General features: G+C 35.7%; 5 protein-coding genes and 1 long non-coding RNA gene across 6 annotated transcripts; 2 read left to right on the top strand and 4 right to left on the bottom strand.

The window, feature by feature from the left end:
• Positions 1–10093: 10093 nt before the first annotated feature.
• LOC147079263 (actin-related protein 3-like) lies at positions 10094–16257 on the bottom strand. Its single transcript, XM_085954957.1, has 3 exons — positions 15883–16257; positions 14581–14664; positions 10094–12458 (listed from the first exon to the last, which is right to left on the bottom strand). Exons 1-3 carry the CDS (start codon positions 16153–16155, stop codon positions 12363–12365), a joined length of 453 nt encoding a protein of 150 aa, XP_085811083.1. The 5' UTR covers positions 16156–16257; the 3' UTR covers positions 10094–12362.
• Positions 16258–16969: 712 nt separating this feature from the next.
• LOC147079261 (GATOR complex protein Iml1-like) lies at positions 16970–41562 on the bottom strand. Its single transcript, XM_085954997.1, is given in 14 exon segments — positions 16970–17517; positions 18126–18227; positions 18384–18546; positions 22750–22962; positions 23722–23873; positions 24597–24723; positions 34575–34925; positions 35420–35607; positions 35894–36036; positions 36884–37151; positions 37975–38088; positions 38090–38132; positions 38901–39050; positions 41232–41562. Coding segments are annotated over 12 exon segments (1809 nt in total). The 5' UTR covers positions 41275–41562; the 3' UTR covers positions 16970–17517; positions 18126–18227; positions 18384–18529.
• LOC147079262 (uncharacterized) lies at positions 27487–32182 on the bottom strand. The gene is made up of 4 exons (XM_085954950.1): positions 32021–32182; positions 28391–28471; positions 28123–28281; positions 27487–27932 (listed from the first exon to the last, which is right to left on the bottom strand). Exons 1-4 carry the CDS (start codon positions 32124–32126, stop codon positions 27619–27621), a joined length of 660 nt encoding a protein of 219 aa, XP_085811076.1. The 5' UTR covers positions 32127–32182; the 3' UTR covers positions 27487–27618.
• A 20896-nt stretch (positions 41563–62458) lies between the features above and the next one.
• On the bottom strand, positions 62459–72147 carry LOC147079260 (pre-mRNA-splicing factor SPF27-like). The gene is made up of 5 exons (XM_085954903.1): positions 72118–72147; positions 71837–71975; positions 63889–63990; positions 63502–63612; positions 62459–62721 (listed from the first exon to the last, which is right to left on the bottom strand). Exons 2-5 carry the CDS (start codon positions 71953–71955, stop codon positions 62679–62681), a joined length of 375 nt encoding a protein of 124 aa, XP_085811029.1. The 5' UTR covers positions 71956–71975; positions 72118–72147; the 3' UTR covers positions 62459–62678.
• A 7476-nt stretch (positions 72148–79623) lies between these two features.
• On the top strand, positions 79624–82425 carry LOC147079259 (uncharacterized). Its single transcript, XR_015070925.1, has 3 exons — positions 79624–79754; positions 80344–80498; positions 80780–82425. It is a non-coding gene; the product is annotated as an uncharacterized LOC147079259 (long non-coding RNA).
• Positions 82426–91143: 8718 nt separating this feature from the next.
• Positions 91144–142829, top strand: LOC147079258 (ATP-dependent DNA/RNA helicase DHX36-like). The gene is made up of 13 exons (XM_085954854.1): positions 91144–91249; positions 98073–98261; positions 101004–101417; positions 101939–102108; positions 110473–110635; positions 111132–111684; positions 116072–116240; positions 118698–118928; positions 131072–131250; positions 132999–133323; positions 135703–135899; positions 138980–139175; positions 141342–142829. Exons 2-13 carry the CDS (start codon positions 98085–98087, stop codon positions 141394–141396), a joined length of 2829 nt encoding a protein of 942 aa, XP_085810980.1. The 5' UTR covers positions 91144–91249; positions 98073–98084; the 3' UTR covers positions 141397–142829.
• Positions 142830–144179: the final 1350 nt, after the last annotated feature.

Raw genomic sequence — 144179 nt, 5'->3', positions numbered from 1 at the left:
TCCCACGTTTAATTGACCGAAACGGATCATTTGACCGAATAATTCGTTCGGCTGCGCTCCTGCACCACAGCACACAGACGCGCCGGGCAGTCAGGGTCAGTTGCCGCGTGTTGGTGAGGTTTCTTATGCCTGGCGCAGGCCGGACATTTCTCATTTCCGGCTCTGAAGTTCGGGCAGTCGGCCTTGTCGTGGCTCGTCTCGGTGCAGTGGCCGCATGTCACATGATCTGATGAGCAGTTTTTGGCTATGTGGCCGTATAGGTGGCATCTCGTGCATTTTACGACGCCACAAAAGTCTTTGACTGGGAACGACTCCCAGTCCATGTATAGCCGACCGTCATTGACAAGTGCCTCTCTGACCTTCGCCGGCACGGACAGTAGCATGTGGCACTTTCCAACTCTGGGGCCGGCTCTGTGGCTCATCTTCACCTGGCGGTATTCCTCCACAGAGAGGCCCGTGTGGTCGCGTATGTTGGTTTCTATTGCTTCTTTAAGCATGGCCTCGTCGGTGGACACCGGGACGTTGAATACGATTATTCGAGGGAGTCGCTTCCCAGCAACATCGGCCCGCAGGCCAGCCTCTTTAATGCCAGGGGCGGAGACGAGTCGCTTGGCCTCGGCGTCGGTTTTAGGGTGTATTATGACCCCGCCGCCCCGCACCATCCTGAGGCCGGTGATTTGGACATTGAGGTCTTTAGGTACAATCAGGGTTTTTACTGTCCTCCTGGTGTCTTCGGACTTCTTCGTCTCCCCTGTCGGGAAGAAGAAGACGCCCGGTCTGGCCGCTGTCGTCGGCGGGATTGCCGGGTAGTCCTCAGGGGCCTGCCTGGCGTCGCTTCTGGCTCCTCGGCGGGTGGCATCACTCCAGGAGTGGTTGTTGCTCGTATCTTCACGTTGCTCGACCGCGGCCGCGATGGTTCTTAGAAAGGAGGCGCGATCCTCGAGGACAGCCTTGCCAGCCTCCAGCTGGATGGCTAGCGCCCAGGCCTCTTTGGTTACCTTATCCAGTTCCCTCTGGACGGCCTCGGTTAATGTATTGGACATTCTGTTGTCCGTTTTAATCATTTTGATGACGTTCTCGATTGTTGCCGAGATTCTAGTTGCGCCGTGTTGAGATTCAGTGATAGGGACATCGGCCGGCTCGGGATTGTCCCGGTGCCTGGTCTCTCGCCTGGGTGTCTTGTTTTCGATGGCGTCAGCAGGCTCGTTGCGCGAGGAGTCCCTTATTTTATCCCTCTTTTTGTTTTTATTTTTAGGGGATGGTGCGGCATCATCGGCCTGGTGTGGCATTTTTCGTGCAGCGTTTTTGGCTGCTTGGGCCTCATGCTTGAGCAGTTGGCGCTGCTCCTTTCTTTTTTTATTGGCATCCTCGTTGATAGAAAGGTATTTGGCCTCGTGTTTTGCTTTGGCTGCTGTTGCAGCAGCAGCTCGTGCAGTGCTTTTTGCGTTGATGGCAGCATTTGCGGTCGCGCGCTCTGCGTCGAGTGGCCTGCAGCGGGTGAGGGATATGACGGCCTGACGCTCACTCTTCGTAGATGTCATTCTGACATCCCTGGCCCCGGCCGCTGCCCTCGATCTGGTGCGCCTTTTGTGCCCTCTGGTGTCTGACTCAGAATCGTCCGTTGCAACCTTCGACATGGTGCGCCCCTTTTTTTATAGTGTCTCTTAGGTTTTCAGTCCCGGACTCATCCGAGGAAGAAAACGCATCCCATTCGCGGTTGCTCGGAGGCTCGGGCGGGACGCCCCTCGGGTCCCCCATGCTTGAAGACTTCTCTTTTGTTTCCTTGTTATTTTTTCCATATGGATCCATTTCCACTAACTGCCTTACAGGCCGCAAGTTTGATGGCCATTGCCCATGTTTCGGTCATGACCTTTTCCAGTTCAGCGTTGACCGCGTTATAAGTGGCATTAGTTGACCTTTTGTCATTTTTAATGGTTTCGAGCGCCTTCTTAATGAACTCGGCAACGTTTTTTGCACCAGTTTGAGATGGTGTCAGTATTGGTTTCCTGTTTGTCAGGCTCCGTGTTGCCTTCTGGAAAGTCTGTTTTGTGGAGCCGCTTCTCCTTAGTTTTCTCCACTATTTTTTCTTTCTCCTTCACCTTCTCCTTCTCGGCTCCGATTCTTGGACCAGGTTTAGGTGTGGATGTATAACCCGTACCTCTGTCCGTCAGTTCGGTCAATTTCAGTTGTTTTTTCGTTTTGGCTGTAGATAGGGACACGTTAACTACGCCCGCCACCACCGACATATCGCATAGATGCATTTAAAGATGAGAGAGATGCAACACAGCCAGCGCAGGGTTCAGTGCGTACAAGCGCGCATGGGTCCCAGAGGTAGCCTGTACAATTCGCCCTCCACTTAGGCCTCGGTTGGGACCGTAATTGTACGACTCCTGTATGAGCAGGATAACCAGCCTCATATCATTTGCGGTCCGCAGGAGGTCCGCCGTGGCGGCCCTGCCCCTACCCACATTCAGTTGACCGAACAGGATCATTGGGGCGAGTAGTCGATTCGGCTTCTCTCCTGCGTGACCGCGTGTAGTCGTGCCGGACATTCAGGGTCGTTAGCCGCGTGCGAGTTGGGCTTCTTGAAGCGCGTGCACGCCGGGCATTTGCTCGGAACCTCGAGGTTCGGACAGTCTGCCCTGTCGTGTCCCTCAGCGGCACAATGTCCGCATGTGGCGGTCTTCGCGGAGCAACGGAGTTCCGCACCGCTAGATCGTAGGGCATCAAGGCGTCCAGCAGTATTGCCGTGGACTCCGCGAAGTTCGCAGCGAATCCACCCCCCGGGCGCCGCATAGCCGCGGTGACTCCGACGGGGCGTGAGCCCCGCTTCATCACCCGGAAAGGCGGCCCCCACGGGTCATGTCCTCCCATGTCCGAGACAAAGCTTCTCCAGTGGTCCCTTTTGGTTGTGTTAACCTGTTTTTTAAACAGGGTTCTAGCGGTCCTGTGGGCACTTTGCAAGAGCAAAAGCCGATCAGCGTCAACAGGATGAGGACGGGGTTTCCTCGCTTTCTGCAATATCCTAAGGGCGCGCTTCATGAGCCGCTTCAGCTCGGAGAGCCTTGGCGTCCATCACGGGGCCAAATTGGGCGGTCTCATGATGGTCCGTCCCAACGCGGCTTCCGCAGAGTCAGTGACACATTTGGTGATGGCAACGGCCTTGTGGTTAGCATCAAGTCCAGAGTAGTCCGGCTCGAGATGGTCAAGCCTTCTGCATATCTCGGCGTCAAACCCATCCCATTTCCCTCCGCTCGGTCGAAAGCGCCTGGGAAGCAGAGCGCTCTCGGGTTGGCTCACAAGGGTGGCACCTCTCTCAGTCTGTAACGAAAATGTGATCAGACGGTGATTGCTAACAGACGCGTCGGTGTGGACCTTCCAGCCTACGGCGAGCCTGCTAATGCCACTTGATGTCAAGGTGACATCTATATGAGCCTGACCGTAGCAACCCTGCCCCTACCCACGTTCAGTTGACCGAACAGGAAATTGGGGCGAGTAGTCGGTCCGACTTCTCTCCAGCGTGACAGCGTGCAGTCGTGCCGGACACCCGGGGTCATTAGCCGCGTGTTTGCTTGGCTTTTTGAATCGCGTGCAGGCAGGACACTTAGGCGGCGCCTCAAGACCAGGACAGTCCGCCCTGTCGTGACCCTCCGCAGCGCAATGCCCGCATGTGGCAGCCTTGGCCGAACAGTGTTTCGCCATATGGCCGTAGAGGTGGCATTTCGTGCACTTGAGTACGCCGCAAAAGTCCCGTACAGGGAAGGACTCTCATCCGTGAAAGAGCCTGCTCTCTTTCAGAAGCGCCTCGTGCACCTTTCCAGGTACATACAGCACCATATGGCACTTCTCCCCCCTTGGGCCGGCTTTGTGGCTGATCTTGATCTCGTTTTTCTCAGCCTCTGTCAAGGTGAAAGAGTCACTAGTATTGTCCGCAATGGCTCGGCGGAGTTCGCCTTCCGTGGTGTTACTGGGGGTATTGAAAATTATAACCCTCGGTATTTTCCTTGCCGCAACCTGCGCCTTGAGACCGGCCTAGGTGAGTCCAGGAGCCTCCACAAGGCGTTTGGCCTCCTCGGCGGACTTTGGGTGCACAATGACTCCGCCGCCAAGGATCATGCGGACCCCCGTGATGTGTATGCCCAGGGCCTCGGGGAAAATTGCTTTTTTAACAACCTCCTTGGTAGTACTGGATTCCTGCCCTTCTATAGTGGGGAAAACTTCACTCCGGGTCTGGCCGCTGTCTTCGGGGGGACAGATGGCCATGCGGTAGGGGCTCTCGAGGACTGAGTGTCCCCTCGAGCGATGTCGCTCCATAGGGATCTGGGAGGCGCGACGGGGTCTTGTGTAATGGCCCTAGTCAGAGAAGCACGGTCTTTGACAATCGTCTTATGGGCTTCCAGGTCTATGGCCATGGCCCATGACTCCGTAATTGCCTTTTGCAGTTCAGTGGAGGCCTCATTAATGGTTGCTCTGGGGACGCGGGAATCCCGGGTCAGAATACCCACCGCCCTCTTAATCGCTAGTGTAATTCGCGACGCCACATCTTGCGACTCGCTGAGTATGCTGGTTGCATCAGGACTCAGCTCCTCTTGATAGGTGGACGCCGATCTAAGGAAAGGTTCCTTGAATTTGTCGGCCTTTTTACCCTTGGCCTTGGGGACTGAGTTAGAATCCCCAGCCCCTTCAACAAGGTCGGATTTCCGCTTCCTTAGCGAAACCCTGGATGTGCCCACATCCATGGGGTCACCCTTAGGGTTACCCATATCACTTGTCACTTTTAGTCTAGTGGTCTGTAGGAACTCAGACGCACCAGAACGTTCAAAGAGTCACAAATGCGCGACTTAGGAAAAGTTCGCTGTAAACGCCGTACAGCGTAAGTATGGAACGGTGGCGAACCACCGGCCGCGTAACGAAATTATCACTAAGAACTACGTTAGTTGTGTCTTATCACTATGTTTTCTTAGTGTAAACCCACTAACTGCCCGGAGGCGAGTAATATCGTCCTCAGGTTTTAATGGCTCGTGGCCTTAAGCCTTCAGTTCACTTTCACTCTTGTCTTTATTATGGCACTTATTGTTTTATTGTTTTTATTGTTTTTCACTATATCAGCGAGGAACCGCGGGCAATCCCACTCGACTGTTTATTGCTTTTGTTTATGTATACTCGCTCATGCGAAATTTCAATTACGCAATCTTCACCAAGATGGCATATCAGCCATGGTTAACTCTAATCAATGGCTTCTTTCCTTCACCCTCGAAATCACCTTATGCAAGATCCGAAAAAGTTAGATGAAGAATGCAAAAAAGCGAAATTACTCAATAACAAACGCACGCGTGCATTAATCAAACATGACAGGTCAACTATCACCTGATAGGGACACCTTGACTACGCCCGCCACCTCCGACAAGTCCACGCGGCCGCGTTTTAGCGCAGTCGCCTAAGCATGTCTCTTCTTCGTGCCAAGCAAATTACTGAGTTTACACCCTCATTTGGTGTCCCGAGCGGAACCGCACGGGACTGATTCAACCAAGCACCGCACCGCAGTGGAGAAGGAAAGTTTAACTATTCTAAGTTAACTTAGACAGTTAACATGGCACCAAATATTTTTTATCATCTAAAATTTTGTGAGTCGCAAGAGGAGTCGGGCAAGGCCCGCTCCACGTACGCTCTTGTGAAGTTATTAAAGGCCTCAAAATTAGCCTCAGTTGATACCATGTCCGCGTGTCCAATTGGGCCCGAATGGGGATGAACCCTGGCAAACAGTTCCGCTCGTTCGGAGCTCATACTGGGGCACTCACACAGAATGTGTTCAGCATCCTGTATGGCATTCCCACATGAACACTCCGCCCTATCCGCCAAACCAAGCTCCACCAGCTTGGCCGCGAAATCGCCATGTCCGGTTATAAACTGACTGGTACAGTGTCCTGGCATCAGTCTCCTGGTATTACAACGTACTGCCACATCTGGAAAATAAGCAAAAGTAAGCCGGCCTTTGCGGGAGGCCACCCATCTCGCCTGCCATATTGCATATGCATGTTCATGAACCATTTCTGATACAGTGGATCTGTATTTTACGCCATCGATTCTCTGTGGAGGTGTCAGTATGACACCTCCGAGTTCGGTTTGCAATCCCCTTAGAAGAAGAGTAATTGCGCCTCTAACTTGGACGTGCAAGTCGAGGGGTAGAACCCCCGCAAGTACCGCCAGTGCGTCTATCGACGTTGAACGGTATGCCTTTGTCATTGATATCAGAGCTGCACGCTGACTGCTTAGTAGCGCCCTCTGAACGTGAGCCGAAGACGCCCTCGTGTGCCAAACGCCGGAGGCATACCCGGCGATTCCCACAAAGATAGCCCCGTAAGCAATTTTTAAAGCTCTTGGCTTTAGGCCCCAATTGCTGCCGGCCATGCGCCAGCATTAGCAACGCTCTCCTTAACCTCTCGGAGGTACAAGGCCGGCCCAACCTCGCCATATCAAAACTTGAGAAAAAAGCCATTGCTCTGGAGGCCAAAAACAAGCATTTGGAGGGGCTTCTAAAGGATAGAACGATCGTGCTCAAGATCCAGAAGAAGGCCATCTCCAATCTACATACACAAACCAAGACGCTCAAGACTATACATCATACCGCACCGAACAACATTGCGGCGACATCCACTCCAGCGACCACATCATGGGCCACAGCCCTTGGCCGAAAAAGTCGCCCCCTCATCGCCACCTCTGTCCCTGAAGCCGCCGCTCCAGGCAACACCGACAACCATTTCCCGTCCCTCTTACCTCTCGCCCCCAGACCGGGCGTTTTTTTCTTCCCAACCGGCTCTGGGGAGAAGAAATCTGACACCACCAAGGAGATCCTTAAGAAGGCCTTCGACCCCAGGTCTCTTGGGGTCCAAATAACCAGGATCAGAAATGTAAGGAACAGGGGCGTTATTGTTCACCCCCGTTCTGAAATCGAGGCCAAGGCTCTTGTAAAAACCATGTAGACCTCGGAGGTTGCCCTACGAGCCGAGCTCGCCGGGAAGAAGCAACCTCGAGTAATAATTTTTAACCTCCCATCAATTCTCACCGATATTCAACTCCGGGAAGCTATATACGAACAGACTGGCCTCCCAGAGTCCGCTTATAAGGACATCAGGCTAAGCCACAAAACCGAGCCTAGAACAGGCAGATGCCACTTTGTGGTTTTCGCCCCGGCGGCCATCTGGTCCGCTCTCATATCAGACAGGCCGTACATGGGATGGGAATCCTTCCCTCTGAGGGACTACGCTGGGGTGGTTAAATGCAATATATGCCACCTCTACGGACATATGGCCAAAGGGTGTGCAAACAAGACCCCGACGTGCAGCCACTGCGCCATTTCCAGCCACGACCGAGAGGACTGCTCCAACAAAGGAAACCCACCCAAATGCGTGGCCTGCCACAAACATAAGCAGCCGTCTGACCATTCCACCGGCAGTCTCGAGTGCCCAGCAGGCTACACGCTGAGAATTGTCTTTCACCTCTACTAGCAGAATTCTATATGGACCCTTTAAAATCAATTATATTTGAAAACAAAACTGAAACCAGGGATATCACATATTGGTTTCGATATGTGGATGATATACTATGTTTCTTTAATGGTACAGATAGACAACTGACCAAATTCCATAATTTCTTAAATTCTCTAGATGACAATATTAAATTTACGTTATCAAATCTCAATATTAATATAGAAACGAACAAGCATGAGTTTAACATTTATAGAAAGGCGGCATATTCGGATTGCATTATTCATACTTCTTCGAATCATCCACCTGCACATAAACTGGCCGCATTTCATTCGGATATACATAGACTTGTAACTGTTCCCTTGAATGAAACAAATTTCAAAACGAATTCTTAACGTTTAAACAATTTGCTACTAACAACGGATGTAGGAGTCTTTTAATAAAAAAGTAAATGAAATAGGTATCTAAATTATTATATACAGGTGACATCCAGTAAGCGGTCATGTTGCAAGTTGTTATACTTCACCATCGCTTCCTACCAACAGCGTGACTCAAAAGGAGTTAGATCGACACAGCGGACTCGTGTAGGTTTCTAATAGCCTTCCGTCGCTTAGTGATTGACTCAATAATAGAGACTGATTCAGAAGTAGTTAGTCGGCTTGATATAGTGGGACCGTCGGATACTTCTGAATACCTTGCGAGTCGTGATACCGGCTATCATCCTTTATACAACCTGCCATCATCATTCATATATCATATCATCCAAAAAACTGTGTACTGTTAAGTGCCGCGCACCGGGTGATACAAAACAAACAATACCGCGCGAGTGACAGTGAAACCAGACCACGGAGCCATCATAAATCATAATAAAGGCCAGTGTCTGGCATTCTGTTAAATCGCCCCCACCCCTAGATCCGGATTCCACATCATCCTTCAAATTACAATTCACTTGCTTAAGCGCCACCACCAGTGAAAAAGTTAAAAAAAACATCTTTCGAAAAATAATGTCGAACCGGCATTTTATTGTAACAACACATTTGGCAGATTATTGATAAACAATCAAGACCCCATAGAAATTAAAAATAAATTCGGTATTTATAAATTACAGTGTAACAATTTCCCACAATTTTAGGTACGTTGGTAAAACTAAATATTAGAATTACAGAACACTTAGAGAATCGATCGAAATAAGAATCAAGAATAAAAATAAATATAGATTTGCGAACTGTTTGTTAAATGAAAAACATACGTTTGACATTGAAAAAGGTGCTAACTTACTTCACATGGATCAACCTCATAATATATCATCCATCCAAAAGTGTAGCGTCCGTTTACTAGTGCGCGAGTGCGTGAACACCAAACCAGTTTTGGCGCGCCAGCCCTTTCAACATCAAAAGTAAGTGCCTGGTATTCTCTTGTAATTCTCCCCTCCCCCAAATCCGGAATCCACAAGCATCCTTCAAAATTACAGCCCACAAAAGCTCAACCATTAACTTTTGAGAAAGGCTTCTGCAATGAGCTCGAAACATCGAGGAAAGAAGGAGAAGAGCACGCGGTAAAAGCCAAAAATCTATCACGATAACAAATAGCATGATAATAATAAAATCCATTAACTGTGTACCAAGTGGTGCGAACAAGGTGACCCAAAACAAACAATACCGCGCGAGTGTAAGTGAAACCAGACCACAGAGCCATCATCTCAATCATCAAAAAGGTCAGTGTCTGGCATTCAGTGAAATCGCCCCGACCCCTAGATCCGGACTCCTCATCATCCCTCGAAATTATACAGTTCACTGAAAAAAGCGCCACCAATATTATGTAATGAATGCTCTGCAATGAATGTAATGTTAAAGATATTGTATACATAACGGTATAATTACCGAACGACAAAGTAGAGCTGCGACTTGTAGATATCTTTGAGAAGGTATTATCAAAGGACATAAAACATAATATAATTGGGCACTAAGATAAGAGAGAAGAGCTCGTTATAATTGTAAAGTATTTTTATACGATTGGAGAGTCTAAATAATCGATTGGTTGGGCCATTTATATTCCTATTTCCATCCTTAGTTCCCCACCCACCTCATTAATCCAGTAGTGTTGTCACAAGAGCAATTACGGGTAAAAGACTACCGTAATTGCAAAGAGACAAGCAGTTACGATCAACCAGCCGACGCGAGCTGGCTTCTGACAGCTCACCGTGGCTAGTAATTGATTGAAAACTCAGGAGTAACTCAAAACATATCTGAAAGATATTCGTTCAATCATACATACAAATCATTATCATTCATCAAGATCATAGTCATCCATAAACTGTGAAATAAGTGCGCGAACAGGGTGACCCAAAACAACCAGTGCGTGTGTATGACCTGGGACAAGTGCCAGTGCACGCCAGCCCTCATCACGTCAAAAGGTCAGTGCCACGTCTTCTTGTTTATCACCCCTTTCCCCTATATCCGGAATTCTCAGCATCATCCAACCCCACCCACCAATTAATACAGTCCACTGCGTAAAGCTCAACCATCGATCCTTACTCAGAGGATAAGAGGCTGTATTATGAAAGTGAATTGCGATCAAAACCTCGTAGCCAAGTGTAGATTGTATTTTTTGTAAATTTAAATTGTAATAGGTACCTACAACATGATTGATTGTAATAACAGTGTGTGCTATGTAATTATGTAAACGTAAAGCCAAATAAGTCTCAGATGGGACTTCGTAGCAAAAAAAAAATATTATAGAATAATATCATGGTAGTTTAAATAGTCTTAAAGTGCAATGCAAATAAAAGTTCGTTGAATTTGCTTGATTCATTTTTAATTCGCAAAATCTCGCGAAACATGCGACGGCCGGGAATGCCCGCCGAAATAATTGCGCGGAAAAAAGAAATCCCGCGCAAAAGGCGCACGGTCTCAGACGTCAAATTAAAACAAGCGCGCCTGATTTATACGCACATGATAAAAAATAAATTTGAACATCGTTATGTTTCCTGCTTGTATACAAGCATGGCGAGAAACGAATAACTTATTTTATTCTAACGCTTTTATTAATAGAATCATGTACAGAAGCCGACCTGAATCCTCTAATATGTAGATTTTGAGAATGAGTTCCCTGGAAACGAATTTCCAAAATCAGTACACACTATTCCTATGTTCTTTGTGACGGCGTACCAAACATAAACTATCCGCCTATTTTTGATGTAGGAAAAATATCAATAATTGGTGGAAGTCCCCCTGAAGGATATAATGAAGACTGCCGTGCCAATGATTATAGCGAGTGCAACAATGAAAAGAGTAAATTATATATCCCATAATTGACAACCCATAAACACGACGCAGCCAAATGAAAATATAACCATTCGGAATGACTTAATAGAGACAACCGACTAGGCATTTAATTTGCCTGTTCTAGATCAATAGTGAAGACGAGAACGCACATAAAAAATTCAACTGCGAGCAAGTCACCTATCGCATCCAGCGTTGTGGAAAAAGTTGACGTAGTAGCAGACCAGCCTCTTGTCTAAATGTTTTAGCACAAGATCGTGATGGACAATGGTCAACTATTGAGCATAATAAATGTATAACTTATGGGTTTCCTATAAGCTTGTTTTAGAGCGTGTTCTGAAGAAATTTCGTCGACATCTTGATTCTAATGTATATAAATATTTTCCTTTTGACATTCTCAAACGAGATAAGGATATCAAGTTTCTTGGATCAACAAACTGGCGGCATTAAATTCACAATGGCTAGCATCTCTATGAATAAAGACGATTCTGATAATGAGTATACTATAATTTCATTGATATTGTGACTATGATAATTACAGAGTTGGCAACACTACAGGGATTGAAATGAACCGGAGCGCACTGGAGCGCCGTACCGGTTTATAAAATCCCTAAAATTACCGTTCCGTCTCGTGGAAAAATTAATTTGACCGTTTGAGCTAGATAGACCATATTATAATAAAAAATCAAACACACTTTTTTTGGAAATTACACATAAAATTAGATAACTACGTTAATATTTTCGTAAAATCATCGAGCGCTCCGGTTCGTGAAATTCTTCATTTCCACTGCTGCAACACTATTCTAAAAGGATGTAACGCCCTTTTGTCTCATTTTTAAAATTGTACATTCTGTTTGCACCAAATCCCTAAATCCGAACTTTATTTTAACATTCACGATTGTATGATAATAACATTCACAAGTAAACATGAATTAATTTAGTGCAGTAATAAAAGCAATGACTTCAAAGCCAATATGGTGATTAAAATTCAGTTTCACGATGCACAATATAACAATTCTTATTCAAATGGACAATTTACAAAACTTCAACGTCGATGACATTGGAATTAACCCCATAATTACTGCCGTCCAACCATACCATACCATAATATACATTTATATTCACATAACTAATGTAATCTTTAAATCCTAATCAAACAATATTGAGCTGTAATAATAAACCTTAATATTAAAACATGTTGATTTACATAATACACTTTATAAGAAACAAGTTTTCATATAAAAATATTCTTCAAGTTGTAAAATATTGAGGACACTCCATGATGATAATTCAGTATGGTGATAGAAAGAAAGTCGAAGCACTAATGCAATGATAAGCAATTTGAGGTCCGTGGGGCACACGTGCCGACAGTATGATTTTCAACATTCCAGCAAAGATTTCTTCAAAAAGTTTTTCGTTTTATTTGGTCCTCGTGAAAAGAAAGATTGCTAATCACTGCACTAATGGGAACAGACACAAAATAGGAGCAAAAACTAGTTGAGCACCCTTTGATCGAATCACTGACTGTAGTCACTAACCTTGCATGACGTGTCTATGCGCAGCTTTACCAGGGCACTTAAATTAAATAGCACAATAGCTAAGAATTGACTAGCAACACTGGATTGTGGCGAAATATGTTTGGTCCATTTTCCATGTAATCTTCTTTGGTGTGGCAAACAGTTTGAAATTCCGCCTAAAACAAAAGAAAAAAAGAAAATTATAACATGGTGAAGCTAGATTAACTCAATTTAACCCGGAGCATAAAATTATTATTTTGTGTTGTATGAAATATGTGTAATAATCGCTGATAATCAGTTATTATAAGGGCCAATAGTTAAAATTTGTCGTAATTAGTATGTCACCTAGTGGCATAGTGGACAATGCGCACGGGGCGTAAACCCAAGAGATGCTGGTTCGATTCCTGCCGGGTGTCTTAAGTTTTAAAAAAAGATTTTTTCTATTGTTTATAATATATTTTCTCAGAAGTGTTTTTCAAAATTATGTATGTTCAATAATCCTATGCATTTAGGTATATACAGAAATATTGGAAATTTCATAGAGAATCGATTGATGTAAAAAAAAACGTATTTCGAAAAATTGGCGTTTAGGATAGTTTAGAATTGAATAGACGAGATGCCGTCCAATTTCATTTACTTGTCATAAACTATAAATGCAATGTCATAAATTGCAATGTACATTGCAAACAGAGTGCGCCGCATTACAAACAAAAGAGATATATCTAAAAGTATATATGCGACAATGATAGACATGGCCCCCACATCCTGAAGCGGGGCTCAAGGCTAAGATCGTTGATGGGGCCCTCTACCTATCGCTAAGGTTAAAGGCAGTGTGATGCTCTACAGCAGGGGTAGTCAACCTGGTCTCTACCGCCCACTAGTGGGCGTTTCAGCTTTCATGGTGGGCGGTGGAGCCTCAAGGATCTAATTAATAATTTAATTAATTAAAATGTAATTTCATCAGACTTTATGCTTCTATGTATGCAAAGTATAAATAAAAAAGATACACATACATAAACAGTAAGTTGTTTTATAAAGATTTATTCTGCAAAACTTGCTTTGCAAAACTGCAAAAAAGCGAAAGTCTGACATAAAGTACCTATTTGGTAAGTAATTATTATTATATGATTTAACTTGTCGTGCTGTAACTCAAAGTTAAGTTACTTCCCTACTTTAAAAATCAACATTACTATGGAACCCTGCTGGGCGGTTACAAAATTTTACTACTAACAGATATACAAAATTGGGCGGTAGGTATAAAAAGGTTGACTACCCCTGCTCTACAGTAGCGTTTTCCAAATGGTGTTCACGATCAAAATTAAGGGTGTTTAGTATATTTTTAATACCTATAACCACTTGAATTATGGAATTATCGAGTAACGATACATAATTAAAAATTGCATCACACAACCATATATTTTAAAATTTAACCATGATTGAAAGAAAATAGCGCCGCAAAAAAAGTCGCCTTTTTTAATATAAGGGAAATTTTGTGATGACGTGTGCTTATCTCACTTATCCGGTCGAGTCGCCACGCCGGGCCTCCCATGAGCCCGGGACCCCAGGTTAGAGCCCTGTCAGCTCAATTATTGTGAGAATGAGGTATAAAACTAAGGGGTGATATCATTATAGTATGCTCCGTATGCTCTTTGTAGTAGGCTCTAAGAATGTATAAAAATATGCATGTGATTAGAATTATTAGGTTTTGATGCCTTTTTGGTCATTGTATAGGTAAACCTCTGATAGTTGCGTGTACCCACCACTGGTTGCCACATTACAAGTCAAAAATGCAACCTTGATATTCGCAGTGACGTCCCGTGGGGGTAGGCAGATTGAGCGTCGCTTGAGGGCGTTACTCGAAGGGTGGAAAATCGAGGATAATTATTTGGTATACCTACATAGAAATGGCTACCTAAACTGAGTACATAATAACGAATATATCTTGCCTTTAAAAAATTCAGCTCACTGGTCGGAAACAAAATGTATTAATAAAAGGTTTTCAGGACTGTATTTTTTTTGGTTCGCGATGTCTAGTGTACTTCCGTTGCCTTTCGACGTTCTTGGTGACCAGAAATGACACGAGCACGGATAATAAAAAATATTGTATACAAAAATGGGGCGGCATTATGGCGGTGCCCAGGGGCGGCATTTTATCTAGGGACGTCACTGGATATTCGCTTCAGAGCATCTAGTGTTTGCGGGTGAGTCTGTCAGTAGTCGAAACAAGAAGGTATGGTAAGGTAAGGTAAGATAATATAATCTTTTTGTCATAATTGAATAGTAATAATTTAGGCTTACCGATGATGCCAGCATACTGCCTCCAAACCAAACTGCGATTCTCTGCATGCGATGGGAGATAACTTGCACGTCGATGGGCTTCGGCTAAACATGAGAAGAAAAAATCAAAAATCAATATAATGCGATATGCCTATTATGTCAAATTCATTCAAATACAATGTCAACTTGAGTTACATGGTTAACTAGTTATTTACATAACTATATTTATCTTTCTATTTTAAGCATTATTATTAAGGATGGTGACCAATGATATTAGTAACACTACTCAGTAAGATTAAATTTATATTATAGAATACCCGCCTATTATAGGTCAGAAATAAGATTATAATTAATTTGTAAACAATATTTTACTTTACAGGTCAATGTAGTTATCTGAATTCTGAAGTATAATATACAATAGATAATTTTTAATTCATTAGAAATGAAATAATTAATATTTTGTTTATTTTTTTAAATTTTTAAGTGACCATGCGAATAAATATTTTACATTTTGTTTTCAATAATTTGACATAGTTATCAGTCCAGTTTGATATTGTAACTGTATACATTTTACATACTTAATTTAAAATATATATTTTTTCGGAATTTCAACTATCAAGATATCGAATTTCAGGATTTTGGTCATTCGGGATTTCGGCGTTCGGGATTTTGGCTTTCGAGATTTTGACTCAAACTCATATTTCAGGTCGGCCTAAAAGAGTATTTATAAAATAAGGGTGCATTGAACCGAAAAAGTTTAGAAACCACTGCATAGGACGCGGAAGAGATATTCTAAAAAAATGTTGGCGAATCGAACTAACAAAGACTCCCGTACGCTTGTTGGTACTAAATAGGAAAGTAGCCGCATTAGATAGTGATAATTAATGTAGATCGTAGGACATAGAGCAATGTTTTTAAACCTTATTGAGTGTGATAAACTTAAAAACTAATTACAATTTCGTGATACACTGGTTGGGAAACACTGCTGTATCCCGGTTGCCACGTTTCTAGTGATGGTTATTTGGAGACAAATAAACTATAACTTTTATAATATAGATATATACATTATTATATTAGTGTTGCTAACCGTACTACAATTATAGTAGGTACAATACGAATTTCTAATCCGCGAAAAATGTAAAATACTATAATTTTACGCAAATATGTCAAATTTGAAGGATTCTAGATGAAAAATGTTCATGTACTATGTTTTTTAGGTTTACTAGGTTTTTTCAAAAATACTACTTATAATGTTTACCCTTTTGTATTATAAACAACATAGAAAAAGATAGCAACACTGTGTGAATACAACTTCAAACTTACAACAATTCTCATTTTGGAAACAATTTCTGATGTCCTCTGTCTGGTGTCCACCATCCTCCGAACGTCCCTGTGCAGTCTCCGACCAAAGTCTTTGAACATCGTGGATCCTCCGGATAGGACAATGTTTCGGTACAGCCCCCTCCTTACGTCGATTGGACAGTTTTGGATGACGTCATCTACCATCTGACTGAGTGGTATTGTGAAATCGGGGCTGCAGAATTCAGGGTCGAAGAATATTTCGGGGCCTACGAAAGAAAAATAATAATAGAACATTACGTTATTTTTTACAGTTACTTTTTAAAAAACTATTAGTGCATGGATGTAGTAAATAAATTGATGGGGTTTTTGGTTGTAACTTGCTATTTTTAATTAAAATGTTTTTTTTATTCAACGAATAATTCACAAGATTTAAGAATGTAACATAATAATACCTATATCATTTTGAAAACACTTCTGAGAAAATATATTATAACCAATAGAAAAAAACTCTTTAAAAAAAAGTAAGAACCCGCATCTCTCGGGTATCGCGCCCACTCACATTGACCACAATGCTAAAGAAGTCATACTTAATTACGACAAATTTTAACTGATGGCTTTTAAGAGATCAAATTTACAACAAAATATATTATTTTCTAGCATTATTCAGCAAATATGTCGTGTGGTGGATCAGATTTAATCTTCTAGTTTGGATTTTGTAGCTGATGATTTTTTCACAGGCTTGCTTTCCAGTGTTTTCCTAAAAAATAATGACGTAAAAAAATTATTAAGCATTAATTGATAATAATCATCTCATTGCCGGTATTTGTAAAATCAGTTACCAGATTGCTTATACAAGGGGACATCCATCCATAATGAAAGAATATGATTATAATTAATGATATTTTCCAAAAGACAAAATAAGTGTAGGCCAACCATGGCCCCCACATCCTGAAACGGGCCCCCTGGCTAGAATCTTCGGCGGGCCCCCGTACTTATCGCTAAGGTTAAAGGCAATGTGACGCTATAGGTACACGCATTTTCCAAATGGTATTCAAGGTAAAATTAAGGGTACCTATTAAGTGTAATTTTAGCATTTTTTTGTATTTTTGAAAGCATCTACCTACTTACTAGGATTATAGAGTTGTCGAATATTGACACAACCATCAAAAATTGCATCGCATAACCAAATATTTTAAAATGTTAATATTCTTGATAACAATTCCGCAGGCGACTTTTTTCACAATTAAAGCAAATATTTAATTCAAATTTATATCACTAATCTGGTCGACCCGCCACTCCGGGCCCCTCCTAAGCCCGGGCCCCCAGGCCAGAGCCCTGTCAACCCCCCCTTATGGAAGCCATGAGGCCAACCACTTGCAAGATAGAAAAAAAATGTTGGGGTAGACCTGTTAAAAGCTGGAACTAGTGCTTTGGAAACAGCCATAGTACTACAGAACCAAAAATCAGTCTAGTCAATATTTCAGTCTTGATGACAGCAATCTCAAGAGAGATATCATAATAAAAAACATTATTGAAGAATACCTTAATCCAGCTACTCTTGCACGATATTCTGAATACGTTTTCAACGTGTCATCAATATGTTTCATCCGAGTCTGTTGGGTTTTCACCAACTGTAGTAGTTCAAATTCGTCAGCTCTAAAAAAAGATCATGGTGATATAAGAAAACTACACTAGAAAATTCATATGGACAGACTTCCATAACAATAAAATTACTAGTAGCCCTGAGAATCAGAAGACCGAGCGGGATGGAGAGTAGATGACTGAATATCAGGGTGGTCACATCCTCAGCCATGAGGAAACGACCAAAATGACAATAGAGGAACATATTAAGCATCAAATTTATTTTAGAAATAAAAGACTGCCATTCATAATAATTACGCAGTTAAATAATAGGATATTATTTCTTTACAATGTTTTTTATCTCTGGATCGATGCTTGGAAGATCTACTCATGATTCTTGGATAAGAAATTTTAATCCTGATCATTTGAGTTGAATAAAATGGTGCTAAATAGCGCTAAAAAATAATTTTAATGATGCATCGTGCCAAATGCAAGGGATTGCAGGATTTTGAGTAGACATTTGAGCTTTATCGTTTACGATAATCTCTGCCATAGATAGAATGCATGGGCGCATCGGTCAAAATATAGAAGTCGCATTTTATTATTATTTTTATATCTTGGAACCACTGAATACCTGCAGATTCGAGTCATAATATTAATAATAAGGATAATCAGATTTCAACCTAGCGGCACGGCGTTCGAATTGGTTGAGTGACTTGTCTACAGCCTCTGTCCATGCAGTTAAATCACTTAGACTTCCTGCAAAAGGTGGTGGAAGTTCATACCTAAAGAATAAAAGTAAGTAAGTAGTCAAGAGTAAACAGAAAAATCTCGTCAGATGGATATTTATTCGAAGTTATCGAATTAAGTATTCAATCTAGGTAACTATGATATGGTATATTTACCGTATATTACACTATTAATATTGAAAAGAGACATACCGTTTTATCAAACGTGGTTTAGGTGGCAAACGAGCACGAGGATTCAATAACTCTTCTGAGCAATAATTCTTCTGAGCATAGGAATTACAAAAGTTGGCACTTTTGGACAACGCCATTGTTTCTTTGTCGGTCGTCGGCGTTCTTCTTCAACCGTGGACAGTGCCTAGGAATAATATAAAATATGTAAGAACAAAAACAAGCGAAAAATATAACATGAAGTTATCTGTCAAACAATCGACAAAATAACTGAACATATAGTATAAATGGATAAAATAATACGAGACGAGTAAATTCAGAAATGAAATGTAGTGTTATTTACCGCTTCTCTAACGCCTGAACCATCAACAACAAATTCGCCGGGCATCGTGGTATGCATGTGGTATGAGTTTTTTGTTTTTTTTGACCGTTAAAAAGTGTAGCTATAAGCTAAATGTTACGTATATTATCTATGGCTATAATGCCTCCTCTCTCCTCACCCCAATGAAATTTATATGGACGAATCATGTGGAAAATAAAATGACACTCACTTTGTGTCGGGTCTGCCGGATGGCGAAATTCATATTTTAATATCGGTATCCTTCGCTCAAATGAACATTCCGCTTGCAAGCGGTCTGGCGACACCGCTGGGTCTGCCCATACAAAATATCGATGCAATTCAATGACAGAACAATTTGACAGAAATGGCCGAACATTTTTACGCAGGCAGCGATGATTTCTCCGTTCCTATAAGGGCTCAACGCACAAATGGTGATTTATAAATTTGGTCCGTATTGTAATGACAGTAAGGTATATATTCGTTCAATTTTTCAAATATGGTAGTACTGTTTGCACCGTACTTCAGCTAATTGATTTGCATGAACGGACTGGTAATATTATTTTCAATTTATTATATGTAATTAAACATATTTTTTCACATCGTTTGTTTAATTTAAAATACTTTTTGTCGCGAAATCGATAAATGTATTGTGAAGTATATATTTTTATAATTGAATCGCTACAAATTAAAAAGTGAAATAATGAAGAAGGGAGAATAGTAGTATTATGTCAATGGATTTAGCGGTTTTATTGTCATTATTATCTCTCATTAAATTTTAGAGTTCCTCGCAAAGCAGAAAGGCGATTACATTGGACATATATACTTAGAGTATTAAGATGCGATCCATGTTGGACACCATCGGATGAATGTGTAATATGTTCTGATCATTTTGATAGAAAACATTTCATCACGACATGGGATGGACTTCGTCGATTAACAAAAGATAATAATCTCATATCATGTGCTCCATTTACTTTTTATGAATATTTCTATTTACTTTCTGTTGTTTTCTCTGTTTGCTTGCTCTCTGAATTATTAAAACATGCACCTATAATATAACGTTAATCGTGTATTTTTTATAACTTGATTCTTGATTTTATTGTCATTTCTTGTTGTGATTCTATAATATTTAAATAAATAGTAATAGAATTGTTATCATTTTCATGCTGAAATAATATTTTCTCCAATAAACTGATACTGGTTTTGTCATTAAAACATTTTCAACGGATCAATTTTCAGTTTCAAAATATTCTTATTAAACGCCGCTTCAAATTATACCAAATTATTATATTGCAATTCAATAACCATCATTCATAATATCATCATAATATGTTATTGTTTAATCTCAAACATCTTAAGCAAAGCAATATGATCAAAGCGTGAAAATCTAATTACATATTCGTTGATATTTATTTGTACACTGTATGGTTTGTTAGCGCCGTAGCAAAGAATATTTTGTTTAGACAAACAACTTTTCTCAAAACTACGTAATATTCGTATTTCTTCCATAATTTGCCGCCCCTCATAATGTGGCGCCCTTAAGCAACGTTTGGTCTGCTTATCGTGTATTTTTTATAACTTGTTTCTTGATATTTTTTGTTTTCATTGTTTATGTCATAATAATTAAATTAACAATACCATTGTTATCATTACCATGATTTGATAATATACGGGTATCGTTGTTATAACATTTTCCACGGATCAACTTTCAGTTGAAAATGTCGTAATGATGAAACTGGTATCGCCTGTTTGAAAATAAATGAAAGAAGGTACATACGTCAAACATACAATAATAATATATTTTTATAACTTGTTTTTATCTCGAATAAATGGCGTTCAATAAAAATTTAATTGTGTTTGACTATTTTTTTTTTGTTATATTTATCTACCTCCGTTCTCTTGTATTATTATCATAGGTACCTACTTTCTTCTGTATTCATACTTCGAAACTGTGTTATTAATTGATAAAGGCATGTATTTATTATACACACAACAAAAAGAATAATAATATAAATAACGAGTTACAAAAATATTTAAAGTTATTAATTAAGGGCAGAATTCCCAGTTTGCGCCTGAAAGCGTTTCGCTGAATGCCTCGAAGCGTTTCGCTGAATCTCCAAGGACGTAAGTAACCCGAGAATCTATTTCTAACGCAATGACATTAATACGCCATTACAATAAAGGCTATATTACTCTAAAATTCTCGAAGCTCGATATTGTATAATGGAAATGCAACGTCATCTGATCACGTGACGTCTACCTATACATCTGTGAATAAGTTTCGTGCACTATTTCTCGTGCTCGCCGATATGAAATGAGTTGTCCATTTAATACGTCATTGCCTCACCCCGACTAATAATTATTTAACGGGTGGGAATTAATAGCACATTGCTATAATCAAAATTCAGTAAAAAAAAATATCTTTAACATTTGTAAAGTAGTTTTCACATATATTAAATGATTTCACAAATAAAAAGATGAAATCACATAAAATAGTTTGTTTCACAAAACAAAAATCATAAATCACTCATTGTAAATATAAATTCACTCAATTTTGACAACTGCACACATTTGTAAAATTGTTTTCACCGATAAATAATATATCGCACAAAGAAAAGGTAGAAATTCACAAATGTCAAACTAATAATTGTTGCGGCAATACAATTTATTATAAGGCAATCGCAAAAATGATGCTTAGGTGTCAGTATAAATAATGTTTAAAGCAGTAATATAAATGGGTATATATTCATGCTGCCATCGTTCATAATATACCTATTATTTGATGTAGATAAATCTACAACCAAATAACACCACCTAGGTATATCTTTTTCGGTTCATCGATGAAAATTTTGGTAAATGTGGCGCAGATGCCGTCATGAGATTGTATAACTATCTTTTTTGAACCAAACTGAACATAATCTAACCTAACCTAATCAAACCTAACCTAATCTAACCTAATCTAACCTAACCCAACCTAACCCAACCTGACCTGACCTAACCTAACCTAACCTAACCTAACTCTGTATTTTTATCTCATTACTTTAACACAAATTTTTATAAAATATCCTTTCTTTTCTTTTATATTTTATATAATATCTCTGTATTTTTTTAACTCTTTACTTTAACACATATTTTAATATTCTTTATATTTTATATATTATTTTCTTTATGTTTACAATATTGTGCTTAACTGTAAATTATGTAAATGAAATATGAATAATGTAATACTTAAGTAATAACCCTTGTACGAAAAAGCAAGGAATTCAATAAACGAATTAAAAAAAAAAAACCTTAGGTACCTAACCTAACCTATCCTAACCCAACCTAACCTAACCTAACCTACCCCAACCTAATATCTCTATAGATGTGTCGCTACATTTCAAACTCAGCCATGTCCATAATGTATGAGAAGGAGAAAAACAGCTTTTTTGTTTCCTTGTGTACACGGTCACAAAGATGAAAGTTTATATTATTGCGATTATAGAATGTTTAAAACTAATAAGTTTCACATTATTAGTTTTCATGTAATTTTTATAGATACTTCAAAAAATGGATTTTTTATATGGACATGGCTTAGTTTGTCACAAAATCAACCAAGTCCGTGCGGACTTGGCTTATTTTGATATTTACCGATAGTGTGTAAATTAAACTTTGCGATAATAACTGTTTACACGTAATAGTGCTGACTATCACACCAATCTCATTCTTCAAGTGTAAGCGCGACGCGTTGTCATCGTATGGTGCTATTTGATAGGTTGTGAAAATTGATATACGTCAAAAATGCTCTGCGCAGTGTAGTTGGTTTTTTTTTCTGGCAGGCTCGCCATGTCATTCTACAATACGTGTTTACACATACATTTTCATGTTATGGCCGCGATAATATGTATTATCAGCAGTAAATCCATGCATATGTAACGGGGTATTAAGCCGAGACGTTAAAAAATAATTTTTATATAGTTTTTTTTTGTAATGATATTACTGGTAATGGTTACCAAAGAAAATATTAAAAGAATACACGGAGGTAAATAAAGCACTGTATGTGTTGATCACCTTTGGGGAAAATATGGGTCCATCTCTGTCGGTTACTGGTGAGTTTGACGGTGACGTGCAAAGGATCGAAGGGTTTGATGAGGGCTCGGCCTGCGCGTACCACAGCCGCGCTGCCACCACTGTCAGGACGCTCTCCGCCGGGGGACTGGGCTTCTGATGCACCTGTGGGGCTGCCGCCTTCACCACCTTCACCACGCGAACCCCGATATTTCACTATAGTAAACAACAACAATTCAAGTGGACCATTAAATATACAAATAGAAATGATAAAACTATTTCAATTACCTGTCGAAATATAATATTATGTAATATGTTTTTCAACCACAGGTTTATTGAACATACATAATTTGAAAACACCTCAGATATTTATATCTAAAATCTTTGAAAAATAATATGATGCTCAGCGGAACTTGAATCCGCATTCACTGGATTTGCATCAATGTGCTTTGAACCATGTGCGTCCTTTCTATTTCTAATTATGATGAAATTAACTTAATATAGTATAGCGCTCAACAAACTGTATTAATTTTTGGCAATCGACTTTTGTGACCCAGTATTAAAATTCAGAATAAAGCCATATTTGGTGCTTTGGTTCAATTTTTATGTCATTTTAAATTTTATAGTAAAATATGTTTGGTAAACTTTTCATTAAAACTCTTTTATGGTTAATAATATATTTTATGTGATTATAAGATATTAATTTCTATGATGTGTAAAAAAGGGGATCATATCGGCATGTACATTAATTATTGTATAGTCTAAAAAACTTGTACATAGCTCGCAAAGATATCCCAAATTTTTAATTTCTGTCTTTCACCCTTTAATAAAGATTGATTATTGTACCAACCTCTTTCACATGATTATAAAAAAGAGAAGAACGAGAATACATCACAAATACAGCCTCGATGCAGATTGGATTTCTTTCTTTCAAGATCTTTCAATCATTCATGTAAGAAATGATTATATTCAAACCTGATCCCGATAGTTTATCTGGAATATTGTGGTGAATGTCCGGATCGGACATCATTCTTCTTCTGTTGATAGTGCACGGTGGACTCTTCTCACAGTGAATGCCTTCCAGTCCGGCCACCGATGTTTTTTTAGTGCGGCACACGCGCTGAACACTACAAAATATATATATATATATAATACCGATATTTCAGATTAACTATTCAAATTTAGGCAATGGTAGTTTGAGATTAAGACTGAAAACAACAGCAGTTTCCAAAATACAACATGGCTACGCAGTTTGTACAATGTGTACAGAATTTTAAGACAAGGCATGCATACGGAGATTGACAACCAGTTGTACAACCAAATTGTACAATTGTCTGTTTAAGGCAGATTTTTATAGCCACCCACAAGGATAAGTATTCTTTTTAAATATATTATTATTTTTAACACTATAACAAGCTATGAGTTCCAATGCTCTGGGAAAACACCCAGGTTTTGAGGAAACCACATAATTATATTTGGACATTTATAAAATGTAATATTACTATCCGTATACATCGCAGCCAACTCATGTTATAAGACCGTCAGAAACCAGTTTCAGCCTAATTACAAGGTCAATTTAGAGGGTATTACTATCCATATGCGGCGCGGATTCTATAATAATTTCTTTCACTATTTACACTTCGCTGGAAGGTATTGTTTTTTTGCTCGTATGAGCCATATGCCAATACTGATAAATATGAGATATTTTGAAAAGAGTGAACATGATTGATTCACAGCCGAGTGTTATTCCAATGTCAAGAGTTATTTTTAATTAACGTACATAGAGATGGACATTAGATAAAGAATAAACCAATTTTTATAAGTTTTTTTTTAATGAAAAGGGTACAAACCATGTCTCATGAGCTGGCGGTAATTGAAAGACTTGGGCATCATAAGCATCATAGTGGAATAGGGAATTGTGGATGTATTCATCTTCTTTGACTAGTTTCCATTTCTTATCTGATTCATATACCTGAAATGTCATCATTATAATAATGTATAAACATATTTTTACAATTAATGATGACCACTTGCACGGATTCGATCGAATAAAAAAAATATGAACTGCCAAAAATATGGATCTATGTTCATCAGAAGAAGTTTAAAATCAAGTTGATTGATCAGGTTAAAAGAAGATCTTGACACAATTTTGGTAATGAAATTGCAAAGATAGTTGACTAAATTTGAAAACATCCTCAGTTACGTCGGTATTAGAAATTACTATCCGCATGAAGGACACTTGCATCGGTAACTTAATGGTTAGATAATTCGCCTGACAATCGATGGATGTGATTTGGAATCCCCTTCGGTCCAAGATTTTTTCTAGGATTTGCCTAAAATGCGTGTATCTGATGCTTTTCCAGGGTTTGTTTAATGTACAAATGCACGAAACCATCAATTGCGCAATATATGCTTACAAGCAAACTAGTATATTTATATCGACTGTAAAAAGGAAAAGGGGCGTAAACCACACAAAACAAATTTTACAGGAGGAACAAAAAACATTTTTTCAATGATTTTCTGTCAAAATCAAAATAAAAAATATACATAGACTTCAAGTTCATAATGATTAATAATTTAGTGTATTATTTTCCCAATCTGACATTAATTATGTAAGTTATTAGAGAAAAACCGATAAAAATGATGGTAACATCCTTTTTCCTTACCAAAAATTATCAAATTCTTGAGAATTAGACAGCCTACACCCTTTTTCCTTACCAATTTCAAATGTCGCATTCATAAAATACATTGGACTTATGCAGCAAATAGTCTTTTTCCTCACTTATTTTAAATGGAATTCTTATGGATGTATTTTCTTTATAGTGTTTATTTATTATTTTTTCATGGTTTAATTATATTAAGATTAAAATGAGAACAATCATAATTTATTATTTTCAAAAAAAAATGACACATAATACATTAAATTTACAACATAAAAGGACACAATAATGAAGTATAAAATATATTTTTTTTAATTACCTATTATTAAGTATAGTGAAAGAGGCAAACATAATAATTTTACAAGACAACACATAGTAATTAATACTACAAACATGAAATTTACAATATAGATACAACAAAAATATATTTTAATAATAATTTATAAGAACAATCAATTAGTTTTATTTTCAATAAAACAATGAATTAAATAAATGATGAAAGATGTTAAAATAAGAATATAGTGAGACTTCTTTATTACAAGATGTAGAGTATATTAAATATACGTTAATTAAAAACAAACTACAGTAAAGTTTCATCAAGCAAATGGGAAATATTAATAATCATTAAAATAGAGTAATAAAAAATAAAATACAATTGTTTAGAAACACATGTACGATTATTCTGTATCAGCTGTAGAAAGGCTGTATAAATTATCCTCCTCGTCTGTCTCCAACAAAACGTCCGGTACATCTTCCGACATACTCATGGCTTTGTATTCGGCATGGTACCTACTAGGAATCACAGAATTCCTGCACAATTCCATTAAATCCTTCGATTTTGCAGGATTTATTGAAAGTGATTTCAAATATAGGGCTTGGGACAGGGCATTGGCCTTGTCGGCAGTCTCGCCGAGTTTTGACTTCAAAATTATATTGCTCCTCTGTTTCAAGAAATGAATTACTAAATCTGATTACCCCCGACCCCTTTGAGAAAAAGACTCGACGGATGTCTCGAATCATATTTTTTTTCCCATTGCTTGATTTTGCGTTTGCAGGAAACACATATTCCTGGGTGGGTCTCCAGTTTTTAAATGATTTATAATCTAAGACATTTACATGGAATGGCCCCGGATTATTTCTGGCATTTGTCAGAATGGTAGGCCATTCTGATGGTGCCCAAATAATCTTTTTGCGATAATTAGATTCAATGCATGCGTGCATAGAATCTACGGGCATATATGTATGACCTGGCAACAAAAAATTTAAGCTTAACTCTTTTACATTTTTACTTATATTTACAAAAAAGTATAGCATAGATATTACTAGTCTATTTTTGTTTTGACCTGGGCAGCTGTCACAATAAAGTGCCACAGTTGATTTACCGCCATTATTGTCTATTTCCTGTAAATAATCATAAACTATAGAACATACTTCATTTGATCCTCGGTTCCCATCAATTTACCCCCATAAATTGCAATGTCCCTTACGTGTAACACTTTTGTAGAGGGTTAGGTTGTACATGGCATATTTTCTCGAATAATAGAGAAGCATGCTCTCACCATGTGGGGTGTTGAGGACTTTCTGAAGGTCAAAAGATGTACACACAAATGTTGTATCATCTTTTCCTCGAGCTTGATCTCTATCAAAAATATTTTTTGTCAGCTCTTTTTCTTTTAAGTGTTTTAAAAATTGTTGGTCATATTTTTCTGGTGCCAACTCCTTATATTTCTCACAAGTCATACATTTGTCTTTTTTTGGCGCATGAATTCCGATATTAAATTTGCTCAAAAAAATATTTTTAAACACCCTTTCCTTTACAATACTACGATTCTCAGTCTGTTCGTGGGCTTGGTATATTCGGTATATGTTCGATAAGTTCTTGCAATCAGACGTCAAATATTTTTTTTGTGTATTCGCACGGTTGTAATGCGACGGAACTGCCGGCAACATTTCGATAAATTGCATCACTCGCGATGTCTGACTAGTGGAAGTTTTGTTGGCAGGGACTCTGTTGCCTCGTTTGTCTTTCCGAGGAGTATTAATGTCAGTTTTATTTAAAAACGTATAGTGCAACAATTTTTGCGATATGTCAAACGTCTTTATAATAAATTGTTGACAGACTTGATGTATTGTACCATCATTTTTTGGCAAAGTATAAGCAAATGTTGAGTTTCTGTGCTTAACGTTAGGGCCAGTTTTTCAATACCTGCGTTTAACTTCTATTTCTGTAATGCAAGTAATTAAAAAAAAAACGCTTCTGCGACTCGTCAAGCTTCCAGTATAGGTCGAACACTTCATGACGCTCTGCTTCGCTGAAATTGCTGCAACATTTGTTGACGCATCTCATGTTTTGACATGCCACCGGTTTCACTCCTTTATTTGGCACGATACTATTTTCATTGTTGTAATGTGTGTAACCCAGGCCTTTAGACTTCTTTTCTCTCCTGAGATTTTTAATATTTTTCTTCGGAGGTTTTCTCAAAGCATCCTTTCCAACGATATCCTCCGATATTGCTGCATTTGAATCTATAACAAATGAGACAATTCATAATTATAAATACTAAAATATCATGAGTTTACTAAATTATGTCAGCTATCTTTAGATCATTCTGACCATGAGTTCATGGCCCAAACAGCTGTCAATAACTCAAAAAAGAAGTTCATTTCAAAGTTAATTTCAAAGTTAATCTAGATCACAAACAATTGTAAAGTATACCTTCGTTTGGTGGTGTTCCTGGTGCTGGTAATATGATAATGGACCGGCTCGTTGAAGGACCATCTGGATAAAAAGGCATAACGTAAATTGGACAGCCATCCGCATCAGTAAATTCCATGGTATTTATGTCACACTGCATGTACGAGTAGTCATTTCGATCTGTGAAAAAGTACACACATTAAGACTAGTGCCAATGATTATAATAATAACTAGCATATATTATAGATTCAAGCTCATCTTAGTTCTTTACAATAATATAACAAATTACCAATATTTGCTGATGTATTTGGTTCTTGACAAGCATTTGTCATTTCCATCAGTGGCTCCCTGACACACGTGGCTTCGCCATCTATAAAAATGAAAACAAAATGCATTTTACTCGAGATTTATGTTATTACTATAAATAATACGGTGCATAGTTATAATATTTGTCCATTACAATGATTTTAATCGTAAATATAAGCGTACTTAGGACCAAGAAATGTGTTTGACACGTCAGATAATCTATAAACTGCATTGCGGTGTTTGCAGTACATATGAATACGTGTATTAATTAAGGCGCTAAGTACCAACATTTTCAAAACTCACATTTTTATAGAAAACTGTTCTACGTACCAACGCCAATACTATTAACTATGGTCTAAGTGTCTTAAGCATGTCAAAAAAATACAATAAAATATTTAAATCTGGCGACGATGTAAGTCCATTGGCGTGTTTTATTTGTAAGGGTGTAAGTACCACTGCAGTGTTTAACGGCATTCCATATAAAATGGCTGAAAACGGTGTGTTGACACTCACGAGTTCTGTTAAAAAACTTCGCCAAAAAGATGAAGGAAGTGTCCAAAATGTAAAAAAAAAACTAAAAACTAGTGGCCAAGAGTACTCCACAATTAATAGTAAAGTGATTCCAGCCAAAAAACCTCGAAATTCTGAGGTTATTACATTTTTTATAATTGTTTCACACAATCCGCTAATTTGTCAAGAAAGCGCTAGTGATGTTCAATGCGTATCGTTATAAATGTTATAATATCGATATTAAGCAACTTTTTTTTAAAAATACATTTTTCTTCTTGGTTTGAAATTCAGAATATTAAGTATATCTAATATATAAAAATCAATTTTTGTTTGTTTGTTTGTTTGTTTATTCGCATTTTATGCGCTGCCATACCGTTCATCTGATTGCGATGACATTTTGTTAAGTGGTTGTATGCACACCCGCAAAGGTTTCTGAATTAGAAAAAACCTTCATCTTCTTCTTCTTCTTAATTCTATTTTCTTTTATTCGTATGGTTCCTATACCATTCATCCGATTGCGATGAAACTTTCGTCAGTTATTGTACGCACACCCGCAAAGGTTTCTAAATTAGAAAAACTATATTTTTCTTCTTCATTATATCTTCTTTTATTCGTATGGTTCCTATACCATTCATCCGATTGCGATGAAACCTTCGTCAGTTGTTGTGGTAACACCCGCAAAGGTTTCTGAATAAGTACAACTATCTTCTTCTTCTTCTTCATCATTATATCTTCTTTTATTTGTATGGTCCCTATACCATTCATCCGATTGCGATGAAACCTTCGTCAGTTGTTGTGGTAACACCCGCAAAGGTTTCTGAATTAGTACAACCATCTTCTTCTTCTTCTATTCTATATTCTTTTATTCGTATGCGTTCCTATTCCATTCATCCAATTGCAATAAAATTTTTGTCAGTAATTGTGCCAACACCCGCGAAGGTTTCTGAATTAATACAACCATTTTCATCTTCTTCTTTTATTCTATCTTCTTCTATTCGTATGCGTTCCTATACCATTCATCCGATTGCAATGAAATTTTGACCAGTTGTTTAGCGCACGCCCGCGAAGGTTTCTAAATTAGTACAACCATCTTCTTCTATTCGTATGCGTTCTTATACCATTCATCCGATTGCGATGAAATTTTGACCAGTTGTTGTGCGCACGCCCGCGAAGGTTTCTGAATTAGTACAACTATCTTCTTATTCTTCTATTCGTACGCGTTCCTATACCATTCATCCGATTGCAATGAAATTTTGATCAACTGTTGTTCTCACGCCCGCAAAGGTTTCTGAATTAGAAAATCATCTTCTTCTTCAATTCGTATGCGTTCCTATACCATTCATCCGATTGCAATGAAACTTTTGTCACTATGTTGTTGTGCGCACACCTGCGAAGGTTTCTAAATTAGTATTATATAAAATACAAAGTTTGTTGTTTGTTTGTTCCATCCAATTTTGATTTTTTTTACTACATATTAATAACATTATTAACGTTTTCATATTTGGGATTTGATTTTAATTTAGTGTTCTTTTGTTTGACCTTTACTCCTATTAGAATTATTTTCATATTGCCATATTGTATTAGACAGATATTTTAATATTAAAAAAATAATTACCTCTTAATATTTTTTAAATATCTAAGATAAATATAACCACGAAGCGACCCTGTGCGAAGCCGGGTACTTCAGCTAGTTATATATATATATATAAAACACATTGTACCTACTTCTTCAATAATTTACAGAATATAATAATATTAATTAATTATGCCTTATTGAATTAAATGGGAAATATACATCCTTTAATTAATTAAGAATATATTTTATATTAATTAGTTCATGATTGCTAAGTTGTACGGTATCAAATAAAAAAAAAATGTGTACTAGGTACTATATAAATTAAAACATTTCAAAGTGTGATATTGACTGACTCACAAATGTACCTACTTAATACAAAACAAAATTCAAAATAATTATTGATAATTTATCAGTTTTATCACCAGTATCTATCTGTTTATAATATGGACACAGGCTGGGTATTGTTTACAGGTAAAGGATAATGGGAATCACTGCACACATAACAACATAACATAACAAGTATTTTATTATGGCCGGCCTATTTACTGCAGAGTTCTATGTAATAGTTGATAATGCACTTTTAATATTATTTTATTAATTGTAAAAAAGTCGCCTGCGGCGCTGTTTTCTTTCGGGGCTTTTAAATATTTAGTTGAAAGATCCTGATCTTGGGGCCCGCTTTAGGATAAGGGGCCCATGATAGAATCCATTTGTCAATGAACATGATAAATTTGGATTGACTTCTATTGAAATTGTATGTGCTAATAAACAAGCACATTCATCGCATGAAAAACAAATTAATTTAAAAATGAATATATAAGTACTTAGTAAAACCTTGTTTATTTTTTTTCATTTTGTGTTGGTACATTGTTGACTATTTAAAAAGGTGTCTGTATTATTTAATGAAATAAAGGGGGGGGGAGGCGCCAAGATTAGTTTATTTTTAAAAGGGAGGCGTAGTAACATACAGTTTGGAAACCACTGCTCTATAGTCTCTATGGTCATATGCACATCGCCGAAATAAAACGCAGAATGGTTGTATTAGGAGTAGGTAAATAAATAATTGAATTATTAAAACAAAAGTATCGAAAAACCTTCTTTTTTTAATTTATAATATTTTACCCATCTCTATTGAAAATGTCATCAGTGTGTACTTAGATCCCACAAGCGTCCCTGAGCTAGTACTTAGACCTTAAAATAAGATTATTTGCGTGGTACTTACACCCTGACCGGAAATGTCAATTTCAAAGCTATGTACTGTGGAAATTCAAAATAAATTTAAGTTTTAAAATTATAGAAGCTGCCGAGATTGCTTCATACTGTGTAACTACATTTTTCAAAATTTCTGCTTCATACAATTTTATTTGACAAATCAGTATTTTGTAGCCACAAGCAAAACTACTTTTTGGTACTTAGCGCCTTAATTAATACACGTATTCATATAGCAAATATTTTATTATATAATTATATAGATAGACATATAGATTCAAGCTCATCTTAGTTCTTTACAATAATATAACAAATTACCAATATTTGCTGATGTATTTGCTTCTTGACTATCACTTGTCATCTCCATCAGTGGCTCCCAGACACACGTAGCTTCGGCATTTATAACAATGAAAAAAAAATGCATTTTACTCGGGATTTATGTTATCACTATAAATAATACGGTATATAATTATAATATTTCTCCATTACAATGATTTTAATCGTAAATATAAGCATATTTAGGACCAAGTTCAGTTTAGAAATGTGTTTGACACGTCACATAACCTACGAGGGTGGGTCAATAAGTCCTTAGAAAAGCCGACAAGTGGCGCGACTAGTACTGTAAGCGGTTTGTTTTCATGCAGCGGCACTACCGATTCAGTATGCTGCGAAGTTTCAATCAGATTGGTCGGGTTGTTGTGTGTTTTTCGTACATTTAAAAAAAAAATTGCTTGTGGAAAATGGAAAAATGGAGAAAATTGAGTTTAGAGCTGTTATTAAACATTTTAATATAAAAGGGTTAACAGCAAAGGAAATAAAAAATGAGTTGGATTTAGTTCACGGCACATCTGCTCCTTCACTTGCAACTATTTATAACTGGTTAAATGAATTTAAACGTGGTCGTACATCAACAAAGGATGAACCACGCTCAGGACGTCCTGTAGAGGTGACTACACCAGAAATGATCAATAAAATCCACGATATGGTGTTAAGTGACCGAAGATTAAAGTTGAGTGAGATAATTGAGGTTACAGGGATCTCAAAAGGTAGCGTCATTTCTATTTTACATGACAAATTGGGCATGAAAAATATTTCTGCAAGATGGGTGCCGCGTTTGCTCACAGTCGACAATAAACGCAATAGGGTGGTGGCCTCTAAAGCCCTGTTGTCGCTCATGCAACGCAATCCGGATGAATTTTTTCGTCGCTTTGTGACTGTAAATGAAACATGGATACACCACTATACTCCCGAGACGAAAGAACAGTCAAAGCAGTGGATTGCGAAGACAAACCATGTCCAAAGAAGGCGAAAACCGTAAAATCAGCTGGTAAGGTTATGGCTACTGTATTTTGGGATGCACGTGAAATTATTTTCGTTGACTATTTGGAAAAAGGAAAAACAATAACAGGGGATTATTATGCATCTTTATTGGACCAGCTAAAAAACGAAATTGAAGAAAAATGGCCTCATTTAAACAGGAAAAAAATCCTCTTTCATCAGGACAATGCCCGTGTTCACACATGTTTACGATCAATGGCTAAAATTGAAGAATTGAAGTTCGAATTGGTCGACCACCCACCGTATTCGCCAGATTTAGCCCCCAGTGACTTTTTCCTTTTCCCAAACTTAAAAAAATGGCCAAGTGGACAAGGTTTTTTTGCAAATGAAGAAGTCATCGATCGGACAAATGCTTATTTTGAGGACCTTCCGAAAACTTATTTTTCTGACGGTTTAAAAAAAATTGAGAAACGTCTAACCAAGTGTATTGAGCTCCAAGGAGATTATGTTGAGAAATAAAATAAAAATACAAAAATAAAAACTGTTTTAATGCTTTTTTCTAAGGAATTATTGACCCACCCTCGTATAAACCGCAGTGCGGTGTTTGTAGTACATATAGCAAATATTTAAATAATTTTCTGGTCTAATACGAACAAGAGATCATTAACCAATGATTAAGACACAATATAAGTTGTAACAGAATGTTTTATAACAATATACAGAGAATTAATGATGACGCTTCACTTGTGCGGCGTAAATATTTCAAGGCGTAATTATAAGGACTTACTTACCGTTATTCTTTGTGTTGTTTATTTCATCCACGTTGACACCACACATTTTAAGAATATATTTACTTCTTTCTGTTGCCATTTTCACTTAATTGATATATTTTAAATGAATTTTAACGGAGAGAGTGTCGAAATACGTGCTGGCTGTCAAACGAGCGGGCGAGAACTGTAGGTGGCTTAATCTTTATCTATGGTTCATACCTGAGTCGGCCGGCCGTCAGCGTTCAGTAAAACTTCCATTATTCTCATACATTTACGGATTAAGTTGCTTAACGCCCTTTTCCTTACCATAAAAGATTGCTTGAAAGACTTATAATGTCATTGATGTGGTTTGAGCCCCTTTTCCTGGACGTAAAATTCACATGCCCTTCATTTCCAAAAATTAAAAACTAAATTTTGATAATAATTCGTCATTTGCAGCTTAAATCCTTTGGGCACACAATGTATTGAGTCGTATACTTTGCTATTAACAAATAAAACCTACTTTGCAAAAACTGAGGGTTGCGCCCCTTTTCCTTTCCACAGTCGATATTAAGTAAAATATACACATATTATATTTTCATGTGCAAAGGAAAAAGGACATATTAATTTTAAATCACTACTTTTAAGAGCCAAAAAAGATTGTGTTTTATTTTAGATCACATTGTATCTGAACTGTATGAAATTTACTAATTCAGAAGGGTTGATTTGACCCCTTCCTTTTGTCATCATGCATTATTTTTTTTAAAGCTCATTTTTCAGATTGTAAGTATTATCTCCCTTTTCCTTTACACATATTAAATTTATATAAATAGTATCTTACCTTTGCAATGGTTCCTGTGTTATTCTCGGAGGTAATTTAATCCTGGGTATAAAATTAGAATAGGCCACCTTCTTATTGGTCGAATAGAATGACAGATTAATCCAATGCGGCATGGAGTCATCGTCTACAGAGCTGATAGTGGTGTATTTATTGTGAAACTTCAGCAACGGCACGGCGTGCGAGGGCTGTTCTCCGACGCATACCAGATCGCTACCCACACCGTTGTCGATGATCCGCTGTTTAGTGACGTTGGTGAGCTCTCTGTCCACTTCAAATACGCCTACTCCTGGTGTGATTACGACACTCAACTGTCCGGTTCTTTCAAAACTTCCGTCCAGATAATGCTTTTCGAATACTAAAAATACAGAAAATTTTATTACAAGACAATCCATGATGAACACTTGCATTAGATGGTAGCGAGTCATGACACCTTACAAAGACGATCTATGTACTAAGCTTTGAGAAAAGATGTTTGTAGTGGATGTTGGGTGTGCCTATGTTAAGGTATGGCTATGTTAGAAACAAAAGAATGGATCATGTAGCCTATGCTACATCTAAGTTGAAGACATTGAACTGGCACGGTCAAATCCTATGAATGTCTCAAGATAGTGTCAACCTGGCCTGCCTTTTCTTTAAAGCAAACAGAGATTGCCATGTCCTCGAAGACTGCTATATACCATCCACAGGGTGCATACAGCTGAGCTGTAGGATGCTCAATAACTTGGTGAGTGACAAGAATTCATAGAGGCTCTGTATAGTGACTTATTATATGCTCTACCATATAATAAGTCACTATACATCTACTATATTATGCTCTACCTAAGAAGAAATAAAATCAATATAACATACCATTCAAACTCATATTCAAAACTTCCAAGAAATTTCCTTGTGCAGCAGTAGAATTGGTGGCCGATGGAATATCGATGTTAGATCTCTCATGATATTGTAAAACTATTTTTTGATAGTCGGTGAAGAGTCTCCTTAGCTGCAGAAGAATATTCGACCAGTCTTTGTAACGCTCATTTTGGACGGCAACCCTAGACAAAAAAATAAACAAATATTATTCTGTTGACTTAATCGGTTCTCTAGGCATTGTTTCCGCAGTAACCTAGTGTACATAACTTTACAACAATTATTATGTAATTTATAATGAATTGATCTTGATTGGATTTGCGTTGTTACTTGTTAAAACCATTGTTGATTGTGAATCTCGCACGAAATGTAATCATATTTCACATTTTAATCAATGAGTGGGTTTGCATAGCTTCTATTCCAGTTTCTCAATTTTTAACGTGTGTCAAAAGGTTTTCTTAAGTTGTTTACCTGTAAAAGTCTTCATAGAAACGTCCCCTGTAGTCCATTTGCAAACACTCCCTCATGTGCAGCGGGAATTCATCTAAGCTTTTTGCTTTGTAGAAGGTTCTAGAAAACAGCACAATCGTGACTTCATGATTACTGCCGTGTTTCTGGAAAATAATTAAATCTACAGTATCAGACAAAATTCAAATTACATAAAAATTTCACTGCTAATTTATTACTAATACAAAAAGTATCTGCATGTATGTTCCGTTATAACTCAAAAACCACTGAGCAATATTGATGAAACTAGAACAGTTTATGAATTACATTGTTAGTACTAATATTTTAATACAGTTTATTTCAATATCTCAAGTTCCGAAGTTAAAAGATAAAAACTTCTCGGAAAACAGCAGTGGAGAGGTGAGATAAGGTGTGGGTATAGAGTCGCACACCTACGTTCAACTGTTATCGAATAACACACTTGTGTCAGATAACAGTGGTGGAATAGATAGATGCAGGTAGAAGGGATCGCGCCTAGATCGAACCATTGTCCATCTCATTGATTTGAAACGAATGGAATTGAATCAGTTTTTTTCTTCATTCCGTATATCTACCAGTATTTCATGCAGACAAATTTGCAAGCTTTCGCTAGTTTAACGTAAAGAAATAGTTTTGATATTTTATAAACTCTATAAATTTAACCATTTACAAAACATAACTTTGAATTTAAGAGATTCATCGTTATGGTTAAATGGCTTGAGATAGATCTAGAGAGCTAGAGCTAGAGCGGCAGGGTCTGGCTACGGCTTTTGTACACATCCAAAAAATGTGATGAAGGTATTATTAAATTTGTAAAGGTCACAACTTGTACGGTCTTGCTATGACCGACATCAGCTCAATTTAGGATCATGGTATCCGCTGGACACACAAAACTACATACTCCAAACTTCACAGATACGGATTAGTCTGGTGTTTCAGTTAATTATCGGTTGAAATAAATAAATAACACCTCACCTTCCACTTGGCGAAAAGGTCTGCCAAAAAGCCGTTCACCACCTTCTCGAAGTAAAGACCTCCGTGGATATCGAAGTCCCACATCTCCGACGACATCTGAATGAAGAGGTACACCATGGAGGTGGATGATCGGAAGACCACTTTGGTATCGTCGTTGATGACTCCACACGCCACCCGGTCTCCCTGGGACCACATCTCATAAACCTGGCATGGGATTGATCCTCCACAGTACTCTATCTTCTTGTTCAGGTACACACAGGTATTGGTCTAAAAGAGATGTTATTTCAGCATCATTATTGGCTGATGCTTATGACAATAATTAACAACAGGCTATTACGATTGAACATTGCTATTTTTGTAATAATATCTTGGATGTGAATAATTGTCTGACTTGTCATCGATTTCTCATGCTTTAATGGTCCATTAAATTCAAGCAATCCTCATAAAAACTATGTGATAAAACAGCTCCTAGTAGCAAAAGTCCCTCGGTGAATGAATTACTCCATGGTATAATAATATTATACTCTATGGCAAATGTGTAAATTTATATAGTGTATGGTTCATATTTCAGTTGTCTATGCAAGTTTTAAAGCATTGTTAATAACTATGAAAATGTCTATCGCGTGTATCTGTGTAAATATAATATAACTGCACCAAAATTATGATAATTGCCAACACAGCATCGCCTTATGACAGGGGCCAGTTCACGCTACTACCGTTGCTGCTATGTAGATCGCACTCCAATGTGCAGACGATTGACGTCAAGGTGGTATGGAGTAATAAATATAGATGGGCGATAAATTCAATCCTAATTGAAAGATTTGTACTTTTCTATTTGAGTAATTTTTTTCATAACATGGGTTTCGTAGAAAACGTTAACCAATTATAATTTCAATTGAAATCTCGTCAAGTACCATTTATTTGATAGTAATAATTTAGTTAATTGTATTAAATTTCTAAATTCAATTCTGTTTATACCAGAGCTTCGCAACAAAATATATTTTATGCCATTAAACTTAATACCGGTCTGAAGCATACTTTCGTGTAAAGTGACCGCAGTCTACGGTAGCTTCAACAAAATTCAGAAATCAAAGTGGTTTTTCAACCGCCACATTTCTGAACGACCCAAGTACTGATCTTTGAAAGTGAACTCGATAGAGTCGAGAGCGACATCGCTGGGATTGACGATATTCACGTAGACTGAGCAGCTGAAAGAATGTCGCGATAGTTTGGTCTACGCTGGTCGTGTCTGCAAAAAGTTTTTCTGAATGTTTAATTATAATATATAATCAAAATCAAGTAAGAAATAAATTTTAACTATCCCGAAAACAAAAATAATAAACATTATACATAGTGAACAGATGTCGCAATAATAGCATACAGTAGATTTGTAAAGATAGCCAAAAAATTAGTTTCTATACATATTATCTCTCTTGTATAGGTAAATCGTTCTACAGTGTCACCATGGACAATTCGCAGGTGTATTGGTATCATTTACTATAATGCCTGTTTCAATGATAGCAATCAATACCGATATAATTGCGAATCACGTTTCTTGTTCCCACGGTGACACTGTATTTCAACAAATGGATATTCTTGTATCAAAATTCTGTTTAGCCAAATTTCAATATACATATTTCCAGTATAAAAACAGTATATTATATTACAATGTACTACACATCGACATTATTAAACAAATCTATAATTAGTGTCATGATATACGAAATAATTTATAAATGAAATCTATCTTAAAAGAGCTATGCATTATAATTATATTTTAATTAACATCCACTATGCAATGCATCCTAAAGTAGAGTCAACAAAATTGAAGAATGAAACCATGACATTATGTTTAATCGTTAGCAATACAAATCTGTGTGCCCGGGGTTACATTAAAGACTTGAATCAAAACTTCGGTATCAAGCCGATAAGAGTATCATGTTAGCATGCCATCCATGCACCCTTTGTTAATCGGTCGTATCGTTTTAAATCTAAGTTATGATTGTGAGATGTGCACCTCTGCTTGTGCCGTGCAAGTCTTCTTTGAACTTCTCTACTCTTCTTTGAAGTAGAAGGCGGGAGAATCCATTTTCCGGATGATATATCTCTACAACATCGCCAACTTTTATCCCTGGGTAGTCTTGAGGGTTTACAATCAGATCCTCGGCTGAAAGAAACAGAATAAGAAAGATCATAGTTATTTTATTGACGAATAAATCAGGGAGAAAATTAAATATTTCTTAGCTGAATCTAAAAACTGAATCTTGGCCTGCTGTTGCAGCGGTGGAGATACGACAAAAATTCAACTCTAATTTGTTTAGTACAAATTGCAGATGGTGGTTAGTTTTTAAAATTTTGCCTAGACCAAACTATAAGATAAAAAACAATTATTTTATCTATAAAATGCCTAAAATTATGTATGATTTATGTACTTAGTAAGATAACAAAACATGATATTTTTGGTAAACTGAGTTATGTATACCTTCAGACTCGTCTCAGTGGGATCTACAAGATATCAATATATGGAATGTCTGGGTATTATAGGTTTGGAGAAATAAGCTGTCAATATGTGATAAAGCCCACCCATTGTTTGAATTTCTTTCCAAGCTTAAAATTTCTCTCCTGAACAATTTAGAAAAACAGACATACAGTACTCTCTCAGTAATCCGCCGCTCGATTATCCGACAACTACTATAATCCGCTGTTATTTTTACTAGTTAAATCATAAAATCAAGCTCTATAATTCGCCGGTATTCGTATGTTAAATTCACTAGTCCGCCGCGTGCCTATATCAGCTGTCCGCCGTCGACGAGGCATAGAACAACCTACCGGGACGAGCAATAGTTTAATCGTGAAAAAAGCTGTGGTCCTCTATGAAACAAGATGATAAAAACTGGGAACCGGAAGACTCAGTTCCATTAGAAGAATTGATTCAGAGCTAACACGAATTGTTTTAGAAGAATGGATAGCAGAAAGTTCTGAGGAGTATGCGCCACTTCCAATTGAAGACGAGCTCATCAATACATCAAGAGGCTTGGATTCTGAGGATGAAGACAATAATTGTCAACCGACCGCAGCTCATAGTCAAATCAGAAGATGCACCATCTGGGACTAACGCGTTACCATTAAATGGGCAGAGGAAAATAATGCTACCGTCAACGCATTCATGACACAATCTTCCAACAATATTCAGAAAAAAAACAAACGACACTGAACAAGTGATTTGATTAATGATAATTAATATGTACCTATAATTTAATACATTATTGATTTTGATCATAAAAAAAGTTGCTAGTACAAATTTCTCAATAAAAACTATTTTTACGAAATACCTGTCTTAATTTTTACAATATTTTGTATTTATGCACTATAATCCGCCGTTTTCACTAATTGGACACTCGTCTGGTTTTGGTCTGGAGATATTACTGTATTGTGTTTTGCCATCTTACTACAGAATTATATATATAATTTTAGTTAGGCAGAATTTTAAAAACTAAACAACACTATCCGCAATTTGTATTTTTAGTTCAAAGAAAGTTTAGCTTGCACTATTTTTGTCAGATCTCCAAAGCCTACTTCCACTCTTCGCCATTGGCCGAAGATATTATAAAACACGCTTTATGTCATAAGTAATACCAGTAGATCGTCTCGCCACTCTATTATTTTATAATATATCAGTGCGTGGAGTGGCAGTAAAGACAATAGGCAAAAAAGTGTTTTCATTTACGTAAACTTTACGCTAGTATGCATACCTCTCACTTCTTTTGATAGCAACCAAATTTTGAAATAATCTGTTGGGTAGGTATATTTCAACCTGGCACGTAGTGCATTCGGTTGCCTGAATAGTATCTTCAAAGGTGACCATACATTGTGTCTTAACCGTAAAATGTTATGCTACTAATGTGTGCTACCAGTGCTCACATATACATGTGAACCATGGACGCTTAATGTAAGAACAATCCAAAAATGACGAGTAGCACAATCTGGCAAGGAAAGGTGCATGCTGTGCATAACCCAAACAGACCATAAAGAGAACAATGGATACGGAGGCAGACAATAGTGTGCAACGTGATAGAGGTCGCTGAGCAGGTGAAATGGCAACGCGCTGGACATGTTGCTCGGTGAGTGGACAACCACCGGAAAAATGCTGTCATATAGTGGTTGGTATTCAACAGGGCTAAAAAACCACAAAAAAGCCCTAAAACCCGCTAGATAGACAAACTCATAAATTTCGGTGGTAACCATCAATCTAGGCTGGTGAAACCTCAATAAGTATCTGCTAACATTGATCGGTTACAATTTGAATAACTATATGTATTGTATTATTAATAAACATGTGTATACTTACTGCTGAAGCTTTTATTGTGCACAATCAACTTGAAAGGCTTCATGCTGAATTATTGTGCACGATAACGTCGATTGCCGTAAAGCCCGTAAATAACAACACAATTTGTATTTGTGGTTTTATCGTCTTTCGCGAATAAATTGCACGCACGATTTAATACTACAAGTTTTATAGAATCTATCAATGTCATCAATCATTTCTGACTATCTCCATGAGTGATGACTGATGAGTGATATAAAGCAAGCAAAACACAATATTTTTATGTGACAGAAAACACACAGTGGAATAGGTAATTAAATTCAGCTGTCATGTTTTTGAAGGTCAAGATTGATGTGAAGCTGGATTCATATAAACAGTTTAACCAATCGCAATAATCAAAAACATTCAGGAATACTTAATTCATATCGACCTTGGCAAGGAAAAAGGGTGTAGGGTGTAATCCACACAAATCATATTTCACAGGGGCACAAAAATATTTTTGTTATTGTTTTCGGTCAAAGTTAAAATAGGTACAAAATAGGCATAAACTTGAAGTGCATAATTATTAATTTGGTTTTTATATACCTAATATATTATTAATTATTCTTCTTCTTATTGTGCCATCCCCTAGCGGAGGTCGGCCAACATCGAGGCGATCTTATCTTTGTCGTCTGCTACCCGGAACAGTTCGGTGGAGTTGAACTCGTACCAATCACGGAGGTTCTTAAGCCACGAAATGCGGCGCCGTCCTCTGCTACGCTTCCCATTGATCTTTCCTTGAATGATGAGTTGGGGAATGCTGTATTTTTGTCCTCTCATAATGTGGCCGAGGTATTGTAGTTTCCTGGTTTTGATACTACGTACAACTTCTCGGTCCTTCCCCATTCGATTGAGAACTTCAACATTTGTCACCCGGTCAGTACAAGGAATTTTGAAGATGCGTCTATACAGCCACATCTCGAAAGCTTCAAGTCTCCGTGACATCTCTTGGTTTAGCGTCCATACTTCTATACCATAGAAAAGAATTGAGAGAACATAACAACGTACCATACGCAGTCTCAGACCTAGGTTAAGATCTCGATTGCTAAGGAGGCGTCTCATTTTGAGAAAGGCGCTCCTTGCGATCTCAATTCTAGTTTTTATTTCCTGAGACTGGTCCCATTTCTCATTAACCCATGCAGTGGCGCACCCAGGATATAATATTGGGGGGGGCCCAAGGAGGAGAATGTAAATTAGTCCCATAGGCTCTTTTTCTTCTTCACAGCCTAATTTCTCGTTTATCGGTCTTTTGTCTATTGCACTCGGTGTAGCTACACCATGGTCCTAACATCCTGAAACGGGCCCTCAGGCTAGGATATTTGGTGGTCCCCCTACCTACCGCTAAGATTAAAGGCAGTGTGAAACACTAAATTAACGTTTTCCAAATTGTGTTTTAGTTCAAATTAAGGGTACTTATACGGTGAATTATTGGCGATTTTTAATACATCTACTTTAATAATGGAGCTGTCGAGTATCGACATATAATAATAAAAAAATATATTGCACAATTATATAAGTAATTGAAAATGGTCATGGCCATGAAGAATAATAGCGCCGCAGGCGACTTTTTTACTATTAAAGTTAATTTATGATGTGTGTTTATCTCACTTATCTGGTCAACCCGACACGCCGGGCCCCCCATAACCCGGGCCCCCAGGCTAGAGCCCTGTCAGCCCTCCCAAGCTATGACCTACACCACTCCGGAATTCGGGTGGACACGGAGAATTTTTTGACAGTTCCATAAGGGATTGGGTTTCTAAAAAAACCCGACATTAGTATTTCGAAATTTTGTGTTAGAAATTAAAATCTAAGAATTTTTTATTTGTCTAAGCCCAAAGGTATAGTTTATTGGCTTTAAATTTCAATGTTTAAAACGGGGGTTTGTTAAAGTTTGGTAAAAGTTTAAAATGTTTTAAAATGGGGTGCCAGGGCCCCTTGCCCCCCCCTGGGTGCGCCACTGACTGTTGGTCACTAAAGACTAAAATTTTTGGGGAGGTGAGCCTTGAATTTTTATTTTCTGATTTCGGGGGCCCATGGTATGAAAAAGTTTGACAAGCACTGGTCTAGACTCAAGAGCTACAATATGTATGCCAAATTCAAAAAAAAAAATGTTCTTTTGATTTACACCACCGCCGACTGTGGTGGTTTTAGTCGTTCTTTTCGCCGAATTTTTATTGTCGATTTTTTAATATTGAGGTTCCAAAATATTAATTGACAATGGACAAAAAAAAGTATTATTGCATTTAACTTATACACAAACCTCTTCAACACAATACAGCCTAATTTCTCGTTTATCGGTCTTTTATCTATTGTACACGGTGTACACCAGTCCGGAATTCGAGTGGACACCGAGAATTTTTTGACAGTTCCATTAGGGATTGGGTTTCTAAAAAAACCCGACATTTTCGAAATTTTTGTGTTAGAAATTAAAATCTAAGAAATTTTTCTATAAGTGTGCTGGTGAATTACATTCTGATAATTTTTATTTTGGGGGGTGCCAGGGCCCCCTGGCCCACCCCCTGGGTGCGCCACTGAACCCATGTACCTAAATATTTATAATGGGTCACACGTTCGATTGGTTCGCTGTTAATGACAAAATTTGTGTTGGTGTCTGGTGTCGCTGTTTTTGATACTAGTAATGGTTTTGTTTTCTTGAGGTTCATTTTTATACCATAAGAATTACTGACCTCATTAACCTTTTCTACCAGTTGATGTAAACTCTTTAAACAATCAGCAATCAGCACAGTATCATCGGCATATCGTATATTGTTAATATATTTGCCATTAACCATAATACCCACCGATTCACCTTGTAAGGCTTCCTTGAAAATAGCTTCCGAGTACATGTTAAATAGCAAAGGTGACAATATACACCCCTGTCTTACACCGCGACGAATTTTTACCTCTCCACTGATTTCGTTTTCAATCTTAATATTTGCCGTTTGATTCCAATATAAGTTAGCTATCAGTTGAATGTCTCTTGCATCAATGCTTTTCTCCTGTAAAAGTTCGAGAAGTTTAGGATGCCTAACAGTATCGAATGCTTTCTCGTAATCGATGAAATACATATAAACATCAACATTAACATCTAGGCATATTTGCACTAGAACATTCAAGCTGAAAAGTGCTTCGCGAGTGCTCAAACCACTTCTGAAGCCAAATTGTGTATCATCCATGTCTTCTTCGCATTTTCGAAAAATCCTATTATGGATGATTTTTAATAAAACTTTTAACATGTGGCTCATCAAACTTATTGTTCTAAACTCGCTGCACTCCTTTGCATTCGCCTTTTTTGGTAGAGTGATGAATGTCGATTTAAACCAATCATCGGGAATTATGCCCGTTTCGTAAATTTTATTAAACAAATCAACGAGAATTTCTAATTGATCTTCTTCTAATAATTTTATCATTTCATTGTAAATATGATCAAGGCCGACAGCTTTACCATTTTTAGAATTTCGTATTGCGTTTATTATTTCTGCCCTATTTATGCATGGGGCTTGTTCACATTCATTAAAAGTATAGCCAATAGGTCCCCTATCATCATCAAACAGATTTTCAATATATGTCTTCCAACGAGTCAGCTTCTTTTCTATATCTAATATAATACGCCCATCTTCGTCTTTCAAGATAGTTGATGAGGTTCCTTTCGTAATTCCCAATGTTTCCTTTATCTTTTTGTGCATATTAAAGGAATCGTATTTTCGTTGGAGATTTTCATTTTCTTTGCATTGGTCGGACATCCATTCTTCTTTAGCTGTACGAATTTTACTTTTTATGGTATTATAAATTCTTCTATATTGAGTTTCATTTTTATTTTTCCATTTTCCATTAAAGACAGAATCTCATCTGTCATCCATTTTTGCTTCTTAGCTGTTCTTTTATATTCTAATTGATTATTAGATATGGAGGAGAACACATCTTTTATCCTGTCCCACTTGTCCGATATGTCATAGGACTGAGTGAATGAAGTTTTTATTTGTTCTATTTCTGTGTTCAGTGCACTTTTTACTTGTTGTTTGACTTCGGGATCCTTCAGTTTCAGTTAATGTCAACACGTTGGGTAGCTACAACAGGATTGTGGTCAGATGAGATTCAATTTCAATTTTCAATTTATTTATTTTTACATATTGTGGACATTACAAATTATAAGTTTAAGACGTTCACAACATGACATAAAAAAGAGATAGATAATATGTTATTAAACAAATATGTACATACAAAAATATTAATTATATAGGTACATGGAAATACACCGGATGAGTTGAGCAGACCCTATTTTAAAAATTTATAAAATAACGTCCACCTATACTCATCCTCACGTAGGTGGAATATATCAACACCCGAAGCAATTTCGTTGAACATAGTTATCGCCCTCCCAATTGGCATTACCAGTGGCAGGTTGGTTCTGCACCTTGGGAGAATAAACAACTGATGTTCTCTATTTCTAAGATAGTTATCAGGGACACACAGGTCAACACTGCCCAGAATGGCAGAGTTCTCATTTATACCTCGTATAAGTCGAAAAAAATACATAGCTAAATAAAGATTTCTTCTAAATTGCAAACTGCAGTATGTAAGCATGCGTAAGAGAAAGTCAGTTGGATAAAGCCACGGATAGTATCCGTACAACCTCAAATAAAGGAGTCTCAAGAATTTCTTCTGAACCCTCTCCACCATAAGGCCATACTTCAACTGATGCGGTGCCCAAACAATAGACCCACTCTCAAGTCTGCTTCGAACTAAAGAATTAAATAAAAGTTTTAATACCGTAACATCCGAAAAGACCCGGGAAGTACGCATGACGAAGCCCAACATTTTAAGCGCCTTGTTACAAATGGTAACTATATGGCTAATAAATGTCAGTTTACTCTCAAACGTAATGCCAAGATCCCTTACAGATGATATTCGTGACAGAACTCTGCCATGCATCGAGTATTGGAAAAACAACACTTTTGAGGCTCTGGTAAACGACAAAAGATTGCATTTATCAATATTGAATTCTAGTTTGTTACGCCTGCCCCAATCTAATATATTATTATCTATATCAAGTTGGAGCTGACGACAATCGTCCAAGGTGACAACTTCCAAAAAGAGTTTCAAGTCATCAGCGAACAACAAAAACATAGCATTTTTTATTACCAATGCTATGTCATTTATAAAAATCGTGAACAGCAACGTCCCTAAGTTTGAGCCCTGAGGGACACCAGAAAAGAGATGTCAGTACCTGGATAAGTTTTAGTAGATGTTACGCTATTTCTGTAACGATTGCGAATTAATATATATAGTCTATTTGATTTCTTACAATGTTATTGCCATCATCTTGTGGGGATTTCCATGTATACAATCGCCTTGCTGGAAGTTTGAATAATGTGTTACAAACAACCATACTCTCTTCCTGGCGAAATTGTAGTAATCTTTCTCCTCGATCATTTCTTTGTCCTAGATCAAATTCTCCTACTAACTCTCCACTTTTACCTTTACCAATCTTTGCGTTGAAATCTTCTATAATTAGGGTAACTTCATTATCTTTCGTCGATTTTAGAATTTCATTTATCTGTTGATAGAATTCTTCTATAACATCGTCATCTTTGTCGGCAGTTGGAGCGTACACCTGTATTATATTAACATTACCCATCCATGATTTGAATTATAATAGCATTACTCTGTCAGAGTAGGGAACAAAACTATTGACCGATCTGTTAATTTTATCGGTCACTATGATACCCACTCCATTTCGATGGTGGTTATCATCATTTCCCGAGTAATACAAGGTGCCGTTGGCAGTTTTAAATCTGCCGTTTCCCTTCCACTTCACTTTGCTGATACCAAGGTGATACCGCCTAAACCATGGCATCCTCAGAGGATCCAAGGCCATGAGGCCTGAATCATCATTGGGCTGATTCATGCAAACATGAACAGATCGACTGCGAGGCAAATTTCTAGCCCGTAAGCAAATAGTAATTATTAATATAATTTTTTTAATATTATTACCTACATTTCATCCAATTTTGACAAATATTGAAAGCAAAGTTCCCAGCCATACAATGTACCTAGCACCTAGAATATCTGATTTGAGATTACTTTGAAAAAATATGTATTTGTACCTAGTTCAAATATTTCAAAATATGTACCTACCTAGCAAAGAAATGCACTCCCTTTCAAAGCAGGTACCTAAAAAAAGGTCTGACTGACTATTTCTGTTGTGAGCGAAATTCTCAGAAATAAGCCAGGTACATAATATGCATGTACGTCAAGTTGGACTGCCCACTTTTGAAATTCAAAATTTTGAAATAGCCAGTCGTTAGTGCTGCGTTAGTGCTGGTTAGTGCTGCAATATCATCGTTAGTGCTGTTGTATTAAAAAAGTTATAGGCAATTCAATGTGGGCAGTCCAACTTGACGTCAAGTTGGACTGCCCACTTTGTAAAAACTAATAAAATTCAAAATTCAAAATAGCCAATCGTTAGTGCTACATTAGTAATGGTTAGTGCTGCAAAAATTATCTTTATTGCCATTAAATTGCAAAAGTTATGGGCAAATCAAATTATAATAAACGTCAAGTTCGACTGCCCACTTTTTAAAAACGAATAAAATTCCAAATCCAAAATAGCCAATCGTTAGTGCTACGTTAGTGTTGGTTAGTCCTGTAAAAATTATCGTAATTGCCATTAAATTAAAAAAGTTATGGGCAAATCAAATTATGACAAGCGTCTAGTTGGTGTACCCACTTTTGAAAAACAAATAAAATTCAAAATCCAAAATAACCAATCGTTAGTGCTACATTAGTATTGGTTAGTGCTGCAAAAATTATCGTTATTGCCATTAAATTGCAAAAGTTATGGGCAAATCAAATTTTAAAAAACGTCAAGTTGGACTGCCCACTTTTTAAAAACGCATAAAATTCCAAATCCAAAATAGCCAATCGTTAGTGCTACATTAGTATTGGTTAGTGCTGTAAAAATTACCGTTATTTCCATTAAATTAAAAAAGTTATGGGCAAATCAAATTATGACAAGCATCTAGTGGGAGTGCCCACTTTTGAAAAACAAAAAAAAATCAAAATCCAAAATAGCCAATCGTTAGTGCTACATTAGTATTGTTAGTGCTGCAAAAATTACCGTTATTTCCATTAAATTACAAAATTTATGAGCAAATCATTTAGGTACTTACTAATTGTGCAGTTGAAGTTTTTATGTACTTACAGGTAAGTACCTAGCGCAATTGTTATAGTGAAAGAAAAAAGAGATAAGAATGGATAGGTACACATTTTTTGCCTGATTTCCCAAGGTAAACTCAATGATTTTAGTTCATAATTGTAGCCTGAAAATAATACAAGATAATGTTTGATAAGTTTTATGAGCAATTACAAGTAGGTGTGCACGGGCAACAGTGGATTGTATGAGGCGAAGGGATGGTGTTTTGTTTGAAGCCAGCGAAGGCAGGTAGCAAAGTATTGTGTCCATGGCAGTGTTGCCAACCGTACTATAATTATAGTATTTGTACTATAATTTTGGCCCGCGTACTATGTACGATATAAAACATGTATAGTACGCCCAAAATACTATACTTTTGAATATCGGAAAAAATATATAAAAAGTTATCATGGAATGATTTATGTGGGGGTAAGGAATAGGTATGGATGGGGATATAGGATAGGGATAGGTTGGGGATAAGCATGAGACTCGGGGAAATAGGATGAAGCAGGGTCGTGGATGGTTTGACAATTACCTCTAAGACCTCAGTTACCTGTCCGGTTACTACACTCATTCGTTGGATGTTCCTGTATAATAATAAATTACATAAAGATGGAATAAATATAAATATCTCGGATTGAGCGCCACTCTATGATGATGCATAGAGACAATAGTGAAGGATAATTAAATGAAAAGCAAGTAGAGAAATTGCAACAATTGTATATTAATAAATAAGATAACTTGCGGGCTACAGTGTATAAAAAATGTATAATTACTTAAGTGAATCACGAGCACCTAAAGCGATACAATATTTAGATAAATGAGAACAAAAACCCAAAAGCTAATTCGAAACAAAGACTAGTTCGGTGGACCGTAACATAAATGAACAATAAATACCAATTACACAAAAGGCTCTCCAGCCTATTCGCTGCCCTCGATTCCTTCCAGGACGGAATCGAGGAGTGCGTCTTCAAACGTGTGGGGACCGTGGAGTTCCTCCGATCTCCTGGCGTGGGGGGGACGTCCTTCAGATGGCCATCGTCCTCGTCTCCAAAACGTCAGGAAATCGAAAGCCCTGTGCCCAGGGTCCGAGGCTCGGAACTGGCCAAGACGTCTGCTTCCTTCGAACGATCAAGACTGAGAGAGCGACTCCCGCTTCACCTTTGTGTAAAAAGCCCGCTATCTCCTATAGCGCCGGAAATAGTGTCACGAACTCCGTACAAACTATCCCGTGCGCAGGCGCGATCCGGTCGTACTTTTGCGTAGTGTTGCCCTCGTAAAAACTTCTTTGGCTTAGTGTGTTATGTTATAAAATAACATGACAAAGTACTAAAATTTCTATATTTTCGTTGGATAAATTGGTGCAAAGTACTATAATTTCGCAATATAAGATGATTTGCAGCACATGGAAAAAAAATGCTCGAAAAACGTAAAAAAATCCCTTAACTTTGGTTTAAAATGAAATTTCTTGAATAGTTCGGCAAGCATTTTTGGTCGGAAGAGGTACCAAAATAAAAAGGGGTCTCCGAGTTTCTCAATATCTCCGTTATTTTTTTTTCTGAGATACAAAAAACCTATACATTTTCAACAGATGACAACGCGTACTATATTTTTTCCCCAAATACTATTATTTTGGAGGCTCTGTACTATAATTCCACTTTGAAAAGATGGCAACACTGGTCCATGGCCTTTTCCGTTATTGCAGACTGCAGACACTGTTGCCAAAGATAGACATGTTCAGATACAGAATATATTGCCGATTATACAATTAATAATCGGCAGCACTAAATGGTAATAGTGTAAGTATTTATATTTTGTGTACTTACCTACTTTCGTGTGTTTAAATGGTACAATCAAGTTTCTCCGTAATGACATGCTAAAATAGGTAATTTGAAATAATGTTTTCACAGGAGTTTAAGATTTTTTAGCGCCCGTTGCATTAACCAAACATATTACATGGTACTCAGGGCTCGAAATGGACCGGAACGCACCGGAGCGCCGTTCCGGTTCGTGAAATCTGTAAAGTTATCGCTCCGTCTCGTGGACAAAATAATTTGACCGTCTGAGCTAGATATGCCATATAATAAAAAATCTAGCAACCTTATGTTTATAAAATACACATAAAATTTGATAACCGTGTTAATTTTCGAGCGCTCCGGTTCGTAATATTTTCCATTTCGAGCGCTGATGGTACTTCAGATACCTACCTACAACTGTTGTAGGTAGGTATGCAAATTTGTGCCTAAATAAAACGAATCATAATATTATAACATAGATACTTTTACTTAACTTAACTTAACTACCTACAAGCGGTTAAATACTGTCACTTAGGATAGTATGACAGCACTTGATATATAACTGCATATTTTAATGTTTTCACGGAATCTTTATAAGTTTGGCCTCCAATAAATACAGAGTTTATATTTTAACTACCTAGCCTATTCATTCATATACGGCAAAAAAATATGCCGAAAAATAACACCGCATAGTTTCAATTTTGTATGACGAAGTTCAGCTTTCGCCGGGTTAAATTTTATACCTAGTCCAGTGTTACCAACCGTCAGTGTTGCCATCTTTTCAAAGTGGAATTATAGTTCAGAGAACTAATATAGTACGCGTTGTCATAATGTTGAAAATGTATAGGTTTTTAGTTTCTCAGAAAAATATAACGGAGAATTTGAGAAACTCCGAGACCCCTTTTTATTTAGGTACCTCTTACGACCAAAAATGCTTACCGAAGAATTCAAGAAATTTCATTTTAAACCAGTCAAGGGTTTTTTTACGTTTTTCGAGCAATTTTTTTCTAAGTACTCAAAATCTTCTTATATTGCGAAATTATAGTACTTTGCACCAATTTATCGAATGAAAATATCGAATTTTAGTACTTTTTACATATTTTTTCCGATATTAAAAATTATAGTACGAAGGTGGGTCAATAAGTCCTTAGAAAAGTCGACAGGTGGCGCGACTAGTACTGTAAGCGGTTTGTTTTCATGCAGCGGCACTACCGATTCAGTATGCTGCGAAGTTTCAATCAGATTGGTCGGGTCGTTGTTTTTTATTTTCGTACATTTAAAAAAAAATTTGCTTGTTTACAAAAATGGAGAAAATTGAGTTTAGAGCTGTTATTAAACATTTTAATATAAAAGGGTCAACAGCAAAGGAAATAAAAAATGAGTTGGATTTAGTTCACGGCATATCTGCTCCTTCACTTGCAACTATTTATAACTGGTTAAATGAATTTAAACGTGGTCGTACATCAACAAGAGATGAACCACGCTCAGGACGTCCTGTAGAGGTGACTACACCAGAAATGATCAATAAAATCCACGATATGGTGTTAAGTGACCGAAGATTAAAGTTGAGTGAGATAATTGAGGTTACAGGGATCTCAAAAGGTAGCGTCATTTCTATTTTACATGACAAATTGGGCATGAAAAAAGTTTCTGCAAGATGGGTGCCGCGTTTGCTCACAGTCGACAATAAACGCAATAGGGTGGTGGCCTCTAAAGCCCTGTTGTCGCTCATGCAACGCAATCCGGGTGAATTTTTTCGTCGCTTTGTGACTGTAGATGAAACATGGATACACCACTATACTCCCGAGACGAAAGAACAGTCAAAGCAGTGGTTTGCGAAAGGCGAACCATGTCCAAAGAAGGCGAAAACCGTAAAATCAGCTGGTAAGGTTATGGCTACTGTATTTTGGGATGCACGTGGAATTATTTTCGTTGACTATTTGGAAAAAGGAAAAACAATAACAGGGGATTATTATGCATCTTTATTGGACCAGCTAAAAAACGAAATTGAAGAAAAACGGCCTCATTTAAACAGGAAAAAAATCCTCTTTCATCAGGACAATGCCCGTGTTCACACATGTTTACGATCAATGGCTAAAATTGAAGAATTGAAGTTCGAATTGGTCGACCACCCACCGTATTCGCCAGATTTAGCCCCCAGTGACTTTTTCATTTTCCCAAACTTAAAAAAATGGCTAAGTGGACAACGTTTTTTTTCAAATGAAGAAGTCATCGATCGGACAAATGCTTATTTTGAGGACCTTCCGAAAACTTATTTTTCTGACGGTTTAAAAAAAATTGAGAAACGTCTAACCAAGTGTATTGAGCTCCAAGGAGATTATGTTGAGAAATAAAAAACAAATACAAAAATAAAAACTGTTTTAATGCTTTTTTCTAAGGAATTATTGACCCACCCTCGTATTTTGGACGTACTATACCTGTTTTATATCGTACATAGTACGCGGGCCAAAATTATAGTACAAATACTATAATTATAGTACGGTTGGCAACACTGCCATGGACACAATACTTTGCTACCTGCCTTCGCTGGCTTCAAACAAAACACCATCCCTTCGCCTCATACAATCCACTGTTGCCCGTGCACACCTACTTGTATTCGCTCATAAAACTTATCAAACATTATCTTGTATTATTTTCAGGCTACAATTATGAACTAAAATCATTGAGTTTACCTTGAGAAATCAGGCAAAAAATGTGTACCTATCCATTCTTATCTCTTTTTTCTTTCACTATAACAATTGCGCTAGGTACTTACCTGTAAGTACATAAAAACTTCAACTGCACAATTAGTAAGTACCTAAATGATTTGCTCATAACTTTTGTAATTTAATGGAAATAACGGTAATTTTTGCAGCACTAACAATACTAATGTAGCACTAACGATTGGCTATTTTGGATTTTGATTTTTTTTTGTTTTTCAAAAGTGGGCACTCCAACTAGATTCTTGTCATAATTTGATTTGCCCATAACTTTTTTAATTTAATGGAAATAACGGTAATTTTTACAACACTAACCAATACTAATGTAGCACTAACGATTGGCTATTTTGGATTTGGAATTTTATGCGTTTTTAAAAAGTGGGCATTCCAACTTGACGTTTTTTTATAATTTGATTTGCCCATAACTTTTGCAATTTAATGGCAATAACAATAATTTTTGCAGCACTAACAATACTAATGTAGCACTAACGATTGGCTATTTTGGATTTTGATTTTTTTTTGTTTTTCAAAAGTGGGCACTCCAACTAGATGCTTGTCATAATTTGATTTGCCCATAACTTTTTTAATTTAATGGAAATAACGGTAATTTTTACAGCACTAACCAATACTAATGTAGCACTAACGATTGGCTATTTTGGATTTGGAATTTTATGCGTTTTTAAAAAGTGGGCAGTCCAACTTGACGTTTTTTAAAATTTGATTTGCCCATAACTTTTGCAATTTAATGGCAATAACGATAATTTTTGCAGCACTAACCAAATACTAATGTAGCACTAACGATTGGTTATTTTGGATTTTGAATTTTATTTGTTTTTCAAAAGTGGGTACTCCAACTAGACGCTTGTCATAATTTGATTTGCCCATAACTTTTTTAATTTAATGGCAATTACGATAATTTTTACAGCACTAACCAACACTAACGTAGCACTAACGATAGGCTATTTTGGATTTGGAATTTTATTCGTTTTTAAAAAGTGGGCAGTCCAACTTGACGTTTTTTATAATTTGATTTGCCCATAACTTTTGCAATTTAATGGCAATAAAGATAATTTTTGCAGCACTAACCATTACTAATGTAGCACTAACGATTGGCTATTTTGATTTTTGAATTTTATTTGTTTTTACAAAGTGGGCAGTCCAACTTGACGTCAAGTTGGACTGCCCACATTGAATTGCCTATAACTTTTTTAATACAACAGCACTAACGATGATATTGCAGCACTAACCAGCACTAACGCAGCACTAACGACTGGCTATTTCAAAATTTTGAATTTCAAAAGTGGGCAGTCCAACTTGACGTACATATAATATGCAGAGTGTTTTTGTCATTTTTGAGTGACAGAATTTGTTTTATTTTATTCTTGCCTAGAGTTGACCTGCTCTCCAAAAAGGGATTATTCATCCCCATTCGGGTTTTGGTCTCTGCGGACGTCGGCTGTGGCGCCGCGCTCCCGGCGTCACTGCCATTTTAAATTTAATTATTTTTTTTTAAATATTTTTTTGTTAAATATTTTGTACGCTGTACTTTATTGTATTTATATTCCGAACAATAAACGCCCTGTTTTCGCCTGTACTTCCGCGTTGTCAATCAACACAAACATGTCCCCGAAAGAAGCAGACGATACCACCGTGACTTGACATGACATTCATCATCAGGGGGGTCCAGCGCAAATACCTACCCCCCCCCCTTTCGGAGGTGACAAAGGATATCTAATTTTAACCGATTCATTTCCATTATAAAGTTTTGCAATTTTCCACTTTTAAACATAGATCGCACATTCCAGATCGCAATCTTCATAGCCGGCCCGGGGATTCTTAGCACCCTCTGACCATTTAAGGCCTGCCGGGGACTGAGGGCCATGCAATTTGATTTTCCAGCCATGATGATTACTAGGGATATCGCTACCTTAGTATTGGTTTGTGATACAGACCACTTTTATCAAAAAAAACTTTTTTACGTAAAACGATCATTGAGTATTGTTATTGAGATACCCGGGGTTCCAGCGGCTAGCTCAGGTGTCCATCGAACCCCGGATTCACAAAAAAAAGAAATTAAACGGTTGGAGTGTAAATAAAACTCGGTCTTTCGTGTTCGTGACGTGGTCTTATATTTTCTTATGATTTTTAGTTTCACAAATTTATATCTGGGTTTTTACGATTATAGTCGCAGGTCCTATCCTATTGGAAAAGGGACGCTTACTAACTTTTTTTTTTCTTTTTCAAACTTCGCGTACCCACGCCATTCTACAAAAAGGACTCTCGTGATTGGCCAAATTTTATCGCATGATTTTGATTTGACGAATCACGAGGACCACCTCGGCGCGCAGATATTTTGACGTAGCCGGCAAGTGCGGCAAAATTTATTATTTTTGAATCCTTATATTTAGTCTTAAAATTATCTCTTTCATCCATCATCATTTATACTTTTTAAATTAAATTAAATTTATCTTAATTACACCTCCGCCCAATATGCGATTTTCACACACCGGACGAAGGCCTTTACTTATGAATAAAAAAATACTTACGTGGTTGAGCAAGGAATCAGATTAGATGTTTTACGAAGCCGTTTCTAGAGGTCAGGGTTACGTTTCGACTTGATAGCTACTAAATGATTATTTTACACCGGGAGAAGCCCGCCTGTAACAGGGGTGTATCATTATGTTACATATCCAGTGACAAAAGACCGAAAAATATTGAAATAAACTAGTTTTAAGTATATTTTTGTTCCAAATCCATAAAAATAATACAAAAGATTGCATTGGTTTGTTCCATATCCGGATATAGAACAAACCAATAGTATTAATTCGCTACGCTATATTATAAGTTGTATTGGTTTGTTCCATATCCTTTTCGACCAATGGCATTGCGCATTTTATCTGGAAGAATGTGGACAAAGAACAAAACAATACGTAATTTAGTGAGTTTTTTTAGTCATAGTTACATTTAGTTACGTCATGCATAACATTTGACTGGCTTTAATTTGTTTGTGATTCGTCTTATATTATTATAAATAGATATTTTAAAGTAAATAATAGATTTTTCTCCATCTCCCTGTAGAATTTCTAATAACATTTGATTTGGAAAATGTTTTTTTCTCTTCCGAAGGCAAATGTATAATTTTTTTTACAAGTCTTAACTACAGCTGATTGCAATATAAATAAAATTGTATACGATTGTATTTGGCACGAATTCCTGAATGGCAGATCTGGAAATATTTTGGAAATACTGCCGCAGATCATTTGTGACATTCCAACCATAAATCATATAGGTACTTAATAATTTTGTGGCCGGATAAAAATGTGTAGGTACCTCAAAATAAAAATTCCGTTATGTCAACTGCTCTCCTTGATATAGGTATTTTCAAATATTAACGTAATTGAACAAAAGTTTTCTGAACCTGGGCATGGAACATTACAAGAGGTAGATACTGCTCATAGCATAATTGAACGTTTCCTAAGAAATTGGGAGGTTTATTCTCCATTTTCATTGATTCGGTAGGTACGGTATATTGAAAATTTCATCGAAAAAAAATGTTTTTTTTTAAGTTTTACAGATCGCTACCTTAGTATTGGTTTGTGACACAGACCACTTTTATCAAAAAAAACTTTTTTACGTAAAACGATCATTGAGTATTGTTATGTTACATATCCAGTGACAAAAGACGGAAAAATATTGAAATAAACTAGTTTTAAGTATATTTTTGTTCCAAATCCATAAAAATAATACAAAAGATTGCATTGGTTTGTTCCATATCCGGATATAGAACAAACCAATAGTATTAATTCGCTACGCTATATTATAAGTTGTATTGGTTTGTTCCATATCCTTTTCAACCAATGGCATTGCGCATTTTATCTGGAAGAATGTGGACAAAGAACAAAACAATACATAATTTAGTGAGTTTTTTTAGTCATAGTTACATTTAGTTACGTCATGCATAACGTTTGACTGGCTTTAATTTGTTTGTGATTCGTCTTGTATTGTTATAAATAGATATTTTAAAGTAAATAATGGATTTTTCTCCATCTCCCCGTAGAATTTCTGATAATATTTGATTTGGAAAATGTTTTTTTCTCTTCCGAAGGCAAACGTATAATTTTTTAAGTCTTAACTACAGCTTATTGCAATATAAATAAAAATGTATACGATTGTTTTTGGCACGAATTCCTGAATGGCAGATCTGGAAATATTTTGAAAATACTGCCGCAGATCATTCGTGACATTCCAACCGTAAATCATATAGGTACTTAATAATTTTATGGCCGGATAAAAATGTGTAGGTACCTCAAAATAAAAATGTCGTTATGTCAACTGCTCTCCTTGATATAGGTATTTTCTAATATTAACGTAATTGAACAAAAGTTTTCTGAACCTGGGCATGGAACATTACAAGAGGTATATACTGCTCATAGCATAATTGAACGTTTCCTAAGAAATTGGGAGATTTATTCTCCATTTTCATTGATTCGGTAGGTACTCAGGTATATTGAAAATAATATCATCGAAAAAAAAATGTTTTTTTTAAGTTTTACAGATGTTAGAGGCTGATTTTTTCGACTACCTCCCAAGCCATTGCAGCCTCTTATGCTTTTACTAATATGCAATTCACAAAATTAAAGCATTTAAAATACGAAAAACAATCTATTCTGTCAAATGTGAAATGGAAGATGGATTTCAATGATGACTTCATTGAAATAAATTTGATTTGTCATAATATAATTATCCCTCCCAGTAGCTCTAGAAAAAAAATGGGTTCCTCTTCCTATACAAAATAGTAATTGCAATATTTTACCTCAAATTCCTATTTAAAAAAAATATGTTCCAACAGAAAACAAGAAAATCGTTGACATTGATTAGTCACAAAATGATAAGGATTTCTTCAAAGCATTATATGCAATAAAAATTAAATTAATTTTTTTTTCTGGAAACGTTCAATTGCCTTATTTCCCTTTATATTTCTTATTTTTTCAATGATATTGTATTATAATTTACATTATCTCCTTTTTCAATCACTTACCAAGATTAAGTATTTTAATATTCTTATTGTAACAATTTTTCTTATCGCAATTAATGATAAATATAATGACCTATAATGTGTCTATTATTATTGACGAAAACACAGTAACAATGAAATATTACGCGCATTGTAACACAAAAATAGGAAAAAATATTATCTTGGTTTGTTCCATATCCATAATTTGTGCCATATCCACAAAAACGAAAAAAATTTTGCATTTTGTGGATATGGAACATAACAAAAACGTAAAATAAAGCATTACGGTGTATAAGTGCCATGTAAAATCACTATTTATAAGATATATAGTAGAATATAATAATATCCCAACAGAAAGTTTGTTTCTAAACCAAACGCAATCGTAGTAGTAAGCATGTGTACATGAAGTGCTCGTTTCCCGCTGATTATTGAAGTTATTTGAATTGGTCTGTGTCACAAACCAATAGTAGGCTAGCGAGATGTTAGAGGCTGATTTTTTCGACTACCTCCCAAGCCATTGCAGCCTCTTATGCTTTTACCAATATTCAATTCCCAAAATTAAAGCATTTAAAATACGAAAAACAATCTCTTCTGTCAAATGTGAAATGGAAGATGGATTTCAATGATGACTTCATTGAAATAAATTTGATTTGTCATAATATAATTATCCCTCCCAGTAGCTCTAGAAAAAAATGGGTTCCTCTTCCTATACAAAATAGTAATTGCAATATTTTACCTCAAATTCATATTTAAAAAAAATATGTTCCAACAGGAAACAAGAAAATCGTGACATTAATTAGTCACAAAATGATAAGGATTTCTTCAAAGCATTATATGCATTGTATGCAAAAAAATTTAAATTTTATTTTTTTCTGGAAACGTTCAATTGCCTTATTTCCCTTTATATTTCTTATTTTTTCGATGATATTGTATTATAATTTACATTATGTCCTTTTTCAATTACTTACCAAGATTAAGGGGAGACATGCTCGTCGAAGGTCAAAATTGAGTTTTTATTGTATTTTCAAACCATGATCCTGGACACTCCTTAAGAGGGCTCGCACATCAGAACTCGCCGCATGCGTCTTACGACGAATTCGTCGATGTGACGTCATCGTAAACCAAGAAACAAACGTTATCAAATGGACCTTCGCAGATTGGCCGATGCAACTGCAACTCTGCGACCCTGCGACATTCGTCTAGTTGCAATGGCCAAAGCGTGCATGTCGATCTCGGGAATGTCGCCTCCGCGCAAGCGCACAGCTTGCGGCCATCGGCCATTTCTGTTTCTGTCTCTGTCTACACTGTCATTGCTCGCTCATCGCGGTGAGCGTTTGACGTTTGTTCATACAATCAACACAATAAAAATGGCAGACGAGAGACTTCTCCTTTTTCACGTTTGACGTTTGCCGCTAGGCAGATGTGCGAGGCTGTAGCATACAACATTCGCCGGCAGTCTCAGAAGTCTTTGATTTATGGCCGTCAGGCACACAAGGCGAGTTGCGATGTGCGAGCCGGCTTAATGTTGTAGATAATCTATTTATATAATTTTGAAGCCTTATTATCCTTTATAGTTATTTTAAACATTTGATGACTGCATAAAGTATTTTTGTTACATAAAATAGTATTCTTTTAAACCTCTCGCTCTAATGTTTTAGAATATAGTCATATTTCGGTACATAACTGTGCAGTGGTGTTAAGATTTTTTACATTTATTAATTTTTAAACGCATTTATAAAACCATTAGTATAATTTATTACGAGATAATTTTTGTAAAATATTCACGATAAAAAATTATATTGATAATCTGTGATCCCAAATTTGACAATAATTAGGCATTTTATTATTCAAAAAATCGGCAAGATTAACACATTTGAGGATGATTCTAAAGATATTTATTATAAGCTATGTCTTTGACCATTCAAGTGTGATAAACATCTTATGAATAATGATTGCTTTATAATAATTATTGACCTAAGAATAAAGTAGTGTTTTTTTGAAATACGCCATTTCTTTTGGCATTCCCCAGTGGTTAAGCTACAACATACGGCCGTAGCCATAAATTGACAAACTATAATTAAAGTAGAGAGTAAAATTATGTTAACGCGCGTGTTTGAACATGGAACTAACCGAATTTTTTTTTAAACGGTACATGTTCAAACACGCGCGTCAATATCATTTTACTCCCTACTTCAATTATAGTTATATATAGCTGAATATAATAATATCCCAACAGAAAGTTTGTTTCTAATCCAAACGCAATCATAGTAGTAAGCGTGTGTACATGTAGTGGTCGTTTCCCGCTGATTATTGAAGTTATTTGAATTGGTCTGTGTCACAAACCAATAGTAGGCTAGCGATATGGTTAATGTGGTAGTTTCCCGTTGCTTGTGTCAAAGCCATTAAAGCCGTTGCGACCATGCCTTCAGTTATCTAAATGTAAGCTGTACCGAAGTCCATCCTCTCCACCTTACATCAGTACTGGTAATTGCTGCTGTCCAATACCAGGGATATTTATTGACTTCCCAGTCTAGATCCGCTGTGTTCTGCGATACCAGGGCCACCTCTAGGAGGATGTGGTGCTGGCACCACGCACAGACGGTCTCGGTAAGTTAGAGGCTAATGATCTGTTTTAGATCTATATTACGCATCCACTTGCCTTGTAGAACAGCGAGGACCAGTGTCTGGTTTACTTAGAACAAAGGTACTACCTCTGCAGTCCAACTTAACCCCTAAGAGCTAAGCTAAGTTAACATCTTGAGTTAATTTAAAAAAAAAAACCAACAAAAATGATGGTTATATCTTTTTCCCACGTCAGCTCCTTCCTTTTTTTTTTTAAATTATTAGCTAAATTTATTCAGATAATAATCGGCATTTGCAGCTTACATCCTTTGTACATGTGTATTTAGTAGTGTACAACATTACTATCCAAGGGGGCTCTTGTGGTGCAGTTCGTAAGGCGCTGGTTCGATTCCCAGTGAGGGCAATATAATGTTTTTCTCAAAGCCTGGGTGTTTGTGATTGTTCAAAATTACTAACAACCACCTTGTACAAAAAAAGCAAGGACATGGTTATTAATAACTACAAAAAAAAAACATTATCCAATAAAACCTATTTTGAATAAAATGAGGGTACTTACGGCCTTTTTCTTTTCTAAGGTCGATATTATAATATTTTATTTTAAACAAAGAGATTGAACTACTATGAATGCATTGTCTTCGATATCGGCTTTCTAGCTTTGACAGGTCATCGTTTCACGGAATTATTGATATGAGGCGTCTAATTCCAAAAAGCGATAAGTCCACATTTGGTCAAAATCGAGAAAAAAATACGCACGTATTCTTGGTATAATTGATCTATAAATTCCAAAACGTGACAGCCCTACGAAAAAAAATATTTTAAATCTCGATTTATTACAAAAAACGCCAAGTCCGTGTTTCATATTATTTAAAGCTTGGTTGATTTCGCGCGTGTTTAAGTCCACCAATAAGGGAACGTTAAATATTGAAAAGGGCGTCTCCCATGCTGTAGCATCTGGTAAACTTATAACAGTGCCACGGAAATATATGCCTTATGCGGGATAAATTAAAAAGTGAAGTACGAGTAGCGCTAAGTCCAATTTTATTTTTCCTATATTTATTACATTTAAGAGTTTATCGACTGAAACAAATTGCCATTTGGTTCTAATTTCGACATAGAATACATCGGGAAAAAAAATTCTCACGTTAAAACAAATAATTGAAGCCAGAAACATAAAATTGTTGTTTCCCGATGATATCGAATTGTGGACTTGTCACCTTTTGTAATTAGACGTCTCATATCCTAAACTCTTATTTTTATACCAACCCAGCCATATATCATTGTACAATGGAAATTATTATGATTAGCTCGGTTTGACCTAATTAGGTACTATGTTATGCTAAGCTTTATAAATGTGGTGGTTCCCTTAAATTATAATTCATGAAATTGTTTGTCGAGTTTTAATTTGTTCTTAGATATCATTTCCTATATAAATATAACTCTCAGGATTTATTTGAGGTAGGAATGACTAATTGATAAAATAATATGCCAAAATCTATCGAGAGACAAAAACTACACAATTATTTATAGCGACAATTTAACATGACGTATTTGTTTCCTTATAACAAATTAAAAATAACGTGACAAAATGCCATTAATCTTTTAAAGAAACTTACCTATGGCACACAGCTACATATTAGTGTATTTATAATATGTGAGACTTTCAAAGAGATTTTTGTGCTTCCACTGTGTTCTTCCTTCTTCTTTTCTCTCGAGTATGGCCTCTGCAACGAGCCTAAAACACCGAGGAAAGGACACATGGCGGAAGTCCAAAAATCTATTACGATAATTATTAGTGTATTGCTATACTTTATTTTCCTATATCTGTAAATAATTACACATTTCTAATAATTCCATTATAAGGGGAAAGGGTAATCAAAATCAATCTGGATAAGAACAAAATAATCTTTGTTTCATTTCATTTTATTCACAAACTATATTCTTTCTGTCCACACAAACACATGTTGTTCAAAAGATGATATATTGTTAAATTACATTATTATTTCATGTTAGATACACATTTTATTTTAAAACATCCGCTTAATTGTCATAGAATGTCCTTATGTCCAAAAAAATATTTAACTTTCAGATAATAAAGGAAAATTGTCAATGTTATCTATATTTGAACTAGTTTGGATTTTGTAGCTGATGATTTTTCCTATATGTTTTCCTAAAAAATAATGACGTAAAAAAATTATTAAGTATTAATTGATAATAATCATCTCATTGCCGGTATTTGTAAAATCAGTCACCAGATTGCTTATACAAGGGGACATCCATCCATAATGAAAGAATATGATTATACTTAATGATATTTTCCAAAAGACAAAATAAGTGTAGGCCAACCATGGCCCCCACATCCTGAAACGGGCCCCCTGGCTAGAATCTTCGGCGGGCCCCCGTACTTATCGCTAAGGTTAAAGGCAATGTGACGCTATAGGTACACGCATTTTCCAAATGGTATTCAAGGTAAAATTAAGGGTACCTATTAAGTGTAATTTTAGCATTTTTTTGTATTTTTGAAAGCATCTACCTACTTACTAGGATTATAGAGTTGTCGAATATTGACACAACCATCAAAAATTGCATCGCATAACCAAATATTTTAAAATGTTAATATTCTTGATAACAATTCCGCAGGCGACTTTTTTCACAATTAAAGCAAATATTTAATTCAAATTTATATCACTAATCTGGTCGACCCGCCAATCCGGGCCCCGCCCGGGCCCCCAGGCCAGAGCCCTGTCAACTCCCCCTTATGGAAGCCATGAGGCCAACCACTTGCAAGATAGAAAAAAAATGTTGGGGTAGACCTGTTAAAAGCTGGAACTAGTGCTTTGGAAACAGCCATAGTACTACAGAACCAAAAATCAGTCTAGTCAATATTTCAGTCTGATGACAGAGCAATCTCAAGAGAGATATCATAATAAAAAACATTATTGAAGAATACCTTAATCGAGCTGCTCTGCGGCGAAATCTGGAATAGATTTTTACCATGGCGTCAATGTGTGCAATCCAAGTCTCAAATTTTTCCTCCAATTCTAGTGGTTCAAATTCGTCTCTAAAAAAAGATCATGGTGATATAAGAAAACTACACTAGAAAATTCATATGGACAGACTTCCATAACAATAAAATTACTAGTAGCCCTGAGAATCAGGATTTTGAGTAGACGTGTGAGTTTTATCGTTTACGATAATCTCTGCCATAGATAGAATGCATGGACCCATCGGTCAAAATATAGAAGTCGCATTTTATTATTATTTTTATATCTTGGAACCACTGAATACCTGCAGATTCGAGTCATAATATTAATAATAAGAATAATCAGATTTCAACCTAGCGGCACGGCGTTCGAATTGGTTGAATGACTTGTCTACAGCCTCTGTCCATGCAGTTAAATCACTTAGACTTCCTGCAAAAGGTGGTGGAAGTTCATACCTAAAGAATAAAAGTAAGTAAGTAGTCAAGAGTAAACAGAAAAATCTCGTCAGATGGATATTTATTCGAAGTTATCGAATTAAGTATTCAATCTAGGTAACTATGATATGAGGCGCTGAGTCGCTAAACTAGCTCCTGGCAATTTTTTGATAAAATTAGTTTTGAATGTACATATTTGCTATATTGATAGATCTACCAACTTTTCCAGTTGAGAGTTTCAAATTCCTTCCAATTTCGTCAAAAAATCAAAATAAATATTGACGTGAGTCGCCAAGCGCGCTCTTTGAAAAAATAACGAGTCGCTAAATTGTCTCTTCATAACCGACCAATCAGACGCCGCCATTCAAATGCTGATTTTAAACGTACTTTAAATTCTCTATACAATCGTGTCAAACTGGTCACGTGTGTACAGTGAAAAAGTCATGATTTTGCTTCGTCTATTTGATTGTTTTTATTAATTATTAATGGATGTTTCATTAGTTACTGTAAGGGAATCTCAACCAGAAGAATCAAGGAAGCGTTTGAGAAATCCAGCTGGCTGGAGATGTCGACTGCCTCATGTAATAACACACCAATTCGAAATAGTGTGTTTTATGTTTTTTGAGCTATTGTTGCATAGAAAAAAATACCACACCAGCCAATTTTTTTTTGGATTTTTTTCTCGAAAAACACCCAAAATACTGTTTAAAATAATACTCGTAAGTAGAGTTATGATTATATAACATTTTTTGTAAAATCTTAAATTACATGGAATAATAATCCACTTGTAGTTGGTGTGTTATTACTCGGAAAAAATATACATGCTCCCTACACAAATCATTTTAGTGTATCATTTAACTATGATTTCACCGTGGAATATGACACTAATTCAACTTTCACCTTCAAATCTCGCCTTTATCAACATATAACAACACTGTATTGAAAAATCATTATCCTTTGTAATGAATCGCACCTACTTTCATTATCACAAATTGCTTTTGTGACAGTAGAATTGTATTATTTTTGTTATTGTGTACAAATGACTAATTTTAATATTATTATTAATACTATCGGCCTATGGTAGGTACTATTGGAATTTGAATTTAAATTCTAATGGATTTAAGTTATGAACTATTCCATTTAATTAATATGTCGCCAACTAGATCTCGGCGAATATTACAATAAGCTCAAGAGACTAATAAAATAAAGGATGGAAACAATAAAAAAATAAATCTCCTATTTCAGACAACACATTTTTAGGTTATAATTATAAATGATTCAACCTTAAATATTCTGTCTGTACTATTGGCTCCTACAGGATTTTCAATGTTTATAATATTCTGTGTTTCGTAATATAAACTATAACGTCTTCCTATCATTAGTAAGCATCGTATAAATGCATATTTGCACCATTTCAATTTACAACCTACAATAATTATTCTTCTTGTATTGATTCCATGACGACTTGTGATAAGTAAATAAGGTAATACTTGCCTATTTTTGCACATGTGTTGACCTTTTTACTATACTTTTATGATAAATATGGTAGTAAAAAAAGTCTAAAAGGTTTATTGCATGTTTGGGTGAAAATTGGATAGTCCAGGTTGATTTTATCCCCATCTGAAGACTCCGAATAGTCCTAGTGATCCTGGATTGTCGGGTTTAGTTGTTCTTCCAGTGTGCCATTATGACGCAAAAATTTGGAGGAGATTTGGGAATGATTGATGATTTGATCGAAGAAATTACGATATCTCCAGCAGATCTTACACAGAATGAAATATATCGCTCTATTTTAGAGCATAATAAATAACAGTATACTTCTGTCAGTACTTTGCCACCTTGAAACATAAATGCACTTGTAGACATCACGTCATCAGACATGACGTTGTACCTACTTAGTGCATCTGTACAAAGTTTTTTCACTATAAATTGACACACTTGAATCGAGAAAAAGAAGAGAGCTGTAATTTAAGACTTGTGTAAAAGGAAGAAAGCCAAAAAAGCATTCAATTCAGGTGAAGAATATGTGAATGAATATAAGAATATTTGAATACCATGGAAGCACTATGTAAAAATTCTTGCCAATTCAAATATGTGCCCAAAAAATGAGTGAATCCGAACGTCAAGTTAGTTTTGATTCATTTTGTATTATTGGCAATCATGAGAAACAATGGGATTACATCTTACGATATGACAAGTCAGTGCAAAAGAAAACCCAAAAACTACCAGCTTCTTTAAGACGTTTAAAAGCACTTATTTATGGTTTGTCATGCAATAACAAAATAATAAAAGTATGTAAAACTATGTTTTTACAAACACTTTCAATTTCAAATATGTGGGTGGTGAGTGCTTTTAAAAAAAAGGAAGAGTCAGAATTGCTATTGTATAGTCAAGGCAGGTACAACAACCGTTCTCATGCACTCAAGGAAGCAAAAAAAAATAGTATAATTGAACATGTTAATAATATATTTCATAAGAAAAGAATCCCACTATGTTAGAAAAAATAGCCAAAAAGAATATTAAGACGAGAATTTGAATATGGTGAAAATGTTTCCCCAATATAGCATATGATTTGGATCAAAATAATATCAATTTCCAATTGCTACTGAACGCCAATATAAAGGCATATTTTTCTCGTATTTATTCGTCTAAACAGGAACGGAAACAATAATTGAGTAAATTAAATATTTAATAAAAAATAAAGTGATTATCAGCAACATTTATTATTTACAGAACGTTCGAGAGAGATGAAACAGGGTGATATAAATCGTGCAAAAGAAAATCACATTACAACTGTTACAGCATGTTTTGATTTACAAAAGTTTTAACTGTGTCACAAAGTGAAGTATGAGTCTTTCATTATAAGAGAAAATAATATGCCATCTATAATCTCACTGTTCATGATAGGATGGCTATTAATTGTTCCCTTTGGCATCTACAAACAGCTAAGTGAGGTGCGATAGAAATAAGTAGCTGCATAGAAGTATAGAAGTCTTATAAGTACTATTTTTACATATTTTAATCTAATTTTAAGAATACAGTTGTATATTATATATGATAGTTTTCCTATACTTAATTTAAAAAAGTTTAATTTACATAACGTTTATAATGCTGCAACGTAATTTACGTAAAATATATAGGTAACAAACTATCCTTTCATTTCTTAATTTATACTACCAATCATTATTATGTTGAGTGGAATATTCATTAAGTAACTTTGCAATTATTTTACTATAATATTATGTTCTGTAAAACAATTTCCTCAAACTGACTGAATGGTTAAAATACAGTTTATTGCGATAAAATATTGTTTAATTAAAAAATCTCTTCATATTCCATCAGAATATCTAAACATATTTTTGGTTTAATCAAATATCATCGAGAGAGAAAACACTAAGAGCACATAGTATGTCATTCCCCATAAAAGTCAAAACAAAAATCTCTCTAAGTCGAGATATTTAAGATTATCTTTCAGAATTAGCATGAAAAAAAACACCATCTCAAGTTACGTGGTACTTTTTTTAAGAAAAAAAAAATAATTACGTGGAAAAACACACCAAGTATAGATATATACACCCTCTAAAAATATATAAACGGGAAAAATCACACCAAATCTAGATGTAATATTTTAGTTGTCAAACTTAACGTGGAAAAACACATTTAGGGTATTATTTCCCAAAGTATTGTCTTGCAAAAGTTGATTGTATGCTTAAATGATACTCTATTTAAAGATATAAATTATAATTTAAATAATATTTGCACATAATAAACGGCTTTTGCTACACATTTTTTTGAATGGTTTTTTTGCTCTCCTGAAAAGTTGATAATTTAGAGTTAGTGTGTTATTCCATGAGGTAGTCGATGTAATGCGTTACGCCAGGAAAAGTATTTGAAAATGGGCATTCCAAACATTAATTTTTGCTATAGTTGTTTGAATAATCCAGTGGTGTCACATATTAATTTTTAGTTTCGTATGCGTTTTTTTAAAGTATGCCGTAAATATTGGATATTAAGCGTGATGTAATTAAGATTTTTAAATAAAAGTTTTTAACATAATTTTAGTTTGTGTCAAAAAATATTATTATTGGGACCCTTATTAATTGAACATTTTTGAATCATTTGATGACTTTCTAAGCGAATCCATAATTATGATAAATCAATTAACATAACCGCATTAAAGGTCTTTATATAAATATTTACATATCTATATTAAATGCTGATAACCCGTGTATAGGTTTGGTTGGGCAGTGCGCTACCCTAGTATTGGTTTATGCCATAGACCAACTCTGATAATTTCAATAAGTCATGGGAAATGACTTACATGTTGATATGATTACTCATAGGATTGCGTTTGGTTTAAAAACATACTTTTTGGGATGTATTTAATTAGTTAAAAGTAGACACATGTTTCGACTTACATCATCAAATTCGTTTTTTGGCTTTACTCCAGCAAACATTGATTAAAATTATTTTTCATTACCTACTTCATACTTAATAGTCCCCATACAAGTTACGAAAAAAAAATATTTGGAAAAATTTTGTATATGGCGATTATCGTTTATTCGAAATCAAATTTTTAGGGACCCCTGTAGTTAACGAGATTATACTGTACTAATATTTTATTTAATCAACTTATTTCCAATCATCCCCAGAAATCACTTATTCTTTTATTTTGTATACTTCTGTAATTTCTTGCTTGCTGCTCCTTGATAAACAACGATTCATTATTCCGAAAAAATGCTTTTTTATGTATGTATGTGTGTATGTATACCACTTTAACCTTTCCCTTACCATGGTAAAAAAATTACGTCCGTTCCCATGCCGTCCACTCAGTGTTCCGATAGAAATTTGGCATTTTAAGGCATTTTAAAAGCTAATTGATTGCTTCAAAAGGTAAAGTATGTTTTTAAATACTATTTAGTCATCGTATAACATGTTATTCTGTGTATATCACATGCAATTATCTTATAATCGTGTATAATAATCGGACATCGATAAATGTACGTCATAACCAAACCACGGTGTGTCTCGATCTGTTTTAAATGGAACAACGAACACACGCTGGCATTTCACGGAGAGTGGGGATGGCTAATTCATCCGAAGCGGACGAGGGTGTTGTAAGGTAGACTAGCACGTGTGCAGGCGTTCGTTATTACGTTCGCCACATAAAATAATAGATACCAAGCATATTATGGAATAATATTGGCTTCGATATATGTTAATGAACACATTAAGTTTTATTGCTTACATTAATTTTGTCCAATATATAGTGGACAAAAACATATATCTAAATATATATCAAACTCAAAATTTTATGAAAACCTTTTTAGGGCTTCTGAAACTAGGCGCTTCACTTGAAGAGTTAAAAAATACCAACAACATGACGTGTAATAATATAATGTATTTTATATTCAACGAAAAGAAATAAGTATGAATGAAAAAGTGTGCACAAAATTGTCGGATTGCCCAAAGCGTACCGAAACTACTTATTATGGTTTTATTTTGGCTGGGTTTATCTGATTTTTTAAAACTATCCAACACCATACTATGTAAATTATTGTAGTACTCGTTCAAGAAAAACAAATAGGTACGTATGAATCACAATGCACTATTTATGTCGGATCTTGACAGCCTACCTCCACACTTCACCACTAAGAAATAATAGTATAATATTATGTATATACCTACATCAGATTGAGTATGATCATATTTATTTATATAATAATATTATTTGGTAAGTACTTATGAAATTAGAATGATTCAGTAATCTTAAAATGAATTTCTTGTACCTACCTAAAATCCACCGATCTTATGGACATATTATATTATATAGTTAATAATATATAATATTATAACACAATATCATGTAAACACAACAGGTTCACTATGATTATTTATTTACATATTAGGTATGTAAGTAGGTACCTACTTTATAATTTTATTATTGGTACTTATAAAATTAAGAGATAAAAATGTAAAAAAAAAAGTAAATATTCATTGTACCTACTAAAAGATATTATACCGATTTTTCCGACGGGAAAGTTTGAACATAGGTAACTGCAAACACTATAAAATATTTTTTGCAACTGTGTGTCTACTTCATAAACAAAAGAAACTCCACGTGTACTACCTAGTTGCACTTGAATTGCATTTGCTGACTCATTATTATTTTCGGATGAAAGCTATTATTAGTGATTTACGACGACAATACAATTTAATGGACCAACAAAATAATGTCTCATTTATAATCTTTTATAATTAAAAAAAAAACTAATATTGGTAGGTATTAGTAATATCGTCAAAAAAAGGATATTTTAGAATATCGTATTAACTACACCGCACCGCAATTTACAAAGCTACAGTTAACGATAATAAATAAATACAAATATATTATTATTGATGCCAGTCATTAGAACATACCTACATTTTCTGTAGCTGTCTGATTTCAATGCAGGGTATTTATTTAAACGGGTTTAACATTTGGGTTTGAATACAACATTTGAATGGGTAGGTACAACAATATTATGAAATTTATCGCATTGTATTATTTTGCTAAAATTCTAAAACAGAATGAAATAATATTACCCTCGCCAATATTTAACATATTGCATTGCCTAATATGATAATACTCGTAGTATAAACATGTAGAACATGTGAATACGCCACGCCACATGCTGTGCTGTTTTTATTTAGCCCGCTTGAGATTTTTTTCAATTGCTTGTGTCCCACAAACTGATGTAATCCTTACACAACCTTGCAACAAGGGTCCGTATTCTAAATCCGGGGAGAGAGATTTTATTACTTTATTATTTTATTACTAGAATTATGGTCAATGGCAATGGACCCTTTTTGTCAATTGTTTATGAAAAAACGCCACATGTAGCGAAGTTAACACGGAAAAATGAACATTAATAACATTGCGTTAAAGGTTGCTCTGGCGTTTATCGTCAGATGTATTTGAAAAATGTAAACTTCAAGGTTCGATATATTATGGGAGGCTATCACTGAATGCATTTTTCACAGAATTATGTTGAACAAAGACATACATTTCTATCTCTGACTAACAAATGACATTTTAAAATAGTGTCTCATGTTTACATTACTATTATGCGCGTTTCTCTAACGTATATCTTTCTAGATAGCCCTGTCACTGTCTTATCAAAATATTGATTAGACTTTCGAAAAATGATTAATTTTACATATAAGACATTCAATTCAACTACCTACATATTTTTCTTTTTATGCCTAAATATTTTATCTACAAATAGCTAAAAGTAGACGTTTATATACATAATAATAAGTGGGGTATCTATGATTTTAGGTCATTTCTAAACTGCGAGACCATAGTGGCAACGGGAGTATTAAAAGCTAAATAGATTCAATGTAAAAAAAGACCTACCAGCTAGTAGGTAAGTATGGCTACGAAATATTTGTTTAGCAAAATAAATTCTAAAATACCTATATTTAATTGAAATAAATACGGGCCGTTACTGAGCTGTCATTTCCGGCCGACCATGTTCCCGCAAGTGCCAAATTCGACTCTATTGACATGGAATGTCAAAATATGAGTAACAAATTTTGCTCCTCGCGACAACGAGTGACTCAAGTCCGCTCTCCGGACAATTAAAATGGATTTATTTGGAATATTGCCGCATATAAATTGAATTTGAGGTTTTATTTTACTTTTAAAATTAACCTAGAAGATACAAAACCACTTAAATTACACATAAAGTTAACACACTGTCCATAACAGTTTTTCGTGATTTACTCAAAACTCAAAAAACCCTCAGGAGCCACTTTAGCGACTCGGCGCCTCATATGGTATATTTACCGTATATTACACTATTAATATTGAAAAGAGACATACCGTTTTATCAAACGTGGTTTAGGTGGCAAACGAGCACGAGGATTCAATAACTCTTCTGAGCAATAATTCTTCTTGGCACTTTTGGACGACGCCATTGTTTCTTTGTCGGTCGTCGGCATTCTTCAACCGTGGACAGTGCCTAGGAATAATAACAAAAACAAGCGAAAAATATAACATGAAATTATCTGTCAAACAATCGACAAAATAACTGAACATATAGAATAAATGGATAAAATAATACGAGACAAGTAAATTCAGAAATGAAATTTAGTGTTATTTACCGCTTCTCTAACCCCTGAACCATCAACAACAAATTCGCCGGGCATCGTGGTATGAGTTTTTTGTTTTTTTTTACCGTTAAAAAGTGTTGCTATAAGCTAAATGTTACGTATATTATCTATGGCTATAATGCCTCCTCTCTCCTCACCGCGACTAATAATTATTTAACGGGTGGGAATTAATCGCACATTGCTATAATCAAAATTCAGAAAAAAAAAATATCTCATTTGTAAAGTAGTTTTCAAATATATTAAATGATTTCACAAATAAAAAGATGAAATCACATAAAATAGTTTGTTTCACAAAACAAAAATCATAAATCACTCATTGTAAATATAAATTCACTCAATTTTGACAACTGCACACATTTGTAAAATTGTTTTCACCGATAAATAATATATCGCACAAAGAAAAGGTAGAAATTCACAAATGTCAAACTAATAATTGTTGCGGCAATACAATTTATTATAAGGCAATCGCAAAAATGATGCTTAGGTGTCAGTATAAATAATGTTTAAAGCAGTAATATAAATGGGTATATATTCATGCTGCCATCGTTCATAATATACCTATTATTTGATGTAGAAAAATCTACAACCAAATAACACCACCTAGGTATATCTTTTTCGGTTCATCGATGAAAATTTTGGTAAATGTGGCGCAGATGCCGTCATGAGATTGTATAACTATCTTTTTTGAACCAAACTGAACATAATCTAACCTAACTTAATCAAACCTAACCTAATCTAACCTAATCTAACCTAACCTAACCCAACCTAACCCAACCTGACCTGACCTAACCTAACCTAACCTAACCTAACTCTGTATTTTTATCTCATTACTTTAACACAAATTTTTATAAAATATGCTTTTCTTTTCTTTTATATTTTATTTATAATATCTCTGTATTTTTTTAACTTTAACTTTAACACATATTTTAATATTCTTTATATTTTATATATTATTTTCTTTATGTTTACAATATTGTGCTTAACTGTAAATTATGTAAATGAAATATGAATAATGTAATACTTAAGTAATAACCCTTGTACGAAAAAGCAAGGAATTCAATAAACGAATTAAAAAAAAAAAAACCTTAGGTACCTAACCTAACCTATCCTAACCCAACCTAACCTAACCTACCCCAACCTAATATCTCTATAGATGTGTCGCTACATTTCAAACTCAGCCATGTCCATAATGTATGAGAAGGAGAAAAACAGCTTTTTTGTTTCCTTGTGTACACGGTCACAAAGATGAAAGTTTATATTATTGCGATTATAGAATGTTTAAAACTAATAAGTTTCACATTATTAGTTTTCATGTAATTTTTATAGATTCTTCAAAAAATGGATTTTTTATATGGACATGGCTTAGTTTGTCACAAAATCAACCAAGTCCGTGCGGACTTGGCTTATTTTGATATTTCCGTGGCAGCCATTTTATTAGCTATAATGGTGTCATTCTTCTGGGCTGGACTTAGGAAATGGAAAAGGGCGAAATAATAAATAAATTTAGACAAAAAAATAGGAAAATGTGATTACGACGGAAAAAATATGGTTTCTAATTTTAAAACATAAAAAATCGATATAAAAGTGACTTCATGCTCGGCAACACAAAAACCTAAAAAAATCCTTCAGGAATTGTTATAATTATAGATTTGTATTAAAAATTAAATTTTACAAATAGTCCAAATGGATAATAATTAATATAAATGGTTGAAGCTCTCAGCTGGATACAATTCTAGGAAATGCGTTGGTTTTAATAATAAATAAATGCGGATTATATCTCAGGGTATGGATATTGAATAATTCTGACAATTTTATTTTGTTGAGTTTAGTCAGTCAATATCACAATTTGAAATGTTTTAAATAGTGGTACACATTTTTCTATTTGATACCTACAACTTGGCAATCATAAAATAATTATAAAATATATTCTTAATAGGATGTATATTACCTATTTAATTCAGTAAAGCATGCACGAATAATTATTATTAAAATCTTTAAATTAATTAAGGAGTGGGTACGGTGTGTGTTTTTTTAAGAACTGCAAAGGGTTCTATAAGTCTCGTAAATTAGAATTGTGTAAAACCAAATTTATATTCTCAGTACTATGACTAAAATGTCAAATGCGACCCTGCTTGACACCGAATGCTTTTTAGGATGCAGGTTAAGCACAATAAAACTTACCGATTTTCCTTATCTTTGGCGCGTTTTGTCGATTCTGCCTTAATTATTCGTTTTCTCGCCTTATCGGGGGTCACTTCTGATATTTGAAATTTTATTTTTATTAATTATTTCTATTAAAAAATGTTGAAAAAGATACTATTGACACTCACTCACTCAACGGTTCGCAAACAACTGACGGCTATGTTGTTGTAATCGCCTTCAGTGATTGGCCTGAATGGACATGGCTGAGTGTGATATAATTACTTCAGTGGATTTAGGTGAGTCTGAAAAAACTGTTCATCTTTGACTTCCATTTACTTATTATACAGGCGGATTTGGATGGTTTTGATAATACAGAAATGTTAGAAAGCATCAGTTCGTCAGCAATTCACAAACAAGTCAAAAATACCTAAAGGTGGACTTGGCTGAGTTTGAAATGTAGCGACACATATATAAAAATCTCGTGTCACGATGTTTGTGGTCGAACTCCTCCGAAATGGCTCGACCGATTTTTATGAATTTTTTTATATATGTTTGTTAGGTATGAGAATAGGTCAACAAGTATATTTCATACCGCTAGATGATTAGGGTATCTCTATCCAGAAAAATTTTCTTTTATTTTTTTGACAATATTTTTTTTATTATTTGGCATAAAAAAATACCTATAACCCCAAATTTTCATTCTCCTACCCTCCCATTTTTTAATCGCGATTTTATTATTTTTGTATGAACAAATTTAACCGTCGTTCGTATTTCAAACAGAACGAAATTATTTATGTTGTTGAATGACAGATGGTGCTACGTCCGAAAAGAATTCAAGAGAAGCGTCGTATCATTTTGACATTTCATTCGGGATATCACAACGCAGTGCGTGCAAAATTTTGTACGATGTATTTTAATTTATCTATTTTTATGTGCGTGTATTACAAGTCACAATGCCAGCAAGACGCAAGGGGGGGCATTTGGGCCGTCGAACGAATAAAGCAACAAACATGCGAAATAGTAGAGCAGAAAGAACAGACGAACAAATCCAACAAGATAACAAAAATGTGCGTGTAAGCATGTCGCAATTGCGTGCATCTCAATCACAAGAGGCACGAGCTGAACGAAATCAACAACGACAATTGGAACGGAGCCGAGCGCGCCGGTTCGTAGTTAACACACGCAGAGCAAATGACCGACAACGCCAACAAGTACATCGAACATTTACATCCGATTCGTTCCTTCGTCTCGCATTCGAGTACGAGCCAGATATTGAATATTCCGCTCATCCGAAAGTGCTGATTGGTGCTATGGACAAAGAATGTCACCATTGTCATGCGCTCAAATTCAAACATGAGTCAGCCGGGATGTGTTGCGCATCAGGAAAAGTGCAACTACCAGAAATTGAGATACCACCAGAATCATTGAACGGCTTGCTCATCGGCACGGCTCCAGATTCAAACCTGTTCCTGAAGTCCATTCGCACATTCAATTCATGCTTCCAAATGACTTCGTTCGGAGCAACAGAAATATTTCACAATACTGCGGCAAATGGTCAACAGTTCCACTCTACGTTCAAAATCAAAGGCCAAGTATACCACAAAGTAGGCTCATTGCTGCCAATGCCAAACGAACCACATAAATTTTTACAAATCTACTTCATGGGCGGTGAGGACATCAATCATGTGGATGCACGTTGCGGCTACAATAGCCTCAATTCGCCTAATGCCAGGCGCATCGTCGGCGAACTGGACGCCCTGTTGAATGAGCACAATGAATTATTGAAATTCTTCAAAGCACACATGCACGAATTGCAAAGTGACAATCACGCTATTGTCATCAATACTGATAAAACACCAGCTGGAAAGCACGTGCGTCGATTCAATGTGCCTGTTGTTGACGACATTGCTGGAATCATGGTTGGCGACCGCACATCGACGCGAGAAATCGTGATTCGAAGAAGAAACAATAATCTGGAGTTCATCGCTGACACATACCATTCATACGACGCTCTCCAATATCCGCTAATTTTCTGGAAGGGACAAGACGGATATTGCATAAACATTAAACGAGATCCTGTCACAGGTAATTCATTCATTATGAACATCATTACTCATTTTGAATTGAGAAAATGAATGGTTGATGTTTTTTTGTTTTTATCGGCGGTCATCGTCTACAGCGCTCTATTCCTCTTTCTGTCATAGATCCCATCCCCACACACTTAAGATACATTCGTTATTTTTTATTTAACAAACAAAATATTCACTAGAAATAATTTATATGGCAGAACAACGTTTGCCGGGTCAGCTAGTTACCTAATATAATCTTAGTTTGTGATAATGATGCATCAAAATGTATGAGCATTTCGCGCCGACAGAAAAGGATATTTACCATAGACTATAGATACATCTAGATGCCACCCGTTGCATTGCTAATTGAAGCTACGTGCCGTGCGTTTGGTTTGTGGGCGAGCGAACGCATTCGCCTACAAATGTTCGAGACCATAGACTATTTCGCTAGTGCTCGCCCAAAGTGCTCGCACTAGACGCTCAGAATTTAAATATAATTTTTTACGTTATATAGTATTTTTAAGCGGTCAAAATGCAACCATTAGGTAAATATATCCATAATTTAAGTTATTTTAAAGAAACACTAGGTCACTGATATTAAAATAAATAATAATATACAAATAAATTGTCACGAACATGTATCAAATTACCTATGAAACGTAATACCATCTTCTTGCTTATCAGTACGGCTACCATATTTTAATACAACACGCAGAACCACCTTTCCTACTTAATTAACTAAAAATATATGCCACTGACTTTATGTTTAACACAAAAAATAGCAAATTTAGCAACACGAACTCGCAGATTATCGATGCTACGTGAAGCGATTCACCAAGATTTGCCAGCGATACTTTTGGAAACTGACTCAAAAATATGTAGACCTTTTATCTTACTCTCGCGCGTGTCGCAGAGATTATAAGGGTGCCGAATACTTTCTCACTCGCACTCATGCATCGTTTTTGTTCAGGCCTTGGTATTTACTATAATTATCGACAATCAATAAACTCTTTTCGTAAAAAAAATTATAAAACCTCATGAGGGCATCTGCAGCACAATTACCTAAGTTTTAATTAACGTCACTTTTGAAATAGGTACTTATAGCATAATTTGAATCTGAAAGTAGGGTACCAAAGACATATTTATGTTTGCCAAAATATTGTTTAAAATCATTAAACCTAATTTTCTTAGTGTTTGTATTCTTTTACGATTAATTAGTTACAATAGTATATTGATACGTGAAGACTACTTTTTCCTTAGTGCAAATCGATCATTTGAGAGTTGTACTTGATTTGTGAATATCATCCATTTCCGATGTGACGAACATCTTTTTAAATGTTGTCAGCGCTTTGTGAAAACAGTCTATTCAATTGTGCGAATATATATTCCCCTTTTGTTATGTACACACTTAGAAAGCACTTGGTGCCCTAATCATTATTCAATTTTATCACACGTTTACAAGTCTTGTTTATACATGGTTTTCTTAGTCTATTTAAATTCCTTTTTTCATTATATTCTATAGATACTAGTTCACTGATAGTCACATACATTTGTCAGCGCGATCACATGCCCTGAATAATTTAATTATCCTATTTTACTCTTTACGCTTACCTCTTAATCATGCTCTACTCTTAACTTTCAATTTCGCTAGTCTCTTTTTATTCACATATTTATTATCCATTTTATCGAATATTACACGCTTTGGACAATGTTATCCTAGAGCGACGTTATACTGTTTTCAACAGCAAGTATCTCATAAACGGTCAGAGATAGAAAAAAACCTATTATATAAACATTTTAGGAAATCTAATAAGCTTTAATTTTGTGCATAACAATATTTTTGCTACGACCAACCGTTTTTTGAGTTATAACTGAAAAACCAAAAAAACATCCAAAATTTTGCGGTTGTTTGCCCGCCAAAAGTTGTGCCGAAGTCAACCGAATTGGCAAAACTCGTTTTCTTGTCACTCATTACCATATATACAAAAAGAAAAAAAAGTCTTCTACCCGACCTTTTGCAACCATAACGTATTTTTCGGTCTAATTTGACTAGACTATGAGTCATATCATAATGAACACAAAAAGATCCCAAACTCCATACATAAAAAATTGACGCGTGGGTATGACCAGTAAATTAAAAACGGAGGAATGACCAACGACAAGAAAAAGGAAAATAAATTAGTAGAATATAACCTCAAAGAGCAAACCCTATCTCAAGGACTTCAAAGTCAACATGAATAATAAGAGTTTTATTGGTAGGTAATGCCCGCGCTATATTGGCTCAAAAGTCCGAGGACAATAAGTCTTCAGATTTTTCTACGATCTGCTACTGGCTAACAGACGTTCAACGAAACGAGGTATATTATTAATTTGACGAGTAAAACCGTCGACTTTGACAGCATAGATAATATACGTAATATATGTCTCTAGGTAAAGTTGTTATCGAAAAATAGCTAGAAAAGTTTATTAATCGGTAAATATATATTCAAAAGTAATGAGAAAAATAAAATAAAAAATTAAGAAGTATCATGGAGTTCTATATACCAAAAATAAGTGTCAAATTCGGTACATTTCTATCGGGTGGTAAGAATGAATGACATAAGATTTATTATCAAAATTACGATAAAAATGTACGTAAATCTATTACCCAGGGAAACGCTAAGCGAAAATTGGAATTTATTATATCCTTATATCTTTTTTTTCAAATTTAAAAAACATCGATTTAGAGGTTAGAAAGCACGCAATTAAAATCGAAAAATCTCGGCTTACACGCAATTTATCGCGAATAACGCTTAGCGTTTCTATTAAAAATATTATTTATTAATTTTTACGGCAGTTATTTAAATTTAATCTTGTATTTTTGTATATTAACGAATCGATAGAAATCGAAACCATAATAATTGCTCAAATTGGCAACATGTTTGTCTGTATGGTGCTGCCGTTGTGGAATTATTTGGAAACAAAATATCTCCATACAAAACACACATACCATAACATGACGTTGAAAATGAAACTCACACATAGACAAGACAAAATAACATTTCTCTGCATTTTGACAAAAATCAGTTTATCAGTTTGAGGCGAAATTGCCATATGAATAAAAATAACTTAATAATTGAAATTACAATTTTAACTTAATTTACGTATAAACCTGCCTATATTCAAAATTTGAAACTGCGAATTATTTGCAATTAGTATTTGCTTAAATTACAACTGTTTTTTTATCATTATTTATGATAAAAATAATCAACAAAATAAACAAATCTCGCATTTTAACATATGGTAGCATTAGTCTATGGTAGCATTCGTGCTCTCGATCGAATATGGGATTTATGACAATTCTTCTTTATTTGGCCATTATTAGGTATATTGTTTGAAAACAGGAAGGAATCGACTCATCAGTAACATTTTTGTCAAGTAAGTAAACTTTTCAGTGTATAATAAATAATATTATTATCGTACATCAAAATGACAAACTATGTCACGCAGTTTTGATTGTTAAACAAACATTCAAAAATTATTGAAAAGTGTTACATATACTGTATTTTCAATCACCATCATGCATTTATCATCAATATATATTATTTTAGGCGTAGACTCATCGTTTTCGTAAAATTATAAATACTTTACGTTAGTTTGAGGTTATGTTTATGACAAATGTCATCGAGCCCATCTTGTACGTTTTGTAAATTATCTAATAGATAGTGAATTTCTTTCATTCGCATATTATGATTGTAGAACCGAATTTAATAAAATAAAATTTTAATTTCATTCAAAATTACTGAAACTTGTCTCGAAAATGTATCTCATAATCATCATTATAATTATTCACAATGCTTATACAATGTAATCAATGATTGATTATAATCAAATATTTTATGTGCTTTCAAACACGTGTCCGTGTTTTTAATACAACATAATCGTAAATTGAAAACGTTATCTACAGTGATAAGTTTGACACGAGTATATGAATGTAATTAGGTTATGTTTTTTTGTTTACATATAGATAAATCTTTTAATACTGATGAACTCGACGAAATATTGGACGACAGACTGCGAAGTCGGCGACGGTTACGAGTCCGACAACAGCGACGACATTTACATTCGACATTTACAACCTTCGACATCACAATCCAGGGTGCTTCCCTGGCTCACAAAATGGTAGGTTTACAATTTTCTTAATAATATATTTATTGGTTTTATATACCATCCGGTCATACACTAGATTCTTTTTCATTACATGCTTTGGCATAAAAACAAGAATTCATTACATCTTGTACACATGATGTAGCGATTGTCTCGAATGAGGAGTTGATGGTTTGAATAGTAAACTTCAATCAAAACATATTATTACCCATCATTATTTGTATTTTTACTGCTAAATACTTGAATTAATGAGGAAATATGGATTATGTAATAATATTTTTTTCCTATTGTTTCAGTATGCCGAATGCTGGTCCGGAATTGGAGGAAGATTTTTTGGCGAGAGGGCATGTTGCTGACAATGTACTCAGCTCCTTTTTCGAATACTTCAACCTCGCTCTCTTCGAAAAAATAGCTGAGCAGACAAATTTATATTCAGCACAAAAAAGGGACTTGTGGTCGGTGAATACGAATTCAAAATTCGTATTCACCGGCATCCAAATTATGATGGGTACATTAAGGTTTCCGCAGACTCAAATGTACTGGTGTTATGATCTAAGCATTCCAATCATTAATCAAGCAATGCCCAGAGACGGGTACTTCGAACTGCGGAATCACTTTCATTTTGCAGATAACACCGCTGACCGCACGGGCTGCACAGATAAACTTTGGAAGATTAGTCCCTTTTTAAGTGAGGTTCTAAAAAAATGCCATACTTTGCCCAGACCTGCTCATAACTCCATCGACGAGCAAATGATGCCGTTCACTGGCCGCTGTAGACACAGGCAATTTGTGCTTAACAAGCCAAATCCTGTAGGCCTTAAAAATTTTGTTCTCGCGGCCAGAGATGGATTAGTGATAGATTTTCACATATATGTAGGGAAGGGAACGGTATCAGATGGAGATGTGAAGCAGTTCGGTCTGGGCGCAAGTGTGGTCAAGTTACTCTGCCGGACTCTCCCCAATCCTCCTGCATTGTCTATACTGATCGTTTTTCACTAGTTTGAAGCTCGCCGATTCGTTACTTCAAGACAAAATATTCTTAACTGGAACTGTCAGAAGTAATAGAATCGGCGATGTGATTAAGAAATTAAAAAAACGATAAGGCAATGCAGAGGGGAGATTGGGATGAGAAGGTTCGGTAGGATGACAAAGTCTGTGTAGTCAAGTGGAAAGATAATAAATCCGTGTTATTATTTTCCACTGCGGTCGGCAGACTCCTGTTGGTACCTGCATGCGATGATCGAAGGAAGTAAAGAAGAAGATCAGTGCCACTCAGCCGGCCATTGTAAAGCACTACAATATGTCGATGGGTGGCATTGATCTTTGCGATCGGATAATTGCTTATTACAGGACTGCGATGAAGACATGCAAATGGCCTGTGAGGGTTTTTAACCACTTTGTGGACTTGGCGGTAGTAAACTGTTGGCTAATGTATATGCGGAATTGTAAACTAGAAAATGTACCCCGAAAGGATATTATGAGACTGTTGTCGTACTGAATCAGATTAGCGAAAGCTATGATTCGGTATGAAGATCGGGTAGCCAACATTTTAACACTGCCAGCACGAGGTCGGCCAAGAAACATGTCGACATCGCAGGTAGACACAGAGCCACCAGCTCGCAGGAGAACGGTTTTCCCCCAACCGATCGCTGAGGTACGTTTGGACAGCGTAGGCCCCCATTCAGCATCCGTGTGCAGATACCCTGGATGCAAGTCCCGCACCAGGTATATTTGCATAAAATGCAATATATACGTGTGCACAAAATTTTGCTTTGAGCTGTATCACACAGTATAGGATGCAGCTCAAAGCAATTTTAAAGTACATATTTAGGGTTTTATTTCATAATTTTAAGTGTAAATATATTTAATTATCCTATTTATAATGTTTTTGTATTGTTTTTATTGTGTAATGTTCTATTAAAATTGACCATTCCTATGACAAGTTGTTTTCTTTACCTTCCCTAAGTTTATAGAGTAGGTAATATTCATCTGCAGTGTTACCTGGTATGTGCATATAGTATATTTTACTTTATAAAATAAAAAAAACGTAAAAATTTTTTTTTTGTCAATAGACTAATACTTCTCTTCCATAAAATCAAAGAAATATTTTTTTTGATGGCTGGTTCTCCCTCGGGTCTCAAGTGGTTATATTATAATATATTATTATATTCTTAAATAATAATATGTAAATGAATTTTTGTCTAGCAATTTTTTTCATCTAGAATTCCATTCCATTGGCAACTTTAATTTACTTTTAAAATTAGTTATGGTAACTCACTGCCATCTGATTGAAACTGACCAAAGTTTTTAGTAACAGATTTTTAGAAATTCATGGTAGATGCCTTTAAATATAAATAGATGGCGTAAAAGTCACATTATATGTGTTATTTAGGCCGAAGACATCGCCTTAAATGATACCGACGTTTTGTGTTTTTTGGGTTATTGGGTGGCAGATAATCTAATAACGAAGCAAAGGGTACACAAATACTGGGTGAAACATTGGATAAAGAAACGAACGACATTATCCCACACAAATTTAATACGAGAATTGCGTTTGCAACCGAGCGATTTCCGCAATTATTTGCGAATGTCGGAGGATGTATACACAGAACTCTATAATTTGGTCTCCCCATTTATTAAAAAAAAATACTATTATGAGGGAAGCTATTTCTCCTCATGATAGATTATGTGCAACCCTGCGATTTTTGGCTGCCGGCGGAACGTTCACTGACTTGACTTGCATTATAGAACTGCGATTGGAAGACAAACTCTGGGCAAGATAATTCTCGAAACTTGCCAAGTCATCATTGACGTTTTGAAAGGAGAATATTTCAAGGTGTGTATTATATTATACGTCATCTAATAAAGTTGGGCAAATTTACAAATATATCATTAACAAGTAGACATCGGTTGGTCTTATAAAGTGAACGTTTAGTGGATTGTTTTACCTATATCTCATAGACGGCAACAGCATAAGAATGACAGACAAAATGCATTTGAGATACCTAGGTATATATATAGTCACAAATAAGGCCATCGTTGACATGCTAAATATTCAATAGACCGTCATAATTCTGTACCTAGCCAGGACTCTCCATATAGGCTGTAAGCAAGCTACTTAATTATTCCTGTTGAATGTATTGTAATACTAGTCATATTCTTCGAAAAGCAAGCATGGAATTTGATTTCTAAATGAGGCCACATAATAAAAAGGTATGCTAACATAGCTCAAATACTTACCATTTGTTGTATCGCTTAAGCCTTAAGGTTTATAGGCATAAAAAACAAATATTTATTCACACAAAAAACATTAATTTATTATACCGGCTTTTGTACATTTTTGCTTAATATACGATAAACTGATTGAGTATGAACAGTAGTTGCTGGCATTATTTTGTCACTTTGTCCCATAAAGGCAACTTCATGCATCAGCTTCTCGGCCAGCAATCTTTGTCCCTGTGACATCGATCGTAGTTTCATGGCCATCATTTTGCCAAAAACATTAAATTCATCTTCAGTCTTGCTTAGTTTGTCGGTGATTAATTCTAACACTTTGTTGGCGCTATCATTCGATTTTTTTCGTTTGAACGATGGGGGTTCTGGTGCTCTATTGAGATTCGACCTTGGAGTAGTCGACAACGTGGATGTTGAAGGCGAATATTCTATCTGTAAATAAAATATTGATTATTTTTTGTTGCAGTTCCCTGATACGCACGAAGAAATGGAGACGATTGCAGAAGAATTTAATAGTAAATGGCAATTTCCAAATTGCCTGGGCGCAGTTGATGGGAAACACATTGCAATCGTGCCACCTGCAGGCGCCGGCTCCCACTTTTATAATTACAAATATTTCCACAGCATTGTTTTGATGGCGATTGCAAATGCTAATTATGAATTTATTTATGTTGATGTTGGAACAAATGGACGTATTTCTGATGGAGGCGTGCTGAGAAAATCTGATTTTTTCAAACGTTTAGACGAAGGCAGATTAAAAATACCTGCACCAAAAAAACCTACTGCTAATTCTGATGCACTGCCATTTGTTTATATTGGCGATGAAGCCTTTGCATTACGTAACGATTTCATAAAGCCGTATTCACAAAGGCAATTAAATCACAGTAAAAGAATATATACTTATCGGACATGCAGAGCCAGGCGAATTATAGAAAATGTTTTTGGCATTTTAGCTGCTAGATTCCGCATTTTTCAAGCTCCAATAAACATGAAAATTGAAAATATCAATACAGTTGTATTAGCTTGCTGTGTGCTGCACAACTTTATTCGTCGCAAATCAACACATACTTATACTCCTTCTCATGACCTTGATAGGGAAAATCCTGAGACAGGTTTAATAGAGCTCGGACTGAGGTCACAGGACACCTTAGCGCCTTTGGAAGCAACGACTAATCGGAACTCGACTGCCAATGCTAAGAAAGCGCGAGGAGATTTCGAAAAATATTTTAATACTACCAGGGCTGTCACATGGCAAGAAAGTATGATAAGCAATAGATAAATTAAACCAATGTAACAATTTAGTTAAAATGTTTTACCTCAATACAATCTTCGTTGTTTAACGAGTTGGAGTAACTCTCATCAGGAGACATGTTTTCCAAATCGTCCGCCATGCTGGATATTGAGCTCGATTCTGTAAAACAAAATGTAAATTGTTAAAATACAACATAATACTCAAACTTGTTTTTTATTATCTCTCCCCTAAGTACCCATTCCTTCATACGGTTAATATTGATATGATTATTTATATTGGTATAATTGGTGTAATCCAGTATAACGGGTATTTTCAAAATGTGTTTTCCGCTGTATTCCTCATAACCAAACTGTACCAATAATTTTGATTGATGATTGACGATTTATTGATTGTCTCTGAAGGAACCTAATTCGAGCGATTTTTGATTTCATGATCATTTCTTTTCTTCTTCTTTCGACCATGTCCGATCATAATATGGACCTCCACGGAGTGGAGGTTTGTATTGACAGATTTTGTTTTTACGAGAAATGGATGTCAGCCACTTGCTCGGCATATTAGGTCCATACTCTGACTCATACACAAATTGAAATTCAATGTGTACTTGTCAGACCCAGGATTTGAACCTGGGACCCGACCACGACTCAATAAGCCAACGCTTAAGCCGCGCTTCCACCGCCATGATCGTACCTATATATTATTATTTCTTACCTACCTCAGCAAAGAATAAGTAATTTTATTGTGACTAGAAATGATTCATAGCTGTATGTTTTAATTGCTTAATAGTAGCTAATCTAATGCGATGTCACTTTCAGAGCTACGACAATGTCATAGTCTGCACGTGTATAATAAATAGCTTTAAAGCATTCCCACATACCTTCCATTTGGTCGTTCAAGAACTCCAAATTTTTATAGTACCACAGTTTGGGTAGATATACTGCGTCTGTGCCGGCTCCGCTTCGATATGATGTCCTTACTTTCTCTCCTTTCTGTAACCCGACCTCAATGTCTGTATTTTCTTTTTAACATCGTCGACCCTTGCCTCTGCGGCTCCACCTTGATTAATATTTCCAAAAGTTCCGCGTACGCCAAGGACTTGGCATCACGATTCTTGTATAGTGGGCTGGTCGTCTTCCACAACGACGGGTTGTCTTTAAAACAACTAATAAAATCTTCCAAGAAACTTTTCGAATGCACTCGTAGATCTACCATTGTTGTTTTCGATGTACGTCGGCATAGATATAAATAATGTGACGGTAAAGCGTGGTGAACGTACGAATACGAATTTCAGCGGCTCGGCGAGTAAAATATCAAACATGTTTGAAATCCAACGAGCCTGGTCTGCGCCTGCGGATTAAAAAGTCCGCAGACCTGGGGTGCTCCACGCGAAAAAAAAGTCCGAAGACTGTAAAGCCTCCCCCACACCAAAGCGAATATTCGCGGCGAATATTCGCAGCGAATTATTCGCCAATCAAGCTCGTATTGGCTTACGGGACAGAGCACGCTTGCGCGACCGCCTTGCGTCTTGAGTGCGAATTTGCAGCGAATATTCGCTGCGATTTTCGGGAACTCTGTCGACAGCGAATTTATTCGCGGCGGACAATTTCGCCAAGGGAATTAGTAAAATCAAAATGGCGAAGACATTGAGCAGCTGATCGAGTTGGTCCGGAAATATCCAATCCTTTATAATTTCTCTGACAGTGACTACAAAACATGAGAAAGAAAGATAAGATATGGGATGAAATTGGCAGGGAAATTGTTGAAAATGGTATGAAGGTCGTCATAATAATATCTTTTATCTTTGTCTAACCAAAGTATGTAAAGTTTTTTGACAGGATGAATACGCTATTATAAATAAATAACTTTAATCTAAGGTCCCGATATTTAAAAAATACATATTATTAATTTGCGTCATGCACAGCCTTTAATAACAGAAACTTTATAACTTTGATTGTTAGGGCACTGACAGTTCTAACTTATTGCGATCGTTTGACGTTTTGGTTTCGACTTTCGAGCAGTCATATCAATAATGTTATAATTAGGTATCATTTACAATACCTACTTCAATCATATTCGGTATCGGTCACGTAAATACCCATTTTATATTCGTTGATAATATTTTTTTAGGTTAGATAGGTAGTCTTTAAGATTATTTTTTTGCATCTAACATTATGCAGCATAGCATTTCTATTGTAGCTAAAGATATAATATACATATAGGTAGATAAGTAGGTACTCCATGTCGTCATTGTGGTATTTTGTAAGGTTTTAGACCAAAAACCTTACATACTACTTACTATCGGGTTATTTACAGTAGGACATAGGTACCTAGGTTGTTTGTTTTTTGATCTCAAGAGACCTCAATCACAAAAACGATATTATGTACCTATATACCTACTAGGTATATATTTCCTTCATTATGTATAGGTATATTGAGCTAATAAACTGGTTTTGCCCAGTGCCGACCGCGAACCAAGATAATATCTACATGTTCCATGTACCTACCTAACATAACCAATGTTTTCTGTTTCACATTAATTTGTATACCTACCTACAAACATTTTAAACTTAATTGAGATGTTCTTAAACTTCTGTTCATGTAATATTATGTAGGTAGGTATATCTTGGTCTGCATTAGGCAATAAGATTAATAATTTTATGTGCATGTAAATATAAAGGTCAGGTACCTCCTCTAAGTACATAATATTATATTATCATCATGGATACCTACCTGAATGATGTTGGAGATATACTAATGCTTTGTGATGAATTTAATTTTAGCAAAGATCTTCAACCTTTCAACGTAGGTACAAAGCACCAGAAGAAATTAAAAATGAAATCCCCGGCATTAACAGGAATAAAATAATATTTCATCATCAACATCAGTCGGGGTCATTCCACTGCTAGATGAAAGCCTCTTCTAGCTCCTTCTACTATTTTCGGTCTCTAGTTCTTCGCTGCTACATACTTTTATTGTACTTCACGTGAACAAAGAGATCAACTAAGTGAAGTGTCAATCAACAAAAGTGGCATTTGTGCACAATGTTAATGAATTTTCCAAAACATTAAGTGTGATAATATAATATACAAGGATGAATAAGGCGTGGGCGAGGGCCAAGGTCCATTTTATGATTCCTCTATTGATGTACCTATTTTTATTAAGAAAAATGTTTGCCGTAGAATGGGGTGAATACTGAATAGACCCTTTTTAAAATTTCTATTTTTCTGCTACACATTATTCGGACAAATATGAATGACTTAAAACCTGTTTCTATGGACATAATCATACTCTAAAATATTTTTCAACTACCATTTATTATCAAACAGCCAATTTTGTGTGATGTCTCTTTCTATCCAGCGTTGGGGTGATTATAGACATGGCGGGTGGATAGAATCGAATAATGGTAATTTCCTAATGTTAAAAATGTAATTAAGTACCTACTGTACATTACAAATTTATGTAGGTACATTTAAGTATGTAAATCAAAATCAAAAATATAAATTTAAATGTTATACAACACAGTATCATGTAAGTATTTAAAAAAACATATACTTACATAAACATCTATTTATCCAAGAATTATTTGATACTTGAATCTGTATTTTATATACCATATTCGATGGATGTATGTGGTGTATTTTGTAAAATATTTGGTATGTATTTATTATTTAACTAAGCGTATTTAATTTGCTACGTGACCTGTAGCTCTTTTATAATCACAAATTATTGTTGAATGTTCCGAAAATGAGTTTATGTGCCGAAACAGCTGTCAAGGTAAATGACTCATTAACAAAAATAACTATATTTCAAAACCATTATAATCCATCTACCATATAAACACCATTTCAAGTAATAAAGAAATAAAAAGTCACCTAATTAAATAATATTATACTAGAAAAAATATACTATCTACCCACTTAATTTTCATTTAAAGTTGTAAAACGCCCGGTTACTAAATAGAGGAAGGACAGAGTCTTCTGGCACGACCGAATCACATTGGAACGGTGTTATTGTCATTTGAAAGTAACAATACTGACACCTAAATGAGTCGCCTGCACTGCCAGAATCATCTGAACCCTGTCACCTATCTATATACAATTTATTGTTATTTTTTTTCATATTTGTCCATTTTATTACAATATCGTGTTACTTTTAAAGCTCATTGTAATTCTAATAATTATATAAATATTTTTCTTGTATTCTGTGCAAAAATGATTATTAAAACTTTCTTAACCTAAACCAAGTATTTTTTATTGAATGATCCTGCAAAAAATTCAAGTACAGTTAAGTGACATATTTTGTTTCAGTGTATAAGCCATAAATAAATATACATAAATTATATTTAATATATACATGTATACTGTATGTATAGCCACGGTTGGTCTTGCACTTGTTGCTGTAGCTATGCGATCTGGTGTGGTCCATTATCCAAAAACACTCAATCACATCCCTGGTCAAACAGCGGGCAGCCGTGTAGTGAGTCTGGCTGGCCTATGGTGGCACTAGAATAATTTCAAAATACACAGTCTGTTAATTTGAATATGTTTTCGACTGAAAGTTGTAAAAATATTAGAAATCAGGATTTAAATAATTAAAAAACTGTTTCATTAAATATCATATTCATACCTATGCAAAATTTTGATTCCTTTGAAGTACCTGTACAAAATACGGATGAATATAAACCAAACAAAAATATTTGTTACTGGTACTGCCATAGTAAAGTAAAGTTTAACATACTTCCCTAATAAAACAAAATTCCCAATTCTTGTCGTTCTGTAGATGTTTCATTTCAGTTTTTACCAACGATCCACTAAATATGAATTGGTCATAAACACTCAAAGGAAATCTGGCACTCACTGCCAGAATGTCCATGTCAGACATGTCAGATACCTGCATAAAAATAAATGTCATGTTATGATATTTATTACGAATTTCACATTTACAGAAAATTTTCTGCGCTCATTTTTGAAAGTCTCCAAGTATGACGGGTATATTCGCACATGGGTGCAGTTAATGCACCCAATGATTTTCGGGAAACCTGCCCTTTCTTGAAGTCTGAAATTAAAAAATATTTTTACCGACACAAAATAATATTCCCGTTAAATTCTTATTGAGTAGGTAATTTACTTGTTGTGTCTATGCGCAGTTACTCTAGTTACATGACATGTACATTGTAATATTGTATAAATTGATCAGAGGGTATCAACACAACACTAAAGACTGTCAGCGCTGTATGGCGACTGTATGTAAGTATTACTAAGCACTGCTATTATAGCATCGGACACGTTTCCTATGCATCTGCTTACTGATGCCTGGCTCATTGCGCAGAAGACTTGGCCTACCCGTTTTTGGTACGCTCCCTCTGCGTAGAAACGCAAAATAGTCAAAACCTACAATTCAAATAACGGAGACATGTTATTTCAATAGCATATTACCTTCAAATCCTGTTAACCCTTCATGGTAAATGCTTATTTATAATATGTGCAGTTATGAAACTGAGTAAATCTATCTTACCTATGAGCCATGGCAATCTTGCCCTGTCATAAAGTAAGGTTATATTAAATGTCGATGTAATTTGTCGCACGCCATCTCATTATATCTTCAGCGTGTAATAAGCATTCAGAAGTCGTGTACATTTTGTCAACACACAACTGTCACTTTGACATTCGTATATGTATTTAGTCTATGGCTGCATCCAATGCTGCCACCTTGTTTCAGATAATTAAAATACACTTTACGCAAAGTGGGTAAAAGTTGTAGCAATTCTGAAAGCGCTATAGTGTACGTGTATTTTTTATATTTAATTCATAAAAATTATAGAATAATTGGCGTAAAATATTAATAATATTTACAATTTTAAATCTGGCGCGTAAATAAAATTATTTAGTCTATGGCTGCGTCGCTGACGCTTTGGTGTGGGGCCAAACGCGAAATTCGCATCAAATCCAAGCGGTAGCGACAGCGATAGCGAGGGCGTTGCGAATTCGCTGCGAATATTCGCTTTGGTTTGGGGGAGGCTTTAATCGTTTGACTTGCGTGCCAATGGAGCGCCGGCATAAAACTCCTTTCAATATTATTATCTAGGTATCCCTTTCCCTATATTATCTATGGACTACTTTGTGTTTCGGTCATAGATAATATTGCATAGGTAAGTTTCGGTGTTTGCCATATTGCCACACTGACACTTGTTTTGTTTTGAATGTTTTGATCTTTTGATGTATGGAATCCAAAAACAATTACCTGACTCGTCCGGCGTCCGAAATATTGCTGCTAACCATCCCATGTGAGTATTTATAGCATCTATAATGTCCATTTAATTTAAGCTTATGTAGCATTTGTATCATACGTCCAGCGTCGATCTCGTTTGTTTTTTCCGCAGTAACCCGAACGGTGAACAAGCCACGCTTTTCATGCCTGGTGTGTTCATGTTTTTTTATTGGAAGTATTTGAAAGTGTTCACATACCTACCCTCAAATGCAACATTTTTTTTTTATCAGAAAACCTTTCAACACATTTGCGCTACGACGCGGTTACGACATAATAATATTATATTGAAAATAAATTATTATTGTATTAAGAATGTTTTACTGTCATACTTTTTTTTAACTTTTCGATTTATACCTATATAAATAATTACAAGATAAAAAGAACCTTTTATATAGGTACCACATTTTAAAATTTTCTGTTGAATCATATTATAATCTTGACAATTCTATGTATTAATAAATACTTTTTTTTGTCAATGTCATTTTGACATTCCATATTGATTTCCATAGTAATGCACGTATATATTAATAATTTAGTTGCTAGGACCCCCTTAGCAACCAATTATAGTGTTTTACTTTTTACGAATTTTTACAGAATTAACTGAAAATGAATTCAATTCTGCTTAAAGATGGCTAGAAGTATTAAAAGAATGTATTGTCGTCGTGTTCTGATATATTCTAAAAGTTTCAAATGTCTACCTAGTCGGGAAGTTAGTTAAAAATCTTCAATCGTCCAATACAAATCTTGGACAAACAAGAATACGAGCTAATAAAAACATAGTAAAATGAGTGAAATCTATAGGAAAATTTTCTTATTTTCTTCGACGTCAATACACGTCATGTCGTATTATACATCATTGAACACCGCGATGTGACACAACATACAGGGTATAATACCCCGTTTACACGTGCATGGATTTCCTGCTAACAGTACGTATTATCGCAGCCATAACAAGAAAATGCATGTGTAAACATGTATTATCTGCATGCATGAATCAAAAAAGTTCTGAATTTTCACGCGACAGTTGATTTGTTCGATATCTGCTCCTGCGCAGTAGAAAGATAGTGGTGAACCTGCCGCGAAAAAAATGAAGTACACCGTGCAGAGACTGATTTTGTGATTAAACTGATTTTTACGACTCAAATAGTACCATAAAATGACAACATTGCATCTCGCTTGCTTTTGAAGAATAAGATTGGAGAGACAGTCAGCACTTTTTCGTGTTAACAGTTATTGTCACGAAAATGCGCACTATTGCTGCCAGTAAATCCAGGCGCTATAATAAATAAGGCCCACAATTGCTTACCAAAATGAAGAGAGCTCTAGGATAATAATAGTGTTAGATTGAATTCGCATTCAACTTAATTTATTTGTCATAAATAACAATACTTAAAATGGTTTGAATTGAAACTAGTTTGAACAAACACCATTTGTTGCCAGATTGCCGACTACACGAGTTTGTCGCATCAGCTGGACAGGGGAATCATTCCCAATGATAAACCTGTGAGATGGGTCTTCGAATGCCTCGGTTGAATCTAAGTCACATGGTCAGTTAAGTGTTTGGTTATAATAGATTCTATGGCCTAAAATAAGGTCTAATATAACTATGTAACTAAAGTGCATGCGATGGTTGCATCCGAAATGAATGTGCACATTCAGATGACCATCGCACTCGATTCTACATTTAATGCATTTACTATGAATTTTAGCTGAAATATTATAATGCGATAATCGCATTCGACCGGGTTGAATCTGTACATTAAAATGGCAGTGATTTTACTTATGCGTTGATTGCATTGCAGGCATTGTAATGTATCTACTTAAAGAATCGTTTTGAGTTTGTAACAATAGCATGTGCGTGGACTTACTGCCAGCAATAGTGTGTAAATTAAACTATCGCGACAACATTTACTGCCAGCAGTAAATCCATGCATGTGGAAATGGGCTATTATATATAAATCACATAAAACCCCCTAACTTTCTTATTAATTGAGACCGAGTATGCGGAAGAGTAAAATAAGTCCCGGCGGGTAGAATTGAATAGAGAATTGCCCGATTGCCTGAAAACTTGCCTATTGTACATTCCATATTCAACAATCCCATGCTGTCTCTATAATTTGTCGCATGATAACACGCATATTAGGTTACGAGGTTTGTATTAACAGATTATTGCTTTTGGATTTTAGCCTCTTGTTCAAGGTATTAGGTCCATACTCCAAATATGCATTAAAAAATACAGTGGAACCCCGATCTACCGTTCTCGCATAAATCGTTTTCTCGCCCGGATCGTTCATTTTTGAAAGTCCCGCCAAACACCCATATGAATAATGTTAATTAATCCCGCATTAACCGTTCCGCCATTTATCGTTTTCCTTGATCTATCGTCTAAATATTATGGTCCCGTCACAAATATTATCCCGATTGACCGTTTTTGTTGATTATTCTTCATTGTGCTTTCGTAGAATTGTTTATGATACATACAGACCTTTCAGTCGTGTCTTAAAATAAGTCTTTATTAAAATTGAAGTGCCAAACTGCAAAGAAGCAACTTAAGCGCGACCCAAATTGAGGTGCATGTCACGCTGCTTGTCACCTCCTGTCACGGGCTGCCGCTACGGCAAAAAAAGTGTGCAATGTTGGTGTTCAAAATGTTATCAGACTGATGCTCTCATCTCTTAGCACATTTTGAACCTTTAAATGAACATTGTCAATTGGCAAAATCTGCCGTAATCATTAAAACAACAATGAGGTCACTTCACGTTGAACTGCACTGCATCGGCACCTGCATGACGTTTTGAATGTTTTTATTATATTCCTCACGCCTGCACTTTTCAAATGTCATGTCAAAATCAGGTTTTTTTGTTTTTAGCGGTTGGCACTACAGGCGGACCTCGACTTTCGAACGTTCGACTTTCGCACAATTCGCTATTTCGCACATTAAAAAAAATCTTTTAAACATCGCGCTGTGGGGTAAAGATATCCCCCTCTAGCTCACTCACAAGCAAGTGCATTTCTTGCATCACTTTACTTGTGAGCTAGCTAGGATAGGTTTAGTCTTGAGCAAGAGCACATGCAGGCTTGTTGTGTTGTGCGTTTTGCTAATTTGATTCATTTGAAATATATCACCCTAAAGATTTATAAACAAGAGTGAGAAACAGAAAAACTGCAGTGTTGATCCGAACAAAGAGAAATCAAGGACTTATAAACTTCACATGACGTTCGCATAGTTATGGATGAAATGGAAAAAAATATTTGTCATCATCGATCGACGACCAACATCAAAAAGATGTCCCTCTGAATATTTCAATTATTCAAGCGAAGGCTCTTAGTTTGCACAAAGATTGGAAGGCTAGATTAAAAGAAGATTCGAACATGATTTTTCAAGCAAGTAACGGTTGGTTTATATTAAATTCACTGGATAATCGGCTGATGCGGATAAAGATGTTGCAAAAGAATTTATTTCCTCATTATCCAAAATTATTGAAGATGGAGAATATTCCTCTAGCCAAATATTTAATGTAGATGACACAGGTTTATTTTGGAAAAAAATTCCTAGTCGTACATTCTTATCTAAGGAAGAATCAGTTGCCCTTGGGCATAAACATTCTAAAAACCGATTGACATTGCTTCTTGGTGGAAACATGGCTGGTGATTTAAAATTGATCCCAATGTTAATTTATCAACCAGAAAATCCTAGAGCATTGAAAGGGAAGGATAACGAATTGCTTCCAGTAATCAAATAAAAAAGCCTGGGTTTACTGCGTTAATATTAAAAGATTGGTTCACTTTACATTTCGTGCCAGCAGTTAAGCAATATTGTAAAGTTAATGATTTACCATTTAAAATAAGAAAAAGAAGAGTGGGAAACAGTTAACTCTTGATAACTTTTTAAGGGAAACACCCGCAACCCCCACTTAAACATGTCTCTTATTAAACATCTTATATTTACTTGATAAATAAATATTTCAAAATACACACAATTTAATTTTTTTTTACTTCCCTCTACTTTCGAACATTCAACATTTGCACACCTTTTCAGGAACCAATTATGTGCGAAAGTCGAGGTCCTCCTGTACGTATTTTCGATAAAAAACGTTGTCTATTATCTATGGTCTGCAGGTTGGGTTCTATTATCTATGGATGTCATGCCACATGTATTTTAACGTACGCACATGTAGAAACTGTTAAAATTAATTGAAATTAGCATGAATAATTAATAATATTTCAAATTATAGTAGGCATAGAGATGGTGCACGTTCAAAATATTCTGCAAAATGACAAAACCATAGACTAAATTTTCGCCGCGACAGCGTGACAGTAGGCGACATGCACCTCAATGTGGCTTGCGCTTTAGTATTAAGGGCTTTTTTATAAATGAATATGTAATGTATATGTATCAGTGGCGAAGACTCCATACTAGGCGATTATTTAAAGCCTACCTTCTTAAGAAATATATTTTTAAATTGCATATATATACTTAATCACTTCATTATTTTAAGTTCTATAAAAATAATTTATTTCGCCAACGAGAGATGTCGTATATGTAGGAATGTATTACAGTATTACACAGTTTACAAAACAATCTGCAAAGGTATTAAAATATATACCACAGCGCGCCATCTATCTTGACGTAAATAAATTTCCGATTATGTGTGAAATAATTCTGAATTTTTTTCGTAAGGACTTAACGTCTCGTAACCTCAGCAAGTCTGTTGATTTGTATGAAATAAGGTAAGCTCCTATCACAGAGGCTAAAACATTCGCGCATAATATTGTTGTCACGACTGCGCACTTTGTCCAAAATCATTAATAATTAGATAATTAAAAAAATAATTTCAACGGCGTTTAATCGAACATTAATAAATAAGTAAGTATAGATTGTTTTTAAAAATAAAAATAAAAATAAATTTTACCTAATGATTTTTGATGGGTATAAATGTTTTGAAAAATACGTAATTTAAACACATCGCTCATTTTTATGTTGTCAATGAGTTTTTGAAGTTTCATTGAATTAGTGTCGTTGTTATTTATTAGTGTGTACCTATTCATTAGTAGTAAATATCGTACTATTCTCGTAAGTATACCTGACAAGTGTGCTCTTTCTATTAGATCTCCACAGCCTACCTCTTTCCAAAAGTCACCCTTCGCCACTGATATGTATGTAATACATAATGGAATAATGTACATACAGTTTCCCGCATTTATCGTTTCCAACATTTATCGTTATTTTTTTAGGGTCACTTGAAAACTGTAGAATCGGGGTTTCACTGTAACTTAATCAGTAGACGAGTGGTCCTTTTTTTGCTTCATTTTCAGGTAACTCTAAAACCTGGTTTTCTAACAATTATGATGAATATTACTTAAGGCTATACTTCAGCTGGGGCACGGTCTAAAACGATTGTGACTGCGCGACGCGAGGATTGTGCAAACAACGCGTGCAGAACAAAACATAATTTGTCATAAAAATTCAACGTGCGTCCATTTAGTGTTCTGTTTATTGTTCTATTTGTAATAATAATATATTCATTGACATGTTTTCTTTTTCAAGTAAATGGGTAACGTTTTTTAGTCATCTTTACACGATTTAAGAATTAATTCCCCCGACCCCGTCACAAAACAAATTGACGTGTTCACAGCTCGACTTTCGCTCTCCGATTGGCAGCCAGTCCGAAATGTCGTCGCACCTATAGTTGAAAATTATTTGCCGTTTTACTGAAGTAACTGCCGTTAAGTCATTTTGTTATTCCATTTGCATTTTCAAATTGTTTGCTAAACGATATTCTATTTGCAGTCTTAAACACGCTCGGTAGTTTTTGTGATAATCTCGAAATAAAAGTTCATATACCTATTTAATTTTTTTTTCTGCAAAGATCGGGGATCACAATATGCCCGATATACACATTATACCCCGTTTACACGTGCATGGATTTACTAGTGTCGGTACGTATTATCAGGTGAGTTGCAAGATTGCATGCATGGATCAAAAAATTTCAGAAGCTTCTGAATTTTCACGCGACAGTTAAATTTTGTGAGATATCTGCGCCCGCGCAGAAGAATGGTAGTGGCAAACCTGCCAAAAAAAAAAACAACTACAAAACATTAACTGTGCAAAACATTTTTGACTTTTACCAATTTTCACAACCGGTCAAATAGATAACATGCTAATTATATCGAATGGCCAAACAATGAGGGCGCAACAGGTGTGCCGTCCGCGTTGAAAGGATTAAGAATGAGATTGACGAGACAGTCAGCACTTTTACGTGTAAACGGTTATTATCGCGATAATTTAAAACACATGCTATCGGTGCCAGTAAATCCATGCACGTGTACAGACGCTATTATCATTATCCCTCTAAGGCAATGATACTCAATTTTTTTTTTCTTCGGGCCAAATAGACATATTTGTTAAGTAACGCGGGCCGCATCACTACTGGTGTAATGAAAAAAATCATGAAACCCCCCTTTTTTACAAAACATTTTTGAGATTTAAAAAATTTTGTGTGTTTTTTAAATTAACCGTGCTTTAATCGTAATTTAAATTAATAACACTCTTATACCAGATATGATGTGGACCATAATGACAATCCTCTTCGGGTGTCACTATTTGTGCGTCAAAGTCGAAACGAATCTCAAGATATACGAAATTCCTGATAATAAATGTGTTTCGGGCTGCACATAAAAGCTTAAAGGGCCGCAGGTTGAGTATCGCTGCTCTAAGATGAGACACAACTTAATTGTGTAAATTCTTCATCCTTCCAGATTATTCTTTTCTATCTACCCATATTAGACACTTAAGCAAATACGTTCATTTACTTCTTTTTTTTTTTACTTTGTCGCAGAGCAATCTCATAATGAGGAATTGCGAGAGTGATAGAATTGGAGAGATCCGGCGCCATGGATCCATGAAGAGGCGCCACGGAAACTTCTTTGATCCAAATCACCAACCTGTGAAGCGGCCTCCTCACCTGAGGGGAAAGGCAATCGGCTTATTTTATCGAGATCGTAATAGAAACAACTTCAATAAAACTGTAAGTTATTTGTTATTCGTTGGTATATTTTGTATCCAGTGTATATTGTATACAAATCTGTATTTCTATCTGAGAACTGTGACGCTCATCATTTTTGCTTGACTGTTGGCAAGGAAAGAGTATTGAATAGAGAGAAGTATTGATACTTACTCACCGATACTTTTCTGTCGATACGATACCACCACCGCTATTACCGCTATTAAAATACTTACTTTTTAAATGTTTACTTTTATTATTACAAATATGTTAGTTTGCGTCTGGGCCGCTTTGAATTCGTACGTTTTCTCTCACTTACATTATTACTTATGTCATACTGACAAACTACTGCGGTGGATGAGAGGCAACGCGTGCAAATTCGATACAACTCTGTGACCGCACCAAAAAAAATATATGTCTATGACAGTGGTGGCCAAACCGTGGCGCATTGGATGATTACAAGTGGCGCATTGCATCTTTTCGCCTACTTATTCTTTTGAAGTAGGCGCCATAACTGAATCCATCTTCATCATCATCATCATCAGGGGCGCGACAACCCGATGTGGGTCCTGGCCTCCTCCAACAGCTCACTCAACCTGTCCATATCCAGTGTGGCCGCTTTCCAATTCGGTACCCCCAGTATACGGCAGTCACTGGCAGCTCCATCCAACCAGCGAATCTTTGGCCTGCCTCTTCTTCTACGCCCTATTGGATCGCTGGACATCACTCTCTTTGCCGGTTCATTGTCATTCATACGGTGCACATGACCTAGCCATCGCAGCAGTGGCGAAGACTTCATACTAGGCGATTATTTAAAGCAGGGGAGGGCAAACTGCGGGCCGCTTGTGGCCCGCCGGGTATTTTTTTGCGGCCCGCCATCATTAATTGTACTTCTGATTACGAATAACTTTTTTATAATTTTTTTAAAAAAACATTGACAATAGATTTGAATTTGAAGAATTTGCTGTTTTGTAAATGTATTAGCTCAGTATGTCTTCCTTGCGTTTCGTCTCACACTATATTGTAATGACTATTTTCTACGATGAACATCGATTTCAATAGATATTGATAGTGTACCGACAGAGCTACAACTTGAGATTATTGATCTACAGTGTGACACTGATTTAAGAGAATTGCATCGTCTTGAAGAAATCTCCAAATTTTACAATGCCCTTAATTCAGACAAATTCGACCGACTTAAACATTATTGCAAGAAAAATGTTCGTTATTTTTGGATCAACCTATATATGTGAACAAACATTTTCGATCATGAACCTCAATAAAAATTATTTACGATCAAATATCTCCGATGCCCATTTACAAGCAGTTTTGAGAATATCAACTACAAAATTAACACCTGAATTTAAAAAAATGTTCAAAAATGCACAACAGTTTCATTCTTCTCATTTTTTTTTTGTAATGTTTATTTTTCGTGATAATAAATAGTGTATATCTAAAAATGGTATTTTACTTGCGGCCCGCCGCTCATTTTGAATTCTTGAATTTGGCCCTCCATCCAAAAAGTTTGCCCTCCCCTGATTTAAAGCCTACCTTCTTAAGAAAAATAATTTTTATTTTCATGTTGACACACTCACAAATAATAATATATTCAATATGCCCAAAGACATCTATCGTATAATTGTCATAATTTTACGATCTTTTCCCATATTTTAATAAGCACCATCTATGGCATCTCTCGAAAGTTAAAAAATATTGAACACACCGCACCGCGTTTCTCTTCACATATTGTATAGGATTATTTTCGCGTGAATCGACGGGTTTTTCAATATGAAGCTTTTTTCTCATTATTTCAAAATGTCTGGCGTCCCGCATACAAATGTACAAGCTGTTTCATTAGCGCTTACGTCGCGAGAGCACATTTATTCAAAATAATTAATAAGAAGATAATTTAAAAAATAATTTCTATGGGATTCAATCACATAAGTATGTATTGATTGTTGTTAAAAATATAAAATAATTTATCTCGTGTTTTTTATTTATTTATTAGTTCACTCATTAGACAATTTTGATATCTGATATTGTACCTACCTAAGTCTGTGTTTTAAATATAGAAGTATTTTAAAATGTCTAGTTTTACGGGTTAAATTATAAATTGTTATGGACCATAATATATATACAACAACGGATATTTTCATAGATGATAGGTAATATATTTTGAGCGTATGTTACGTTTATAAATGTTGAGGAAAATACATAAGTAATTCAAACTAATTGCTTATTTTTATGAACTAATTATAACAAACCAATTAAGCTTTTGAAATTTCTTCATTTTAGCGTACCTATTCATCAGTACTAATATTGGGTTATCTTCTTATTTCCCGCAAATATATCTGACAAGCATGGTTCCTCCCACAGCCTACCTCTTTCAAAAAGTCACTCTTCGCCACTGCATCGCAGTCTCCCAATCTTCATTGATTGAACTGCGCTGCAATCTGGAATCAACAATGACTTTATAATAAAACTACTTCTCTAGTCAGAGGCTCAATCTGAGTATAGGTACATAAATGTACCTTGTTTGCATGATTACATAATATAGATGTTTCTCTATCGTAACTTATTAACTAATCATCATCATTTTGTAAAATTAGACTTTTATACATTTTCTTAAACCATTCAATTTTAGAATACGTATAAAAATTCATTGTCTACACAAATTCAAAGGATATATTTGAATTAAAGGAATAAGTAAAAATTTTCAACATGTCAATATGTCCTACAATGGGTAAATAAAATTGTTATTTCTAGGCTTTTCTCAATTTTCCGGAAGCTCGTCGTTTGAAGATCGAACTTTTACTGGACTCCTTGGAGGGGGAATTCCTGAATCGAGGCGAAAGCAAGAACTACATGATATCCCAACAGGGAGACAAGCAGTTTTTCAGCGACGAGTATATGGATTTAATATCCGTATCGTACTCTGAAAAGTTGCATCAAGCCGTCGTGTTCGGTGGCAGAGAGAATCTCGGCCGCAACACAGATCAGCTCAGTGAGGAACTGCACGAGGATTACCTTGCGAAGACAGAGAACCCGCAGTATAGAGAGATGTTGAATTTCCGAAAGAAGTTGCCGGCCTACGAGCAGCGGGCTGTTATCTTGAAGGCCGTTAGAGACAATCAAGTTGTCGTCATCTGCGGGGAGACCGGCTGCGGTAAAACCACCCAGGTAAATATTTTTAGAGCGAATTTGGGTGGAATGCTTTGAGTCGTGTCGTCTGGAAAGCCACAGAAAATTGTTAAAATCTTATGGAAATTTCAACAGTAACAAAATAGAAATCGTCAGTTGGCACTTTATTTCACTCATGAGTAACTTTGTGAGTGCACGGAGAACCCCGGTGAGTGCGAAGATGACGAGAATTCCATGCACAGTGCACATGCATACATTTATGATGACAATGATGTGAAATAAAAAGTTTTACCACTGTTGTGTTCATCACACTCATTTTTAGTCGATTGAAAGGACAGGCTGGGCTACTTTCATATTTGGTATTTTGAAGAAAAGATAATTACTTCAGTTATTTGGGGTTCGACTGCAAATCATTTATGAAAGAGAGTCGTGGTGCCGCTGGTCATGCCGAATATCACAGTATTTTGGTTCTTCGGATCACCTGTCTTGAAACTTGTTTGATTTGTACTGGGACCCCGTTTTGATTTTTATCGTTAATAATGAGCAATGCGATCGATCAGGTGGGCCAAATGTTGCTGGAGGAAGCGTTTGCGGCGAAGAAAGGCGGCACCGTGTCTATTGTGATCACTCAGCCTCGCCGGATCGCCGCCACCAGCGTGGCGCGCCGCATTGCGTCAGAACAGGCGGAGATCATTGGCTGCAGTGTGGGATATTCGATTCGTCTGGACAGGTATGATACATACTCTCATTGTGACTGAAGGAAGCTCCTCAGCGAGTGCAAACAAATCGAAGCGCATTCACAATCTTTTACTACCTGCAAAAGTGAATCATGGTTTTGAATAATTTTGTTTTCCATTTCCAATGTTGCCATTTATTGTATCAATAGTCAACAGATGTAAATGATATTAATTATCGCAATATTAGCGCAAACCAAAAAGCGCTGTAAAAGTGTTCCGTATTTTTATACCGCGCAGGCAAGTCGCTGCCGTCTAGCCGGCGCATATGTCCAACTAAGTCGAAGCAATAACGATAACGATTAAAATGATATAGACAACATGGTACACCCTTCGGGCCCCGATCGCCATCCCGCATATGCTGATTGCTGAACATCCATCTGTGTAGAAATACAAAAAAAACCTACTTCCATTATTTCAAAATTTGGTTAACATTAAAATTATCATCATCATCAGGGGCACGACAATCCGGTGTGGGTCTTGGCCTCCTCCACCTGTCCCTATCCAGTGTGGGCACTTTCCAATTCGGTACCCCTAGTATATGGCAGTCACTGGCAGCTCCATCCAACCAGCGAATCTTTGGCCTGCCTCTTCTACGCCCTATTGGATTGCTGGACATCACTCTCTTTGCCGGTTCATTGTCATTCATACTGTGCACATGACCTAGCCATCGCAGTCTCCCAATCTTAATTGATTGAACTGCACTGCAATTTAGCTGCAAGTAGTTGGTCTCCTTTCTTGTGCAGGGGACAAATCAGCCCATCCACTCTGGAATCTTTTCTGAAGTCCATACTTGGTGGATTAGGCTATGTAAATGTTTGAGCAGGCTTTCCCCTCCACATTTTATTAATTCACTCTGTAGGTTATGTATTCCAGGCGATTTGTTTGTTTTTAACCCTGACATGGCACCTTTTACCTCATTTAATGTCGGTGGTTCTTCGTTATCGTCAATGCCACTTTGTACTGATTCCTGGTCATGAGTATTATGCCTTGAATTCACTAGGGGACAAATCGTGCAACATGACGCACAACATCTACGTCGATGTTTCGGGAACGAAGCCGCAGAATATGTTTCTTGTTCAAAGTACGTACACACTACGCAACGTCGCAGAATATGTTGTACTTGTCGCAGAAATGCGATAGCCGCCAAAGTGAATCTTATTGCAATATCATTAGAGCACATTTTTGTCTTTCAGGCCTTGTCATGTGATGGTGTCTAGACAATTTTTATTATTCTTTTTACCGACAAGCCGTTGGAGCCAGTGGCACTTCACCTTTTTAATTGTATATATTGTAATATATTTAATGAAATTGAGAGCCTGCACAGAGTTGTTTGGATTATAACCAGAAGATATTATTGTATGATCTTTTTGTAGAATACCCACTCCATAATAAGATAATCTGCTCGCAAATAAGTTATATAATTGTTTGTAAACTTCTATCACTTCACAAATGCACGTTTCAAACATTTGATACTCTACGCACGTCCTGAACTGCAAACATTGTCATCAATTTAAATGTAGTCTGGGCAGTCCATATCATACAAATGTGCGAGATTTAATCAAAACAACATTCGCCGAGACCACACGGGGTTACTTTTAGTGAAACAAAATATTTGTAAACACGTCCACACGTGCGTTTTCATATGTTTTCCAACCGGCAGAAACACAAAAAATGTGCACATTTGTTTAAAATACTTAGTATGATTTTTTTTTATACAAATATTCGCAAACAATTGATATGCAACTTTAAAACAGTGTTTAAAATGTTTATTTATTTACGAGGAGACTTATCTTAATTTGGGACTTGGCATAACACTTGATGGCGATTCCACAACGTTTTTAGTGTAAGTGAATTGACATGATGTATGCATGTTGAAAGATCTTGACTACACATACCTACGTAAACGAGTGTAAATTTATAAACTGTTCATTTTATTATAGGTACACGCGAAGTTAAATATCGATAATATTATGCAATTGAACATAAATAAGACGTAGCCCGACAAATAAGATCTATATAATTGCCTACCCAGACGCCGGATTTTTTTTTTCATTTTACAATATGTAAAAATCCCGTATTTCACAAAAACAGTGAATTTTTAACATAAAAAATGCTGAAGTACTAAAAAACAATAATCGAAAACTTTTAAATGTTTAGTAACGAACAACCGCATTTTTTTTGAAATGTTAATTATAATATTATATACATCCACGTATTAAAAAATATGATATATCATTTAGAAATGAACAACGGCACCACAATGTCATACGCCGGCGCTATTTCTTATTTTTATTTACTGTTTTTTATATAATAAAACAACACTATCACCGATTTATTTGAATATCAATAATTTTTATAGTGAAAACCGCATCGAAATCAATCCAGCGGTTGTCGAGATATTGATTTACATAGCCACATACAAACATACATACAGCGTAGAGATTGCAATACCTGTATTTCAAAACCGGTATACCGGTATTTTTCGATATCAAAATACCGCTTTTAAAAATCAGACAATACCGATATATTCGGTATTGAAAGTGGATATAGAAATAAATTAATTAATATAAAAGGTTTAACAGGACTGTAATTTTTCGTCCGTCTGGTCTTCCCTGTTTCGATTTTGGTGGCCGGTGAGACACGTGCAGGTTTGCAAAATACATACCTGTCTACTTCCGTCAGGTCTATTTTTAGATGTAGGTATTTGAAATTGCGCTCAAATACAATACAATATACATGCTCGAACTAGCTCGTGTAGGTAGGCGCCGTAATAACATATATGACGTAAGCTATTGTCGAGCCGAGCCGCGAATCTGGAATGTATTATTTATTGGCGACAAAATAATTTTGTCGAAAATATAATAATATTAATAATATTTAATTACGATATTCAAAAAAATAGTATTTTGGATGTGCTATGCTATACCTACCAATATACATTTTTTATATCGTATAGTACGCGGACCACATATTGCCATATTATATAGATTATATTAAGAAACTCGGTTATCTACGAGGAATGGTTATCAGCCATTCGCCGAATTCATTGGAACCTTGCTGTGTTACATGTTTTACCTTGTTCATAAATATTTAAGTTATTAGCAGTCAATTATTTTTCGTTTTATTTCTCTCGGAATAAGTAATGTTTTCGGAGATGTGAACGAACGACAACTATTTTAAATTTACCACCAATTTCACCCGATATTTGAAAACGGGTCTCAAAATAACATTTTCTTTTGTTGTTTTTCAAGAAAATACTTAAAAGTTTTAATACTTTGGTCCTTGATATTATCGACACTTGCAAGTATCGATATAGATACCAAGCAATAAGCATCTATATTCTATACTTGATGATATGTTTTTCTTTCTTATGTTGGATGACGTCCCTATTACACGAAATATTGAAGTTAATATTACGAGAAATGGTTGTTAGCCATTCGCCTTATCTACTAGATCCTTGCACTTGATCAAACATTGAAAAAACACAATGCTATGCCAGCCGCGGGATCGAACCCGTGTCTTACCAGAGACAGGTGCTATACTAACTAGGCCATGGTGGGTGCCATATATAAATATATGGGTTGGTATCTATATAAGAATGGAAATTACCATTTCCACCCCTACGCATATGGGCTTCCACAGAGGTGTAATTATATAGACAGTTTATAACTAACAGATATATAACAGTTTTTAAGAGGAATGGTTAGCCATTCACTCATCTCATTCCGTTCAACGGTGAAGCTGAGTTGTGTAGGTAACGTCGTCATTACCACAAAAAATAGTAAGCTTATGAAAATTGGTGTTTTAATTTTTTTATTTTACGGAGATAAAAATAACATCGCATGTTATTGCAATCCAACTAATTATAGGTACCTACCTAAAGATGGTGTTATCACTCTGAAATGAATAAAGAAGTTAGACTTGCACTAGATTATCACGGAGTTATGTTGATCACTATGTTCTAAAATTAAAAATAGTAAATTTTATTTATTTTTCTGTAATGGATAGAACAAAAAATATCAAATTAAATTATGGATATATTAATTTTCGAATATACAGGTCGATAATATTTTCTTTATTAACAAATATGAATCAAAATAATTCATAAAAAATCGAAATAAAACTAAACGTTTTTTTGCATTGATTTTTTTTCTCGGCAACCAAAATAATAGATATAATTAACATAATTATTTTTCATCGTTAGAGTTTCGATGTATTTTAATACTGTTATTAAATTAATTTTATTATTTCACTGTTTGTGTGAAAATTCATAAAAATTCCCTATCACGCAGTTTGGACCATACCATCGCACTTGCCAATTCCTACGCACGAATGACGATGGGTTGCCCCCTTGCGCTCGCTCGTGGAGCGTACATATGCAACATGTCGCGGATCACGTAGAAAAGCCTCGCTATGTTGCGTACAACGTACGGAACAGTTCGCAACGTTGGGGCAGCTCGTAGACTCAATGCTGCACGCCATGTTGCGAGACATTTTGTCCCCTAGTGAGTACAAGGCACAAGCGAAGCGACATCGTGAAACATGTCTCGCGTCACGTAGAAAAGCCGCATATGTTGCGTCCAACGATGGGCGACAGAGCGCAACGTTGCGCCAGCACGTAGACTCAATGTTTGGCGTCATGTTGCGATACATTTTGTCCCCTAGTGAATTCAAGCCTTTAATGTTAGTGTTGCCGGCATCATTATGGGGGGTATTTAAATGTTGATCAGAGAAACCCACCCACCGGGCAAGAATACGGTGTTGTATCATGCCATCGTCATCCTTGCACATTGAGATACGAGGCTTGAAACCCTTCCTAACATTATTTATCTTTCTATAGAACAGCCGGCTTTCTTGGGCTTTATAGTGTTCTTGGAGTAGGATCATTTCCTTTTTTAAATAATCACGTTTCTTTTTCTTGTGTAGTTTCTTTTCGTCACGCCGGCGCTTTTTATACTCATTGTCCGATGCTCGTATTTTCTTCTGTAGCATCATTAAGTAAGCCTCATTCTTTCTCGTAGTGACTTTGCAGCGATCTTCGTCAAACCATTCTGATCGTTCACCTGTTTTTCGGCGTCCTAAGGTGTCATTAGCTGAGGATACTATGGCAGTCTTGCACTCTTCCCAGTGTTGATTCACCTCTTCATGGTCTCAAAATTAAAATTACACTTACTGAAAATGTGTTTTTTAACGTTCCATCAACTTTTAATTGAAATTTCGCTTCCAAGAGCAGACAGACACATTTGATTTTCCAAATATAAAGTGGCGTACGGAGATAACCGGATAGACTCCGGATCATTGGACTTATCAGTTTTTAACCGGACACAGTTTTGTCTCCGAGCTTTGTCAGCTCTGCCTAAAAGACTTGCTTATGTGCCGAATTATACAGGGTGACGATGGTATCCCCTAAGAGTGTCCTCATATTTTGGTTGAAAGGGAAGAGTTTCTCAACTCGGTCCGACCGGTCGGTCATTGCGACTTAGATGTATCTACGAGAGAAATTTTCTCAGCTTTCAACAAATTGTAAGCATTATACGGTGAGCGAGAAGGTCTTTTCTTATCGAGGATTGACTGCAGTATTATATGGATAGGAATCACCCACACTAGTGCACGCCGACCAACGTCATGGGAAGTCAATCGCGGGAGACTCAGCACGACTTTGAAGGTTACTTCACGTTCTGGAGACGTACATGTGATAGAGGCAAAAGCAAGTATAGAAGATAATTTTTTTTGGATTGTTTTTAATAACTACTTCTCCAGCTCAGCTTGAACAGATTCCTCCGCTCACTCCCTCACAAGTCTCAGTAGACCGTCAAGCCACCGATTCGTGGTCTTCCGGCACTCCGTTTCCCTTCCGGTCCACTAATTACGAGGCGCATTGTTGGTGCTTGCTCATCCATATAATACAGTAAAACCTTGTTAATACGAATTCCACGGGACCGAAAATCGAAAAAAAATTCGAATTACAAATTATGAAATGTATGGGGAAAAAATATAAATTTTTTTTTTTTTTTTGATTTTCATTAATATTGTTATATATTAATACCTACCAAATTTTCGGTTCTGTGTGTGTTTTTATTACCTTCCTAAAATAAGTAAATTATGATTTTTTAAGAAAAGTCTGTCACAATTTTTAATGACTGGCTCATGAAATAGTGTACTTAATTACAATTTATTGAATATTTTTATATGCCAGGACTCTGAAATAATTTCGAATTACGAAATTCGAATTAAAGGTATGGTTTTATATGAAAATAATGTTCAAGGGACTTTTTTCTCGCTAAAATTTCGAATTATCCGTGTTCTTATTAACGAGGTTTTACTGTATGATATGTGATGTGATAGGAACATCCCGGTCGTTGACAGTGTCGTCAAAGAGCAAATAGAGCTAATGTCATAATGTAACTTTAACTACATACATAGTGGATCTCAGATAAGGCCGCTACAGACGTACAGTTTTCGTAACAGGTTGAAGATGCCAGTTAATACGTAATGGCGGCCATACAGATATCTTTGGTAGATAATCTGCTGCGCCCACGGACGGACAGTTTTCGACCTGTAGATGTCTGCCAGGTTCAAACTGCCAGCGACCCCCACTCCCGTGTTTTTGTAAAACTGTTGGAATTTCGACTCGCCGAAAGTTCTCGGGTGACGCTAGATGATCATGACGTTAAGTAGAATATACCGCGCATTTACAGCTGCGGTTGGTGTTGCTTGTTATAAAATACAAATTCATTTATTATTAATAATGTAATAATATATATAATTATATAATAATAATATATAATAATAATATATAATTACACCCACGATGGCCGAGTGGCTTAAATGCCGGCCTATAGAGTCGAGGGTCCCAGGTTCGAATCCTGGGTCTGGCTAGTACACATATTGTGTTTTTCATTTTGTGTATGAGTCAGAGTATGGACCTAATAGGTTGAGCAAGTGGCTGACATCCATTTCTCGTAAAAAAAAAAAAATCTGTCAATACAAACCTCCACTCTGTGTGGAGGCCCATATGATCCTATTAGGATCGGACATGGTCGAAAGAAAGAGAATAATATGTACGCGGAGATCGCAAATATTATATTTTATTTATTTTTACGAGGGTAAAACAAAGTTATAATTAATATTAATACTTTCGACCGAAGGTACTTGATGGAATTTGAATTTAAATTCTAATGGATTCAAGCTCTGTACTATTCCTTTTAAGTTGTTTTTTGCGAAACTTTTTTACTATATAAGGTAGAGTTAAGGGTGTTCGTTGTCAGTGTGTGTTTGCCTTTGGTGAGTGTACACGACGCCTGAAGATGCCGAAAGGCGAAACCCGGGTCGCAAAAAACGACTTAAATGGAAAAGTACAGAGCTTGAATCCATTAGAATTTAAAGTTATAATTATTTATGTAAACATATTATTTTATACAATATAATATAAATGTTAAAATTTTAGAGAGCGTTATAAATATTAAGTTATTGTGAAAATATAGACTAATAACTCAGTAGGTATTCAAATTTTATTTATTGTATGTAGTGAATATTACAAATAATTTAAGACGTTCACAACATAAATTAATATAGGTACCTAATTTTGAATGACAATGTCGGTAAATCTAAATAAAATTTACGTATATATTTTAATAATATCATAGTAATTAATTATTATACTGATGATTGATGTAAATATAATTTTGTGGCATGTTTAAATTTATTGTATACCTATATAAATATTACCGTATTCTAAAAATATGACCAAATAGATAAATACTGACTAATATCTCGATTAAAGGGAATAATTTATTCAAAAGAAAAGATTATAGTTCATATTTTATATTTACACGAATGTGTATAATATTGTTTCGGTGAATCGATAAAATACACAATCCACTAGCGAAATCATGATTTATTTTACCAACGTCATTGCTGTGTATTTTATGTCAATTTGTTTCTAATAAAAACAATTATAATTATAATAAATTCAAAGTAAAATTATTCGTGTACTTATCAATATCGTTCAAGTATACCCTACTTAAAACTAATTTAACACTACCCCTGTGTATTATCTCCGCAAACTTAACCTCCATAGTTTTTGACACTTGCTCTGCCACAGACAATAACTGTACGTATATGGGCACATCTGTTGACAGTTGGACAGATTTAAATGGGGTAGTTAAACTGATCTGTGGTGTGGCCACTAACGTATTGTCTGTGCCATGTTCTTCAACCTGCTACTCAAACTGTACGTGTATGGGAAGCTATAGACCTTATAGAAGATTAATGTTTTACTAGAATTTATAATACTGCTGTTTTACAATTTTAGATAAGTTTGCATGTCCCTGACAATTGTGCTACCTTGTCAACAGCACTCCTCCGCGGCCGTGGGGAGGCTTGGAAGTGGTCACGACAGGAATTGTGGCGCAACGTTTGCAGAAGGACCCCGCCCTCCTCTCCATGACGCACCTTATCCTGGACGAAGTCCACGAGAGAGACATCACTTGCGACATCCTCATGGCTATCGCTAAGCAGGTAACCTTACACTCGCTGCGACTTCTTGTCATAAAAAAATGCATCAAAATAAAGAAAAACATATCCTTCTATCAAATAATACTTCAAAACTAATAAGTAGGTATTTCATTTTCTAATATTTTTAAGTTATCAATGATAATGATTGAATTAGACGCAAGTCATTTTGCACTGCAGATTTATTTATAATATATATAACCCTATCGCCAGTAAGTCTCGTCATATGACAATTTCATAACATTTCCTCTTATTATAGACAAACTCTTTGATTTTTCCCCTTTCTGTTATGTGAAAGCTAAGCTGTCGTCAGTGGCAAAATGATAACTGCTTTGCATTGACATAAACTTCAATTAACGTATTGTGTATTCATCGACCTTGGAAAGCAGTTGCTAATTAGTGATCAAAAACCTGGAAAACTTTTGGTGGAATTTTGAAAATTCTCTGATTTTTGTTCTCGTGGTTGACTGTAAAATACATATGTTTTAACTCCTGTCTGCAGATATTGGCACTGAGGAAAGACTTTAAATTGATTCTTATGAGTGCCACGATGGAGGCGGAGCGTTTCTGCCGCTATTTTGGAGGATGCCCGATGGTATTCATCCCTGGGCTCATGTACCCTGTAGAAGAATTCTTTTTGGAGGACGCGCTTCAGCTGACAGGCTTCCGGGACTTCCCTTCTCCTCCTCAGCTCGACTCAATCCACTGCCACAGGAGGAGGGATGAGATGACGACCAAGTGGGAGGAGCACCGCCGGGCGACAGAGTCGCACCTGAAGAAGTTAAAAGGCAGCGGGAAGTATTCCGACGAGGTGCTGAACTCTCTGAAGAATCCCACCAGCGAAGATCTGAATGCGGATCTCGTCGCAGAATTGGTGCGCCATCTCGCCAGAGGAGCTCCCGGGGCGATTCTGGTGTTCATGCCTGGCGTTAAGGACATCTCGAACGTGTGCGAGAGGCTGAACTCTCGCCCCCTGCCCCCCCACATCCTCTTGCCTCTCCACTCTCATCTGAACTCGAGTGACCAGGCCGCCATCTTCAAAGCTCCGCCTCCAGGTGATACATTGTTTTTCTTGTACACTTCACTGCAATTTATCAGTGGCAAAGACTATAGTAGGCGATCATTTAAAGCCTACCTTCTGAAGAATTAATTAGGTAAAAAAAATATCTATAGTAATATATTAATTATTCTATAAACAATAGAGCCATCCGTCTATAGGTATTGAATTTAGGATTCACATACACATAAATATATTGTATCCGAGTATATCAGATCTTCTACTATGAAATGTTTACAAAGGCTTGGCATAATCCCAAGATTTTTTGTATGAAGTTTGACAAGAAGTCCGACTAATGATTCGTGGTTTAGCAGCACTTTTTTTTAGTAAACTATCTATTATAGCGACCATTGTCTTCTTTTAGTGAAATATCTTTTATAATAAAGTAAAATATATTTTATGTTCAGTAAATAATTATCATTGAAATACCGAAGATAAAACAAAATTCAAATTAAAGTCCCGTAAATATGGTTGTCCCATGACTATTTTCCAGTTATCTACCTACCACTGCCTACCTTCGATGTCTCTTTCAATACGTTAATTATCATTTTCATGTTTGAACCCTTTGCATTGGATGCAGCAGAAAAGGGAGCCATATACGTAATGTACCTTATTTCTGTTATGGCATTTGGAAATATTTAGCACACGCGTGAAGCATAGTTAAGTTGGTATTCTCCACAAATATTAATGTCACTCAGTTACCATTCCTATTTTCTCATTCATGCAATGGCTGCCATTACACACATTACACTACACCAATATGGGATATTTCAACTAAATAATAATGCCAAAGTGTAGTATTATTGACTGCTTATTGTGACAGTTGTCTTATCATATGCATTGCCAATTGGCTAATAAATGTTACAGCAGTAGTGTTAAGTTCTCTGCGGATGAAACTGCAATGTGAAATCAGTTGTAGCTGACTTAATCAGTGTACCGGAGGTCCTTTCTTTTTGCTATTTATTTCATACATCTAGGCTCCATTTATAGAAAAAGATTTTTCTCAACAACTTTGATAATATCATTGTATAATATCAATTTTAAGCTCTATATTACGACAGCTTACCCTGGATAAACGTCAGATTTCTTTATTCAATACTTGAAAGCATCTAAGCGACACTTTTTGAGCATAGACAATCATGAAAAAACTGCTATTATATGGCAAAACCGCTATTATAAGTGTAGACAATAAGTACAAATATAAAAGTCATTTACAATGAATAAAATTCAAACATTTTAAATCAATAAAATTCGCCGTTTTCAAAAATCAGTATAGCATAATAGAGTTCGCCAATACATTTCATAAAATTTAAATAATTATAAAGTAACCTTTGACACAAAGACATTCGTGCTATGCGGTCCACACACCAAAGCAAATATTCGCGGCGAATTAATTCGCAGCGAATATTCGCCAATCAAGCTCGTATTGGCTTACGGGAAAGAGCACGCGACGCACAGATTTCGGAAGGGAATTAAGTTATTATCTTACAAAGTTCAATATGGAGCGCTGCGATTGTTTGACGTTTCGGTATCGAGCATTCAAATATATCAATAATTTTATATTATTATTGATACAATTTGTCTCCAACACTGCCATCCATTCGCATTTACCCCGTCAAAATATCCCGATAAAAGCACCCGCATCGGTATGGAAGGTCCGGTCAAAAGAGTCTCAAAAAATAGCCAAATATATGACAAATTGATGGCTTTCATTGTATTTTTAGATCTCCTGCGTGAATAAATGTTTCGTTTGTTCATTAACAACAGGTAAGTAGGGAGCATTACAGCGGTGTTGGCTTTGACCGGACCTTCCGTACCGATGGCGGGTGCTTTTTTCGGGATATTTTGACGGGGTACTTGGTGAAAATACAAAAATGCGAATTTTTCACGTAATTTCAATGGAAAAACCATAAAAATAAATGAAAAAATATGCAATAAAATTACTCAAAGGTATGCATTTAAAAAATGTGGAGAAAATGTTTTGTGTTAAAACTTGGCGGCCGCTCAAAATCAAATTTCTGATGTATTTAGTCTATGGCTCCAACCAATGCTACCACCTATAATACACTTTTACGCGAATTGGCTAAACGTAGCAATTCTGAAAGCGCTATAGTGTACGTATATTTTTCATATTTAATTCATAAAAATTATAGAATATTTGGCGTAAAATATTAATATTATTTACAATATTAAATCTGGCGCGGAAATAAAATTATTTAGTCTATGTCTGCGTCGCTGTCGCATTGGTGTGATGCCAAACGCTAAATTCGCATCAAATGCAAGCGGTAGCGGCTGCGTTGCGAATTCGCTGTGAATATTCGTGTTGGTTTGTGCGAGCCTTAAACCTTCGTATAAAAACGCTCTAAATAGTTATGCGAAAATAAGGAACATTTTTCAAAATAACATTATAGATAACAATATTTTTTATATAAAATATTATTATCTTATGAAACTTAATCTTATGAAACGTATCTGCATTGCAACCGCGTTTATCGTCGGCTTTCGTAGACGACATTAATTATTATTGTTACAAAATTAGCCATTTCCAAGGTTGACAAAGAGGTAGCTTTATTTAAAAAAAAAAGCCAAAATATAACCAACACTCGAAAGAAATAGGAACTTGCATATTTGATTACATAGGTATTGTCGCCAACGTAATAATTGTATTGTTAATTATTAAGTTTATTAAAATATTTCACTGTTCTCTGTGACCGTACTCATTGTTTACGCTTATAATAGCGGTTTTGCCATAGTTGTCTATGCTCAAAAAGTGACGTTTAGATACTTTCAAGTAGAGAGTAAAAAAATCTGACGTTTCTCCGCGGTAAGCTCTCGGTAAATAGAGCCCAATTTTATTCAAGAGACTGTGTAAACATGACAATAATTCCTTTTATATAATTGGTTTACAAATTTTTGTGTTGTATGGTCACATATTAAGAGGTACATATTTGTATTGAAATGGTTTAGACGTGTTACAGGTGTACGAATCTTACATGGATATTCAGTAAGTTCTACCAGGTAGACTGATGACATCCATGCCGGGTTGTATTTTAACATTCCATTCATTGTTTATCAAATCAAATCAAATTTATTTATTTTACATTTATAATGAACATAACAAATTATAAATTCATACATAAAATAAGTAATGAATAATTTTTAAAAATAGAAATACAGAGAAGTGTGAGTTAATATAAAATAAGAAAAGAAATAAAATAAATAACAAAAATAACAAAATAAAAGTATGTAGATGGAAGCACACAGAGTGAACTTTGATAGACCCTATCTTAAAAACAACGTCCACCTAAATTCACCCTCACGTAAGTGGAATATATCAATATCCGAAGCGATTTCATTAAACATGGTTATTGCCCTCCCAATTGGCATTACTAATGGCAGGTTAGTTCTGCACAGTGGGAGAACAAACAACGGACGCCCTCGATTTCTAAGGTAATTATCAGAGACACACAAGCCAACACCACCAAGAATGGTAGAGTTCACATTTACACCGCGTATAAGTCTGAAAAAATATGTAGCTAAATAAAGATCCCTTCTAAATTTTATGCTACAGTATGTAAGCATCCCTAAGAGAAAATCAGTCGGATAGAGCCACGGATAATATCCATACAGCCGAAAGTAAAGGAGTCTTAAAAATTTCTTTTGGACTCTCCACCATAAGGCCGTACTTCAACTGATGCGGGGCCCAAACGATAGACCCACTCTCAAGTCTGCTATATGCCTAGTTATGCGTCAAATAGTTCACCAGTGTACACGTGATGTAGTTTCGTCATTTCCTGATTATAATACAAGGGTTTTAAAAAGTTAGTATTTCTGAAAAAATTATAGTATAGGTTGCGCTAGCGTTTGCATCACTAACAATGGCAATCATAAATTGGTTTGAGGTAGGCCTATGGCTATGCATCACGCATGCGCTCCAATGTAATTGTCTAAACAAGTGTGGAGTCTTATTTGATACATACCTCCATGCAAACGTAACGTATATCAGCTTAGGGCGGTGGTATTCAAAGTGTGCACCGTAAGAAATGCCTAGGTTTTGTTGGCTGTTGGAAAGAAACCAATTCTAGACAATCTTGATTTAATGTGCAATCACGGTGATATACTTATATGCTCTGTAACTAAATGTGAGCTGCTCTTTCCATATAACTACGGTGACCATTCCTCTTTTAGTTTACCCAAAAAAATATTATTCACAGATTGACAATAAACCTCACAAAAGCTAAAAAATCTTCTGAATTTTTCACATAGCATACAATTTGTTAGGGTGCCCTGAAATGAAAAGTTTGATAACCACCGGCTTAGATTAATTGCTCCATCTTATAAAAGCAATACTATATTGTTTGAAATGATTTTGATGTTCCCCCCAGGAGTAAGGAAGATTATTGTGTCGACTAATATTGCGGAAACGTCCATCACCATAGACGACGTGGTGTACGTGGTGGACTGCGGCAAGATGAAGTTGACGCACTACGACGAAGACACTGACATCCGCATCCTTCAGGCGGAGTGGGTTTCCAAGGCCAACGCTCACCAAAGGTACACCATTTTTACCGTCTGACTGTTTCTAATAGACACCATGCAATTTCATTGGCCACTCGTCACATTCAAGCTGTTGTCAACTATTTCGAATTTTAATTAAATTAAAACACAAACGGACACCTGCACAGTAAGTGCGAACTGAATGTTTTTGAGAGAAAATTTCTACCCTGTATTTATGGGCCAATCAGGGACAGCAATATTTGGTGAAGATCAGCGGCGGCTCCTCTAATACCATGCAAGTGCTACGCACTGCCTGCATTTTTGAAGACATCGCTCAACTTTTCATTGTTATTCATATGTGTATCACTCACTTCGCGAAGTAGAACATGTAGCAGTATTATGAACAATACTCCGTTCATTTGCGCAAAGCGATTGCGATCCAAATAGATTTTCAGTTTGCACAGGATTACAATGAGGTCATTGTATACTTCTTAAACGGTAGTCCAATGTTCCTGTGGTAGCATTTTGTATAGTATTTTTTACACACTTTATGATCGGCGCACGAAATTTAGGACTCTAGAAACAAAAATGCCAGTTTATGTTTTATAACAATGTTGGTGAGTTAATTTATAATAATAAACCCTCCCTCACCCTGCAGCGGTGCTACAAAAGCGACCTACGTGCTGCAGGTCTGACATGGCGGGAGGCGCAAGAGTTGGCGATGGACTGAGGGAAGTGGCGCGAACTTGTGCTTGCCCTATGCTCCAATGCTGGGTATAGAAGGTAAACCATTGCGCACTACCAGAAAATGCTATTCTGAAGACCACCGGCCGCCACTGGTGAAGATTCAATGCAATGTATGAAGATTGCAGTGCATTTCAGTCAATTCGGATTGCAAGACTAATGTTGAGCAATTCAATAGATACAGAAGAAGAGACTGGCTGGATGGAGCTACGATTATCGAATACTGAGGGTACCCAACGTCTAAGCGGACACTATTTTATATAGGTACAGGAAACAGTTAGAGGGAAACCCTAACCCACCCCGCATTGTTGCACTCCTGACGATGAAAACGCAATATATTATAATATTCTAAATTATTTAATAATCAGGACCGATTTTGTACACCATGATTAGCTATATGTAGTAGAATCTTAGATACATATACAAATGGTTTTTCATTGATTTCGTTTACGATCATAGATGTGCCTACCAAATTTCCAATACAATTCTTTCAAATAAAAATCTGCAAATACTATGTGCCATTAATCCATTAATTGAAGTTACCAAGTTAGAATTATAAAAAATAAGAAATATTTTTTATTTTTCCAATTTGTCAACACTTTATTACTGTACTTTATTACGATTTATTGATTATTTTTATATGCCAGGACTCAGAAATCATTTCAAATTACGAAATTCAAATTAAAGGTATGGTTTTATATGAAAATAATGTACAAGGGACTTTTTTTCTGCGAAAATTTCAAATTACAGCGAATTTCGAATTATCCGTGTTCTTATTAACGAGGTTTTACTGTAAAGGGGCTCGTAAATGAGCAACTTTTTAGGGCAATATGATACAGCAATTATTGTGTTGCTGTTATGTAATAGTTCCCCAAAATATGAAAATACTAGTCTACGTTACCGAAACTTTCCATCTATTGCCTTTGCTTTCTGGCAGCATGGTTGGTCGATATATCAAATGCAATCGAAAATACGACAATAATTGATAGATAAATCTATTTCATTCTGGCTCTGCTCCGTATGTGCGTCACTGTTTGACCTCACCCCTAGCAACTATAAAAACATTGTAGTGACAGCCGATTCGACAATACATTGTTATAATTTTTCACTGTGATTATTACTATTACTAATCGTCAATTCACACTACGTACAATGAATAAATGGACAAACGACAGAGTATTGGAGCTTATTAATGAGGTTTATTTACGTCCGAAGCTATGGAACGTGGAAGCCAAACTATATAATGATCCTAATAATATGAAAAGGCCAACTATCAAAGCTGCACAAACTTCAAATTTTGACATTCTTTTAAAGTTATTAAATAAATAATTATCAATAACTAATTTCGGGTTTATATTACTTATTGTTTCACGTTTGTTTAAGTAGGACCCGATCCAAATCCTACTTTCATTTTGGATTTGTTTATTTATATGGTGCAGAAATTTCATTGTCGGCCGTTTTTGCTTATCTCTAATCACGTGTACGCACAAAATACATCGGCCTCACTTACCCGACACTGATGTCGGGTCATACATTGCCCAGCAACCGAGCAATAGTCGCACCATTTTTTTGGTAATTGTATCGGCAATCTGCAATTTTTGATGCTCGTTTACGGGCCGTTTTAGGTCTTCGTTTCAGTTGTTAATTAGGGTATATGTCATTTGAACACGTTACTCGTGTGCAGATTTAACTTTTTGTAAGACTATAACTTAATTATTGTCCACATACAACTATTCATTATTATGGTAACTGTGTATGATGTGATTGCAGACGGGGCCGTGCGGGGCGAGTGCAGGCCGGGCAGTGCTGGCACCTGTTCAGCGGCGGGCGGGCCGATCTCTTGGACAAGCGGCCCATACCTGAGATCCTTCGATCGCCGCTCCACGAGCCTCTGTTGGCCGTTCTTCTGTTGAGGCTGTCTCCTCCGCAGCCCTTCCTCTCCTCGCTGCTGGACGCTCCTTCGCCGACCGCCATTGTCAACGCTGTCTGTCTCCTCACCAGGTATGCAATTGACATGTCTTGATATGCTTCGATTCATGGGGCTTCGGTTAATATTGACGACTCCTAACGAATGTCTCGCTCACTCTTAGATGTTCGTCAGTCTAACTGTAATTCTGCAAATGAACCATTTTTGAAAATGTTAACCTTTTAACAGCCCAGCTGATAATACTAGGTATAATCTCCAGGGCCCAAGAATTAAATATCTAAAATTTTATATCTAGCACTTACATAATATTATGAGACATCATTTGAAGTCCGTCGAAAGGGTTTTTCATTCATAATTTCATGAAAATGTCGGAAAATTTGCACCAAGGGGTTATCACAACACTGCAAATTTTCAAGAAATAGTTCAAAACTATTTTTAAAAAATTCAAAAAAATTAATTAACAAATACACATATGTTCATTATTTTCACTGACCACATAAACACCTCTAAAAGTTTTCTTCCATATGGTAAATTTCGAAACACGGCTCAAAGCATAGTGCAATGTCATATTGCTTGCACAAATACCGAGTTTCACTATGTTTTTTATTGTTTTTTGTATTATAACATACGTAACACCTTCTGGTGACACTATTTTTTTTTCTGTGGGTGATATTTTACCCATAAAATGTCTCTCCGTAAGCCTGGTGGGTAGCGGCACCTTCCGCTTCAAATTTGTCTTTGGCTCTGTCTTGTGTTTTTGAATCAGTTGATCGATAACTTTCAACTGAAAGTCACCTAAGGGCTGTTTTTTACCAGTTTTTTGTTGGTACAATATATGTGCGCGCATTCAGTAACGATAAACCTAATAGATGGTGTTAAATGAAAAATAACATCCGACCATCATTCAACACTGTTATCCAAGCTATCTGGATAACAGGCACCGCTAGCTCAGGGTACTGGGTTTCCACACTATCCCTCTGATGAATTCCAATCCTGTTACGGAAAGGACCATCGAAATCAATTGGTATTCGATGGATAATGTTTACCATACCGCTGCAGCGGTTAATTGCGAGCACTGAAAACTTGACTCTATTGGACGCCAAAGCCTTTTCTATGAAAGAAAAGAACATAAAAGAACATAATATTACGGGATACAATTAAATTAAATGAAACACCGTGATAATTTTAACCTCACTGTATTTAAAGAAAATGCAATTAAAAGTCAATGGTACATAAATGGCGACATGACGCCATAGAAAAATCACCACCGTTCACAAACGACGAGGTTATAATACATAAATATTTACGTTATACAAAAGACACAATATCAGCGTCTGCAAACTAAAATTTTAACACAATAAGTTCTCAGCAACTAACTTAAACTTAAATCAAAATATCCACATGTGAGTGAGGTTATAATTAAAACAAAAACTTAAAATTAATTAATACTAAAAAATGAAATGTATTTACAGCCGCATAGCGATTCCGCTATGCGGGATATGCTCCTCCCACGTCCACTCGTGTCAAGGGTCAACCAGAAAAGGGCGGAAATCCAAACAAAATTCGATCGCCTGACATCGATCCCCCCACCACTCATCCAACCCGGAATGCCAACCGCTGGATTTTAGTGTTGCCCGCGAGAGAAAAACCTCTCCACTAATTATGATTGTTAATTAGCCCGATGGTGACGTCTGCAACGTCACAATGGAAAAAAGGTTTTTTGTACCATTTGAGGGCTTTTCGTGATAAGTTTACAGATTAAAGCATCATGTCACTTTGGTCACATGGCCCATGATTTTGTTGTAGTCCACGATGGACTCGGGTTTTGAAATAGGAATTTTTGTCACATAGTTTACTTTTCCCGTCAGTTTGAATACATTCTTGTGCACTGTAGTCAACATTGTCATGTCTTTCCACGCCAATGCCATCATTTCGTCAGTGTGAAATGCCTCGGTTTCCCGTCTCTTCAATTTTTTTACGAATATCGGCATCCCAATTCGATTTCTTCTCACGGTTCCGCAGGTATTTGTCTTACTTACTGTCTACTTGAACAATGTTGGGCTGCTGTACCAATTGTCGATAGAAATATATATAGAATATTCCAAGTACGGTTCAAGTAATGTCACCGCAACGTTGCCTGATATTCCGATGTAATTTTTCTTCTGAATTTCAGTTTGTTTCCCCGTATAAATTATTACATCTAAAACAAAGCCAATTTTGATAAAGATACAAGTACTTCATGAAAGAAATTTTCAGCTCTTTCAAGACCTGTCTTACCTTGTACAGTCAATCTCCGGGAATCTGGGTTTCATTATCGCTAAAATGCAACATTCGATGCGAGAGCTCAAAACGATTCTTGGGCATATTGATTCGGAATAATACGGTGAAAACAACTTTCTTCTGATGGCCCAGTGTTCAGTAATTTTGTTGCGAGAATTACGTGACATAAGCATGCACACCCCCAAAAATGTCTACATATCATCGGTTGTGCAGTCTACCCATTGTCGTAAACGATCACTCAGAACTGTGATATTTTTTGTAGCAAATTTAAATTGTTTATTTGTCTCCCGCATTACCATTTCAACAAAGAAAATGTGAATAAAACACTTGAAATAGTCCGTTTCAAATGTAAAACACTTGAAATAGTCCGTTTCAAATGCATCCGAAAATAAACTATCTGCTTTGCATCCCGATTCATTATCATCGAATGGGTCAAATAAATTCGATTTCCACTCAAATGTCGGTCTTTCAGTAGCTTCTGATGTAGTTGGTTCATTTTCTTCAACTTCCAAAGTATCGTCAACTTCATCAACATCGGAATCATCACTGTCGTCTTCAGATTCAATTGTTTCTAAAAGATTGTCAATTTCACCATCATCACAATATTCATCCATTTTGAATTGGAAAAATTGGTAAACTAAACTCGTAAATATAACACTTTTGTTTGTCCAAATTGTCACCAAAAAATAGTCACATGTAGTCACTCGACACAAATAAAATTTTCAATCTGATAACATTGAAAATCTTTCAATTCAATCTAAAAGTAGACTCGTAAATATAACACTTGTATACGCAAATCATTTTATGCGAATACTCACAACACTTTGTAACTCAACACAAATAAAATTTCAATATGATAAAATGCAAAATCTTTCAAATGCAAATCAGACTAGCATCCTGATGACCATTTATTACGCGATCGCGGCGTGAACGAGAGTCAACAATTTTTCAGTAACCCTGAATGGGCCTCTCGGGAATCTCCTTTATTCTCGCGATGTATTTGACTTTTCAAACGTTTCTGCCTGCAGAGCTTACCCATAGATGTCAATACACGTATTAAAATTGAAAAAATAAATACATGACTCATATTAGGCGCAAAAACGGCGTGACGATTTTCGCTCGTCAGTGGCTGTATAAAGTAGTTAACGTATTTCAAATGTGATTCTTCCGATGTATGTAGCATTATGTTGCTTATGGGGATTTGATTACAGCATGGTTAATTTTTTATGTGATATTGATTTTAGGAGATTTTTAAAAAAACCAATCAATACGTCCAACAGAATGTAACAGAAAAAATATTTTTTTACTTGTGCGGTATTGCACTTCCACGAATAATATGGACGGTGGTGTTATGCAATAACCATTTATCTATGAAGTTTTGAGTAATAAACATTTGAGGTTCAAATCTACGCCATTTAGTCAAGATAATAAATAGAGTTATGATTTATTTTTTTAAATTATTACTTAACCGGTTAGATGCCACGACCGTATATATATGGTCTACAATTCCGTGGGCGCCGTGCCGGCCATAGCAAATGACCGTATATATACGGTCCACTTTGACACCTATTTTTACTATCCAACGACAATTATTTTAATAGTTCAAGCATATGGTATACATAGCGACATCTCTTGGAATCATGGTGTAATATTTTCGTATTTACACAAACATTTTTCTGTTTAAAAATCAGTGTTTTAAAATAGCTTCATCTCGTTACCGATATGTGTCGCTCAGCAGGGTTGACACACACGTGTTGACAATATCAGTCAGTTGTCTTGTGATATTTGCATTGCTAACCTAACTTTGTTTTACGGGTGGAATACTGGAATATTGCGATTTTATAGTTTATTTCTTTTATGATAGTTTTCACAAAGGTTAGAGTAAATGGTGCGTTTTCTGAGAGTTTCCGAACCGAGAAGGGAGTTCGTCAGGGATCTGTTTTATTTCCCCAGTTATTCAATATATATGGAGAGCATATAATGCGAAGAGCCCAAGTTCATTGGCAAGGCGGAATAACAATTGGTGGCCAGAAAATAAACAACTTAAGATTCGCAGATGATACCACACTAATCGCTGCTGATGAAAGAGAACTCACAGAGCTGCTACACCGGGTAGAGGAAGAGAGTCGCAAATACGGCCTCCTTATTAATAGGAATAAGACCAAATTAATGGTTGTTGATCGGGCCAACCTTCTACCAACACCAAATACACTCCAAAACCTCGACCATCAGTAGAAAGGGCGGATGCGAAGCGGAAATAAGAAGGCGCACACAGATTGCAAAAAATGCGATGACACGCCTTACCACTATATGGAAGGATCGAGGAATTTCGATTGCCACAAAAATGATGCTTGTGCAAACATTAGTGTTCTCGATATTTCTATACGGAGTCGAGTCGTGGACCCTGAAGGCAAGAGAACGGAAGGCAATTGATGCCTTTGAGATGTGGTGTTGGCGCCGAATGCTTTGCATTTCTTGGACGGAGCACAGGACGAACCAATCAATCATCCAGAGACTGAAGATAAAGGAACGGCTCTCGACGATATGTCTGAGAAGAATTCTGCAGTTTTTTGGACATATTGTCAGGCGCAGACCGGACAACCTGGAGAGACTGGTAGTTTTGGGTAGCCTCCAGGGAAGGCGAAGCAGAGGAAGAGCGTCTGCGCGATGGAGCGACCAAGTGAAAAAGCTGACTGGGGGCACCATCCATTCTTCCCTGAGAGAAGCGGAAGATAGAGAAGGATGGAAAGTCTTGGTCGCTCAAAGGATGGCGAAATTTAAATGTGGTCACGATCCTCAGCCATGAGTGCACGACCAAGAAGAGAGAGATGATAGTTTTATAATCATTACTTATAGACTTTTGATAAATTATTATTTCGTAATTTACCAGTATGATTTCGTGTTTTTATACTGTGTAATCTGTATTGTGTGTCAGTGTTTGTTTATTTTGTGTGTCGGGACTGTATTTGCATTCTTATAGTGCTCTCACTTTTGTTGACTATTGTTTATATAATAAGTAAAGTTTCTGGGATATTATAAACTTATATACTTCGCGAGTGGAGAACTACAAGGTTCTAAGTGTTTGTCCTTGGAGAAACAAAAGTAACAATGAGACAGCTTAGAATACTACTTCATTGTTGGGTTTGTTTTTTCAAGGACGAACACTTAGAACCTTGTAGTATTAGGCTTGCGACTTATAAACTTTGGATCTTCTACGAACAAAATGGAAAGAGAACAAGGTGCATCTGAAAATGCCCAACTGATCGACGATTTGATGGATAGGGATGGCTTCACTGTTGAGTCTGATGACAGTGATTTTGATGCTGATTTTGATGACGAGGAACAAGATGTCTTCATTTCCACTGTTGACGAACCTCCAAAAGTTGATGAACCTGCAACCTGCAGTGTAAAGTGGCTCTCTGCATAGAACCTTGTTTTGAGGCATATTACACGGTTGAAGACTATTGTTTTTCTTAAATTTCTCGGTTTATGTATTTTTATATAATTTTAAGATTAAAAAATATAAATAACTTTTAATAAAAACATAATCTCGTTCGGGAATTTTGTGTTAAGTTTTGTGACAACCCTAACGTTTTGTGAAATATTTGGTTTTGAGTTTTATTAATATATGGCGAAGCAGATGACAAATCGTGCATTTATTTGGTAAGTCTATAATGATATACTATTAATTTATTGCCAAAAAATATATATTTATTAGGTTTTATTTTTTAAAAGAAAATCGCGGCCCTTCATGCACGGCCATACTAAAACTCCCGGCATATAACCGGTTAAGGACCCACATGCCCAACGTAGGTCAAAATGGAGATTTTTTGTATTTTCAGAACATAAGCCTGGACAATCCTTAAACGTTGTAGAAAATCTATTTATATAATTTTAAAGTCTTATTATTTCTATGTATTTATGTTGAACATTTTATGACGGCATAAAGTATTTTTATTACATAAACTAGTATTCTTTAAAACCTCTCGATCTAATAATTTAATATATAGTCATATTTCAGTACATCCATGTGCCGTCGTTTTATAATTTTTTTAAATTATAAATTTTTCAACGCATTCATAAAACCATAAATAACGTTGTTAACATTAATTATATGGTAAAATATTTACGGTAAAAATTTATATTTATAATAAGTGTGAACCCAAATCTGACATAGATATATTAAGAATTAGGCATTTTCCTATTCAGAAAATGGACACGATTTACATGTTTTAAGATCATTCAAAAGATACTGATTATAAGCTATGTCTTTAACCTTACAAATTTCATCAGATATCCTACGAATTATGATTGATTTGTAATGATTATCGAACTTACAAGTGGTATTTTTTTTTTAAATACGCCATGTTTTTCGCTGGATTTCTTCATCATATCCAGCAGTCGATCCGCTTCAAACAGACGTGAGATTTTATGCTCGTCTGAAATGTAATTCTTGTTTGTCAAAAGGTAACTTAAACATATTGGAATTGTATTCATATATGTTTATAAAGTCGTGTATTATGAATTCAAATAGAAAAATATCAACAAAACAATGGCATGTCTATATTATTCCAAATTAATAAAATATAACCTCACATTCCGACATCTAAATGAATTGTCAACGAATTTTATCAATGAAATTAAACCTTCGTAATTTTTACGTACTTTAAATATGAAAATTGTTTTAATCAAAAAAAATCATTTAACTATTACAATATGTTTTTAAATGCGTGGAAACGATTATGCGTTATTTTTTGTTTGCAATCGTTCAATAACAATTTTTAATACCATTTTTTCATCGTCTTAATTTTTCAAAATAAAAACTACACTAATCGGCCATATTATAATAGTATTCTACTGTTGCCAGTACCAGTGCACTGTTATGCATATTGTGCATGGCGACATCGTAATTTTATTTAATATAATCAGTTTAATTGCGAAGATCGAAAAGTCGATTTTACAATATCTATAATTATTTAAAATAGTAATAGTTTGTATTTTTTATAGATATAATTAATTTTCTTCTTTATAATTTGTGAGCCGGGTACGGCCGTGGATACGTATGTACTGAATCAAAATGTAGGTATCAAGCGAACATACTATTGGAGGAGGTGTTCGTTTCTGTGGCGCTCTAATGCATTTATTTATGAAGTTTGATATTTAAAACAATATTGGTAATGACATCATTCCATTTTTTTGTAGGTACATTTATCTCCTTGATATTTCTAAGCCCCCGGTATATCGAAACCAAATCAAAAAGTATCAAGAGACAATAATATGCGAAGAGATTATCGATTTGATTGACAGAGCTCTAACTGTCTAATGTTAGATGCCTTTGCGAATAATGATATCTCTTTCATGGAGTTACAAATACCTCTTTCATGTCCTGATCGCCTGATACAATCACGCTAAATCAAAAAGAATCCGGAGACGTAATCAGCTAGGTTCAATAATCGGCAAGTGTTCGATTTGATTGATATTGCACTAAAATGATTAAATATTATTGTCAAATATTTAAAAATGTATTTATTATATAATGTTTTACACAAAAAGTAAGAAATTCGTACGACGTTTTTGCGATTTTGGCGGTAAAATATCAGCTGTGACTAGTCCGCCATTTTTTTCAGAGTGTCAAGTCATAAAATATAAACAGCTGTAGATTTCATTAAGATAATAAATGGTCTGTTGAATTACTGATTTTAATTAGTATTTTATATTCAATTAACATATAAATAGCTGACAATTAAATTATTTTTGATGTTTTATACGTGTTTTAAAAATTTCTGCATTTTATCAAATATATTTAATATTTAAAAATCGATTTTTAATTACATAATTATCAACATATATAATTACGTGCGTTCAATGTTGTTTTTTTTTTTTTTCAGAACATGCAATACAAGAGAGGGAGACGATGTATTTTTTAAATCATGTTAGCGAGTATAAGCGAGATGTAAAATAATAGATATCGTTTTCATTTTAAAACGCAGTTCATTAATAATTTTCGTAGTTGCTACTTTGAAGGAAAACACAAAAAATCTTGTACACATGTGGCTCCTTAAAAACATACCTGGTGAAAAACATGGTGGTTGTATAAAGATTTTTTTAATAATATGATCTGTTTATAAAAAATATTAACTAAACGGTTATTGCAATATCCCACAATGCACCCAAAGTGTGACTTAACTGATTTTACATTAATGTATCAATTATTTACGAATTTAAAAAACATTTATTAAAAACAATATGAATATAGAATATTTATTACAAAATTATGTGTACATTACAATATAATGTAAACAACTGCATAAACCAAGTACTAATAAAACATTACCACAGTGGCATAAAACCCAGAATGGCCGCTCGGCTTAAGCGTTGGCCTATACCTATAGCGTCGTGGGTCCCGGGCTCGAATCCTGGGTCTGGTAAGTACACATATTGTTTTTCAATTTGTGTACGAGTCAGAGTATGGACCCAATAGGTTGAGCAAGTGACTTGACATCCATTTCTCTGTTAATACATCCTCCACCCTGTGGAGGCCCATAATAATATCATATCTTATCAGGATTGGACATGGTCGAAAAAAAAGAAGTAATAATAAAAAAGAAAGGGGTAAAAATAAATGTAAATGAATAAAACTTAAAATTAGTGTTTGTTTATGAATAGGTACTATTCAATTTCAAAATCCAAAGATAATCCAAACCCTTTTACATCGTCAATGTAATCATCACAGTCACTATTAAGAAATCGATAGAAGGGTTTGGCATCTTTAAGTACTGCTATTCCGATGAAGAAACTCCGTTGTATGAATTCTCTTTAGGTCATGCATTTTTGTGTGTGGAGAGAGACATTGCCATTGCGGAGATTTGTGTTACACATGATATTGGCAAAAGTATAAAATTAATAACACAGGAATTAAGTTGGCAGTTGGTCTGCGCAGACACGTTCATTCATTGAAAAACACAGTTAACATGGGAGATGAACATAGATTCAATATAACTGAGGTAAACTATGTTTATTATAGGACACATTTTTGTGCAAAAAAGCATTACATAATTGTGGTTGATTAATTATGGGCACGTAATAATTAGGTTTGCACTTCACTTGCATGTTCTTATTATCACGTGGTTGAGTTTACGCATTATCCATTAATAACACAATAACGTTAAGGGGTACACTGACTGATAAGGGTTGAAACAAGCGGAGGCTACATTGTGATATAAGGCCGATATATATTTTTTAATATTATCAGTGGTAGTGCATTTGCGGGACATGTAGTGATTTTACAGGATGGTAGTTGTTGTTTTATATTAGGTTTTTGATGCGGAATTAGAGAACTAACTAGCACCATCTACTCAATGAAAACAAATAGGTTTGACTGACAAAATGTAGCGTGGCCTACCTCCACCGTTCGCCAATGATATATCGTTTAAACATTGTTGATTGGTTAAGACCCGCATTCAAAAACAGTGCATGAGTTTTCTCTAATTTCTCTTTTTCTAATGCGATTTGTGCCTTGGAAATTTATTAATGTGTTGGGTCACCTCATCCAATTTGATCTGTTACCTCCGTATAGCACACCCCTCCCCTTCTCCCCTTCCCTCTCTTATCCTCCGATGACTCTGCAGACTGCCATATCCACCCTTCATTGACTTTCAAAAATGTCTGTTGGCATACCTCAACATCGCAAATGGAATGTTTTTTTTATTATTTTTTCTCTTAGAAACCTCGCTTTTTGTTCGTTTTCGTTTTATTGGTACCCCAGACACATTTCCTACTATGTATGCAGTTCTGGCTTCATGAAATCTTAATTACCAAAAATTCAAAAGTTCAATTGTCTTCAGATCGTGACTAATTTTATCATCACACATTTTTTCGCACTCGCATTCAAATATGTTGTCATATTTCTTTGGTGGACTGCGAATAAATGCTACTTTGGTCTGTTAAGACATTTTAAGTCCCGCTTACTATCTCGCCGAACTAAAAGCACTCTTTACAAGACACTTGTAAAGCCAGTGCTCACCTACGCATCGGAAACCTGAACATTAACTCTGCGAAATGAACGAGCCCTGAACATCTTTGAAAGAAAAATTCTCCGCCGTATATATGGACCGATCAGGGATGGCACCAATTGGAGTAGAAGATATAATGCTGTGCTCTACGGGCTGTATGAAGATTGCAGCGCAGTTCAATCAATTAAGATTGGGAGACTGCGATGGCTAGATCATGTGCACCGTATGAATGACAATGAACCGGCAAAGAGAGTGATGTCCAGCAATCCAATAGGACGTAGAAGAAGAGGGCGGCCAAAGATTCGCTAGTTGGATGGAGCTGCCAGTGACTGCCGTATTCTGGGGGTACCACATTGGAAAGCGGCCACACTGGATAGGGACAGGTGGAGGGAGCTGTTGGAGGAGGCCAGGACCCACACCGGGTTGTCGCGCCCCTGATGATGATGATGTTTCTTTGGTGGAATTAATACCCTTTTCGTAATAATGATCACTCACTATTTGCCTTTTCCTTTTTTTCAGAATGATTTTGTGAATTAATTTTCCGTTTACGTTCACGTTTGGACAGCCAACTTGAATCGATTCCGTATTATCTGGGTCCACTTCATTTGGTAAATTCGTGTGGTCCGTACTAGTTGCGTCTAGTTCCACTTCATTTGATGTCTATTTCTGGTTCCACTTCATTTGGTAAATGATGCTGGCCATCGTTCTCGAAAAAGATATAATATACATCAATTTGTTGCGAATCCAAAACACTTACTGGTGGGTTGTCTATATTAATTGAATCTAACGGTAAAATTATAAAATCTTGACATTGATGGGAATTAAGTGAAACTTGAACTGTATTATTATTGTTCAATGTGCCTCCAAAACTAAAACCGGTGTCTTCAATAACATTGACAGTATTATCAATATTATCATCTACCGGTAACTGGCTTTTCAAAGCCATTTCATTTCTTGCCATAGCAACCACGAGCTTGCCTCTATTCATCCTGGAAATAAGGGGAACAATTTATTAGAACCAATAATCCCCATTTACATAATAATAAAATTATTTTAATAGAAAAATTCGTTACAATATATTTTGTATACTTTTGGGTACTAATAAATTATTAATAATAAGACAATATTTCAATAAATCATTTTTCAACTATAGACAGTCCATAAATCGTCTGGTGTTTGAATTTAGAACTAAGCTAATCACAGTATGAAAAGTATTGAATGGTATGTCAAATTTTAACATGTGGCGCCCTCACTCAGCTCACCTCATAAAATGAAAAACGTTAATGAACCATAAAAATGTGAACATATTTATTGCAATAATCAGTTTAGTGATCCTATTATTCAATTCAGCTTACCTTAGCCCTGTATTTCCACTGTAACTTGTAAAACAATAATTATAATGAATTTAAGTAAGTGGGGCGGGGCTTAGGCAGATATTATAAAAAAATGCAAAAAACCACGATGTGTCACATCACAGTTTCACAACAGCGGCCATGTTGTTTAGTGGATGACTGTTTACTGCAAAATGGATTTGCTTAATAATATTTTTAAACACATTTTTTTTAAAGTCAATTCCGACCGAATTTGACATTGATCTTTTTTGCAAAACATAGAAATCATATTGTCATCAAAACGCAAAAACACAAAAGTGTCGCTTAACTGATTATTGCATAACAATGTCCATATAAATACTTAATTTTCTACATCAACAACCTTTTTAAGCACTCCTGTTTACTGTGAATATCAAATTTAGCTCTGTGGACTTACAGAGTGTGTGCCAGTGATGCACAATCTTTTAAACGGTAGAGCCAGTTTACCCATTTTTTTTATTGTACACGGGCTGCAGAGTCTCTCGGATAATGATACATTTTGGTACATCAACATAAACATGTGCATATTGTGTTCATAATACTTTCTTTTTACAGAATGGGAATTCTGGATGAGAAGGAGCGTCTGACACCTTTAGGGGTGCACGTGGCGCGCCTGCCCGTGGCTCCGGGGGCAGCTCGGATGCTGCTGCTCTCCGCCCTGCTATCTTCTGTGGACCCCATCTCATCCGTGGCCGCCGTCGCCGCTTTCAAGGACCCCTTTCTTCTCCCTATTGGTACGGATCACACATAATTAATTGTTGTATACCAATATAGACTATAATATGTATGTATCTACTCATTTTACAAGTTTCAAATTTTTTTGGTGTATTTATTTATAAAACCTTCTTTACATCAAATTATTTTTGTTCATCATTTGTACACGTCCATAGATTTACTGGCAACCAAAACTATAAATAATGCAATTAGCAATTTGGTTAGTAAATAAATATTAACCGTGATCGTTTAATTTACAAGCTATTGCTGGTAGTGAATCCGTTGATTTAGTGGTAACAATAACGTATAAATTGAACTATCACAACCATAACAGTTTACAAGTGCTGACTGTCTCGCCAATTTCATTCTTCAAGCGTAAGCGAAACGCTTTGTTGTGTGGTGTTACTTAACAGGTTCGGATAGGTCATGAAAATCGGTAAATGTCAGAATGCTCTGCAAAGCAAGCAAAAATTATTACATGCGGTAAGTCATCCCTATTAGAAAATTAAATGGTATTTTATAACTATGATGGTTTAATGTTTAATACATACTATGAATATACAGTAAAACCTCGTTAATACGAATTCCACGGAATAGAAAATCGAAAAAAAATTAGAATTACGAAATAGTATGTAATGTATATGGGGTGAAATACTAAAATTTTGAAAAAAAAAAAATGATTTTCATTAATTTTGTTTACGATCATAGGATGTGCCTACACAATTTCTGATAAAATTCTTTACTAAGTTGTACCATAATCGTCTGTGGTTATAGATTGTTATATTGTACAATAAAACCTCGTTAATACGAATTCCATGAGACCGGAAATCGCAAAAAATTCGAAATACAAAATATGAAATGTATGGGGGAAAAATATTAAAATTTTAAATTCTGATCATATATGTGCCTACCAAATTTCCGATACAATTCTTTCAAATTAAAATCTGTCCAAATACCATGACTTGTCATTAATCCATAATTGATGTTACCAAGTAGCTAGAATTATAGAAAAATATGAAATATTTTTTATTTTTCCAATTTGTCAACACTTGTTTGGCATTGGTTCTCTACTAAAACTAGGTATGTGAAAATCCAATAAACAATCAACAATTAAATACCTACAGCCCTGAAACATGTGAGTTATAGTTTTTCCTTTGAGTGGAGTGCAGTTGTGCGGCTGATGACATACCGATGTGTGTGTCAATGGCTCATAAAATGTCAGGATTATTTTTATTACCTTCATAAAATAAGTAATTTTTGATGTTTTAAGAAAAGTTTGTCACAATTTTCAATGACTGGCTCATGAAATAGTGTACTTTACGATTTATTGAATATTTTTATATGTCAGGACTCTGAAATCATTAAATTCTAATTACGAAATTCGAATTAAAGGTACTTATTGTTTTATATGAAAATAATGTTTAAGAGACTTTTTTTGCGAAAATTTCGCTTTACGCCGAATTTTGAATTATCCGTGTTCTTATCAACGAGGTTTTACTGTAATATGTAATGATTTCATAAAAACATTGCTTGGCTTAAAAATGTAGAATGCAGCACTTCAAATTAAAGTCCACCTCTATAGCTGTCAGTTGCAGGTTCAAATCTTGCATCTTCACCATATAAAGGTTACATTAAATTAACAAATTAACAGTATGGTACCTTTTTACCTATGTCAGAAGCAGTGATATACGGTTCACAATGCTGTCGATGCAGGAGCATTCCTAGAAATAATACAAACTTTAATAAATAAATTTTTGATCTTGGGTAGGCAAGGAGAAGGAAGTAGGCTTACAGCGGGTGCGCCTGGCGTGCGGGCACAGCTCCGACCAGTTTGCGGCAGCAGAGGCTCAACGCCAGTGGGCTCGCTGCGGTCATTCGGAGGCCAAAAATTTCTGCCGAGACTTCTTCCTCAGTTCCAGCACCCTCAAACTGTTGGGTGACATGCGCCAACAGTTTGGTGATCTGCTGCACGCAGCCGGCTTCACTTCGTCCCCTGACCCCTGCCACGTGACCTCCAATCGCCACGCTGGCAACCCTGCCCTCTTCAAGGCGCTCGTTGTGGCCGGGCTATATCCTAATGTTGCCACTTACAAGTATGTCTATTTTACTTTTAATCATATCGTTGCAGATTTTTTTTTCCATTCGCTCACAATCCGATGTGGATCTTGGCCGCCTCACAAAATGGTTTCATAAAATTTTTTTTTTTTTTAAGAAATGCTTGTTGGCCACACGCTCAACCTGGGCTCAAAGGCACATAAAAACGAATGTGTGAATTTTGCCAGACCTGGATTTGGATCCAAAATCGTGGTTATATTATATAAAACTTTTACACTTACTTATACGTACTTTTTCATTTGAATGCTTACTGAAGGAGCGTTCAAAGATTCATAGTCTCCCACAATGTATAGCTGTCTTCTTGTAGCCGATTGAGGCCATAACAAATCCCCGTCCGACGATCAGAAAATGGCAGCAAAAGTTTTTAATTCATAACCTCAATTGACTGTCAAAGATACCAAAGATATTGAAAAAACCTATACACACTAGAAATTTGCAGCTAACTTGACTTATTTAGCCGCCAAATGCTGCTTCTGTAGTCTTAACCACTGTACGTCGCTATATGCCAAGTAAAAAATATAGTCAGTGTTGTCATTATTTGGTAATTTGGTTTTACCTATTATACAGGTGAATAATATATAATAACGAGTGGATGTTTTTTTAAAATAACTTTGAAATGAAACACATTTTTTTAAATTAATTATTGATCGAATATATGAGTCACTTAGTCGCTAAACCTACTCTATCGAGTGAATCGCGAAAAAAATGTTTTGTGCATTTACGATAATGTCGATGATAGAGTGGTGACGTTTGTATAGCGACTTAAACGTATGCTAAAAATCATGGTTTGAATTGCGACGTCTGATTGGTCAGAATTTAATTCTGAATAAAGTAAAATCGTTAGATAAGCTACCTGTTATAACTACATTAAAAGAAAATAACACATATCGTCGTTAATTTTCTACAAATACGTATCTCAATTTTTGTCAGTTTTGAGTAGTTTGATGCAATGAATTCGGAATTTGAATACGCACATATTCCACTAACACGTATCTCAAAACATACTTTATAACATAATAGATTTAAGCAATTGGATAAAACTCGTATCACAGTAAAATACTTTTATAAATATTATAAACTCGTATCTTGAGTTACGTGTTTGGAAGTATACAGATGAACTCCGACAGATGATTATAAACATCTTATAACAAATCTGAAGCTCTTTCTCATAAGTCAAGATACGTGTTTACTGCAGTAATATCCACAGTAAAGTTGCAACGCATTCTCGTATCTTCGACAATATGACTGATCGGTCGAAAGTATAGTGCGATAAATTGAAGAAACATAACATTTTTTTCATGAAAATATACTATACGAAATGGATATTTCATATAAGAAAATTTATTTCTAAATTTAAAACTGCGAGAATACAATTGTTATTTGCCTCTCCAGAAAAGTTGTGTTTTTTGAGATACGTACGTGTTTGTAGAAAATTACCGACGATATGTACATACAGTCGAACTCGCTTATTACGATCACCGATATAGCAAAATCTCGGATGTAACGAGGAAACATTTGTTGACATTTTAGTTTATGATTTTCTCCATACATTTATTCACTTTTATAACGAGCTACTTTTCGGGTATACCGAGCTAAAATATTGTTGAAAATTTTCTTAAAACTGTTATGTGTCAATGGAAGCATTTCGACCCTAAGCAATAAAATCCGACCGGACAGCATGCCGCTGGGATCGGATTACGTTTATGACACTAGTTACATGTCTAAGTACCTACCTAATTGGTGTATTCGCTGAAAATATTGAAAAAGTATCCACGCATATGGTTGAAATTGCATGTAAAAAAATCCAAGGTTTGTGAATCAGTAGGTAACTACCAGCATTCATTACAATAAACAACTTCTTTTGTAGTTTATGAATGCCATGCTTGTTTCGGGGAAAAATTCTTATTGTGTATTTTTGTTTGAATTGCAACTTTCTGTGTTATGTGACCGCTCATTTAAAAAATACCTATTCTCTGATATAACGATTACCGCTTATAACGAGCAAATTCTGTCAGTCCCATCTTCCTCGTAATAACCAAATTCGACTGTATATAGCCTATGGTTAAGGTTAAACGATACTTTACGATTGAAAAAGGTATCATATAGAAAATTTCAGTTTTCTCTAGTTTGAAGCGACTTTGTGTGTTATTATTAAATGTTTTTAAAAACAATATCAATACTTGGATCGTTTTTCATATAATCTTCTTCCAGGTAGATTATAATATTATTATGCTGGCATTGTTATTGTCTCTTCCGTTCTTCTAGTCACTAGTGCTATGCTTTTAAAATATTTCATTACTACAAAAGCTATAGCCTGGCCACGGTATATATCGATGACTTTCTTTTGTAATGCGCAGAGGCAAGACCAGGCTGCAGACAGAGGGAGAGGGGATGTCGGAGCTGCACCCCAGTAGTGTGAATGCGCGTGCGCCGCAGCCCGCCTCGCGTCTAGTGTACGGCCTCAAGCAGCGGTCTACGAGGATTTTCTTGCATGAGACCTCCCCCGCGCATCCGCTGCCATTGCTGTTCTTCGGCGACCGCTTCTGCATCCAAGGTGGGACAATAAGAAATGTAGAACAGTAGCTAGGTCTAGGTATCTGCAAAAGGAGCGTTGTTTCATATTAGTCTACCTAACTAAACGGTACTTACTAACCAAATAGTTGACAAATAAAACGGTGGTGTTTGTAATCATATAATCTGATAACTGCAATATATTGAATTTTCAGGAGAGCAATTTTAAAATTTGATTTATCCCCCATAATTCCTAAACATTTAAAATACATTTTGAAATAAATAAATAGAGAAGAATAGAACATGAATTATATTTTTTAATTATTTCACTAATTTCACAAATAGTTTGCAAAACCTATCTTTGAAAGTATTCACTTACCAGGGTTTGACCACAATAATTGAGTAAAGTTATACTTTACCTGTGTTAACTTCAGTCACCCAATTTCCAAGTAATAAAACGCATTCAACAACTTTTTATTATACTTTATTCACATGAATACATTATAGACTTAGAAAAGAAGACTGAGAAAAATATTTCTGAATAGTAGCATACTAGCAGATTAATAAAAGCAGATTTATAATATAATGTCATGAAGAACATGCACCAACATAACCGCTACACACATAACTAAGAGCACTCCTCATAAATATCATCACTATCAGTATCTTCATCAGGAACAGAGTTGGAATTGTTACTCAAACTTTTGTAAAAATTATAGCAAAGATATCTTATAAAGATCATTGTATTTTTTTTGTCAATACACAGCGGTCCTGAATAAGCTTGTGGCAGTGAAATTGACGACACATCACTGGGCCATCCTCTTGTGTTGAGTGAACATATTCGGAAAGGATCATCGTTCAAACTGTATTTAAATTTTATGCATCCAAGTCCATCACTTTTAGTCACTTGGATCCAAAATATTTTTGTCCAGTTGAACGATGCCCTTTGAGAATCGACAGTTTTTTTCATCAATGTTTTTCTAAAAATATGTATTCATGTTAATATACGCGTGCTTTTAAAATACAGATTTCAAATGTTAATAACTCAGAAATTCTTATAAATATTACGAAAGCAATTAGCAGAATATCTCGAGACATTGGCTTAGGTGGGTTTCCACCTATAAGTAACAATAATTCTCGATCGCACTCAGAATAAATAAACAAGATAAAAAGATTCAATATACCTCATGACCTTGAAATTTGAATATCGAAACGTAATATTACGCGAGAAAAATAGATTGAAGGTCACATTTAAATTGCAATATTTGACTCAATTAAATAGGCAGATAAACTAAAGGGTGCATACAACTGTCATCCCTTTTAATTTAAGACATATACTTACGTCTAGATAAGCAATAGGTATATCATAGTTAATATCATTTTCGTGTTAATTTTCAGCCCACGGGGCAATATTGAATGAGAAAGTTGTATCGCTACAGATTAGTTTTGTTAAAACTAGAAAAATTTTCATTGGTTTAGAATGGTTCAATGTGGTGGTAAGACACCATGCACAAATTTAGGTGGGGGTGACGTCTTTTGCACAGTCATTTTAGAATGATGATCGCCACCCCCTTATTTTGCATTCAAATACCTACTGCGATAGCTTGTTAAAAACTTTTCCTTTCATTTAGATGTATACAAATATACGAAATTGACCTTTTTAAATTCGTCATCTTAACTGCGTAATTACGATGTTTGTTCCGAAGGTTATCGAAATAACTCCGATAGTAAGTTAGCAGTTTTGTAAAAATAATGTAAAGTAAATTCGGTTCGATTATAGCAGAAGTTGTTTCTATTAGAAAGGTGTCATAGATAAAAGATATACCTAAGTTTATCTTTTGTGCGAAAGGGACAGATTTGCTATCCCTTACGGACTATTTCCCACTGGACCTCGATCCAGAGGGTATAAAAAGAGGCGCGATTTCTGTACAAACAACAGTCCATCAGTTCAACGATTCTTCAAGATCTTCTAGCAGCAATAGCGGGGCATGGTTCCCAGTAGCATTCGCGAAACGTCGCATAGCAAGCCCTCTACCGAGAGGCAATCAGTACCGCGAAAATCGGCTTACTGTAAAAGTCAGATTCATTTATCGGCGAAAAATTACGGCGTCATACTCGCGGAGCAATAGTTTTCATTACGTACCGGGAATTCGCGATCTTTTATTCGATTTTCTGAGATGACTTAATCGAAATAAATTTATGTGAAAGTTTGTTTGAAACTAAGTTTGTAATTAAGAATAATAAACTTTTGAAACTATATTTATAAATAATAATAAACATTTGAAATTATATTAATAAATAATAAATAAACTTTTAGTAAATAAGTTTGTAAACATAAATAAACTATTTTATAAATTTTATATTATGTGAATACGAAATAATTGTAACTTTTTATAAGAAAATATTTTATGAAATAAAAATATTTACCGAACATTTACGTGTATATTCCTCGAATCGAGTGTGAACATTTCGAAACTTTTTGAAAGTTTCATAGAGATTATATAATAATCAAATAAATAGTTTACGGACATCTTTATAAGTTTTAATTGTTAGAACAATAATAAATTATACGATTAAAATAACTGTGAACATTGAACCTGAATAAATTTGGTATCACACTGCTGAGAGTTTTATTTACGGATAATTAAAAGTTGTGGTGCCATAATAGAGACCCACCTCCTAGTTCATTCCTAGTATCCTTATTGACAGCCCGGTTCATATTCTGAGCTAGCCGCGAGCCGGTTTACGTCACTATCTCACTTTAAATATATTTTTTTTCTGTCTTTTAAATCATATTAGAGCATCATTTTTTTATTTATGTTCAAAAAATCAAATGATTCAAGCATACTTTTTGAGTTATTAATATTTGATTGATGGAAGTCAATTTTGTATTCTATGTATGTCATTCATATAACAAATTACTTCTGTAGGCAAAAATATGTCCAAAGAGCTAGGAATATCGATTCTGAAAAGATCGCAGCAACTAGGCCTCTCACACAGCTCTTTATGGCAATTTTTGTATAAAGACCTTCAACTACACCAGTATAAAATCCAGCTCACGCTGGAATTAAAGCCAACAGACCATGGGCAGTTTTATTTATATTTTGAGAGTTAATATTACAGAAGTGGAAAGCGGGAGCGGAGTTGTCACCGATCCCACTGAGGTGCTGATCTCGTGCGGAGGCGGGAAGTGGACGACCAAGAGATCGACGGCACTCATCCTGTCTCGGCTGCGCGACTCACTTCACCTTCTACTGCAACTGAAACTGCAGGCACCCACGCCTGTCCGGTGGGATGGTCCCGAAGGGAAGCTACTCACGTAAGTCGATTGATACCGCCCAGCTTTTCATCTGTGCCTATTTATCCATTTTCTAATTGAGGTGGCTATTTCCAAATACTGATGATGCACAATTTCATGTATCGACTGCTTAATAACTCCACTTGGGTAAATTGTCCAGGTAGGAGAAAAATCTTAATGTAACTATCGAGCGGAATTTAACAATTCCAAAAATGCACTTTATATAGGATTTTTTTTTTTTTACAAATAGCTGCACTATGAATTAATACAATATTTTAGCTTCCCTTTTATATTATAAAGAAAATTTATATGAAGAGTGGAGTTGTCCCATTTATGATATTGGAAATATTGGCACCCGCAGTCGGCGATTTTGTGTCAAGAATGATGAATGATGATGCATTTATTTATAAGTTTAGGAATTTGAAATTTTGTGAGCATAGAAAACATGCTTTAACAAAATGCCATCAAAATGTGATTTTTGGTCAAAATTGCAGTTGGCTGGTTAACCCAATGCTTACGGGCCGCACAAAATTGTGTTTTTGCTAATTGCTTTTCAAATGCAAATTAACACGTTAATTACAAAATTAATTAAAAGGGCCCGTAAGCATTGGGTTAAGATAAGTCTCTTTTTTTCTATTGTATTGTTTTTTCAAATTGGACAAATCAGCATTTATTTCATTATCGTAAAAATTAATTTCAATAAAAACAATTTCATCAAATATACATCCACCTATAAACACTTGTTGTCCCAGTGGGTCTATTCTATACTTATCGACCGCTAAAGTGATACAGTGATAGATATTATCAAACTTAGGGTAGGTTTGTATCAAAGTATTAGCACTTATTGTAACAATTACAATACGTTGGTTGTATTGTTGCAATAAGTGCTATATTTTAACAGCAGCAAGAGAGGCGCTGTTAAAATGTAACGCTTATTGCAACAATTACAACCAACGTATTGTAATTGTTACAATAAGTGCTAATACTTTGATACAAACCTACCCTAAGTTTGATAATATCTATCACTTTATCACTGAAAATGGTCTATTCATTGTTTTATTAAACCTTTATCTAGATTTTTATATATCTCAATTGATCGTATGTGTGCGGGATAATATGTACTGAAATACCTAACAGGTATGGAGTAGCAGGCAACCGATCTCGAGTATGGAAGAATACGGTAAAACTTAAACACGTGTCAAGAATACGTCATACGTCGAATACTGACAACTGCTCTCGGTTTATGCAATGACGCTCATTGAATATTGATGTATTTGAAGGTTGCAACACACTTTATTGCACGTGTATAATGCGTAGTTCATTTTCGTATGACACTCACATTCAAAACCCTGCGTCAAAATGTAGTGTATTGGGATATAGCCTGTTGGAATTCTATTTATTAATCCGTTATCTCTCTCAGTAATCCGCCATCCCAAAAACCATACAAGTGTCCAATTAGTGAAAGCGGTGGATTATAGTACATACATACAAAATATGGTAAAATTAAAACAGGTATTTCGTAAAAATAGATTTTTTCAGAAATTTGTACCACCAAATTACGGTTTTATTTATAATCAAAATCAAGTATTTACTATTACTTATACATATTTATAAACTAAGTTTATTAACTAAATTAAACAGTAAATCACTTGACACAACCAGTTGTTCAGTGAGTTCATATTCTTGAATGGCTTAAGATTCCTGGCTTTCTCTATAACCAAAAGCTTCAGTTTGTGTGTCCCGGTTGCATTGGAGCACGGCATAATTATGATGTGGTCCTTGGGCACTTTCCTCCCTGGTACATTACTTTCTTCGCGATGAATGTACGTTTTACGAAGGAGAAGTTTCCAAAATAAACCCGTGTTTCATCTATGTTGTATAAATACTTGTATGTGGCGGACTACTGAATTTGATAATCGAATACCGGCGAATTGTAGAGCTTGAATTTGTGCTTTCAACTAGTAAGGCGGATTATAGTAGTCATCGGATAATCGAGCGGTGGATTACTGAACTGGAATACAAAAACAATGAACATTTTTGTTTTGTCTAAGTAACAATAATTCGTCGAACCCGTTCTGCCAAAACGTTCTGCACCTAAACTACATGACAACAGGACGAAAGCCGAGAGCCTCCTTCTCAAACGTAACAATAAGAATATACCAATGTTGTTATTTTGTCTATCAACAGTGCTGTCATCGAGTTGCTGAGCGAGGAGGATCTTCCAGGGCCGAGCGGATCATAGCAGCGGTACTCGTAGCAAGAGTCGGCCGCCTGCCCGTTTTCCCGCGCCGCATTGGCATTGACAGACGCTCTACCGCCGCTGCCACAGTAGTTGTTCATCAATATTTACCATATCTGTTAATTTGTGCTATATGCTGTGATAGAAGATAAAAGACACCGGCAACACGGTAAAAAATGAAAACTGTGCAGATTAAATTGAATTGAGAATTAATGTATCGGTGTAAACCGCTTTCACCGAATTAATATTCTTTTATTTGTGTTTACATTTTTTGTCGGTTCAGAGCTGACGATTCGAAGGTTCTGACGGCATAGGTTGCCGACTTCAAGGTTGGTGTTTTCTTGACACTTTTATAAATATTGCTGTGAATTCCTTGTGCTGTGAAAACTATTGGTAATTAATTTTTATTTGTCATTTGTACTGCTTCAATCCTTGGTTGTATAGTATTTTTATGGCTGAATGTGTTTCATTCATGAATATTTATGTGCAAATGGATACATAGACATGTTGAGAAAACATGAAGAGTGACTTGTACTGTACCTACATGAAAAATGAACCACAATGCATGAGGGACAATAGGAACATAGAAGCATATTCACATATTACGTACAAGGTTGTTTAAAAATTAAGCTTTGACTCTCCTGAGAAGTAGTGATTTTGGAGTAGTTATCTCCTTTCTGGATGACCGCGGACTGTATCTCTACCTCCGTTTTAAAGGTTCCAGACGTGAGATCGATTAATGTGCCTCTGGTATAGGTGCCATTTGGCCTTTGAGTGGTCAAATCGGGTTTTACTTTCTTTGTCAAATTTGTATGGAATTAAACAAAAATCAGCAGTTATTTTTAACCACTTCACTTTATTACCTTGTTTGTGTTGATTTAGCAATTTGATATCAAATTTTTCGTCAATATGTTTGGGGATGATGTATTGATAAATAGTGTACCAGTGAAAAAAGTAATTTAATGTGAACTAGTTCGAAATATGTGTGTTCTACACTTTGTAATTAAGCACTAATTACTGAGTTTTCAGACATCCAGTTAAATTGTTACAAAATACTATAATAAGAATGTTGTTCCTTGTGAAAATCTAATCTAGAGTCATACAAATTCACAATGAAAAACGGGTACATAATAATATGTAGGTGTGTATTGTATTTAAAATAAAATGCTTGAACATTCTATAAACAATAATAAATATGTCAAGTGACCTCAGTAACCTGTCAAACAAAGGGTCAGTTTATTCATTGTTATCAACATTTTAAAAGAAAAGAATCTCATATAGTTTATTAAAATACATATTAAAAACGTAATTCTGTCAGCTATAAAAAAATGTCTGTAAAAAAATCTTATAAAAGTTGATTACTTAATACATAATTACGAAATTTCATGAATTTTTTTTTTCCACTGAAAACCATTTAACCTGTTCTATGCCAAGAGGTATTAGTATGGCCATATACGGAGGGCCGCGATTTTCTTTGAAAAAATAAACTTTATTAAATATACCTTTTACAAAACACAGTAGAGATGAGAACGTGATTATGTATGAGAAATAATTCTACAATATGCACTGGGAACCAAAACATATTGTTCCTCTTCATCAAAATCTACATCAAAATTACTGTCATCCGATTCAACAGTGAGGCCAGTTCGGCATTTTCTGATGTACTTTGTGTTCCTTCCATTTTGATTAGGAAGAAGATAAAACATTTTGTATGTAAAAAAGTTCAAATATCCCAGAAACTTGACTTATTATAAAAAGATATAATACAAAAAAGTCAAATAAGTTAAGCACTATGCGAATAAAATAAGTCCCGACACTAATATCTTATAAAATAAACAATAACTGACACAACACAGATTACGAAGGTTTAAAACTTACGAAATCGTACCCGTAAATTACGAATAAAATGCAAAAAGTTTAAAAGTAATTATTATAAAACTATCATAAAAGAAATGAATTATAAAGTGTGAAAATATTTCAGCCGCGAAACCGAATTAGATACGTCAAATACGACTACGAATATTCAACTGGTATGTATTCCGAGATGTGTCATTCCTATCGAGTATTAGTGTATATTCAGGAATCACAGTATTCCCCGTTTTTCGTATGCATAAGCGAACCATAATTTCGATTGCATCTACTATAAGTAAACGGGAATCCCGGCGTGTGATTTGATAAATATTGGATCCATGGCACAACCCTACTAGCGACGCGTTTCGGAAACCCAAGAAAGCTTTGTTTAAAATTGACATTTCGTTGATGATAATATAGAAATTGTCAAATGTAAGTATTACACCATGATCCTAAGAGATGTCGCTGTGTGGGCAATGTGATTGAATTATTCAAAACATTGACCTCAGCCGATATATTGCGTTTCAGGTAGAGCGTCTTTGCACGCGCATTTTGCTTGGCCGGCCCTCTGTTCTCGGAATAGTAAAGGTTATCCGGTTAATGGCTAGTGCTAAGGTTACTTGTGAAATAACATGTTTTTCACATTAATATTTTACAGGGTAATTAAATAATGGATTCTGAATTTACATGAAGTACACACAAGTACATGAACCCTGATTGACATTCACTGCAATAATAATATTGATGTTTGGATAAGTCATTTGTGTCATAGTACATTAGGAGTTTTTGTGTATCCACAACTTAAACTTTGGGTTTTGCCTCCATCTGTAAATTTGCAGGTGTTTGCCTACTTAATTGCAGTCATTAAATGTATTACTTTCCAAGAAAATAAGTATTTTACTATTATTTATTTCAATTTATATGGATAAAAATGG

Source organism: Rhyacophila brunnea, unplaced genomic scaffold, assembly GCF_057557595.1.
Source record: "Rhyacophila brunnea isolate RB1 unplaced genomic scaffold, BYU_Rbru_1.0 scaffold_10, whole genome shotgun sequence".
In the NCBI taxonomy this organism is placed as follows: domain Eukaryota; kingdom Metazoa; phylum Arthropoda; class Insecta; order Trichoptera; family Rhyacophilidae; genus Rhyacophila; species Rhyacophila brunnea.
Note: the sequence above shows the minus strand (reverse complement) of the source record. Positions and strands in the feature narration are given on the sequence as shown.

What these genes read in the sequence shown, in the direction of transcription:
- LOC147079263 (XM_085954957.1), bottom strand. Translation starts at nt 16,155, where the DNA reads ATGTTCTATTATTATTTTTCTTTCGTAGGCCCCGAAATATTCTTCGAC. An exon ending in TTTCCAAAATGAGAATTGTT is followed by an intron (nt 14,665 to 15,882) that starts GTAAGTTTGAAG and finishes TCTCATGTTTAG; the next exon opens with CCGAAGCCCATCGACGTGCA. An exon ending in GCAGTATGCTGGCATCATCG is followed by an intron (nt 12,459 to 14,580) that starts GTAAGCCTAAAT and finishes CTTTTGTTTTAG; the next exon opens with GCGGAATTTCAAACTGTTTG.
- LOC147079262 (XM_085954950.1), bottom strand. Translation starts at nt 32,126, where the DNA reads ATGCATTTTTTTTTCATTGTTATAAATGCCGAAGCTACGTGTGTCTGG. An exon ending in AAATACATCAGCAAATATTG is followed by an intron (nt 28,282 to 28,390) that starts GTAATTTGTTAT and finishes ACTTTTTCACAG; the next exon opens with ATCGAAATGACTACTCGTAC. An exon ending in AGGAACACCACCAAACGAAG is followed by an intron (nt 27,933 to 28,122) that starts GTATACTTTACA and finishes CATTTGTTATAG; the next exon opens with ATTCAAATGCAGCAATATCG.
- LOC147079260 (XM_085954903.1), bottom strand. Translation starts at nt 71,955, where the DNA reads ATGCCGACGACCGACAAAGAAACAATGGCGTCGTCCAAAAGTGCCAAG. An exon ending in TTCGAACGCCGTGCCGCTAG is followed by an intron (nt 63,613 to 63,888) that starts GTTGAAATCTGA and finishes ATCTTTTTTTAG; the next exon opens with AGACGAATTTGAACCACTAG. An exon ending in CGCAGAGCAGCTCGATTAAG is followed by an intron (nt 62,722 to 63,501) that starts GTATTCTTCAAT and finishes ATTATTTTTTAG; the next exon opens with GAAAACATATAGGAAAAATC.
- LOC147079258 (XM_085954854.1), top strand. Translation starts at nt 98,085, where the DNA reads ATGAGGAATTGCGAGAGTGATAGAATTGGAGAGATCCGGCGCCATGGA. An exon ending in TCATGGCTATCGCTAAGCAG is followed by an intron (nt 110,636 to 111,131) that starts GTAACCTTACAC and finishes TCCTGTCTGCAG; the next exon opens with ATATTGGCACTGAGGAAAGA. An exon ending in GCTGTCTGTCTCCTCACCAG is followed by an intron (nt 118,929 to 131,071) that starts GTATGCAATTGA and finishes TTCTTTTTACAG; the next exon opens with AATGGGAATTCTGGATGAGA.